General features: G+C 38.3%; 2 protein-coding genes across 4 annotated transcripts; one reads left to right on the top strand and one right to left on the bottom strand.

Annotated features, from left to right (window-relative positions):
- Window positions 1-2,597: 2,597 nt before the first annotated feature.
- On the bottom strand, window positions 2,598-20,313 carry LOC145989746 (acyltransferase PGAP2-like). Of its 2 annotated transcripts, none has more exons than XM_083125031.1 (5): window positions 20,119-20,313; window positions 14,216-14,417; window positions 11,925-12,171; window positions 4,782-4,997; window positions 2,598-3,822 (listed from the first exon to the last, which is right to left on the bottom strand). In XM_083125031.1, exons 2-5 carry the CDS (start codon window positions 14,402-14,404, stop codon window positions 3,695-3,697), a joined length of 780 nt encoding a protein of 259 aa, XP_082981157.1. In that variant the 5' UTR covers window positions 14,405-14,417; window positions 20,119-20,313; the 3' UTR covers window positions 2,598-3,694. The 2 variants fall into 2 exon arrangements, with proteins under 2 accessions (XP_082981157.1, XP_082981158.1); XM_083125032.1 differs by having other exon boundaries at window positions 20,114-20,313.
- A 371-nt stretch (window positions 20,314-20,684) lies between these two features.
- LOC145989747 (lymphocyte-specific helicase-like) lies at window positions 20,685-81,231 on the top strand. 2 transcript variants are annotated; one of them, XM_083125034.1, is made up of 16 exons: window positions 20,685-20,825; window positions 22,945-23,023; window positions 25,327-25,541; window positions 30,803-30,933; window positions 43,041-43,176; window positions 46,322-46,480; window positions 48,409-48,591; window positions 54,297-54,517; window positions 57,427-57,655; window positions 60,536-60,697; window positions 63,859-64,007; window positions 65,202-65,424; window positions 66,755-66,991; window positions 67,851-68,010; window positions 79,884-80,003; window positions 80,990-81,231. In XM_083125034.1, the coding sequence occupies exons 2-16, from the start codon at window positions 22,951-22,953 to the stop codon at window positions 81,124-81,126; spliced, it is 2,535 nt and encodes an 844-aa protein (XP_082981160.1). In that variant the 5' UTR covers window positions 20,685-20,825; window positions 22,945-22,950; the 3' UTR covers window positions 81,127-81,231. The 2 variants fall into 2 exon arrangements, with proteins under 2 accessions (XP_082981160.1, XP_082981159.1); XM_083125033.1 differs by having other exon boundaries at window positions 20,691-21,020.
- Window positions 81,232-144,179: the final 62,948 nt, after the last annotated feature.

Here is a 144,179-nt window from a genome sequence, read left to right on the forward strand (position 1 = left end):
AATGCTGTAAAGTGTTACAGAGGATTTGTGCACGCTTGTGGAAATGAGGCACTCTCATATCCAACAGTGGTTCCGGTGCCTCTCCATACCAATTCGTCAAAACTGTGAAAGTTCCGACAAGCACCCAGCTACATTAAGATGATGCTAATTGCTTCCTATGACTACGAGGGCATTCTCCTTTTTCACACAGTGCTAAAGGAAGTTATGTGAACAGTCAGTATTACTGTAACTTTCTGGAGAATCACGTTTGTCCAGCAATTCAACAGAAACAAGCAATACTTCTGGCATGACAGCACAAGGTTCCATGCTGGAAATTCAGTGGGGTTAGGAAGTGTTAGAGACTATGACTTGTTTTAAAAGATCCATTACAGAGATGTGCAAGCCATAGGGCAGTCCTGAAGTGATACTGAACAATATTTGTTTTAAAATGTATTTTCGGGGGAAACACCAATCTTTACTGATATTTAACAAAATCCAACAAACTCGTATCCCTTAGTTTTCTGGGTCTTTGAATGTTTCATGCGATTCATTTACTCTTACTTATATTTGATCTCCCTTAGTTTTCCAGATCAGTGGGAACCTGTTGTGTAGAATGCTTTGAGGAGTCCAGGGGTTGTAGGAGTTGCAAAAATGAATAGGCCCAAAATGATGGGGTAAATTAACAATAAAACTATAGTTAAGCTATTCACATTTGGTTTGTATTAATCATTGAATTGTGAACATTCCATAGATACTTTGTTCTCATGATAATCAATTCCCTTCACACCATCATATTTTCACAATTTCATTAACAACAAAACCTTACACAATTGATATTTACAATTTTCTCCAATAGAAAAGCAATTACATGTAAAATTGACCAGGCTTGATTATTTGTAATTCCTTTGTTCAACATTGTGCTGCATTCTTCTTTTAATGATAGAATGTGAGGAGGAGGATAAGTTGAAAAATGCTTTATAAAATATCACCGTGATTGTCTGCCACACAAAAGCATTATGTGACATTGCAAGCGTGTGCATTTTATTAATAACTTCTATGTTTCAAGTGGAGAAGTTGCAGTAAGTTCAATCCCTAAAAATTATTCCTAATGTAAGATGCTACAATCAGGCAGTACAAAGTGCAGTTTTTTTCCTAATTAATACATATTGTAATATTCACTATATTGCTTAATCTCTATATCTGATTATTACATACTTTCTGTTATATTATGTGAAGTTAATTTACACATGAGTATTAAGGCTATTACACACCTACATGATAAAATGCCCGAAAAGAGTTTTATTTTTCGAAAATGCATAGACAAACTCAAAATAAATAGGTATCAACTTCCATACTATAGAAGTTTTTCTTCCATTATATTTCAGAAATAATACTTAATTGAACACAATTTGGAGACATGCATTGTAGCTTTGTTGTACGTTTCATGATGAAGAAATGTGATTTACAATATAGCATTAAAGTGTAGACCAGGGGTTCCCAAACTTTTTCGTTTCACGGCACCCTTAGTGTTTCAAGATTTTCCCGTGGTGCCCAAGTCAGAATGTAAGCCTATTTAACACTTGCAACGCTTAGTGTGGTTAGTTTGCTTGTCTTAAGTTAAAAAGTACTAAATATTTCAGTGAAAATTTTGGAACATTTCGCAGCACTCCACGTTGGGAACCACTGGTGTAGACGTAGGTTGTAGTCCACAAGTGCAATGTGAACAAAAAATGATGCCTACAAATTATTCCAGACAAAAGTTTAGTACAAAAGAACCATGGTAAAACCTTAAGAGTAGAATGCTAATTTTGTAAATGCAGTTTAACACTGAAAAACATGTATGTATGCAATTTCCATAAATATATTAGCAAATTTCAAACATTATGCACTAATTGTTCTTGCATATGAAGTTTCTGGAAATTATTCCAACTCTTGCAATGATGCATATGGATGATGATCTGATTAAATACATAAATGAACCCCTGGGACCAAACCTAGAAACCACCCCACCAGAGTTACTCATAGTATTTTGTGTTTAAAAGGGATGAACATGAAAGTTATCAATATAAAATTTACTGATAACAATCTAATATAAAATTACAAATGTTTCGAAGTTATTTTAAGTCCACTTTATGCACAGACAAGCCAATCTAGATTGGAAGTACAGTTTAAAGTGGGATCAGAATCACTATGTGCCTCCACCGGGGTATCAAACACAGGACCCAGTGATAACAAGGTGATGGCATTACCATTATGCAAATCAAGTGTAAATTATTTGGACTCTGTTTACTTAAAAAATATTGGTGTGGTTGTCTTAAGCTAATCTTCTTAGTGCACGTTGCATCCAGCAAATTAGAAACAGTTGCTACTTTACATCTCGCTCCTCTAACATTGCAATAACATTTCAAGTTCAGATAGGGTAGGCATTTAACACTATATTCCATTCAAAATTCATGGCATGGATTTTTTTTAAGCCGCGCTTATAAGTTTTTATTTCTCTGAATGCATTTACTCAGCTCTTGCCAAAAGCCTGTCTCTTTCTATTCAATATGGCAACAAACTATGATAGCTGGACACAATGTTGAGCTTTGGCCATGGAGTGATGAAACCTTGTTCCCTATTTGGTAATTTTTTGACTCCAAAATTCAGCATTCCTGGAAAAATTCCTCTTTCTGTAAAACAGCAAGTTAAGGAGCCAGAATTGGGGTTGGGGAGAGCATGTGTTCCATCGCAAGTTTGCAAAGAAGCCAGAAGAGGTTGCCAACTCGTGATGCATCATCATATCAAAAATGACCAATGTTATCCTCATCTTACAATCGATTATTCTTTTGCATTTGTTTCTGGACTTCGAGCTTCAATGATGGCCTAGCTAGCCTAGAATATATGCTACTGACGAAAAGTATAAAATAAATTGTACTTTCGAAGTGGTATGGAAGATGATACCTCGCACGTTCTTGGAAAAAGTTCCAAAAAAATACCATCAAGTTTTGGTACAATCCTCGTCCATACATTTTTACATAACTTACATACCAATACCAACACAGAGATTGAAGGAATGTATGTATAAATTATAAAATATAGGAAATTGTCAAATAAACAACATGTAAATATAAAAAGTCAACAATCATAATAACGACTAGTTAAACAGTACCGTAGCTCTTTGCGTAAACTATAAAATAAATAATAATTAAGCTCTTTGGTAATTTCCAAAATACATATGTACAAAAGTATTTACATATATATGTGTATATCAAATGAAAACATGGCAAAGTTACAACATTATAACAGATTGGAAAACTACACCGTCCATAACCAGGGTTAGTGAAAGTCAATGCACATTGTTCCATTCCATCAATCCAAGTCTTAAGGCTGCATGGCTATACTTCATCTTTCATACAGTACAGCAGAAGGCAATCACCTTTGTAGATATTTGTTTCATGTACTATAGTTATATTTTAAATATCACTATATCCGAAGGCAAAAATAACTTGTTTAATTCAAGTAGATATTTCTTTTGTTCGAAAAGGCTCTTAGTTTTTTTAAAAAAAGCATCACGTGCTAATAACGGTTGTTCACCATTCTACATATATCATAAGTGACAACCTACATAAACAATGTCAACAAATAAACTATTGTTTTCTGGAACAACACTATCCCTGATCAGGGCGGTGCATTGCAATTGTTAATCAGACTTTGCTCTAGCAATGACGCTCTGTCAGCTAAACCTGATTCCCGAAATCCCAACCATCAACTCCCGGTCGTGGAAGTCCCAGTAAGCAGTCATGTGGAATCCCATGTTTGTGAGCACAACAACATATTCAAAAAATGCAAACAAGGAGTACACTGAAATAAAAACAGGAACAATATTATTAAAACATATTTTATGGCAATCAATGCATGCATATTTTGCACAGGTTTATTAAAAAAAACCTCCCTGGTTTTGTGACTTTATTGTGGGGAATTTATTGGAACATTTGGCCATCATGTAGGTGTACATATGCACCTGACGTTCACAAGTTATCAGTCACTCACACCGGTAGTTACACACATAACCGCCAGGAGCGTGCAATGCAACATGGCAACATCTGGAGAGGATTCGGCCCTTGCAGCAACTGTAAGTTGCATCACCTCATTCATATATGTTTTCGGACAATTGTCCGAAGCTCGCAACTTTCCTAATTTGTTGATTTCCGTGGCAAATCTGGAAAGTTGGATAGCTTCGCAGATCTGGTCCACAGTATTGTTCGACGGCCGGCCACTGGATTTTTCTTTGCACAGACAACACATAGCTACGATTTGTTTGTACCACTTCGAATGTTTTTCTACGTTGGTGGCTACAATCATCGAACCTATAATGTCATCGTACTGTACTAAAACGGTCTTTGTTTTGTGGAATTGCAGGACACAGAATGCCTTCTCTGCTCCAGATGATCCATAGCATGCTCCTAGCGGCAAAGTGTTGAATCAACAGTGTGCGGGACTATTCAAATAAAAACTTGTGGAAATCAGGCAATGATAACGACTATAAGTTGCATAAGTTTCACACAATATTATTTATCATCACTTTTATGACACTTTTAGCTAATCACAACGAACATATACAGGCTGGGATTCGAACCCGGGACATGGTGGCATAGCATGCTGTGCTAACCACTGCACCATGGAGGTCAGTGCAACGAATATGGAAACCCACAAAACTGTGAATACAATGTGAGCTGAGGTGAAGCTAGAAAGAAAATACTCTTTCTTGACAGAGTAAACTTACGAAAGTTATTTGAAAATTACATCTAGAGTAAACTTACCAAATGTTTCACAGTACCAGTTATGCCGAAGGAAGAAATAGCCTGCTAAAGCAAAGCAGGTGACATTAACAGCAACCAATTTCCACTTGAGCTTCAAGGACCTGGTTTCGATATTGGACGGAGGACTGGTGCGAGTGCTCTTGAGTAAGTAGCATGTAAGGAGCATATACACTTCCGATGTGATCATAAAAGTGACGAAACACTTTTCATGAATACCTGCATGGAAAAATACACATAAAATTATACAGGAATTAGAAAAAACATATACCTTACAATTCTGATACTTCAAAGCTACCTCAGAAATAGTTTTGACCACAAAACAAAAATCAAAATTTTGCTACAAAGACCAACTACATTTCAGGCTGAAATTTGATGTATTAAATGACATTTAAGTGTAATTATGTTCAAAAGACTCAAATTTGATCACGTTAGAAGTACAAAGGCTGTCTGACGCACAGAAGGTGAGACAGATTTTTTCCTGGCTTGGCAACACTGCCTATGGTTTCGGCACTAGTCGCGTCGTGTAGGATGACTCATTCTGTTTTCGTAGCAAGTTGTCATATGTTGCGAAACCACGTCAGTGCGCAGCTGTGTTGATTTACGTGGAACATGTTTCGTTCACCCCTCCAGGTTTTTGTGTATAACATTGCTTTTCGCGATGAGTATTCAAGATGAACAGCGACATCCATAAAATTTTGTTGGCATTTAGGGAAAAGTGCTGCGCAAACATATGTAATGTTTCAACAGGCATATGCCGATCAACACAGACTGAGTAGAGCCACAGTATTACCAAGGAGTCATTGAGACTGGGCAAGCACGTAGCAAAAAAAGAGATTTGAAGAACTCCTTCAGATTGCACCACGATAACGCACGCCTGCATACCGCGTGAGATTTTCAGGATTACGCAACAAAGAGAAAAATAGAAATTTTCCCGCATCCAGCATACATCCCGGATCTTGCACTCTGAGACTTTTGGCTATTTCCACTTTTAAAGGCCGCTTTACGTGGTCGTCATTTCATGACGAACAAAGAAGTGATCACCGCAGCGAAAGTTTTATTCAGTTCGCTACCTGACGACGAATTTTCAAAGACATTCACAAAGTGGCAGGAGCGTATGGACGCTTGCTTAGCTGTCAATGGTGCCTATTTTGAAAAAGATGTACGTCTACTCGATATGGCTGATTCTGAATAAAAATTTTGTGGTTTGTAATTTTTTTGTTTCATTTTAATGATTCTTGGAGGGGTCCATGTACATGCTTGTCTTTTAACTGATACGCAGTCACGACTTTTTGACCTATTGTGCTCATTTTGGTCTCAATCGGCAGCTAATGAACGAAATTTTCACCCTAGTACATTTGCTAGCCAATGGAAGTCGCTGTTTTCCTATACAAGAATTAGTCTCACCTTCTCTGCGACAGCCTTTGTAGAATACTCAATGAAGTGAACAAAAGAGAATGCATGTGAACTGGATTCTGTCAAAGTATTGAGAGACTGGTATGGGATCAGATAAAGCAAGAAACTAATATGTAACAAAAATTCTGCATATACAGGGTGGTAAAAAAGTTCAGAAATCTTTCTGAGCTATTTTTTCATGTTATTTATGTTGTTTTTAATTGTTCACTGCTTTTTAAATGCCTTGTTTAATTTTAGATTAGAAAATGTGATTGCGTTCACCAATAAAATTAAACAAAAGGGGTTGGAAAAAGCAAGTTGCTTGCTTGAGCTGGTCGCTGGTGATCCTCAAAAAGTTATTTTTGATGAGGAGGAGAATTTCACTGTGGATCGTGTACACAATCATCAACTACCGCAGAAGGGACATAATTGAGCTGCTGCAAAAGTTGTCGCTTGATGTTATTTTCCATTGTCTGTGTTGGTTTGCGTCAGCATTTGTATGATGGGGAAAATACTCTTGCTCAATCAGAATCTCAAAATTAACACTTCTAGCTATCGGCAAATCATTCTCCATATTTTAGAACTCTAGACAGCAATGATGTATTTATATTTCAGCACAACTGGGCTCCAGCGCATTCAAATCGATCGACAATTGCAATGTGTGAAGAACAGTTTCATAGCTTTGGGAACAAGGATGTTTGGCCTTCAAATTCCCCAGACTTGTATGCCATGGATTACTCCGTGGTCAAGACGACGACTTCGCAAATGTAATTGAGTCAAAAGGAAACAAATTTGAGCACTTATTTTAATTTTTTTACATATAAGTTTTTGAAAAGGTAGTGATTACATTTATATATTTACCAGCTGATTACCCGGCATTGCCTGGGTATTTATTTATCCCAATCTTCTATTAAAGTTGTCCGTGGGAGAAACATGGCGATCTTAAATCCACTCCACAGTACTTAATAGACTGTCCCTGTGACTTGTTGATCATGATTGAGAAAGTAATTCTCTCTCTCTCTTGCTCAAATGTCATTGTGAATGTCACCAATTAGTTTAGCGACTTCGAAAACTATGGATTCGACAATAATGTAGGTCAATTTTGACATTTTATTTTTCACCCCCATGCCAATAGGTGATGAACGGCATTCGGAGTGTCACTATTCATCTTAACAACCCCGAAAACTATGCATTCCACATTGGTTGTTGTGATGATCCCATATGGATATAGGTCCTATTCGATTATTTTTACGTCACCCCTTCCCACCCCCACCCCTAGGGGTGCCAGGGGTGTCTTACCCCCCACAGTATTTCCTTCCAGATTGTAAGTAATATGTGTACCAAGTCTAGTTGAAATTGCTCCAGGCGTTCGAGTGTTATGCCGGAACAAACATACATACATGCACTGCCTTCCAAAAGTTAAGAACACAATGGAAATTTGAGTGGTTGAAAATCGCTGTGGATGTAGATATCAGTTTTTATGTGTAGCTTCCTTTTTGTAAGTAGAGAGTGAATCATCTGTACCTAAGTGCTTAATCTGGGCTCTTGAAATAGCATAAAAGTGAGGATTTCATGCAAGAATCAATCATCACACTTTCGTTGAAGACGCCAGCATTCTGAAGGGTTTGAGTGCATTTAAAAGCTGATACAAATTGTTTATAACATTTGTAGGATTATTTTTGATTTTTCTATGGGTGAAAGAAGACAAATGGCAGATAGTGAGCGCTGGCATGCTGTCGGACGCATTGAAGCAGGACAGTCAATCAACGAAGTCACTTTTTTCTTTGGCGTTGAATCATTCGGTAATTTCTCGATTATGGAAACAATTCCAAACAAGTCAAACAGTTGTCTGGAGACTTGTGCCCGGTCGTCCTCTGGTGATAGGTATATTGCTATAGTAGCCAATCGAATTTGATGAGCAACCTCCACAACTGTTACATCCATGGTTGCAGCGACACTTGGTAAGACAATATCTGCCAGTACTGTGTCGAAAGCTCCACAGGAAGGGATTGTATGCCCGAGTACCACATGTGTGTGTTGCACTAACTGTCCAAGCCAGAGGGTCAAGATTAAAGTGGTGTCGTCAACATGTTAATTGGACTGTCTCAGACTGGTGCAATGTCCTGTTCACAGACAAGTCCAGATTTGCCCTGGAATCAGATGATAAGCGTGTAAGTGTCTGGAGAGAACGAGGCATACACAATCAGGCCAAGAACATCATTGAACATCACGTATTCAGAAGTGGCAGCTTCATGGTGTGGGCTGGAATTTCAATGGGATATCGCACCGAGCTGCACATCTTTAAATGCAGTTCTGTGATGGCTGCGTGGTATAGGGATGAAGTCCTAGACCCCATTGTGAGACTCTACGCTGCAGCAGTTGGTCCTGATTTCCTCCTCATGGACGACAATGCCCGCCCCCATTGAGCCAACATCGTTGACGAGTATCTGGAAAGTGAGGGAATTTTTCACATTGAGTGGCCGGCATATTCCCAAGACATTAATACCATTCAAAACCTTTGGGATGCCCTCGGGCATGCTGTCTCTGCATGTTTACCTCCTCCATCCACTCTCAGTCAGAAAGTTGGAAACTGCCTTAATGGAGGAATGGCCATTGCTCGCATCTGCGATGGTTGATCACCTCATTGAAAGCATGGAAAATCGTAAAGTTCGTGTGAAGGTCCGAGGTGGTCACATACCATATTAATGTAAGTTTTGTTTTGGTCACATACCATATTACTGTAAGTTTTGATTGGCTTGCTTGCCTTGAAACATCACTATGTTAAAGACCCAAATGTGACGTCATCATATAACTTACGAAAAGTAAATATTTTTTTCATCTTTGTACACAATTCTTGTTTTCTTTAATGCGTAAACACATTTGCTACCTTCATGTGCAATTTTGTGTTAATCAAAGAATAAAGAAATTTACTTTTCCATTTTTGTTGATTTTACCATCGCGTGCTTAACTTTTGGAAGCATGTTTATATACACACATACATCCTTTTTTTATACCACGTGAGGCACCTAAAAGTACCACCTGAAATAGCGAAGAAACCAGAAACAGTAGCGATGTGAGGTTTGCGGGAAACAATAATATCAAATGGGGCTCGTAAATCGGAGGTATGGGGTGGGTCGAAAAATATCGACAAATGGGGCATCTGGAGCAAAGTCATATTTTTTTAAATGGAACGATATACAATAACATGCATAATATAAAAGAGCACACGCAGAGAAACACAACGCCGTTGGTCTCATGCATCTACTGCACATAGGAACGAAGATATGGCCATGTGAAAATATGTAAACAAACTAACAAGTGGCCCACTTGACCGTCAGTACCACGGCATGTAAGACTTCTCAGGTGCCTGACAGAACTGCCTTTACGCAGAGCAAGTTTCGATAGCAGGTCCACGAGATCGTGTTAGTTCATAGCAAGCAGTCGTAGTGGTAAGAGCGAAGATTATGGTGTTCACAAACATAGAAAAAGCGGACATGATCCTGATTTATGGGGAATGCCGAAAGAATGCCTCAGAAGGCTACCGTGTGTACGCAGAGAGATATCCGTACAGACGACAGCCATCTCGGCGTCTGTTTGGAAAGTTATTTATTAAATTAAGAGACACCGGAAGTGTAACACCACGAGCACGTGTGGGGAACAAGCCAACTACAGGTGAGGCAGGTGCAACAAATGTTCTCGCCGCTGTTGCTGTGAATCCGCACGTTAGCTCCCGTGAAATTGCCAGGGATGCTGGGATGAGTCAGCGAAGTGTATTGCGCATTCTGCACACACACAGGTTTCACCCATATCATATCTTCCTCCATCAGGAACTTCACGGGAATGATTTTGTGGACCGTGTTCGGTTTTTCACATGGATGTTATGACACGACACAACCGATTTGTGACGTATCCTCTTCACTGACGAGGCAACTCTTACCAATCATGGAAATGTCAACCTAAGGAACATGCACTATTGGTCGGTGACAAATCCACATTGGCTTCGCCAAGTGGAACGCCAGCGCCCATGGAGTGTGAACGTGTGGTGTGGTATAGTGGGTGAACATCTCAATGGCCATCTCGGCGTCTGTTTGGTAAGTTATTTATTAAATTAAGAGACACAGGAAGTGTAACACCACGAGCACGTGTGCGGAACAAGCCAACTACAGGTGAGGCAGGTGCAACAAATGTTCTCGCCGCTGTTACTGTGAATCCGCACGTTAGCTCCCGTGAAATTGCCAGGGATGCTGGGATGAGTCAGCGAAGTGTATTGCGCATTCTGCACACACACAGGTTTCACCCATATCATATCTCCCTCCATCAGGAACTTCACGGGAATGATTTTGTGGACCGTGTTCGGTTTTTCACATGGATGTTATGACACGACACAACCGATTTGTCATGTATCCTCTTCACTGACGAGGCAACTTTTACCAATCATGGAAATGTCAACCTAAGGAACATGCACTATTGGTCGGTGACAAATCCACATTGGCTTCGCCAAGTGGAACGCCAGCGCCCATGGAGTGTGAACGTGTGGTGTGGTATAGTGGGTGAACATCTCAATGGCCCTTTTTTTATACAAGGGACACTGAATGCTGACCGATACATACAGTTTTTACAACATGAACTGCCTGTACTATTGGAGGACATACCACTTCAGACAAGGAGGGAAATGTGGTACCAACATGACGGGTGCCCAGCTCACAGTGCAAGACACGCTAAAGCATGTGTGGAAAATACATTTCCAAATCGTTGGATTGGACATGGAGGGCCTGTCAAATGGCCGGCTCGTTCCCCAGATTTGACACCGTTACACTTTTTCCTGTGGGGAAAGCTGAAGGACATTGTCTACCGGGATGTGCCAACAACTCCAGAGGATATGCAACACTGCATTACTGCGGCCTGTAGGGACATTCCCTACGAGATGCTACATTCTGTGCAACGATCTTTGCGTGGGCGCCTCGTTGCCTGTATCGCAGCTGACGGCCACCACTTTGAACACACACTTTGACAGGTTTTCGCTTCTTACGCAGTGGTTCTTCGACATACTGTCATGGTCATTTTCATTATGCTGTAACACTGTCAAATACATGGTGCTGACGATGTCTACTGTATTTTTTCTTCCTTTAACACGTTCTGTCTTCATCTTGTCCAATGGCTTCTGACATCTCATACTTGTACATGCTGTGGTACTGACGGTCAAGTGGGCCACTAGTTAGTTTGTTTACATATTTTCACATGGCCATATCTTCGTTCCTATGTGCAGTAGATGCATGAGACCAACGACGTTGTGTTTCTCTGCGTGTGCTCTTTTATATTATGCATGTTATTGTATATCGTTCCATTTAAAAAAATATGACTTTGCTCCAGATGCCCCATTTGTCGATATTTTTCGACCCACCCCATACCTCCGATTTACGAGCCCCATTTGATATTATTGTTTCCCGCAAACCTCACATCGCTACTGTTTCTGGTTTCTTCGCTATTTCAGGTGGTACTTTTAGGTGCCTCACGCGGTATATAGAGCAGTTTTGTTCTGTTGAAATATTTTTAAGAAGTCTCTGAACTCTTCACCAACCTGTACGGAGCAGGGGCTTGGGCCCTGCATATGGTCTGGTTTAGCATATTAACACATGCTGACGAATGACCAAAATTTACGATAAGCTGAATGTAATTTGATAAATGAAATGGAACTATATTGAAAAGGTAATAATAAAAAAAATTGTACAGAAGCTTCCTAAAAATACTCACTGTAATTTTCAGCTGAAGAAACAAATGTTAAACCAATCAGAGCCAAGTTTTCCACCACATTCAACCAGCAGGCTATCCTTGCGAGAAAGTGACTCCAGGCATACAGAATGGCCAGGTAGTACCTGTAATACATGGCAGCCACCAGGAGCCTGGGACAAGCGTGAAGGGCTATGGCCGCTCTCCAGATGTAGCGCTGTGGCGTGAAGTTCCCTATCGCAGAAGATATTGATGGAAGGATATTTTGAACCTGGAAAAGAAATCAAAATACCCTTAGTAGACATGTGGCAAAGTAGATTTTCAATGTTTCAGAAACTAGAAAAAGCCTACGTAGAAATTTTTCAGCGAAAAATGCAGGCTCGACCAGGACTCGAACCCGGGTCTCTGGCATACCGTGTCATTGCTCTAACTTTACTTCTTATTTTTAAAAGTTTAATAAAAAATTGGTTGATCGATTGATTTAGATTATTTTACTTTGCTTTTCCGCCACTTTTGGCTAATTGCAAAGATATGATGAAATTGATTAAGAAACACAAAGAACACCATCTTCAGGCTGGGATTCGAATCCAAAGCCCCTGGCATCGTACCATGCTATGCTAACCACTCCACCACAAAGGTAGGTTATAATAAAATAATATGTGTAATTGATATTTACAGCATTGTGCTGTGAACTTTAAGTACTTGTAAATAGTTTCAATCTCACATATGCATTCTTCCCTATATGAAAAACTACTTCCTTGCCAGTGTAAACTCTGAGAATGCTTGTAACACACACATTGTGTGCCCATTAAATAAAAACATATATCAGAACTGTTTCAAAAAATCTGGCTTAAAATTTAAATGTTTTAACAATCATTATCCAAACTTCTACCGACATTTTAGCAGTGAAGAAGTGATTTTCAGCAAAACTTACCCAAATATTTTAGAAAGTACACTTCATGGTTACAAAATTAATTTTGTGCAAGGTCTCTAGCTCTTCATAGTTTCTGAGACATGCAGGTTTCCATAAACAGTCATGTAAGTAAACAATGTCATACACCATATTGGAAAAAATGACTGTCCTATGAGAATTACAGTCCCGTGCAAATTAATCGGAACAAGATATTTTTATGCATGATAGAGTCTCAAACTTGACTATGGAATGATGATGAATCTATGACAAATCGTGTAATATAAATTCAAATAACAGAAAGAAGAACATATTAGCTATAAAGAAATATTACGAATATGTAATTTATTGTTTCTTAATAGTGTAATTGATGAATTAGGGTATAAGTACAAACAAATACATATAAAGTGTGTAGTTATTGTCGTATTTCAATTAATTCGCACGGGACTGTAGACCTCATTTCTGATTGGTCTACTTTATTTGAAATATTTTCTCAATGTTCATACATTTATTAGTGGGTGAATTCACACACACGTACAGTTCCGTGTGAATTAATTGAAATACGACAATAACTACACACGTTATGTATTTTTTTGTACTTATACCCTAATTCATCAATTACACTATTCAGAAACAATAAACTACATATTCGTAATATTTCTTAATAGGCAATATGTTCTTCTTTCTGTTATATAATTTGTATTACACGATTTGTCATAGATTCATCATCATCAAACTATAGTCAAGTTTGAGACTCTATCATGCATAAAAATTTCTTGTTCCGATTAATTCGCACGGGACTGTAAATACAGAAAAGTTTTAAATGCTGGTTCTGACATCCTAAAACATGCAGAACAAATGTACTAAAATGATTTTCTTTTTCTAAAAAAATCATGCACCCAATTATTTTTAATTTGGACGATTTCATATGGAATGACCCGTAAGAATCCCCCTACCAGCTTCTTGGTTTCCATGTTAATCATTCAAGCACACCGGCATATGTATGAGAGGGAGCTGTAGGGCTGCAGCCTTTCCAAAAGTTTCATAAAATCAAAATTTACAACTGAAAGCAATGAAAACAGGAAGAACCCACAGTGATTTAAATGAAACCTTAAAATGAACATTGCTTTCCATTTTTGTCTCTGAACAACTTTTTAAACAAAAGTTGAATACGGTAATTACGAAATAATTTATTGTGTATCCTGCCCCTCTGTAAAGCATTTAATATCCACCTGTATACTTGCAGTCCCTTCGAAAGAAAATCATGTGTTGACCAGTGTTTAAGCAACCCAAAACTCAACCAAGCATCCCCCCCTCCCTTTAGAAATTTCCACTTCAAGCATCTGAAATAATGAAATAAAATTCCAATCTTTATTATTAGATTTACATATTCTTAAGTACTCACCCCACAATGAGTAGAAGTAGCTTTATCGAAATTGAATAGAATGGACCAAACTATGCAGAATATAAAACCTACTAGAGGTAGGGAAACTGTGACCCAGGCCATTTTGCCAAAAGGCACCCTCAGCATGAGGCCTCTGCGCCCAAGCGGCTGGTAGTCCCCTCGGCCTAGCATATTCACGGTTGTCGACATGTTGGAGTGTCACCTGCAATATGTACACAATCCTCAGTATCGACATCAAGAGAAAGTTGCTATATCATGATTAAAAAATTGTCTACATACAATAATGTGTAGTCACAATCACAAGTGGCAATACAAGCGATGATTATGGACTGTATTACCAGGCATTAAACAAAAGAACTACAACAGGCGGTATGAATGTAGAATATAGAGAATGTCTCCAATTCCTTTCCTACTTCTTATACTCACTAAATATGCAGTCCTGGCAACATATCTGAGTTAAGATTTAGGGGTCACGTGTAAAAATTGTACACTTATGTGTTGCAAAATTACGTTCTTCATTACCGCAATCATTCTCCATACATAACAACCATGTTTGATGATATGAACAAGTGACGTTCGGCATTCATTGCACTGTCTACAGCGTTGCCACACTGTTCCTTTGTTACTTGAAGAGCATGTGAAATGCGGACTTTGATTAGAGGTAGGTTTGGCAATGCCGTTTGAGCGCTCTTCTAGAAAAATGGCGTAAAACTTATGGTTTGTTCCAATATGTGGTCATTGGGAAAAGATTTAACTGATATCGCCACGTAACTTTTTCCAGTAAGGTTAGGGTAAGAAAGTATCTTCAATTTCATTAATATTTGGTAGATTAACTAATTTTGGCCTTCTGATCAGTACATTATGAACAGGTAGCCACACGAACCATGCACGGGCAGTCCCACAAACCATTGACGGATAGCCCCACGAACCATTCACGGATAGCCCCACGAACCATTTCCGGTAAGGTTACGTTAGGCAAGCTTAGTTACAATTTTGTTCGTAAAACAATGCGATAAAAACTTAAAAAAAAAAATCTCAACTTACATCAGCTTTTTTAACGATTTCCAGACGTGACCCCCACATTTTAACAACAAATTCGTGATTAGAAGGCCAAATTTAGTTAGTATACCAAATATTAACGAAATTGGAGACATTCTCTATATTCTACATTCGCTCCCAACAGGCTTAACTTTTAATGATGAAGAGTCTTCAATTCAAACCTGCAATCCAAATATTAATATTTTCATAGTATTAATGATCAATAAAATAATACTGTATTTCTACAAATCTATGGCTGCTTTTTTTCTGCTGGGTGTCGAAAATTTTAAGTGAAACTTGGATTCCATGGCATCTTGGATCTGAGTATATATGCATAAATATATAAAATAGCCTGTGATGGTCGCGGAGGTTTCTACTGACCTCACTCCCACCTGTCAAGATGGAAGATCATCCAAACAGTTACGGGCCGACGTGTGGTCAGCACAATGAACCACCAGTCGTTGTTGTAGGCTTCCATGACTGGCTTATGCTACACATTCCTAACTCCCCAATTTCCCCATGATGGTGAATGGCCACCGGTCCCATACATACGCAAAAATCTCAGGAGAAATGCTTTTCCCCAAGATACTTGAACCTGCATGCATGCAGAAGCCAGAGCCCAAAGCATTATCCCTTAGACTGCACAGCCATGGTGCAGGACGTATGTATAAATATACCATGGTATTTGTGTAATATAGAATGGAGCATTTCTATATATCTCATAGTATACAGTTCGTACAAGCTTATAAACACAATTTTCAATGTTTTACCAAAATGGTAGTATTGTTATTAGCAAATGTAACAGAAATGTAATACTATGCGGTATTGTTCTAATAAAGTAAGTATTATCGGTATGGACACCAGTATAAATTTAAACTGAAAGTTTATTCTTTACTCATACGGTAAAGCAATATTTAAGGTGAATCTTTCATTTGATGCCATCTTGAATTCGAAGAAATACTGTATATACAGATATTTTCAACTAATGGAAACAATAATATTGATTGATTTTCAAAACTGAATTTTAAAAAAAAATCTGAGTGTTTTAAATTCTAAAACATCTACAGTTTATGAACATGAAAAGTTTATTGAAGCATAGTGCCAACATGTTTGCAAATAAGCAACACAAGTAATTGTTCCGCTTACGTTACTTGTTTTCCTGGAATGTATATATTTTTATCACAATATTTCAACTCTTTCTGCCATCAGGTGAGTTAATACGGATAATTTAACTATATAAGAAACATAAGCACCAAACACATTATTATAAATAGAGCACGGATTTATATGCGAAATGCATGTTTCATGTAGCATGCAAAAACTTATGGAAAATATTTTTTTCTGTCCGACGAACTTGTAAAGAGTCTTTTGAGATGCATATGACATATGCATGCATATTTTCTAAACTTTGCAGGATAAGGCATATTTTGAATTTTATTGCTACATACGTAAAATAGCGTTGAGTTTGTGCCCACAATCGTTGGCAAATTCACTTTCGACTGCACGGCGATAACCGAATGGCAAACATACCAATTTAATATACAATATACACTATAATTTTTAAAGTTTTTTTTTTTCAGCATTTTATGTAGTGCTTTTTAAACAACAGCGACCTAGAGCCTTCTGATACTCTTCCAACTGTCAACTAGCGTGAAGCCTTTCTTGTGACTTGGCAACTATGTGGAAAGGGTTGCTGCTGTCAGTATCAAAGGAGTTCAAGAACGTGTAAGTGTTATTTTGTGTTGTTAAACATGCCACCTGAAAAGTCAAGTAAGACGGTATTGTTGCGTAAATACGTACAAGAATTTGGAAGTAGTGTATTTATAGAAGATGGGTAAGTTTTGTTCTGTGTGGTGTGTGAAAAAAGAGTTCCAGCAGGGAAGAAATTTCAAGTTACTCAATATGTCAATACAGCAAGACACAGGGAAGCCCTTCAGAGAAGATCGCGTAGTAAACAACAACTGCGTCCACTAATTCAACATCTGAATGCACAGTAAGTGATACATTCTATGTAGATCTGTGTTCTGCGTTTGCGAGTGCTAATATTCCTTTGTGGAAACTGAGGAATGCCCATCTACGAGGTTTCCTTGAAAAGTACACGGGAAAGAAGGTGCCAGATGAATCAATGCTACTTAAAAACTATGTGCCTGTTTGTTTTATTGAGGTCATGGGAGAAATTCGGGAAGCGTTGAAACATGAGAAAATATGGGTGTCTATCGATGAGAGTATTGACGCAGCAGGACGTTGTGCTTGCAATGCTGTGGTTGGTGCAACGAAGGCGAGTGGTAAACCCTACTTACTGCATATCGAGGTGTTTGAGAAAGTGAATCATTCCAAAATTGCCAAATTCTTTAACGATTCATTAACTTTGTTGTGGCCAGGTCACATCCAGAATGACAATGTGTTACTGTTTGTTACTGACGCGGCCCCGTAAATTGTCAAAGCAGCATCTGGTTTGGAAGTGTTGTATCCTAAATTAGTCCATCTGACTTGTCTTTCACATGGTCTTCATCGTGTAGCAGAAATAATCAGATACCAATACCCGGAAGTAGACGCACTTGTATCAAATGTAAAGAAAGTAGCTATTTGTGAAAGCTCCTTTGCGAGTACGTCTCTTTCGTGAACTGGCGAAAAATGTTCCGTTATCTCCGCAACCAGTATTAACACGATGGGGCTCGTGGCTAGAAGCTGTGTCGTATTAAGCAGAAAATTTCAATGAAGTGAAGGCAGTCATAGACTCACTAAAACAAACGTCCTGTTGCGTCAATGCAGCCGCTATTTGTGTGTCACAGAAATGTTTCTCTAGAAGTGGCATTGAGAACGAAATTAAGTACATACACAACCACTTCTCGAGTATACCTGCAATTATTACACAGTTAGAGTCCCGTAATAATCCTTTGCACCATTCAGTGCCCTTGTTGAGCGAAGTATCGCAAACTTTGTCCAGTGAAACTCACGGTTTTGCCAAAATAGTGTCAGAAAAACTTCGCCAAGTATTAGACAAAAATCCCAGGTACAGAACAATCTGTGACATTGCAAATGTACTGAATGGTGAAAATGTGGACTTCAGAGGACCTAACACAGGAGGAAGTTTGGTGTTTCTCACATGCACCAGTGACTTCTGCTAATGTAGAAAGGAACTTCTCGATCTACAAAACGTTTCTCACTGATAAGCACAGAGGGTTTACAGAAGAAAACTTAAGGAAGACGTTCATAGTTCATTGCAACAAAAGTCATTAAGGTAAGATGTTTGGAAAAAAATTAATTGTATATTGTTCATGCATATCTTAGTGCATATTTTTGATATTTTTCGTGCATATTTTGCTGTTTGTTTGTGCATGGAAATCCGGGTTCTAATTATAAATAACAACATTAAGCTATATGTGAACAGAGAAAAAATGCAGCAGTAAACATAATTAAAATTATTTAGCTAGTTCCAAAATATGACATTACAAGCCTCTGAATTCTTAACTGACACTGCCAGTGAAATAAGTTACCTGCAATTGCCAAAAAGCCAAAATCCCCCCACCCAAAAAAAGGCTTTTTTGCAACTTTACTGCAGTTATGATAATGAAGTAAATGAAACAACAAGTACATATAGTAACCAAAAGTATCCACGATCTTTGTAGTCTCTTGATACATTTGTTTTAAGCAAGTTCCACGGATGCATATATACAGCAGCGGTATCATTTTCTGTAGCGTTGTTGAAGTTCGGGAATGTAGTTTTGATCCATTTTAATGCGAATGCATGTGGTTTTCTACGAAAATCTCTTTCAGACACGCTATTGCTGGTGCCGTCATTTGCTTCCTGCATGAGAGCACAATGTTCCGTGTGTTAGATGGCGTAAACCCCGTAGTCAGTGTTTAAACCCACGGCGTGTTTTCGCTATAAGATGACGTGTCGAGAAGTTGTTGCCGGTTGAGGAAGATGCCGTGGAATTTGTAATTCAACAGGGAATCTTGAAGAAAGAAGTGGAATGCAGAACGTGGAAAGTTTAAATTAAAAGAATTCCGTGTATTTCCTTTCGAGAAAAACCGATGTTGTCCGTATATGCTAACCTGAATGAAAGGAGTGCTAATGGAACCTAAGCTAACAGGCATACCTCGTCCCCATGATGGTTCGTACTCGTTAATGTAAGAAATATACATTATTTTCGTTATAAATTCATTATTTCAACTAAAGATTGTTCCGCAATGCAGAATAGTACGTTAGCAATGTAAAAAAAGTGCGAAAGAAATTATTTATAGGTGTCTCACCTATAGTAAAGTAGTACCCAAAACACAGTACGCATTGCATAGAAATACAAAGAAATTACAAAATGTTGAAGAGGAACTTATACGTGTAAAAGATGACCATACAACATGTGAAAGATAAGCCATTTATCTAGTGTCTTTGTTTTCCACATTGGAGAATATAATTATGCACATGTTCGAAGCTAGTGTGAAAACTTAAATATTCTGGTTTCAGGTTTCAAGGGTTTTGTGCTCTAGCAGTTATTACTTCTCAATGGTATTAATTTTCTACTTAAAAAATCGATAAATTTTCCTTTCAATTTTGGGGATACTCTGTTGTTAGTGCAAACGTGCATTCCTTAAAATAATGTTTACAATATTTTTAAAGTTTATTCGCTTCAGAAACATTAAAGTTGATGGAATTTAAAAGAAACAATCTTATGAATCCGTACACAACAGCTACCCTACAATGTTTTGTGTACACAAACGAAACTGGAATCTTTCGAGGGCCATTCTAAGAACAGAATTCACAGAAAAATCGTTATGCACAAACAACAGTTACTTCATTTTATGTGAATCAACGAAAAAAAATCTGAGTGCATATTAGTGATAAATAAACAAACATACCTTACCATTCAGATTATTTTTAAATTAAAATTCCTGTCCTTCAAGATATAATAAAACTAGTACGAAACTGGAACATTATTCTGTGCGCATGAACATGTAGTACATAATGATAACCACGGAAATCACAATTGTAGGATATTCATATTAAAATATTGCAATATTTGCTTGCACCTGCAGCCACAGATGTTACGATGTAACAACAGGACAGTTCAGTGTTGCCAACTATCCAGTTAATGAAGATCAGAACAGACCAGCAAATGGCTTTCGCGTATATTTCGCTTAAGTCTTTGGCAACGCTGCTTGCAACCTCGTGGTCGTGCCCTCATATCAATGCTCCGAAAAGAAAACCAAAATTTCAAACTCGGTTATGAATTTGATTTGAGTGTTTGAGGTAGAAGCATACTTTGTTCAGTAAACTCTGTTTCTTGTAAATATGTACATTTAATAATAACACTTCTAATATTCAAGAATAAATACCTACTGATCCACGTAATGGGAAAGTTCTTTGTGCAGTCATGCAATGTTGGGTTACTTTGGTTGGGTTCTGATCTGACCTGGCTACACTGGTACGCGCGAAAAGACCGAAGAATATTTTGTCGTCAGCAACAATTTGTAGTGTTTAATCAAGGAATGGTGTTTAATATAATCGATGGTTTGATAATCTATAGAATTGCTATCAGTGCCTAACATTCGGCGATATTTCTATGCATAGGTAATATTCTAACACTAGGATATAGAAGCAATTGTATGAAATAAATGTTACGGTTTTGATAGCGTCGGTATGTGAAAATTGCGGGAAACAGTACAGAAACTTAACTTGTTCGAACAGGTCGTTTTTTAAAAGTTTGATGTGTGGTTCAAGCGAATGGGTGCAGCAAAATCAATTGCTTCGGTGGTAACACAGCAGGTATTATATATATGTAGTAATATTTTAACTGTATTTGTTTTCCAAACATTTGCTTATTTAGTACTTTTTACACATAAAATGTTTCTGAAATTGGAACATGTATTTATGAGTTAACACCAATCACTCGCTCATATGTGTAAGGAAAGAACATTTTCAAAATCAAAACTAGGACATGGTTCACAAAAAGCTCTTTTTATGTGTAAATAGTGACGCATAAAACTAGATTTCAAACGATCTCGTACATTCTGATTGGTCTCGTGCGAGAAACGTAATGTTTTATAATAACTTTTATCCTTGTTACTGCATGAATGAATGTTCTTTCTCTTGAAACTTCCGATCTTTGCGTGGGGGGAAATCCTGGTATTTCGCAGAGGTCCTTTCTTATTTTACATAGTTTTTCTGTCTTATTTTAAAACCAATCGTGATGGTAGACTGTGTATCTGCTCCTGCTCTCCTGTTTTGTGTGCACCAGAGATTGGTGTGATATTTGCACTGACACCTAGTGGGGAAAATTACAACTTCTACTATGGTGCTATTTATTTCGGATACCTTGGATGGTACAGTGGGATAAACAAGTATTACTCGGAAAATTATCCATGATTAATTTCATCAATTTTTCTCTTGTATGCTTGTGCAGAAGCTGTCAGCAGCTTGTTTGTTGTTTCGTTTTGATTCTTGAAGTTCTGATTGTGTAATACAGAAAGAATTAACATGGTGATAGACAACGTTCTTCGTAATACCTGTGCTTCCCACTGTACACATGGAACATAATCTCTTTGCCATGGTATAGTGTCCTTTGTTTCCCCATCAGGGAGAAAACCCCAGCCATAAATCCAATCTTGCCCCTAAAACAAGACAGGGAGAGGGTGGCACAGGTGGATGTTCTTACCTTGCTCCGTTGAGCATGTTTTGAGAGTCTCAAAAGATTTGGTTTGGTCCCTTTCTTTTTTAAGCTTTGAGTCTTCACTCCCTCATATAAATGCTGATGGGCGATGCAACGAGGGCTGGCTGCTGATAGTCGAGAAGAGCGAATAGATGTGGCAAGAAGAGGGGTAAGTTAAAGACACTGTAATTATCCGATAAGGCCCGAACACACCTCATTCGTTTATTTCGTTAATTTTAGCATTGATACTTACCTATTCTGCATTGCAGAAGATTGTTTAAGGTGAAGTTATGCCTTTTTCCATAAAATAGTGTCAACTTTTCATATTACGAGTCATTATTTGTCTTCCTTGTTCTGCTTGGGTAACAAACAATATGGCATGCACTCGTCATGGATCATCGCACGTTGTGCTTGTGTTTTGTCGAATTGGAGTGGGTATGCAGTGTTTCAACCTTCTTAACCGAAAAATACCTACTTTTGTGTTCATTATGTCTTCACAAACCATTGACTGATAGCCCCAAAAACCATTCACGATAGCCCCACAGACTATTTCCGGCAAGGTTAGGTAAGGTAAGCATAGTTCTCGTAAAAAAAATGGCACATTTGGAATCACTGGCAGACCGCGTGACTTTCGACGCTCGCACCATATGCACGTACATGATGGAAACAACGACATAATGTTACAGAAAATGCAAGTTCCTTACATAACAAGTGATTATTTCTTGTTCTGCAGCATTCTATGGTGAAGTTTTCAGTTTCCAAGAGAGAAAATACCTCTAAGAACTTCGACAATGCTACAGAAACTGACTTCAGTAAGTAGTTTCTCCTGTAAATTTGAAGAAATCCATTCGAGCGATATCGGATATTTACCAAAGACGCTATACCGTGGCAAAATGAATAGCTGCATCTTGTCAAGTTAGGCTAGAATTTTGCTGGGAAGGAAAGACCTGAGGGACCCGGCCCATTTCAGTTAAACAGGAAGTTAGATTGATTCCAGTTTCTTGTGTTTGTATTCATTCACCAGTGTGCTTAACCTTTCAGGTAAAAATGACAACAAATATGGAGAAAATTTCACCAGAGGAAAATGCTTGTGATGCAGTTTCCTGTGGCATTTCAGAAGGTGAGTAGATTCTCAATTCTGTTGAAGTAATATACTACTGCTCTTATATTATCACTGTATTTTGTGTTGCTTGTGTTTCTTCATAGGTCAAGAACTTCCCCAACATTCGTGCAATGTCCATAAAACTAGGTGACCAGATTTTTAAAATAACAAATGTGGTCATTTTACAATTTTTCTTGATGGAAAACTGAATGGCAAAATGTATAGATTTTAATTTAAAAACTGTTTTGTCATAAATACTTATGTTTGAAAACAAATTAAAGAAATACTGTGTAAGTAACTGGTGATATGCACTTGCAAAGCACTACACGTTAGCTAAGTGTGTGTTCAAAATATGTGTGCTGTCGGTTTCTTAACCAGAATGCAAGGTGGAGAGAGCCTGCACATCAATTGCCTCTCACGCTCCTACATAACTGCAGTGATGCAGACCTCTTAATTTGAACCACACTTGTCAGATGTGAATGACTATGATGTTACTATGCCATAGTTCAGTGGTTCCCAAAATGTGTGATACAGCACCCTAGGGTGTCGTGGCTGGCTTCAAGGGTGCCATGAAATGTTCAAATATATTCAATCAATGATACGATTGTTCCAAACATTAGCTTATTTAGTACTTTACACATAAGATGTTTCTGAATTTGGAATATGTATTTATTTTAACTCAACGCAAGTAACCTAACCTCACCAACTTAGCATTGCAAGTGTTATATAGGACAAAAAAAAATGCACAAAATTCTCCATGTTTGTGTCTTAGTGTGTAAGAGTACATAAGCGGAATTTTTACAGAAGTAGACTAAATCAGCTCACCGGGAATTCCTTGAATTCTGTAAATTTATATGTGAATTTGTGGCTGTGGGAATTATGCCTGAATTCTGCTTGAATTTTTCTCCATAGACGTGAAAAATTGTAACTTTTATTAATACAAATCCAATTGAGTTTATACATAGCCTATTTATAAATGCCCTGATGCAAGTAGCCTATTTCAGTTTAGCTTCTATTTTTATGAACGAAGGAAAATAAAACTCAGTTCTCTCAATCTGTTTACTTAGTGCCCTTTGCAAAACAATCTATCTGACAGATGGAAGTTTTTTGAGATCTTGAATTTTAATTACTCCTTCTGTCCCATAATTATAGTCCGGTATGCCAAAAGGTAGTACAGGAATGACTGATGAAGAGGCAGATGGAAAGCAGAATTTGTACTGATCCTTGAGTAGTAAAGTTGTATGATTCATTCCTGTGTTTCATGTTCTTGTGTATACACCAATGTCACAGTTTGAATATCGGGCAATTATTATGAGACAGCAAACAAAGGTGTACCGGACAGTAATTATGGGACAGAGGGAGTAGGTAAATTTGAGTTTGAAATTCTTGTATAACTAACAATTTTTCGTAGGTTAGTATAACCCGTAACATTCGTGACTTTTTGTAGATGTATTTCGAGTCAGAGTATGTGGAATGGCAAATGTAAACTCTACACCTTAAATTAAATACTTTTAATATATAAAATATATAATATATATATATATTCCATTTAATGGAATTGAATCAGAATTTTTGGACCCATTGGAATCACAAAGACCCTTTATATTATTAATATACTGTATTTGTGTGGGGGGGGGGAGGCAAGGAGGTGGTGAGAGGCGATAATACGCAAGGTTGACACAGTGAGCCTTAAATTTTGGAAAGTTGTCCTTGAAAACCGGGATTTATACTTGAATTTTATAATGGTCCTAGAGTGGCCACCCTGTAAATTTTTGTCACAGTATACAACTGTTTATTTCAAATTTTTTCATTGACAATTTTCTCACTTGAACTTTCACCCCTAATTTGTAGTATCTCACACCACAACCCCCGGCTTTTAGAGATTGTCTAGTAGTCAAGAAATTATGCTTGTGGTCAAGAATTTATGCTATTTTTTACAGTATAGTGAATTTACATTGTTATACCTGTAGTGGAATTTGATAAATTTGAATATTTGGAAATCTAAAATTGTATTGAGTTGTGGTTAAGATTTGTTCATTTTGTTTCTTAAGAATTACATTTTTGTATGTGAAGTGTAAAAATATTAAATAAAGTAATGTGGCCATTCCCCATCCATCATCAAGTCTAAATCTTTTGTTAAAGTACAGCTTCAGTTTTTATCTTAGGAGGCCTTGTAATAATAAGGTAATGAATAAGTCAAGAATTTTGGATTTGTTACTTTAGTAACACCCTGTTTTATATCAGTTCAGTCATAATATATTTATGCATTCTTTAGACCCTATCTCCATTACCGCGGTTTTACTCTGATTTTATATCTGCAGATTATCCTTCGAGTACGGCTGATCCAAAAATATCAATGGATAGATTCAATGAAGATTCGGACAGTGGAATAGGGTCCAGGATAATGGATGATGGAGACGATGACGACAAATCAGTGGAAACAAGTAATTTGCTGACTGCGGACATAGAACGAGAAGAGCAGGAGTTGGCTCAAAAGTCAGCAGAAGAGGAGGAACGATTATGGCAGGAAATGCAGGTATGCAGTCCTTGATTCTTAGAGACACACACTTTTGTGTGTCGTGTGTAAGTACACAAGTAAGAGTAGTGAATAATTTAAGAATAATGAAAGAATTTTTTAAGTCTCAGAATTCTAATTGATATTTGTGGATTTTTTCTTCTATGTACATGTTGCGTACATTGTAGAATTATTATTAGTCTTGTGGTTGTTACAAGCTTTTAGATGAGACATTTGTCGGGAACATGTGCTGCTGAAATGTTACAACAACAGGGTGTATACCAGTCTAGAAAAGTCAGGTATATGTTAGGAAAATTTACTGGGTTTCTGTAAAAATCTTTGTTGTTGTTGTCATGCACTGGAAGCAGGTTTTTGAACGGATGAAAACAGAATAAGCAAGAAATTTTAAATTTGTTGTGGACAAACTATAATTCAGTATGATATACTGGGTGAACGATAAGAATTATAGCCTCGGTGGCCTAGTCTGCATGTTGAGGCTCAACTCAACCAGCCTCAAATCGATGGATACAGGGGAGCAACCCTGAGGTGTAAAGGCAGCTGGAGAGTGGTGCTGATCACATCACCTCCAAAGAAAGATAAGGTAAATAGAAGCCAAGATTGTGAATGTGTGGGGCCCTACCCCTCACGTCTCCTAAATGTGCCTTTATGGCAGGGTGCTATATGCGCAGGGAACTTTACCTTACATAAGAACCCACCCCCAGCAGTTAATTTCTGTTTAGTTTCCCTTCTCATTATTACCTTTAGCATATGAAGTGAATATTCTTAAAAAAACACTTGGTTAAGTGACATTCTAAATCTAGTGTGTAGTTAAAATATAGTGACTTTCTACACACACATGGAACTACATGAATTATTCTAATGGCTTGGTCTGGAAAAGTCAGGCAATTTTGTTTTTAAAATTGTAGGCACCCTGTCAAAAGTGTGTTTAAATGCAGGTAACAACCATAAACTGCAACAGCAGTCTGTAGAAGGGATGAAAATATCTTATTTTTTCAAATTCATGTTTGCAATCATCAGTTCTAAATACATATATCACAAAACTGAAGAATGGTTTTTAATTTATATACTCCAGAACCTGTTTTATCTTCAATGCTTTTCTATGTTGATTCTTTTAAACTATCAAAAATAGATTGTGAAAGTATGTTAAGAATCTCTTTTGTAAGTTTCTCAGGGCCCCACTGCTGTAGTACTTTAAAACTGGGAAAGTTATATAGCATGACATAATGAAACAACCTCCCTAATTAAAGAAATATTTCTACCTAGTCTGGCCATAAATACTGTTACACACTAGTTTGTGAATAAATTTAATATGGTTTCAGATTTTTAAATGTTCTTTTAGTATGTTACACATAAATATATTGCACCAATCAGTTTTCAAAATACCCACTTTTTGCCGTCACACAGGCTCGGAAGTCTTTCTGGCCAGGCATCTATTGCAGCACAGATGGTCTGGATGGGAAAGTCTGCCCCTGCTGCTATCAAGGAATGCTTTTAACTTTCAATTATAGGGTGCCTCTTCTTGCAGACAGTCCTCTAGCTCTGGGCACAGTTTGTAGTCCAAGGTACTGAGATTATGGCTATCAGATGGCCAATCAAAGGTGGAGATGAAATCGAGTACACTGGTCTCCAGTCATGTCACGTCATCTTTTTTTATCAGCTGGGGCAGAATATTTCTTGAACATCCAGGATTCATTGGGAAACATTGTTTGGTTCAACAGTGTCACGAGAGGGTCCAGGACACTTTCGACATACACTTTCGCACGGCTTTTAAACCCTTTTCACAAAATTGAGGCCTGGTGGAATTCATAGCTCACCCCCCACCAAAACATGACTGAGGGGGGGCTGGTGGCATCTGATTTTTGGGAATTCTCTCACAAACTTCTTGAGAGTTTGAAGCATACACCCTTTCAATTTGGTGGTTAAAACTTTATTCAGAGGTAAACTATTTCTTACCAGTGAAGAGAATCCTGCAATGCCCATTGGCAACATACCGCTGCAGGAGACATCTCGATTTCAGTTCCCTCTGCTTCTTCATTTGTGGCATCAGGAAATTTCCAGTACTCTGCCAGTAAGCTCCAATTTCAAGGTCTTCTTCATTTAGTACCCCGAACATTGATTGTTGTGAAATGTTCAACTCCTGTGCCATTATCACTTGCTTCCAGATGGGATTTCGGCGGATGCGAGCCACCACTGCTTTAAAGCAGTCGCTGTGTGAAGTCGATCAACTCTTGGGCGATCTTTCATGCTGCCAGTCTCATTGAATCTCTACATTGCCTGATACACAAACCTTTTGCTGATCTTGAGGGTTTTTAGTGGCAGGAAAATCTCAGTGGGTGCCATCCCAACCATATACAGAGCAATTACGGCTACTCTGATTTCATATTCACCCCACTCCATGCTAAGCACAAGAAGGAAGATACATGCTTGCTCTTTCACAGCTGAACACACAATGGTCAGGAGTGAACTTCAGCACAAGCATGGTTCATGAGCCTGACTACCGGATGTACAGTCCAAGCCGAAAGTTTATAACAATATTTATGGTCAGACTAGGTACATACAAGGGCAGAATCATTATAGGACAAGTGATACAATTTCTACCGAAAGAGCAGATAGCAGTTGGGGGTTGTCAGCTAAAACCAGCCACATCAGTACAGTTGCTACGACCATTGCCAAATCTCATTGCGCCATTGTTGAATGGAGCAATGGCTTCAACATGTTGGGGTTTTCTCCCCTTATTGATGCTGTGTGGCTCAATATTGAATATGCTTACAACATGAAAGGTTTGTTCGCAGTGCTTCTAGGAGGTTGGTTTTTGACGTAGAAGAGCTTTGCGTTTGAATGCGAGGGAGATGGTGGTGAATGTTCAAGAGCAAATAGAAGAAACACAGTGTGAAGAATTCTTGCTATGTACAAAACACTTCTGCTCTGAATCAAGCAACAAAAATTAATCAAAGCCTCCTCGATGGCACAGTGGTAGCATCGTCGCCTTGTAAACAAGGGGTCCCGGGTTTGATACCTGGTGGAGGCATATAGTGGTTTGGATCCCACTTTAAACTGTAGGTCCAGTCCCGATTAGCCTTACTGTGCATAAAGTGGACTTAAAACACCAAATCAATCAATCAAAAATTAATCAAAATTTTTGGGTGCATCGGCACATATTGGCCGTTTTGCACCCTTCAGTGTATACTGGGAAATGTGCCCTTTTCTACCTGAGAGTTAGAAAAAATGTGGGAAAAGCCCCTTGGAAAAGGCTAAAGGGGTCTGCACAGGACAATCACATTAGAAACATAAGGAGACACTAAAAAAATCCTCAGTGAGACCAAAGGATGTATTTAGGGGGGTCCAGACACCCCCCCCCCCCCAAAGACTTAACCAAGTACTAAAATAAAGTAATGAAAATGTACTTTTTAGCATTTGTTCTACTATAATTGATGGTTATTTATTTCCTGTGTACCGGCCCCCGTGGCGGAGTGGTTAGCACATCGCGCTGCAACACCAGGGGTCCCGGGTTCGAATCCTGACTTGGGCATGGACGTTTGTGATGTCTATTAATCACATCATCACTCATCCCCATCTTCGCAAATTAGCCAAATGTGGCACAAGAAGCGAAGTAAAATATAACAAATCAAATTACTTCCTGTAAACTTGGAAGACAAGGATTATTATATTGGTATCATCCTGCTTTAAAAGACAATGCCAAAAATCATTTATGCACATTACTACTTATGAAAATATTAATAAGGAACATCGTTTTTTTGTTATTCAATTCTTTATCCATTTTGCACTAATTTCCTTGTTTTTGTACAAATTTGGCGATCTTAAGTACACGCAAACAAAACAATAAAATAAATATATGCTGTTATATTTATATTCATATATCATGCTTTTAAATATTCATGTAATAATTAATATGCAATATTATTTAATTAATATTTTATTGAATTATAATGTAATTGTTTTAATTTAAACATTATTAATGTTGTTATTATTTGTGGGACACTTGGTTCGGACCCCCCAGAAATATATTTCTACACCCGCTCTAAAAAAATGTAAATACATTATTTAAAAAATTGTTTGTCATCTCCAAACAGTCATGATCAACAAAATCTGTCTGACGAAAGAATTGACATATTCGGCGAGAAAATGCCGAACTTGAAATGACATTCGAGAGCCCAGCCCATGCATCAAGTAACCATGCATGAGATGGCTCTGTACAATTCCCCTTGGAGGTAGTATTACCGTATTTACTTGTGTATAATGTGCACTTTTTCCAAAATTTGTGTCTTCAAAAACCTGCTGTGCGTATTATGCACGGAATAATTCGGACAGCCAACATGAAACTGTACATTGTCATTCCATGATTTTGTGACACCTGCATTGATTTTTTGTGTTTACGGAACCCTATCATGTTATATATAATACCATTGCAAAGCTTAAATTCTGTAGTTTCTGAATATGGCAACAGTATTCCATTCAAGATGGCGACAGTAATGAGCAATGCGGTTGAAATAAACTCATCACGATATGATAGAACATTCTGATTTTATGGTGCTTTGGATGAATGAAAAGATATGGAAAAATAAAATAATAATTAAAATGTATTACTGGCCAAACAATATGACGTATTTGGTGTGTGTAAATGGCTTAATGGAAGAAATCGATTGCTGCTAACTTCTAATTTGAAGGTCCTATAAGTGTTACGTTAGTCATGAGAAAAGTATATATTTTGAAGTTTCTTTTAGGAAAAGTAATGAAGAATTGAGCAAAACTGCATATAAAAGTCTAAAGGTCATGGCCCACAACTTTTACACTTTGAAATGTAATATTCTGCTACACCAACAAAAGCAGTCTGTTCTGGCAGAATTCACGCATGCACCACCTACAACTAAGAAAGTCATTTCGGGCACCTGAATTATACTGTGCATTATACACGAGATATAATTGTTTGTCACTTTTCCCTATCAAAAACCAGGGTGCATATTATACACGCACCTGCATTACACACACGTAAATACGGTACTTCTTCTCGATGGGAGGAATGGCACTCTTCGTAGTGTGAAGCTTGTTCCCTTTTACCTCATCCCACTAGACAACACGAGCATATTGCAACAGCATCCACATGGTTTGGCAGTGAGTGGTGGGAAGCTGAGGTGTGTTGTCTCATTGGAAGCTGTGTAATTTATTATTTTTTTAAATTTTAATGTTTGCTTTATGTACAGATTTCACTGTTCCCTTAATTTTTCTCCAATGATTTGTTCCAGGAAAAGTACGAGAAGGAGGAGAAAGAAGAAAGGTTCAAGAGGTTGCTGCAGCTTTTGAGCCGTAGTCAATTTTATACAAACTTCCTCTTAAGCAAAATAGAAACTCAAAAACAAGCAAAGGAGAATCAAAAGTTAGTATGAAAAGTATTTGGATGTGGAACTTTTTTCTTTTCGTTATTTTTATAACGTAGTTCCATAGTGTTCCAAAGTGTGAAAATTAAACATTTCCTTTTCTTGAGGAGGGTGCACGGGGATGTCATCCATTATTGTATCTAGGCATTCATACATGGGATAATAACAACACTGTTCTACTTGGATTTTGTTAGAGAAATTAAAGCACCCATTCTTTACTATCTGAGGATGCTAAATGCAGAAATGACATTAAAGAAAGTTTGATTGGCTCTTGTTTTGGCGTAACAGAAGGGGGAGAGGGGGCCATATTCAAGCGACCCACTTCAAATTAGTATATATGGCAACACTGTCGAGGGTCCGGCATGTGCAGGCACCCTTGATGTATTTCTCATAGGAATGGGACCGATTAATCGGTACTCTATCGGTATCGGCCGATATAGACATATCAGTTTATCGGTACAATTACCGATTATTTTACCGATCCGATATATCAATAAATATCTTATAATTTAGTGCAAAAATCTGCCATTTTGTTGTAATTTTTATGGATAATCTCCATGCCCTACTTTCTGAAAAAGTAAATGTCTAAATATTCAACTTCTTTTGCATTGCAATCAGCTCGAAACACACATTTATTAAGAAGATCAATGAAAATTTCAGGGTCTTCAAGGACCATTTCTAATTTTATATCGGATAAGTAGAATATCGGTACTGTATCAGTATTGGCCAAAATTTCATATCGGCCCATCCCTAATTTATCAGGTTATGCCCACATTGCTTATAATTGTTAGATAGCATGAATTATGCTTATCCTGAAAATAAGAGGCAATGCATTGCTTATGGGTAATATGAATTATGACATAACTTCAATTTAAGAGGCAATCTTAGAAAATGAAGTGCATATTCGTTTTCTGCAGGTCAATTTCAGTAAGAAAGCTACTTTCCTTTCTGGAACAGAAAACAAGTGAAAATATGTAAAACAGTGTAATTAATTAGTGTACATTTTTGGGGAGTAAAGGATGCGGTTGATAATAATTAGACGTAAGCAAGTTACTAACTTTTTATGCGAAACTTACTTGTAGAAGTTCTATTAATTTCGGTGGCCTCTGCCACCATCTGCTTGGGAACTTGTTGCTCCACTGATAGACTGGCTTCCGGTTCCTGTCATTCACCTGTGTGCCTAGGAGCTCCAATGTAGCCAGTTCGTTTACAAGTAAGTTTTACGGAAAAAGTTAGTAACTCTCTTATGTCGAATTGTAATTAGTATTTTTATCATAGTATTAAACTAACTAAGAGAAGATCTAGTCATAGTTTGATAATATCTTCATTACTGTATTTACTCATGTATAATGCACACTTTTTTCCAAAATTCTTGCACCCAAAAACTGTGATGTGTATTATGCACGGAATAATTCAGACAGCCAACATGAAACCGTACAGGGTCATTCCATGATTTCGGGACACTTGCATTGATTTTTCATGTTTACGGAACCCTATCATGATATATATCGTTGTAAAGCTTAAATCCTGCAGTTTCTGAATATGGCAACAGTATTCCATTCAAGATAAAGACACTAATGTCTAATGCGGTTGAAATAAGTTCATCACATAATGAAGGATTTTTTTCTGACTTCTATGGTACTTTGGATGAAAGAAAACATAAGGGAAAAGAAAACAATAATTAAAATGTAGTACTGGCCAAATAATAATATATATATGGAGAGTGTAAATTCCTTAATGGAAGAAATCTTGTGCTGCTAACTGCTAGTTTGAAGGTCCTGAATGTGCCTTGTATAAATGTTACATTAGTTTCGTTTTTGACGAAAACACGAAATGTGAAATAACACATTGTAATGTTAATTTTTCATGTTTCTGAAACATGTGAGGTGCATTTTTCTACCCTGTTTTGTCACGAAATGATTCAAAATGAACTGCAAAATGTGAAATAGACTCTTAAACACGAAATTTACTGTTTATATATCGACGTGGCACTTTGTAAAGTGAAGTATCCTGTGAGTTATGCAATTCACGGAAAAAGGATTAATTCTGCTGTAAATATTTGAGAAGCAAAAATGGACCCCTTTATACAGGAATAGACTTAATAATCTGGTAATGATTTAATGTGCTATTAGAAGGGATATGTTTATTTTGTGTAATAGTGCAGTTTTGTAATCAAATTTTGGATTATATTCACATTTTCAAAACCAAAATGTCATTTTATATACCGCCTTTTCACCACTATAACAGTGAAATTTCATTTTATTTACCGCTTTTGAACCCAAAATTGTATACCGAAATTTTGCTTTTTTATTTACCAAAAATGAGTGACTTTCTACTATTACAGAATAAATAAGGTGGTTAAAGAGTGAAAGCTTTGGGATGCTAAACATATATATTTTGAAGTTCTTGTAGAAAAAGTAAAGAAGGAATGAGCAAAACCACGTATAAAAGTTTGAAGGCCATTTCATACGATTTTTCACTTTGTAATGTAATGTTCTGCGACACCAAAAGAAGCCAGGCAACTCTGGCGGAATTCGAGCATGCACCTTCCGTCACATGGGATGCATATCAGCAGTACTTGTTGGGCGAGAAATAATACAATATAACTTCCTGAGCACTGCAAATTCATAACGTAATTTTGATCTTGCTTTCTATTACAGAATAAATAAGGTGGTTAAAGAGTGAAAGCTTTGGGATGCTAAACACAATGGAGGGAGAAGGGGGAGGTGGCATGCGTTGAAGACTTACTGTTTACACAAGAGCATATTCTCCTCTTGGTTCACATAGCAACAAGTCACTCATTGAATAGGTATGATGTTATTCACTCTTGATCAGCATAGCAACCGCTTTACGACCTACAACTAAGAAAGCCATTTCTTGAAACTGGATTGTACTGTGCATTATATACGAGATATAATTTTTTGTAACTTTTACCTATCAATAACCAGGGTGCGGATTATACACTCACTCGCACTATACACGCGTAAATACGGTATATCAGGGTGGCGACAGACCTGGAAAACCTGGAAAACCGGGAAAAGTCAGGGAATTTGAGGTGTCAAAAAAAGTCAGGGAAATGTCAGGGAATTTAGTCTTCATTGACTTCGAACACTCTTTTGACGAAAATTGTTATAACTCTGGCACTATGGGAGCAATCTACTTCGGATAACTTTTGTTTTGCAGCTAAAACATCAGCGCATGCAACGGTGTACAATTTACAACACCGGACCGAGGAAGGGGGCTTGGGGGCACGTCCCCCGAATTTCAATGGAAAAAACAAAAATCTGGAGTTTGCCCAATTTTCTTCCGCTATTTTGGGGAGAAGGTGCAAACTTTAGTATTCTTTTCAAAGAATGGACATTTCTCAAGAGAATAAAATATGTTTCATGTTCTTTGGTGCCATACAAGTTGAATAATATGCCAAAATGTGATTTTTCTTTTTTTATGAAAAATAGGTAATTTGCATGTTTGGAGGAAAATTGTTATAACTCGGGTACTATGGGAGCAATCTACTTCGGATAAGTTTTGGTTTGCAGATAAAACATCATAGCATGCAACCGCGTACAGTTCAGAACGTCAAACCGAGGAAGGGGGGTTTCGGGTGGTGCGACCCACGAATTTCAATGGAAAAAACAAAAATGTGGAGTTTGCTACATTCTTTTCAAAGAATGGACATTTCTCAAGAGAATGAAACATGTTTCATGTTCTTGGGTGCCATACAAGTTGAATAATAAGCCAAAATGTGAAATGGTTTTTTACGAAAAATAGGTAATTTGCATTTTTGGAGGAAAATTGTTATAACTTGGGCACTATGGGAGCAATCTACTTCGGATAAGTTTTGTTTTGCAGCTAAAACATCAGAGCATGCAACGGTGTACAATTCAGAACGCCGAACCGAGGAAAGGGGGTTTTGGGGGGAGCGACTACCGAATTTCAATGAAAAAAAAACAAAAATCTGGAGTTTACCCTCTCTTCTCCCGCTATTTGGGAAGAAGGTGCGAACTTTAGTATTCTTTTCAAAGAATGGACATTTCTCAAGAGAATGAAACTTGTTTCATGTTCTTTGATGCCATACAAGTTGAATAATGAGCCAAAATGTGAAATAAAACTCTGTTCGGAAATGTGGCATGGATATGTTGCGGAAGGGGGGGGAGGGGGTTGGTCATCAATATGAATTTCCCAGGCTTGCTCCAGACCTGTGTCAGAGTTTCCACCCAAACATAAGAGTATGAAGGTCCAAAAAGCGCATTCATTTCGTAATGAGCACCATGGTACCATATGGTATCATCAGGCCAGTATGACCTTACTCTGATGATACCATATGGTTGGTATCATCGGAGGAGTAAAGGATAAGCCTCTAAATATTATGTGGAAAATGCATTGAATTATCATTTTTTCTTGTCCGTATGGGAGTAGTAAGGGGACCTGTCGACAGATGGAGGCGATAAGAGCGGGTGGCGCCGTCCGATAGTTGTTGGACGTCGTAGTAAGGCATTTTGTTGGGCAAACTGAAGGAACATGGAAACAAATATGTTCCATTGATACATACGATTTTTGTCGAATATCACCACCTGACAAAGTATCTCACTCAACATGCGACAGAAATTGCATGGACTGAAACATCCAACAAAAATTGCATGCATAAACAAGAAGAGCTTTAGACTGCAAATATGCTGCTGGAATTTTATTACTCTTCTGGCTCACTTCACCTTATTGAATGTAGCAGTGCTTGCGAAGGCTTTCTTTTATCATCCTGACGTATTACTGGCTTCGCACAAGTTAACATACGTTTACAATGACATTGCAATATTCTTAGATATCAAGAAGAATCCAACCAAACTGGATATATATTGAATACTATCACGAAAAAGCGAAACATAAATCTACATTGGTGAACGTTTTAAAAATTGGCAAGTGCATGCTCCCAACCTCCAATTTACTGCAACACTAGTATTGCAATGAAATTAACGCCACTCTCTGTCCTGTCTGTTTAATCTCGTGAGAGATGGTCTTAAATCTCTCACTGAGTGAAGTTAATGTCCAATATTATGAAATAAAATACTAATAATAAATACGTAAATATTTTAATACCATATTTACTCGAATCATTCAATCATAACAGCAAATCACTTCCTTCAAGAATTGACTTTTCTCTGCCAGCCCTGCTAAATTTTCACTTTCCATCTACTGATTTATACGAGAGGTGGCCAGAAAGTAATTTCCAATTAGTAGGTACATTGATTTTTTGCAAATGCCAAAACCGTGAAAAATGGTACTTGCTGCGAAACTATCTTTATGAATGTGCAGTGATGTCTGGACACATTTTTCGCCCGTTCGAAATATCGAAATAATGCGAATTTGGCAAAAAATGCGAATTGTAGGCTTTTTTAGCAATTTTTTTTAAAGAAATGTCCTAAAACAATGAAGAAATCCAACATCCTTGTCTTTTCTAGGCCATGTTTGTGTACATAGAACATGCAAGTTTTCCAACATTTTACTCAAGAGTAAACTATAGAGTTATACGTACGTGGAATAATTCCGACAGCCACATTAAATCATTTATTTCCCACGATTTTTTCAACTTCTATCAAAACCATTTGCATCACAGAGCAAAGTTGCAGGGTTCTAACAGGAGATCGAGTGCGTATCTACCATCACACGGGAGCCACATCTTAGTATTTGTCGCACGAGATATGTTTTGAATTACCAAGCTAAGTGCGCACTATCGGCATTTGTAATAATGGAGCTCAGTCGTTAGGGCATCTGACTACTATGCGAGAGACCGGGGTCGATCCCCTGCAGGGGAGAACCGGGATGGGATGTTTTCCACCTATTCCAACTGCTCCGGTGCCCACCCAGCATCATATGAAGCTGGTACCTTGAGGAAACTTTTAGGGATAAAGGTAGCCAGGAGTGTGGTGCTGATCACATCATGCCCACCTTCAGCCGTGATCAAGAAAGTGTGGGGCCCTAACTCCACACCAAAATTCCATTATCTAAAATCCTTACCTTAAAATTAATAAAGGGGTATGGAAAATAACTTTCAAGATATCAAACTCTCGCGAAGAGGCATAAGCCATGTGACTTACAATTTGAAACAGTAGTTTAAAAACACCATGAAGGTATAATTTCAGATATTTGCCAGAAAATGCGCTAAAATGAAAATGTGAATTTTGGGAAAAATTTTCGGCATAATCACTACCGTTGTTCTGGCATGTGTCGCAGCATGGCACTAAATTTTGTATGCCCATGGTATATGTGTCTGACAGCAAAGACTGGAACTATCTCTACCGCAATGTAGCTGTCAAATCCTTGCCTTGCCAGAAACCTCTTCAGTTAAACAAAGAGATGAAAGTAGGTACATTCAAGGCCAGGGCTGTACAGGGAGTGGTCTAAGATCTCTCACCTGAAGTGATGCAAAGGGCCCGTGTGTACTCAGCTCTATGGGGTTGTGCACATTCGATTGGCCTTCCGTGAATTGTCTGCACCATCGTCTGACCATACTATCACTCACGACGTCCGGTCTGCACAACTCACATGATTGCTGGTGGCTCTGTGCCAAATTCTGAGGGTGCAATGTAGGCTACATCGCAGTCTGTGGGAGAGTTTATGAGAGCTGCAATCTTTAACCTATAACTGTCCTAAACCGGCTACAATGCAACTGTACCAGATTACAGCTACATGCCACTTCTTCCTGCCTGTATGTGTGTGTGTCGCTCTCCGACCACTAGTGCTGCGTATAGGCACCATTGGAGCTTTTTCAGGATGCCCCTCGTATATGAACTTTCAGAAGCTTTTATTATTAGAGTGTTCCTGTTTTTAATGTGTTGGTTAGCTAAATCAGGTACCTATACAATGCAATTCTATAAATTCCTTGCGTTAAATTTCTAATACTTACATACCCTTTTCGTCAGCATTAATGGCATAACTGCATGTTACCAGTTTCACAGCACTTCACTTGGATATACTGTACTGAAGCAGAAATCCCATTGATAATGTAAGGAAATATGACACTTTCTTTTGTTCGATTCAGTTGTTTCACTTATATGCAAGAGTTAAGTTGTTTGCTTTACAGAGAAGAGAGAAGTAGCTTTATGCATTGAAAAATGAATCCGCACTCATGGTTCTTGCAAGCAGAAGGTTCCAAACCTCAGTGGAAATATCAACATATAATACCCAGAATGTATAAGGAGACTGATAAATTACAAATTGAATTTCTTAATCAATCACTCTTCACTCTTATCTCATTTAGTCGTAACTTTAAAAATAATCAAGTATTTTATTTTAAACTTACTGCGTATGACAAAATTCCATAATCCTTCCTTAGCTTGTGAATTGTAATAATTTTCCAAATTCACTATTTTGCAGTTTGAATTCAAATCATAGAGAATAGAGAAATTAAGTCAATTTAATAGAAGATAATATTGGTACTTAGCAAAATCATACGTGGATCTGTATGAGTTTATTATTTCCATTTGCAAAAACATCGATTTAGTTTAGTTTGTAATTGCCAGGGAAAAATGTAAGTTTTGTCCTGGAAAACCTGGAAAAGTCAGGGAATTTCATTTCTGCTTGTTTGTAGCCACCCTGTATATGCTCATCATGGTCCTTCACTTAGGGCTGAAATATTCCAGTTTTATTGGGATAAGAAAGTGTAGGGTGGAATTTTTACTGATACCTGGTTATGAATCTAATATCATTGATAGGTGCATACATTTCAGAAAAACAATGGAGATAAAACAAAGAAAGGGATAAAAATAAGTGGGTAGAAGTATCCTTTATTAAAGGAGTTTTTAAGAAAGTCCACTTTACCATTTTCTTGTTGCAATTTTTTGGGTAGTGTTTTGTATATATTTGCATATATGTATGTATATATATACTGCATTTTAGGGATGGGCCGATATGAAATTTTGGCCGATACCGATAAAGTACCGATATAAAATTTACCGATACCGATAACCGATATTCTACCGATCCGATATAAAATTAGAAATGGTCCTTGAAGAACCTGAAATGTTCATTGATCTCCTTAATAAATGTGTGTTTCTAGGTGACTGCAGTGCAAAAGAAGTTGAATATTTAGACAATTACTTTTTAAAAAGTAAGGCATCGAGATTATCCATAAAAATTACAACAAAATGGCAGAATTTTGCACTAAATTATAAGATATCTATCGATATATCGGATCGGTAAAATAATCTGTAATTTTACCGATACACCGATATGCCTATATCGGCCGATACCGATAGAGTACCGATTAATCGGTCCCATCCCTACTGAATTTTACTATAATTATCAGGGTTGCTACGCGACTGGAAAACCTGGAAAACAGGGAAAAGTCAGGGAATTTGGTTGGTCAGGGAATAGTCAGGGAAATTTGCATATTTTCTGGAATTTACGCACATTTTGGAGTTGCAGGAGAACCAGTTACCCCCACACCCCCTATACGCCTTCATGGCGTGGTGCTATGCACAGGGGAACACTTTACCTTCTTTAGGAGAACCAGTTACAAAATGAACGAACGGTTCATTTCCACTTTCGAATACGGTTCTTGTGATTCCAGTCAGATTCAGTTCAGAAACTTGCTCTTCTTGTCATTATGACTTCTAGTCTGTTACGTACAAAATTATGGTTCCTTTGCATTTCGATTCTATGTTTATTCATTCTCGGATCTAGGTTCTTGGATTCGTTACGACCGTCCGTTCATTTTGCGACTTGTTCTTGTGAACCTGTTCAAGACCGGAATTTGGAGAGGAGTAAGATTTTTTCCTTAGAAAACCAGCGACTCAAGACGAAACCTGCGCACCAGCCATCCTCACAATTTCTTGCTGAAAAAAAATGTTGCTTTAGCTTTGTGTGAGGTGAGGAAATTTCCTTTCTTCGAGAACACACCCGTTCGGAACTCGTTCTCTTTTGATACGTGAAGCGGAGTAAGTTGGTTTTCGAACAGTTCATAAGTTTTGGATCTGCAATAACTGTATACTCCTTGAACCAAAGACAATGTAATACTTTCTGCCTTGAAGAGCCGAATTTCACGTAACTGGCTGTGGTTGACGTCACACTGGACGGGTGCGGATGCGGAGTAAACACAAAGGGACTAACTACTTCGTTCCCCCCGTGAACCCGTTCTTTGAATTTGAGTCCTTCGTTTGCGACCCGTTCAGAAGCAACCTGATCAACTAAGCTCCACGACAGGTTAAGTTTACAGCAGGTTTTTTGTATTAATCCGCGCGAGAACAGCGCTGAGAATCTTTCCTGCCAGTCTTGCCTCAACCGTCGAGCTGTTCATATCTCATACAGTGAGAAAATCAGCAGTATTGCAGCGGAACTATATTCTGCGCGCACGTTTTGGTCCATATATGCGAAAAGTTGCTGCAAACTTAACCTGTCGCGGGGTATAGTTAATTTGCTCGTTGTCGTAGTTTTTACATTGCAGAGATGTGTTACACCCGAGAAATTAGTGATTTTATGCAATATCTGTGATGTCATTATTCGAATATGCACGTGTTTTGTGCATGTAGAACGAATTTATTTTTTAAAAACTGTCGACTGTAGCTTGTCAACCGGAGAATACCTTGTCCGTGGGAAGCGTGTATGCTTGCGTAAGGTCATTTTGAAGGTTTTTTTTTTCAACATAACTTTTTTCAAATCCAAACAGTGCCCATTATTTTAAGGAAGGTTCAAATTTCGTGTCACAATGATTGCCAAAATTCTATGATAGTCTTCCTGCTAGGAAAATTTGAAAAAAATCATAAAACATTTGGAACTATTACCTTTTTACATCCTTTGTCAGAAAAGTTCCAGGACTGATTTTTTTATTCTTTGCATGTAATATTCAAACACAAGAAATGCACCTGATATGTGTTCTGAATAGAAATGGCCTTAAAAGTGTTTCCATGTAAACACACTAGGTGGCAGGGCTGTGCTTAGTAGTCCACTGTTTGCCTTGTTGGCGCATTTAGTTGGAAGTTACACAAGTGTCGTGATGGACGTGCATTCCGAGCAGAGAGTTAACATTAAGTTTTTGATAAGCTTGGAAACCCCTAGTGAAACATGGAATATGATACAGCATTTGGTGACAAGGCATGATCGAAAAGCTGTATCTTTGAATGTCACAAAAGGTTTCGGAAGGGCAGATATTCAGTGCAAGATGATTCAAAGATAATGTATATCCCATTTTTTCGTGCTAAAGGTTTGGTGCACCATTAATATCTGCCTGAAGGATAAACGATAAACAAAAACCTTTATATTGACGTCCTGAAACATTTGCGTCAAGCAATTCTGTGGCGCCGTCCAGATTTGTGGGCATCTGGGCAGTGGTTCTTATTGCACGACAATGCAAGGCCACATACTGCTGTATCAGAGGAGAAATATCTGGCCAAGCATCGTATCTCTGCTCTACCACATCCCCCATATTTACCCGACCAGTTACCGTTTGATTGTTTGTTGTCTCCCAATGTGCAAACACCGCTGAAAGGGAAACGTCATTAAGATATTGGTAGCAATCCAAACGGTTTTGTGACAGATGTGCTGAGAAGTATCCTAGATCAAGCTTTCCCTGCTTGCTTCCATGACCTCCAGAAACGGTGGCATCTGTGTATAGATAGCCAAGGGGACTATTTTGACAAAACCTAGGACCATTAGTTCCTAAGTTGAATAAATTATTTTTTACGAGCTCAGTCCTGGAACTTCTCTGACAAAGGTTGTAATAGACAGATTTCGATGTTTTCCATAATATAAAATTGGTTCCAGCACGTGGAAAACTCAAATAATGGAGATATTTGATTCCAAATATGGTCTGCGTAGCGTATATATTTTTTTAGGTGTATGGTTGGTCACCGGCCCCATTCACTTTCTGAATTTCCGAAATATGTACTATTTTCAATAAATTAAAAATATAATCATTAAACTTATTGCATATTTTCTAAAGGTACATGACCTAATTTTATGTTGTTTCTCATTTGTATTGATATAATTGAGGTTGTATACAGGTTATATTGTAAAGCTTTGATATATGCCACATTTTTTGTTGATTTTGTTTACACCACCTTAATTGTAATGACTTAGTGAAAGTGGGGAAGTAAAATAGTTATTTATTTTTTCATTGAATAGCATTGTATTAATCACTTAGTAAATTTTCAGCTAATAACTGTGTATATTCATATTCATAATAAATAACGTGCCTGCATATTTAATTGAAAAACATGAGGTTCAAAAGCAAAAGTCATGACGACAAACATGTCTGGAAAAATTTAATTTCTGGTCTGGAAAACCTGGAAAAGTCAGGGAATTTCATAATCAAAAATTCGTAGCTACCCTGATTATGTATTATTTGTGCTGTATTTATGATTTTTTTATTTAAAAAATAGAATTATTTGTTAGCCATTAGTCAGTATGTGGTAACTATTATGTAGAAGCTCACCATTGATAGCCCTTTCCAACAGCCAGGTTCTGTTCAGTTTCTCTTCTCATTATTGCTTTTACAAGTGAATTTTCTAAAAATCTGGATTAAGTGGCATTCTCTGTGTGGTATGTAGCTAAGATGTAGTAACCTTTTTACATGTGTAAATACGTGTATTACCGTAATAACTAGATCTGGAAAGTCAGTGAATTTTGTTTCACAAAATTGCTTTTACCTTCGAACCCCCTTTTGTTTTAAGCTTTCCATGGCCAGATTACGATACTTAATCATAGTTCCCCAATTTCCTCATGATAGTAGGTGGCCACCGGTCAGCTTCCATGCTTCCCCCAGGAGACTCGAACCAATGTGCCTCCTGTAGGCTGAGTCCAAAGCCTAATGCCTTAGACTGCATGAGTACGGTGCAGGACACTTCTAGTGCCCACACCAGTTTTTAATTCCATTTTATCCTTGATAAATGATGAAGGAGAGCAGGTAAAACTGGACTTCTAAGCTTGTGTGTTCTATCTTGTTTGCCTACTTTCTGACAGGTAAGGTGAACATATAATTTATATCATATCCCAGCCCGTCAAGAGTAGTTCCTGGTAACCCCCACCGCTGGAAATTTTTCATATACCGCACTGCTAGTAAACATATTATCTATATAATTGTAATGTTAGCCCATACTTTTTTTATTTTTTTATACAGAACATCTGATAAAACTGAAGAGACAGGTGACGAGGGTGATTCTCAGAAGGAAAATAAGCAGAAAACCAAAACAACAAGTCCTAGTTCTCCAGTGAAGAAGAGAAAGCTGTCAGATTCCAATTCAAATGTTCCTAAAGTAAGTTTTATTATTATGTTGGTTGGGTTGTGGTCTCTTGGGCATCCTGAAACTGAATCTCGTGCTCCGTGTTTTTTTATATGTATTTTTCGTAGCTCTAGCACATCATATTCAACATAGATTGTGCATAATTTAAGTTCATTTTATGTTCATATGGGCTATCAGTCCTGGACCTATAGTTTGAAGTGATATCGGGTGAAGGTAAATTTCCCCGTGCATAGAGCACTGTGTCATGAAGGCACATATGGTGGTATGGCCTCACATATTGTTTTTATCTCTGCAACTTTTATAGGTGGTGGTGTGATCACAACTGCCGTTACCCATTGATTTTTGGCTGGGTTAGCCCCAGAGCTGCTGTATGTGGGGACAAGCCTGGAAAAATTCTGACCTTAGTACACCCACCCCAGGAATCAAACCTGGGTCTCTCCATGTTTCAGTCAGACACCCTACCAACTTGATCACCTAGTAATATATGAATCAGTATGAAATGTGCCTTCACCAGGGATCAAACATGAGACTTCTTGATTTCAGTGAGAGATCCACATACATTCTGCCCTTCCTGGTGAAGCTCGCTAGCCATTGAAGTTTTATTTTCAATCACAATTTTAAAGTATTTCTTCCTTCTTCATGAATATATTATTGTAATGAGGATTACAGTTACTGTATCTAAATACCATGTGCAGTTTTATTGCTCAAATGGTTATAGTTAATACAGTGAGAAGCCTAGCTCCGTGGCAAAGTGTTTGCACAGCACACTATGATGCTAGTGGTTCTGGGTTCAAATCGCTACCTGGGCATGGGTGTTCTTTGTCTATCCCTTCATCATTGCGATTATCCAAAAGTGACAGAAAAGCGACATTAAATAACAAAAAAATAATCAAATTAGTACAGTGAAAACCAAAAAGGAGAAAAATTATTTACAGTAAATGAAATTAACTCTGCATTTTGGATTTTTTTTTCTTTGTAAACCTGGAATTATTTGGCACTATACTATTTAGTGTAAAATAGTAAAATATCTTTTTTTTTTTTATTCTGTGGTTGCATTTTTGAATTTCAGTGGCTACAATAAGAATTTATAATTTTGCTTCACAAAAGAAGCATGCTGTTGAAATTTTATGCTGCAATTGCATGCTTTATTTAGATTATCAATTTACAATTTTTGTGTTATTGTTCACAAATGTGTGTGAAATATTTATATTTTAGTTTAGAATTAAACTGCATTAATAATGTTGCATGCGTAATAGCAGACACACAAATAGATAGGGCTGATTCAATAACAGATCTTGGTGTAGTGTTCGATGATAAATTATAGTTTCAGTCGCACGTCATCAAGACTCTTAATGAGGTTCATCATGAGAAGTGCAAAAGAATTTAATGAGAAAGAAATGTTATCGCTATTTTACTTATATGTTAGACCCAAATTAGAGTACTCATCCATAGTGTGGAGTCCACAAACCAATAAAAAATTGATATTATTGAAAAGGTTCAAAATAAATTCACCTGTTATGTAATTTTTAGGATAGATGGTGCATACCCAAAGATGCCACCTTATAACGAATTTACTTATTAGATTAAACATTGTCTTCCTTGGAAATAGAAGAACGATACGTCAGCTCCTTTTTCTTTTCAAACTTCTTAACGACAAGTTGGATTATTCCTCTCTACTTTCAAAAATAACTTTTTATGTCCCCCATCCAAAATTGCGATGAAATGGCTCCCCTGCGAAGCTTGTATAATGACTGGTTAGAGAAGGGCATACACCTGGATATAATTTCTACATTTCCTGAGTTCAAACTCAATTTAATGGATAACATTCCTTCTTAATATATTTTTTTTCTTTTTTTTCTTCCTTTACATTTATGTATGTATATACATCTACATACAAGGGTCGTTCAAGGTTGACCAGGACTTTTGTGTGTAAAATATTAATGAATCAATGTAGCGCTGCATTACTAGGGCAGGACAGACCATGATCCTTTGCGACACATTTGGCACATGCGCAGTTAGTGTAAACAAAGATGGCGGCAAGTAGTGTATCTGTTGCTGTGGAACAGTGGTGTATAATGAAATTTCTAGTGAAGGAGAAGGTGAAACCTGCTCAAATTTGGCGTAGACTGCAAGCACAGTATGGTGAACAAACACTGTCACGGGCAAGAGTGTACGAATGGTGTCATTAAAGTTCCCCTCCACCCAAGAAAAGCAAAGCGCTGCGGTCTACCTGTAAGATTTTGGGAACAGTCTTCTGGAACATGAAAGGTGTTTTCCATGTGGATTTTGTGGAGAAGATGTGCCACAATTAATGCCAAGTATTACTCAACACTGCTTCACGGTGCTGTACGTGGGGCTGTTCGGAAGAAAAGACCTGGAATGTTGTCGAAACACGTCATTCTTCTCCATGACAATGCCAGGCCCCACACGGTCCATTTGACTTAAAAAACACTGGCCAGCGTGCACTGGGAGGTTTTACCACACAGTCCTTACAGTCCAGATTTATGCCTCAGTGATTTCCACTTGTTTCGGGCTTTTAAGGAGCATTTGGGCGGGATGCACTTCCAGACAGATGAGGAACTCAAGAACGCTGTCCTGCAGTAGTTACGACACCAACCTACTTTTTTCTACGCCAAAGGCATCAAGGAACTTCCACAACGACTGCAACGGTGTCTGGATGTTCAGTGGGAATACTTTGAAAAACTGACATAGTTTGGTGCTTCTATGTATGCATATTTCCTGTCTAGAAATAAAAGTCCTGGTCAACCTTGATCGACCCTTGTACATTTATGTATGTAATTGTGTAAAATTTGATTCATGTTTGATACATGGTATCTGTAACTTTTATATGTACTTTTTATGTTAGAAAATGTGTATTTTTTTTATGTATGTATTAAACTTCAAATGCAAGAAATTTACTGTACACTGTAAAAGGGCAGTTGCCTGTTGTGCGCAGCATAATAATAATAAATAAATAAATGAGTGCTTCCACTACTTTGCCTCTCATGTTTAGAATCATCTTATCGATCTAGTCTTCGCCTTTCATGGTTGGACAGTATATATTAAAATGTATAATAACTGAAATTGGAATAATTTTCTTTTGAAGTAAGAATCAATTTCTGTAGCATTGAATAAACATGCAGCACTTGCTTTGTAGATGTTGAAACTGGATGATGGATCAAAAGTAGAGAAGAGCAGCCCAGTGACAGGTGAAAGACTGACCGACTGTGGTGTGCTGGTGCCGAAGCGTCAGCCATTGCTCCTGGAAGGTGCTGCCATGAGGCCATACCAACTCGAAGGCCTTCAGTGGCTTCAGGTGGGCATCACACTATTTTCAGGTTCACATCAACTGTTTTGATGCAGTAGATTATTTTACTTCCATGAAAGATAACTTTGGGAACAGTTCCGGATGTTTAATGATTTTTTGCAAGTTTAATAGGTGTGTTGGGAAGTGTTTTAGAATACTAGAAACAATTGTGGGAGTAAGTTCGAAGCTTGGAGAAACTAATTGGCACAGTATAAAGCTTCACTAAGTTTTAATTAGTGGAGAAATAATGATTTGAAATGTAGCTTATGCAAGAAGGCGTTCTAGGTTTATGATTGACTCTGACTCAAGTTTCATGCTTGAAACCAAATATTGATGTGATCAGGTGTTCACAGCATCTAGGAACATTATTTTATGCTAGAAGCCCTAAATCTAAACTAACAATGAAAGCATTTAGTGACAGAATACCTTGTGAATCCCATACACGTGAAGTACATGATAGCATCAACAGTCTGTATGCAAGATGACAGTAACGAATGGCTGCTTGCAAAGAAATAATCATGCAAGAGTATTCGGAAGGAAAAGATAGTTTTCCATAAAACATGCAGTAATTAATCACTAAGAGATCGAAGTATGCGTTAACTGGCATAATTAGTAGAAGTGTGCATACATATGTGGTTTCTGATGTGAAATAACCCACTGTAATGTTCATTTTTTATCTTTTTGAAAGGTGTGAGGTGCATTTTCCTAGCATGTTTTGTCACAAAATAAACTGTAGAATGCGAAATTTGCATTTAAACATGAAATTAAATGTTTTTGTACTGACAGGACACACTCTGAATTCTGAATTATCCCGCAACTTGTGTAAATCATGGAAAATTTATTAATTCTACAGTAAATATTTGAGAAGCTAAAGTGGATTAATTTACATGGAATGAACTTAATACTCTGATAACTACATAAATGTGTACTAAGAAGGGAAATGTTTATTTTGGGTAAAAAGTAGGTTTTTTTAAAAAAAACAAAAAACTAATTTGTCATTTTAACACAGAAATGCTATGTTGTATACCGCTTTTGATTCTGAAATGTGCTCAGCTTTTGTACTAAAATCTTTTATTCACCAAAATATGGGGTTCTAATTACTGGAAATGAGAGCATGTAAAACTTGCCTAAATTCTGAACTAATTGATCAAAAAACAGCATTGAAACAATAGATAAGATAGAAATCTCTTCTAGTGCCTCCCCAATGGCTCAGTGGTAGCGTCGTTGCCTTGTAATCGAGGGGTCCCGAGTTCGATACCTGGTGGAGGCACATAGTGGTTCGGATCCCACTTTAAACTGTAGGTCCAGTCCCGATTAGCCTTACTGTGCACAAAGTGGACTTAAAACACCAAATCAAACCAAACAAATCTCTTCTGTACACAGAACTAGAAGACTTAAAGAGAAATAATGTAATTATTTAGGACAGCTGAAACCAGTGTCAATTTTTCAATAGCGGAAAGTATCAGTTAATTTTGTGTACCTATTCCTGCCCACACTTTTCTGGTGTTTTAGTGGCACGTGACATTTTTGCAGAGTCTGGAAATTATGTGAAATTCAAAATTTCCATTTATTGTGCCCAACATGTGGAAATGCTGTATTTTGTGATTACAGAAGAGGTATTTTAAACTTTGTAATGTAATTCTTTAATATCTTGAAACAAAACTTGTAAATTGATTCTTACAATTGGAGAGGAATATTTATCCACTAATATTAATTAATATTTTGAACAACCTTTAATTTAATTCCACAGCTCACCTGGTCGATAGCCCGAGAGAATCTATTCAACCTTTAATTGTTACAATTTTCAAGCATCAGTATCTGTGGGAATCTGAAACAGTATTGGCATTTTTATTGATATCGGCTAAACTATTATTATTATTTATAACAAAAATACGGATTTCGAGTTTTCCCTGTTCAAAATACGTTTTATGTTGCAGGTTTTGTATGAGAATGGAGTCAATGGAATTTTAGCTGATGAAATGGGTTTAGGAAAAACTATTCAGTGTATTGCTCTTATATGCCATTTAATACAAATGAATGTTGTAGGACCATTTCTAATAATTGCACCTCTGTCCACGTTGCCTAACTGGATCATAGAATTTGAAAAATTTGCACCAAAGGTGAGTAGTATTGTTTTTCTGTCCAGGTACAATACTTTTTTTTTCATCATATTTTCTTGCTGTGAGCTTCAATGCAGTTAACTTGTTGTTCATGTAACAAATGTTTGTAGATAAGTGTGACTGGAGTGTCTGCAGGTTTTTGTTCTCGGAACTAAACTAAAAGGTAGCATTTTATAGGTTTGTTGCGTGTTACTCACAAATCCTGAATATAAAAAAGGAAAGTTAAAAATTTGTACTTACGTATGTGAGTATAGTGCTCTTATTGTAGAACGACGTTTCAGAGATTGACTATCTCTTTCCTCAGGTTCGTATAAAAACTAAGTACTTGGCATAGTACTGCGTCAAAAATTAGGGTACATTTAAAATATTAAGTTTTTGCTATTAGAAGTACGTAAAAACCAAGCCGTTCCCTAATAAAACTTGTACAGTAGACCTATTCACAGGTAAAAAAGTTAAAAATCTAAAAAACCTGCATAAATCACAATGCAACCTGCAGGTTTGGCCTTTCCTACCCAACTGTGCTTATCCATCCACATGAAGGTCAATTCACAACGAATATTTCCCCTCCCCTTAATTTTCTCGTTTCCCCTTATTACATCACAAATCCAACGTGAATTCACGTTCCTCTCTTGCAGCTTGCATAACTTCCGGAGTGACGTGGAAACCGATATTGGGTTCAATCTTCCAGGCTTTATCCCATTTTTTGAGGAAATTGATCCACCCTTCTTCCAAATTTCCTTCGTCCCTATTAAGATTATTCTTCCCCCCCTTACAAATACTCGCTGTTTCATACACGTTTCTTCCTAATTTCCTCCCCTCTTTTCTGATTATCTCTTTTTTTGCGATTCTATGCCCACTTTCCAAAATGTGTTCTGAGAGACCCGTTTTGGGAACTTTTTCCCTTATGTCCTTTTCATGCTCGCTCCATCTTTTACCCATATTTCGGCCCGTCTGTCCTATGTACTCCTTCCCGCATTGGCATTCTATTCGATAAACCCCCTTCTGTTTTTCCGGTATTTCCCTAGTTGTCTTTCCTTTCTTATAATCGGTGAAGTATTTTTCTACATTCTTTGGTGCTTTCATCCCGCAAACGATTCCAAAATCTCTCGTTATTTTTCCGATTTTTTCCGATACGGATTGATGGTAAGGGATGCCAACGTACTTTACCCTCCTATTTTCGATTTTTTCCCCTTCTTTTTGATCCCCTTCTTTCCTAATAATTTTCCGTGCTCTCTCCGCTATCTTATCCATTTCTCTATTTGTGTATCCATTTTTTAATCCTGTTTTTCTTATCCACCGAATTTCGTTGTCTTTTTCTTTTTCATTATTGCATAGTCTACCGGCCCTAATAAAAAAGTTAAGGAATACGTTTTTCTTTGTTATTTCAGGGTGCGCCGATTCCTTGTTAATATATAAGTTCCCCGATAGGGGTTTATGATGTACTCCTGTTCTAATCCTATTCCCTTCTTTCAAGATACTAAGATCCAGGAAATTGATTTTTCCATCGCTTAAGTTTTCCCTAGTGAAGTTTATTCTTTCATCTTGTTTTTCTAATTCTTCAAAAACCTTGTTCAGTGCTACCCCCTTTCCTATAATCAAGATATCATCAACGTATCTCCCATAATATTTAATACCCATTCCTGTTTTTTCCAAAGCTGCCTTCTCAATGAAGTGCATAAAAATGCTCGCTACTATACCCGAAATTGGGTTTCCCATCGCCAAGCCTTCTTTTTGTCTATAAATACTGTCATTGACATAGAAAAAATTATATTCCGTTACAAGGTTATACCATCGTACATATTCCCAAGCAGTTAGGATGTCTATTCCTTTTTCTAACAGCCACCTTGATTATAGGAAAGGGGGTAGCACTGAACAAGGTTTTTGAAGAATTAGAAAAACAAGATGAAAGAATAAACTTCACTAGGGAAAACTTAAGCGATGGAAAAATCAATTTCCTGGATCTTAGTATCTTGAAAGAAGGGAATAGGATTAGAACAGGAGTACATCATAAACCCCTATCGGGGAACTTATATATTAACAAGGAATCGGCGCACCCCGAAATAACAAAGAAAAACGTATTCCTTAACTTTTTTATTAGGGCCGGTAGACTATGCAATAATGAAAAAGAAAAAGACAACGATATTCGGTGGATAAGAAAAACAGGATTAAAAAACGGATACACAAATAGAGAAATGGATAAGATAGCGGAGAGAGCACGGAAAATTATTAGGAAAGAAGGGGATCAAAAAGAAGGGGAAAAAATCGAAAATAGGAGGGTAAAGTACGTTGGCATCCCTTACCATCAATCCGTATCGGAAAAAATCGGAAAAATAACGAGAGATTTTGGAATCGTTTGCGGGATGAAAGCACCAAAGAATGTAGAAAAATACTTCACCGATTATAAGAAAGGAAAGACAACTAGGGAAATACCGGAAAAACAGAAGGGGGTTTATCGAATAGAATGCCAATGCGGGAAGGAGTACATAGGACAGACGGGCCGAAATATGGGTAAAAGATGGAGCGAGCATGAAAAGGACATAAGGGAAAAAGTTCCCAAAACGGGTCTCTCAGAACACATTTTGGAAAGTGGGCATAGAATCGCAAAAAAAGAGATAATCAGAAAAGAGGGGAGGAAATTAGGAAGAAACGTGTATGAAACAGCGAGTATTTGTAGGGGGGGGGGGGGAAGAATAATCTTAATAGGGACGAAGGAAATTTGGAAGAAGGGTGGATCAATTTCCTCAAAAAATGGGATAAAGCCTGGAAGATTGAACCCAATATCGGTTCCCACGTCACTCCGGAAGTTATGCAAGCTGCAAGAGAGGAACGTGAATTCACGTTGGATTTGTGATGTAATAAGGGGAAACGAGAAAATTAAGGGGAGGGGAAATATTCGTTGTGAATTGACCTTCATGTGGATGGATAAGCACAGTTGGGTAGGAAAGGCCAAACCTGCAGGTTGCATTGTGATTTATGCAGGTTTTTTAGATTTTTAACTTTTTTACCTGTGAATAGGTCTACTGTACAAGTTTTATTAGGGAACGGCTTGGTTTTTACGTACTTCTAATAGCAAAAACTTAATAAATGTACCCTAACCAACCCTTAACCACAATCCTCATTTTACATTTTTGACGCAGTACTATGCCAAGTACTTAGTTTTTATACGAACCTGAGGAAAGAGATAGTCAATCTCTGAAACGTCGTTCTACAATAAGAGCACTATACTCACATACGTAAGTACAAATTTTTAACTTTCCTTTTTTTATATTCTAAACTAAAAGAAAGCACATTACTTTAGTGTAACACCTTGAATGATTATTCATGATCTTTGTACCAAGGGTGCAAGATTCAACGAAGGCTTGGATATATGTGTTTCTTAGTGGGCGCCACTTTATCAATCTTGTCTAACCAAATTTATCCTTGTTGTCGCTGTTAAGTAAAGTTGCAGAAAGTGGAAAAAGGTTTGAGCCGATACGGATGCTGATGTACTGGTGTCAGCTTATGCCAGTGGTATTGGTATCAGGAACTATAATTTGGACTTTATTTACTGATACATCTCTATACTTATTATCTTGACAATTATTCAAAATTCAAGTTTTTATTTATTTTGCACCAGTGTTCTGTGATAAACTCCATTTTGTGATTACTCAACAGGTATTTTAATATTCAGATGTAATGGTAAAGTATGGTATGTAGTTCCCCGTGCATATAGCACCATGCTATGAAGGCACGTTCAGATGTAATTCTTAAAAATTTACCCTGTAGTGGATGGATGGGAAAAGGTCTTCCCACTGCCTATAAATCCATTGAGGATGGTAGGGAAGCCAGTTCCCCAGCACCATGTAGTAGCAGTTAACATGCCATTTCTTCAAAACAACACATGATATTTCAGTTCTGTCTTTTTTGTTCAATTGAATACATATGTACGTTTGATGTACTCAAATTAAAAAAAAAACACCATATCCATTGTTACTATTATTAACTAGTAGAGTTTGAGAAAGTCCCTCGTTTCCCTAAGAATACTATGCGATCTTATAAAATCGACTATTAACTCCTCAACCACTGCTTTTTGCTGATATATTTTACTTCTGCATGTAATAATGAGAACCAAAGAACACTCTAACAAGGTGTGACAATTAGGGATTCAGAGGGAAATGCCCAACTTTGAAAATTGGGGACGAGCATTACATATACTCCAAGGGTAGTCGTTTGTCGTGCTTCTCTTCAAATTTGAGCTATTCAGTATCCATACGACCGACATTAGAAGCGAAATTCTAGAAATTATTTCCGTAAATTGGCAACACTGTCGCTCACATACATTGCGATTTTTTCCCCCCAAGAAATACCAGTCTATTTTGAATTATACTTTACATGGTTGTAGGAATGTACCACTTCCATACTACATTTTTTTTTCCATTCACTTCAGTCTATTTTGATGGCCACAAATGCATTCCGAATACCAATTTCTTTGTTAAATGTTGATATTCCTCTTCTTTTTCCAGTAACTTTCATTATTGCGAGCTACAGTGTATATGTTTCACTTCCGCTGAAAGCCCCATCTTTAAAAACAAGGAAAAATTTTACTTTGCACCAAGTTTGAAAAGCGTGTGGTTGAAAATTTCCCATTGATAACATGCTTTACAGATGCTCGAGTTTCCCTGTGAAAAAGGTGAAACATTGGGTGGGTATTGGTTGAAAGTGGTATCGGCTGAGCTCTAGATATAAAAAAGGACAAGAAAAGATCCCTATTCTTAAAAAGGTTTTAATTTTTACAACCGTAACATTGAAAAATTAAGCCTTATTTGTATTTTGGTCACTGTTACAGAGTGGCTAAGTTCCTTCAATTCCGGGAATTGTGCGTGAATTTTTCTCCATAGACGTGAAAAATTGGAACTTTTATTAATCCAAATCCCATTGAATTAATACATACGTATTTATAAAGGCCCTGAGCTTCTATTTTTATCTTTGAATGAAAATAAAGCTGCATGGAAAATAGTACAGAATTCTCTCGATCCGTTTATTTTGTTAGTGTCCTTTCCAGAACAATATATCTGACAGACTGAAGATTATTACAAGATAACATATCTTGAAGTTGATTAGTTGAAATTTGATTTTGAAATTCTTATACAATTAACAATTTTTCGTAGATTAGTATATCCGATATCCCGTAACTTTTTTGATTTGCGAGTGTGGATGTATTTTGAGTCTGAGTATGTGAAATGGCAAATGTAAACTCTGCACCTAAAATTAAATATTTTAAATTTATATACCATTTAATGTAATTGAATTAGAATTTTTGGGTACATTGAGATCACACATACCCTTGATATTGTTAATATATTGGCCTTTGTATGTGAGGGTGGGGTGGTGAGAGGTGATAATATGTAAGGTTAAAATGGAGAAAACATCTGTTGTTGTAGCCTTGAATTTTTGGAAAGTTCACCTTGAAAACTGGGGAATTATAATTGAATTTTACCATGGTCCTAGAGTGTATTAGGTGAATTGGAGAAGGTTGCTCTGACATTAGATGGAAGTTTGTCACAATTCTGGTCTTCTATCAGTCAAAGGTAAGAATTATTTCTCATTTCGACTACACTATGAACTCTATTTGAACACACTGAAACCCTGTCATTTTTATAATAGTTGCACCTATGTAGCCAGTCCTTTATTTTGTGGTTGGTTTAATATTAACTCGTTCTTTCCAGATTCCTGTTCTTATGTACCATGGATCTTTGCCTAAGCGAAATCTGCTGAAAAGAGACGTATGCTCCAAGAAACCTGTAATGGGGAAGCTTATACGTCCAATCGTAATTACGTCATATGAAATTGTCATGTGTGACAGGAATTTCTTGTCAAAGCACCGCTGGCGTTACATAATCGTTGATGAAGGACATCGTTTAAAGAACAAGAATTGCCGATTGGTCAAGTAAGTTAATTTGTTGTATTACATTTGCAACCAGTACCTCTGTTTATATACCGTATTTACGAGTGTATAATATGCACCCTCGTTTTGGATGGGGAAAAGCAACAAAAAAAATATTCTCGTATATAATGCGCAGTTCAATTCAGGTCCCAGAAATGACTTTCTTAGTGTCTGACTAACAATTATGGATTTAATTTAAAATTAATCAGTAGACCATAAAAACGAGTTTTTCCTTGCTTTCGCAGCTGTTGCATTCAACACGCGACATTGAACTTCCAGATGTTAGGCTTTTCATAGGAGAGGAGGGAGCGAAGAGGCATGGTTCAGTAAGGGAAGGGACCTGCATTTGCCACACCTCCCTTGATGGAGAAGGGAAAACATCAGTTTTTGTAATTCTCATCAAGATTACAAGTGGTTCCGGCCAAAGGAGGGTGAAGCAAATGTCCAAAATTGGCGGAAACAAGAGGAAGAACTGAAGAGAGCTCCATACAAGAAGCGGGCTTTTCGGGGGAAGCATTGGAAATATCCAGAAGTGGAGCAAGAATTATGCAATTATATTATGGATTTGCGGCTCTCAGGATATGCTATTTCGACAGATATGCTCATCTTCGAAGCAAGCAAAATAGCTCTGAACAAGAACATTCCTGCAAAGGACTTCAAGGCTAGCTACTGTTGGGTCTGGCGCTTCATGAACAGAAACCGGTTGTCGATCAGGCGGAGAACGACACTTGCACAGAAGATGCCCGAAGAATATGAAGAACAGCGCACCATGTTTTTCCGATACATACTCAGCAGAACAGCAGAAGAACTACATGATGTCACAGATTGGCAATGCAGATCACTCCATTGTGGTTCGATATGCCAGAATCGACGAGTGTTCATCCTGTTGGAGATAGATCTGTGCAGGTCCGGACAACTGGAGCAGACAAGCAACGGTGTACCATTATGCTGGCTATCATGGCTGATGGTCACAAGTTGCCTCCGTATATAATATTTAAACGGAAATAAGTCCCCTAAGAAGCATTTCCATTGGGAGTTATAGTGAGAGCACAGGAAAAGGGGTGGATGACGGAAGAACTCATGAAGTTCTGGTTGAATTGTGTGTGGGATCGGCAGCTGGGTGCTTTATTGTGGCAACCTTCGATGCTTGTTTTAGACAGTTTCCGCAGACACACCACCACCATGTTTTACTTGTTACTGTTTTTGTTTACGTTTTCCTACACCATTCTCATTCATATCTCCGTTGTCGTTCAAAATCGGACCCCTGTTCATATGAACATTTTTTTGCTTAGAATCACCCATACTACCAGTTCCCAAAGTATTGCAGCTTCCTCCCGGAACACCCTGTATATATTTTTTTGCAGGTTTCGACATTTTTAATATCACTATGAATAATTTACAGAAATGTTAGTGCAATTTGATACAAGAGTCCATACCTGTAATTTTTGTTTATTCATTTTTCAGCATTTTTAAGTAAGATTAATGCAGATTTATCCTTTATTTGTGCACGTGTTAAAATTTATAGAATGATTTGTAGGTTTATTTTAAAATACATATCTGGAACTTGTCAAAACTTTACGTAAGATATTGGAAAGAGGAAGGATTACCCTTTATGAGTGGTTCACAATTAACAAGACAGTGCGTAGGGTCTCCCCGAAGGCGCAATGGTAGCGTTGTTGCCTTGTAATCAAAGGGTCCCGGGTTCGATACCCGTCGGAGGCACATAGTGGTTCAGATCCCACTAAACTGTAGGTCCAGTCCCGATTAGCCTTACTGTGCATAAATTGGACTTAAAACACCAAATCAATCATTCAAAAACTAGACAGTGCCATTTTTTATTTTTTTTATTTTATTAGAAAATGTTGGTTGGCCTTGAGTGAGTCAAAGATGTGATGATAAAGAAATTACAGTGGAACCTTGATTATACGTTTTTCAGGGGACCAAGCTGAAAACACTAAATCGAAAATTTTATAACATTTTTGTTACGTTGCGACCGTCAAGACTATTATTTTATTTTAATTGAATTGACTATTGCTAGGTGAGGTTCAGGTATTGCTGGTCTTACACCTAACACTAGAAAAGTAGAGATCAAAATAATTATAAATTTGAAGATTACCAAGAAATTGTACATCAGGAAAATGCAATAAGATAAATCATAAGAGAATTGAAACAATTTGAAGGACCATGTATCTCCCCGACGATATAGTGCTTTCTAATGAAAGGGTCCTGGGTTTGATATACTGTTAAAGTGTCTAGTGGTTCGGACCTCACTTTACACTGCAAGTCATATCCCAATTAGCTATTTATGCTGTCTATGCATTATGCATAAAGTGGGCATGAAACAAATGCAATAATAATAAAAACTCCCCTGCGTAACAAAAAGTCCACAACATTTCTGGCGTAGAGAATACATTTCTCAATCAGTAGCGGTACTGAGTCCAAGATCTGGGCTATCTCACTATGTCATGTGGTCCTATGCTATGAATAGATCTAAATTTACCAACTCATAAGAAATCAGGTTGCCAACTCATAAGAAATCAGGTTGCGAACTCATAGGAAATCAGGTTGCCAACTCATAGGAAATCAGGTTGCCAACTCATAGGAAATCAGGTTGCCAACTCATAGCAAATCAGGTTGCCAACTCATAGCAAATCAGGTTGCCAACTCATAGGAAATCAGGTTGCCAACTCATAGGAAATCAGGTTGCCAACTCAAAAGATATCAGGTTGCCAACTCCAGAATCAGCATCATCATCTCACTGATATGAATACTATTATTTACAATTTCTGATCGATTTTTCTCCTGTATTTTTTCTTTAGACTTCAGGCTTTGCAGATAGCCTAGAATATACGCTCCTATTCTCAATATTTATCTGCATGGTAGTATTTTATCTTTATCTTGGTCTCTTGCAGAGAACTGAAGCATTACCACTCGGTGAACAGACTTTTGCTGACCGGAACTCCCCTCCAGAACAACTTGTCAGAGCTTTGGTCTTTGTTGAATTTCTTGCTACCAGAGATATTTGATGACTTGAATGTGTTTGAATCGTGGTTTGAAATAAGAGATCTCCAGGCAGCTGAAGGCAGTGGCAAGATCATTGAGCAGGAGCAGCAGCAGAAGGTGCTGGCAACACTGCATCAGGTGAGTGTTCTTGGTCCTGAACAAACCCAGCTTCAATTTTACAAATAGTTAGGCGACATATTTCTCACAAAACCTTGCTAAGTGTTGTGCAATGAGCAAAAGTTAATATTTCTCTGAATCTGCTCTGAAAATGTGATTGTAATGTGAGAAAGTGATAACGCACTGTCATTGACACATTTCAAGAGACTTCCTTCCAGCGATGTTATGGAGCATTTTTAATTTTACAAGGAATTAGATGTAAGTTCAAATCCAAATCTGTCTAGCTTTTTAAGGTTGGCTATTTAGTTTTGTAGGGTATGTAATACGAGGGCATGCTGAAAAGTAATACCTCCTATTTTTTTATTGGATAACTGCTGAATTTATTTGAATAAAGGAAATGCAGGTATATTTCTAGGACTTAATTGTCCATATCTACAAAATTACTTTTCCCTGGCGATGAACACACGTCTGCCAACAAGAGACCAGTTTCTTAATTCCATCACTGTAGAATTGTTGATCTTAACGATGGTGCCACAGCCTCATATGTCACATATGTTTGAGAGTTCCTTGGCTGGGGTTTTCATTACAAGCACAAACAGCCCAATAATACAGTACTGACGTCTATACATTCATCCTCATAAAAAGCCTTCATTCTCCAATGAATGTAAATTGGGGCCACATTTTTTACAGTCAGAAAGTCGATCACCGCATGCTGCTTCAGGCGCACTGACATAGTAGGGTTACAAGCTGCCATTTTCTTTGCTATGGTTCAGCACCCCCTGGTGATAGAAGTTTGAAACCTTCAATAAAGAAGCAGGAAAGTCTGATGAGTACAGGGTTGCTCAAAATCCAAAATGATTTACACCGTAACAAAAAAATAGGAGGCATTACTTTTCAGCATGCCCACGTAGTAACAAAATAGTAGTAGTAACGAGTGAGCAAAATAATTTTATTTCAAAATATTTTTAAAATTAATTAAATGTAACCACTTTCTCATGTTTGGTGCTCATTCTGAGAAATGTTAATATTTGTACTTTGCAAAAAGAGAATATCCTCTTGTGTAAACAATAAGTCGCCAACCCATGCTGCCTCCCCCTCTCCCTCCACTATGATTAGCATCCCAAAGCTTTCACTCTTTAACCACCTTATGTATTCTGTAATAGTAGAAACTAAGATCAAAATTGCATTATGGATTTGCAGTGCTCAGGAAGTTATTTTCTATTATTTCTCGCCCAACAAATACCGGTGATACGCATCCCATGCAACCAAAGGTGCATGCTTGAATTGCAGCAGAACGGCACTGCTCTTCTTGGTGTTGCGGAACATTTCATTACAAAGTGAAAAATCGGGGGAAATGGCCTTTAAAATTTTATACATGGTTTTGCTTATTTCCTCTACTTTTTCTAAAAAAAACTTCAAAATTTATATATTTTCCAGGACCCTCAAACTAGCAGTTAGCAGCTCAAGATTTCTTCCATTAAGATATTTACACATTCCATATATAGTATGTCATATTATTTGGCCAGTAATACATTTTAATTATTATTTTTTTTCCCTTATTTTTCCTATCATCCAAAGTACAGTACCATAAAAATCAGAACGTTCCTTCATTTTGTGATGAACTTATTTCAATCGCATTGCACATTAGTGTGTGTATCTTGAATGGAATACTGTTTGCCATATTCAGAAACTGCATAATTTAAGCTTTATAACGATATATAACATGATAGGGTTCCATGAACATGAAAAATCAATGCAAGTGTCACAAGATCATGGAATGGGCCTGTGAATTATTCCGTGTATAATAAGAATTGCAGTTTTTGCAAGCAGAAATTTTGGAAAAAGGTGCGCATTATACATCAGTAAATACGGTATGTACTGGGATATATCCAAGCGACTTTGTGATGGAACTCCCATCTATGGGATTGAGCTGGAGTTTTGTGAGCAGTGCTGACAAATGGCATAACAAGTGAACCGTTATTGAGAAGTGTACGTCATGGCCCTTTTCCATGCACTTTTTTCAAATAATTGAATAGTAAAACAGTGTTGGGAGAATGATTTTACCATCAGGAAAACCGCTATGAAAGAGATAGTGTCCCGGTGCATGCAACAGGGAGCCGTTGGTAAACATTCACCCACAAAAGGCTCCGTAAGTAGACACTAGTGAAAGTATTGCCTGTTGTGCTTTAACACAATATTTTCAGGATGGTTCGCAAAGGGTTAACCAATGCAATTAATATTTATACATCTATAAATAACATGAAATTTAGTGCAAAATTGTGTCATTTTATTACTCTTTCCATGGATATCACTTGGGCCATTCCACGAAAAGTGCTCCTACTCCATGTTAATAACAATGTGAATGCATATAATTTGCCCATTTCACCAATAAAAGTTACTAGTATCTGCAGCTTATATGCTTCATGAAAATTTGCTACATTTTTTAGTGTCACACACGTAACACACTTTTGTTAATGCTTTTCACGTATTCAGCCTATTACATGATACTGTAGTTTTTTCATTTGTTAGCAGACACTATAGAGTACTTCTTAATTTTATGAAATCAATTGATTATGAATATATTAATCCATTCTCTTGTCTAGAACCTTAAATTTTGTGTGTAAAATGTCACACACATAACGCTGGAATGCCCTATAGTTCATATGCCATAGTATGATTTTCAGAAGTAATTCTCTGCTGTCACCTATGGACATCAAAGACATTTGCAATTGTTTTATCAGATTAGTACAATATTGGATATCGGTATTGGTAAATTTTATGTCAGTACTTTATCAGTCTCTGCAGTAATTTTATCTTAGTCTGTCCCTGATACATTTTCAGCCAAACTTGTAAATGAATGAATGATAAGTTTGCATTCATGTTAGTTTATTTTTTCTCCAGATCCTGACTCCATTTTTGCTGAGAAGAGTGAAGACAGACGTAGATCTTCAGATTCCCCCGAAGAAGGAAGTGTTGGTGTATGCTCCTCTCAGTGACCTACAGGAGACGCTGTACAGGGCAACAGTGGATAGAAGTGTTCAGAAGCTTCTTGGACTGGAAGAAGTGAGTTCATTTCATACGTTTGGTCACTAATCTGTTACTTTCTCCATGCTTGTCAATCTACGTAATCTTTGGTCATCCTCTCTTTTTTATGTTGACTTTCTTCTATTATTATTATTATTATTACAAATGTGTCATCCAGTATCCCTTTAACCTGTAGCTGACGGAAGGCAGTGTTGGCATCTTACAGGGGAAAAAATCCGGATAATTGCTTCTAACGTTGGCCCTATGAATGGTGGATGGACCAGATTTGCAGGGAAGCTTGACAAAGGACCACTATTTGCGAATAAGTAATACCCATCCCTTAATTGTTTAAAAAGTAATACACCGTGTCCACAAAGTTCTGCTACCATTACAATGTAACAGCTCCTAAACTATATGAGAAAAAGACATGCGGTTTTTTGCAACGTGTTCTACAGCTCTTAAAGTTTTAATCAGTAGTGGTATTTTATTATTATTATTATTACACGGATTGCAGAAGTTCTCGAACAGGTTGATGCTGCTATGCGGCAGCGTGTATGGATAAAGATCGAATATCGTCTCGATGTCCTGAGGGCAACTAACGAGGCACATGTGGAAGTGTTGTAATTGTAAATAAAACGTTGAGAGCTGTAGAACACGTTGCAAAAAATCGCATGTCTTTATCTCATATAGTTAAGGAGTTAAGTTTCATTGTAATGGTAGCAGGACTTTGTGGACACGCTGTATATTAAAAATTTTAGAAAAACATAATTTTCGGTTAATTTTGAAAATTGTACGTCTCCTCCTGGACCGCTAATTGTCACACGTTGTGAACAAGTTTTTTTGTTTTCATTTTTACATGTAAAAGTAAAATACGCATATATCACCAAAAAGCAGTGGTTGAAGAGTAATGCCCCGCCCCGTTCATTAGTTAAATCCCATAATGTCTCTTTTTTTGGGGGGGGTGCCTCTAAAATTTCAAATTGCCTTTGTTAAAAATAGTATCAATAAATATATTGTTTTGTGATTCGATGTCATGCCCTCATATGTATACAAATGAACAAAAAGACAGAACTGAAGTATAATTTTCAGTTTTGAAGACATGGTGTGTTAATTGCTGCCACGTGAAGGTGGTAAACATGCTTAACCGCTTGTTCTGTAGAGGTTAATGTATCCAATCTGTCTCAACTATTTTTAAAAAATCCATTCCTGTTTTTATTTGAATCCAAGATGCCATCAAGTGTACGGTGCACCTTAAATATTGTTTCAGCTTTTGAGGTTCACAGATGTACTATACCAGTATTACCGGTACTTTTATTAGAACAATACCGTAGTATTGTACAATAAGCAACCCCAAATGAAAAGCCATCACTGCAAGTTGCTTTACCCTTCCGGCTCTAACTCAAGAAAGCCCCCACCCTCAACCTCAAGTTTTGGGGGCAGAAGCAATGTGCACCCCAGTTAGATAATTTGATGCATCACCACCAATGTTGTGGTGGCCCCCGTGGTGAAGTTGTTGGCACATCACGCTACAATGCCAGGGGTCCAGGTTCGAATTCTGGTCTGGGCCTGGGTGTTTGTGAGTGCCCATTCATCATATCATCACTCATCCCCATGTTCGCAATTAGCCAAAAAGTGGCAGAAACTCGAAGTAAAATAAACCAAATCAATAACAATCAAAAAAGGTATAACTTACGTGGGAAATTACATCAGGGTGTTCACCAGTCAAGAATGTCAATTAATCAACATGCAGGTCAAGAAAGTCCAGAAATTAAGCTTGTTTGTTATTTTTTACAATGTAGTGACTTTTCAATATCGTCAGAATGGACAATGTTACTGAGGAAAATAGCTGCTGTTGAAAAGAGTATGAACTTCTCCACATGTTGCAAGTGTTAAATTTGATTATTAAGCTAGATACGATGTTTGCAAAAATATGATGAATAAGAATTTTCAGAAATCCATGTATTCCTTATGAGGTATCAACTTGAGGTTACGGCTAATCAAATGTAAGTTTCGACTTTTCCTCCTGTCAATTACCACTTCAGTCTGTCCTTTTTCCATTGATATATTTTTCTATGCCAAAGTCGAAAATAAAGTATTCTCGGATAACAATATTACGTCCTCTTCACGTCAGCCAAGGCGCAGAAGAAAAAAAAGTGGCTTCGGAGGTAATAAGTGGTGGGGCAACACAGCAAATATATTAATATTATGTGCAAAATTTATACTTATGGCAAAAGTTGGACAGTGATGGCACGATAGTGGGGAGGGAGGTGTGCTTCCCAGTTCACAGCCAAACGAGTGCACGAAAGAACCAGACCTGGCTCAAAAAGAGCTAAGTTGGCAACAGTGCTCCATCTGCCACAGAGAGGATGGCCAAGCAGAAATTCTTCCCTCATGCCCTTACATAAAGTAATGTGGCCATTCTCCATTTGCAATGAAGTCTGAAACATTATTTTCATTTATAATCAATGCAAGTCTAAATATCTTGTTAAAGTACATCTTCAGTTTTCAATTACAAAATTCTTCAAAGAAGTTTTCTTTGTATATTGGAGAGAATCAATGCCAAATTTAAAAAAAAAAAACTGTTGTTACCCCCACACCCCCTATACGCCTTCATGGCGTGGTGCTATGCACAGGGGAACACTTTACCTTTTTTTACCTTTACCAAAATCAATGTTCTTAAAGGTTCGCATAACCACTTTTTGTACATGCAAAATAATCAACAGTTATTTTTAGTGGTTTTTATTGATTTTATCTGCAATGTTTTGTTCTGGTTTCGAGACACTAGAGTCATGTGAGGTTGTGTTTTTGTATGTATATCTTAGTGTAGCTTGAGAAAGTTCTGGGAAACCAGAACAAAACGTCGCAGATAAAATCAATAAAAAGCCAGCCCCCGTGGCAGAGTGGTTAGCACATCGCGCTGTGACACCAGGGGCCCTGGGTTCGAATCCTGGCATGGGTATGGACGTGTGTGATGTCTATTCATCAATTTCATCATACCATCACTCATCCCCATCTTCGCAAATTAGCCAAAAGTGGTACAAGAAGCAGAGTAAAATAAATCAAATCAAAATCAATAAAAACCACTAAAAATAACTGTTATATTATTTTGCATGTATACCAAAATGTCATGTTAGTAACATTATCACCCAATTGTACACTATGTACAGGTGGACCAAAAATATGTTTACTTTCTGTTGCAGGAAGTGAAACCAGTGGATGTTGATGAGCCAAGGCAGAAGAGGATTTGTGCAGCAACTCAGGGGTTTTATAAGAAGTTGTTCAGTTCAAAGGAAGGAGATAATTTGGAGAAGTGGGTCCAGCTTTCTGAAGAACAACAAGAAAACGTCAGGTATTGCATGTTTGTGCAGAAGCAACATAGACTTAAAATATAGTGTGAAAATAATAACCATGCCCTCAAATAAGCTGCATGCCCCACTTCAAAATAGTGTGTATTTGTTACATAATGTAATTAAACTTTCCTCGCACAGGATGTTTTCATTTCAAACTCAAGTATCCATAATTTTCAATCTGACAGTATGTTGTAATGTCAAAGAAAGGGCCGATATTTTTTAAAAAACAAGAAAATGATAAAATGAATTTATTGTGATTGATAAACAAGTACGTACCTTGGCTATTTTTCAACGTAGTCATCATTTACCTCCAGACATTTCTGATAGCGTGGCACAAGCTTCCGTATACCCTCTGCGTAAAAATCTGCCACCTGAGAGTGTAGCTGATATCTTGCGAGTTTCGGGAAGAGCGTTCAAATGTCCATGACAATGAGCATAGCGGAAGGCCTAGTGTTCAGACGGACGATTTGGTGGAACGCGTAAACGAGAAAGTTCGTTCCAATCGCCGGTTCACAATATCTGAACTTGCCAAAGAGTTTCCAGAAGTGTCTGTGAAAACAGTGCATCGAATTGTGACTGACAACCTGGGATATCTATCACAAACTGTGTGCGAGGTGCGTACCAAAAATGCTGACAGACACTCACAAAGAGCAAAGAAGGACAGCTGCACGTGATTTTTTTGGCCCGCAGTTGGGAGGATTAGGATGACCTCTTTTCGCATACCCCAGGTCATCACCCAAGGACATTTGAATGCCCTTCCCGAAACTCTGCACCATTGCCTGACCTTCCCTTCACTCACCACTGTCGGTCCATAAATGGCACACAATTCCCGATAGATGTCAGCTGCATTCTGTCCTTTGGCGTTCAGAAATCATGACAGATCTCACTTGAAATTTGGCAGGATTTTGTATTACGGCAACCATTTCACCTTACTGCTACTCGCACGTACGCAACCCGACTCTGACGATTTTATCTCTGTTGCAAGCACAGAATACTAGGGCATGCTCCTGCGCATGCTCAACTTCATCAGTGTTGCCAACCCCGCTTAAGAAATTATCAGCCCTTTTTTTTGGCATGCACCTCGTACATTTACCATATAATCCAAACAGGAATCGGCACCATAGGTGATAAGAATCTTCCTTGCTTTTCATTCAAAGTGATGTCTTTTAAGGGGAGATTTTTACCATTTTCAGAAAAAAGAGAACAGAACAGCAACCGGAGGAATACATCATAAACCTGAAGATGAGGAACGTTACAATGCAGTTGCGGAAGATAGTGAACCACCCATATCTGGTTCAGTTTCCCAAAGACCCAAGAACAGATTCAGTTCTGATTGACGAGTCCCTGATAGAAAAGGCAGGGAAACTGCGTGTTCTGGATGCTTTGTTGCCAGCATTGAAGAAAAGGGGCCACAAAGTAGGTACAAATTATAATATGATCATTTGAGAGATTTAGTGTAACAATGTGAAACATGAGCCATAAATTTCATACTGAACGTTACGCCAAGTATTGCAAATGTGATATCTGAGAATTTTTTTTCCACAATTTTTATGTGGCATTAGCAAATGTTCTGCCATGTTGGTACTGGAATATATTGAGTGTTCCACTCATATCACACTACTAATGATTCTGGATTTCATCAATTTCACCTCATCATTCATCCTTAATATGACTTAAGCTACAGATTTGAGGGAGGGAGGAAATATTAACACGTGAAAAAGCTCTGTCGTGATAATGTCCTAGATATTGTAGTAGTTGGCTTGTAATCATGGGATCCCATTGAATTTCTGTTTTTTAGTGCCATAGACTGTTTGGTGCAGAAGGAAAGAGAATGCACAAATAAAATTGTTTTTCCTACGAGCAACATGTGACTGAATTTCTCCGGAACATGTCTTGATATTTTATTTCTCTTTACTTTTTCTACTTATATACATATATAGATGTGTCCCGCACTGTGGCCATACAATCTATGGGTTCAAGCTACTGGAATCATGTTGGTTTGAGTCTCTTGGATGGAAGTGTAACAACTTTTCCCATGAGATTTCAGCCAATGCAAGGGACCGGTGCCCACCCACCATCATGAGGAAATTGCGGAGCTACGAATGCTGTCATGGAAACCTACAATGACTGGGGGTTCTGCTATAATATTCCAAAAGCTGAAAAAGTACATATGTTTAGAATTCCTTCTAGAGTATTGACGTGAATCTTTGTGAGATTTCCTGTTACTGTTGTCTAGATATTCGCAACAGTTTAATTGCTTAAGCCTATTAAACTATTGCAAATATCTAGATAAGAGTGATAGCAAACCACTCAGAGATTCACATGAATACTCTAGAAGGAATTCTAAGCAGATGTGATTTTGGGATGTCACAGCAATTTATTGAAAGGAGAGGAAATTTGAAAAAGGCTGCCCTCACGTTGGCCAAAGGCCCAGCAGAACCTTCAAACTTATGTACTCACTTTTCCGCGAAGCTGTTTTTATTTTAGTTTTTGGTCTATTAATTCCGTCCTCATTGGAACTTGCTGCACTGTTGTGTGGTGTGCGAATTTATGGCTTAGCTGTAATTAAATTGGTCAGGTTTGTTTGTTACTTTCATTAGTTAAGTCAGTAGTTTTGAACCCTTGACTAGTTTCCACCCCTGATCATATGATGTGTATCTGTTGTGAAAACCAGACAATATATTGAATTATTTGGGAGTGTGATGTAAGTAATCGTGCTGAGTAACAATCATTCATCTCATTGCAGGTTCTTCTCTTTTCGCAAATGACAAGTCTTCTGGACATCATTGAGGAATACCTGTTGATGCGGAGTCACAAGTACGTTCGATTGGATGGCAGCTACGGAATAGAGGAGAGGCAAGAGAATATAAAGATCTTCAACTCGGACCCTTCGTACTTCATTTTCTTGATAAGCACAAGGGCTGGTGGCTTAGGAATCAATCTCACAGCTGCAGATACAGTCATCATATATGATTCGGATTGGGTATGTATGCATGTGTATTTTCAGCAGTAAAAGTAATTAGCTTTTTGAGTCGTAAGCACAGTTATAATTAGGCCTGTGCTAATAGCCATAAATGATATCAATACAGGAAAGTTTTCATTTGCATGTAAAATGAAGCCCCGGTTTTACATTTTGCCACATCATACATTCAATCTTCATATTGCTGTACTTCTAATATATTATATGATTTGATGGACAATACCAGTGATGCCAACTTTACGAAACTTTTGAGTGGCTGAACTATTTCAGGCCATTTCTGAAAGGACTACATGAATTTTAGTGGGTGATTTTTGCCAGTTTTAGTCATAAGTGCCTGTTTTGAAGTTAATTGCTTTGAGTTCAAATCTGTTGATATTCATCACTTTTATAGCCTATTTTATATTTTCTCATGCTTTTTTGCCTGCCTATTTTGAGAGTCTTTAGTGTCTTATCAGTCCTTATCCTCATTATAAGTCCTTTTCTCCCTTACTTTCCTAATAATGATTTGACCACGGATAGTGTAAATAATATAGGGCACTGAAAAGTATCGTATTGGAAAAGTAAGAAATTATGAAATATTTTGAATTTTGATTATAATTAGTAATTAAGTTGAGAATTCTTTAAATGAATAATTATGAAACACCTTGTTTTCTTAAGTGTTGGAACTTTATTTCTAAAATAAAATATAACAGTAGGCAAATTATTGGTGGGCCCAAACACCACAGACCCATGTATGTTGGTGCCACTGGGTAATACCTTTTTTACCTTCAGTAATTTTATAGGTGATTAGCTTTGAATAAATTCAAATATATCTCACATTCTGGAGGATTCGTATTTTATCATTTGGGTTTCTTCCTTTCAGAACCCACAGGCAGACCTGCAGGCTCAGGATAGGTGTCACAGGATTGGACAAACTCGACCTGTTGTGGTGTATCGCCTCGTCACATCCCACACCATAGAGGAGAGGATCGTGGAGCGAGCGACTGCGAAGAGGAAGTTAGAGAAGATGGTCATCCACCAAGGTACAGGAATTCGACATGGTTATCCCTGACAGGTTCGAAGCCCACTAGAGCTGCTGTTTCCAGAAATTGTTGGTGGCAGTTGTTGTGTGCACAGTGTTTGTCATCCCAAGCTCTCTTTGCGATCCAGTTAATTAGTAAACAAAGCTAAAAGGGGTCTTGCTCATTATACGCTAACCAGACACATTCGTGTTCTGACATAAGTGCAGAATGCCTTCATTGTTAGGTTTAGTTTTCTCAGCATAAATACACTGTAATTTTTCTGGGCTTCACCGGGGCATGTATTATTTATGCTAAGATAAGTAAACCTAATATGCCTAACAATGAAGACATTGTCAGAACACGAAGGGTGAGGCTTGACCAAAAAGGTGTCTTGTTTGCATGCGATGTGTGAGGCCCAGCTAAAATAGCACCCTGATGCACCAATTCATCTGTGTCAACTGTATACAATGGAACCTTGATTTTACATTTTTCAGAGCACCAAGCTGATAAAACTTAAAATACTGGAAAATGTACAATCAAGGTAAATTTTATAACATTTTGCTTTATTGGGACCATCAATGCAAGTAAATGTACAATGCAGGAAAATTTAAAATTGGGGTTCCACTGTATATGTTTTCTTGCCTGTCTAGGCAGTCAGGGGTTTGTTCTGATTTTGTTATTGGAGGGGTGTGGGGCATGTAAGGTCATTTTTAAGGGGTGTAAAGATACGAGGGTTATATTTTAATTAGGGTCCATTTGCAATAAAAACGAAGTAAGTAAATGTTTTTCAAAAAACCATTTATTTTCTGAATTTATATACACTTCTCTATTTTTTTTACATAATTTCTTTGCCAGTTTAAACATTCATCGTAACGAACTACGAGTTTTTGGATACCCTCCTCATAGAACTCTGCCGCCTGTGATGATAGCCAGTTACTCACTGTCGTTTTCACTTCATCAGTGTCTAAGCGCTTACAGCCCAGGAAGGTCTTCAGATGTCGAAAGAGGTGGTAGTCGCTAGTCGCAAGGTCGTTACGATAAAACTGATCTTACTTAAAAAATAACCCTCGTATATTTAATCCAAAAATGGCCATAAATTAGGGATGGGCCGATATGAAATTTTCGCCGATACCGATAAAGTACCGATATAAAATTTACCGATAACCGATATTCTACCGATCCGATATAAAATTAGAAATCGTCCTTGAAGAACCTGAAATGTTCATTGATCTCCTTAATAAATGTGTGTTTTGAGGTGACTGCAGTGCAAGAGAAGCTAAATATTTAGACATTTACTTTTTTAGAACGAAGGGCATGGAGATTATCCATAAAAATTTCAACAAAATGGCAGAATTTTGCACTAAATTATAAGATATTTATCGATATATCGGATCGGTAAAATAATCGGTAATTTTACCGATAAACCGATACACCGATATGCCTATATCGGCCGATACCGATAGAGTACCGATTAATCGGTCCCATCCCTACCATAAATTGGATGTTTGTGAAGCATTTTAGGAGGTAAGGCATAACTTATACCACATGCCATCATTTCACTAAGTAGCTGAAGTCCAATTTAGGCATGTACTTACTGTCTATGTTACTTGAAATGTCAGATTTTTAATATTTATGTTTGTGCTACTTTCCTGCTGCAATAGATGTTCTGGTTTAGCCTACAGCATAAGTGTGCGCACGGGGGGTAAGGAGAGAAAGTTGTCCACCTCCCTCAACTTACAAAGCCATACACGTTCTGATGAAAAGATTCTCTCGGCCTATCAACCAGTTGAGTTGTGGAAAGGATTCCAAACTTTCGAGAGCTAACGTCATGCTTATCTTCTACTCTGAATCTTTTCATCATTTGTCTCCAGGAAAGCTTCAAGATGTACCGTATTTACGCAAATAAATTACTGCCTTGATCAGCATATTTATATTTTTTCATAATCATGGAAACAAGGTTTAATGGTGTTATAATGGTGTTATGATAAGATGTACCGTATTTACGCATGTATAATGCGTACCCTGGTTTTTGTAGGGGAAAAGTGACAAAAAATTTTATCTCGTGTATAATGCTCAGTATAATCCACGTCCAAGAAATTCCTTTCTTAGATGTAGGTCGTAAAGCTGTTGCTATGCCAATCAAGAGCTAGTGACATCTCACCTGTCGCTATGTGGACCAAGTGGAGTTGGTGACTTACTGTAAACAGTAAGTCACCAACCCAAGCCACCTCCCCCCCCTCTCCCTCCACTGTGTTAAGCATTCCAAAGCTTTCACTCTTTAACCACCTTATTTATTCTGTAATAGTAGAAAGGAAGATGAAAATTACGTTATGGATTTGCAGTGCTCACGAAGTTATTTTCTGTTATTTCTTGCCCAACAAATACCGCTGATACATATCCCATCACATGGGAGGTGCATGCTCAAAGTCTGCCAGAACGGCACTGCATTTCTTGTGTCACAGAACATTATATTACATAGTAAAAAATCGTGGAAAATGGCCTTTAAACTTTTATGTGTGGTTTGCTCATTTTCTCTTTACTTTTTCTAAAAATAAACCTTCAAAATATATATTTTTTCCATGACTGACGTAACATTTATAAGAGGCCTATTCAGGATCGTCAAACTAGCAGTTAGCAGAACAAGATTTCTTTCATTAAAGCATTTACACACTCCATATATGTCACATTATTTGGCCAGTAATACATTTTAATTATTATTTTCTTTCTCCTTATCTTTTCTTTCATCCAAACTACCATAAAAATCAGAACGTTCCTTCATTTTGTGACGAGTTTATTTGAACATTCACATTAATGTCACCATCTTGAATGGAATACTGTTGCCATATTCAGAAACTATAGAATTCAAGCTTTACAACGATATATAACATGATATGGTTCCATAAACATGAAAAAAAATATTCCGTGCATAATACGCACTAAAGTTTTTGGGTGCAAAAATTTTGGGAAAACGTGCGCATTATACATGAGTAAATACGGTACTTTAAGCGTTTTTAGAAGCTCGAATTTTATTAATACGAGGTGCATTTCAAAAGAATGGGCCGATATTTTATAGGAAACAAGAAAGTATGTTTAGCAACATTGTGTTATTGGTTACAAACATGTACATATCCACTTCATTTTTCAACATAGTCACCATTATTTTCCAAGCACTTTCGTATACCCTCTGCATAAAAGTTTGCCGTCAGGGAGTTGTCATTTTCAACACCTCTGTTTCTTCATATCGTTGAGAAGAAAGCCACTTTTTTAGATGCAGGTGAAAGTCACTTGGTGCAAGGTCCGGATTATACAGGGGGTGATCAAAAAGTTCCCATCCGAACTTCTGAATCCTCTGAACAGTGAGAGCAGCAGTGTGAGGTCTGGCATTGTCATGGAGAAGCACTATTTCTAAACGCAACATTCCACATCATCGGTTTTGTACGGCATGTCTGAGATTGGAAATGTTTCACAGTATGCTTGTGATGTGATTGTTATCCCCGGTTCCAGGAAATCCACTAAAAGCATGCCCTGTTGATCCCAGAACACAGTTGCCATCAATTTTCTTGCAGATGGAGCTTGCTTGAACTTTCTCGCCTTTGGTGAATTTGAATGACGCCACTGCATTGATTGCTGTTTGGACTAGACACCTTTCCTTCACTCATTAGTGTCACCATACACTTCGCACAATTCTCGATGAATTTGAGCAGCATTTTGTCATTTGGCATGAAGAAATCTAAGCACGCGCGATCCGATCACTGTTGCCAGTTGGTTCTTTTTGAAATGGGAGATGCGGTGCAGATAATTGCAGAGGAAATTAGTACTCACGCTTTCTGCGAAGCTGTTTCTAGTTCTATTAATTTCGGTGGTCATCTTCATTGGAACTTTTTGTGTTTTTACTTGGCAAGAATCTGTTATTTTTTGTTCCTCGATTGTCATTAGGTGCGCTGTTGTCGCCTATCTGCCTGCACCCGTGTCATCTGCCATTCAATATTGTTAATTGCCACAGTAGGAGAATCTAAGCATGGTGTGCTTGTCTACTACAGTGGAACCTTGATTTTACTTTTTTCAGGTGACCAGTGAAAATTTTATAACATTTTCCTTTGTTGGGACCATGAAAACTGAATGTATAATGCAGGAAAATGTAAAATCCAGGAACATAAAATTGGGGTTCCACTGTATTAATGTTCAGTTCGGGTTGGAAGTGCATGATTGCATTTGTTTTCTTGATTTTTAGTGTGTATAAGTGTGTGTGCGTTTTGGGTTTGGCATGTACTTTTTCGATTTTATGGCTGTTGTGTTTGATATGTTTTGCAAGTCCAGTGGTGGTTTGGCCTTTTGCGTTTGTTAGATGCTGTTGAATACTCTCATTGATTGATCTGAAGATCTGCACTCACACTCTGCATCATAGATACCGTATTTACTCATGTATGATGTGCATTTTTTTTTCAAAATTTTTGGACCCAAAAACTTTGGTGCGTATTATGCACGGAATATTTTTTTCATGTTTACGGAACCATATGTTATATATCGTTGTAAAGCGTGAATTCTGTAGTTTCTGAATATGCCAACAGTATTCCATTCAAGATGGTGACATTAATGTGAATGCAGTTGAAATAAACTCGTCACAAAATGAAGGAACGTTCTGATTTTTATGGTAGTTTGGATGAAAGAAAAGATAAGGAGAAAGAAAATAATAATTAAAATGTATTACTGGCCAAATAATGTGACATATATGGAGTGTGTAAATGCTTTAATGAAAGAAATCTTGTTCTGCTAACTGCTAGTTTGACGATCCTGAATAGGCCTCTTATAAATGTTACGTCAGTCATGGAAAAAATATATATTTTGAAGGTTTATTTTTAGAAAAAGTAAAGAGAAAATGAGCAAACCACACATAAAAGTTTAAAGGCCATTTTCCACGATTTTTTACTATGTAATATAATGTTCTGTGACACAAGAAATGCAGTGCCGTTCTGGCAGACTTTGAGCATGCACCTCCCATGTGATGGGATATGTATCAGCGGTATTTGTTGGGCAAGAAATAACAGAAAATAACTTCGTGAGCACTGCAAATCCATAACGTAATTTTCATCTTCCTTTCTACTATTAACTAACTAACTCCCTAGCCTTCTTAAACCCAAAGGTTCATGGCTGCAGCAACACAGGCCTTCCATCTTTCCCTATCTTGAGTAAGTTCTATATACTCTTTTCCATCCCTACCGATTTCCCTTAGGTCCATCTCAACGTTGTCCCTCCATCTTCGTCTTGGCCTTCCTACAGGTCTCTTGCCATCAGGTTTCCCAACAAGAATCCTGTACACTCCTCTTTCCTCTCCCATTCGTGCCACATGACCTGCCCACCTAAGTCTTCTTGATTTAATTATTCTAATAATATCTGGACATGAATACAAATTATGTAGTTCTAAATTATGTAACCTTCTCCACTCACCTGTCTCATCCCTTTTAGGTCCAAAGATTTTCCTAAGGATCTTATTTTCAAATACTCTCAATTTATGTTCCTCTTTCAATGTAAGGGACCAAGTTTCACATCCATATAATACTACAGGCAAAATTACTGTTTTGTATATTTTAACTTTTAGTTTCTTAGATATTAAACGAGAAGACAAAAGTTTATGAAGAGAGAAGTAACATGCATTTCCTGAATTAAGCCTACTTTTTATTTCCTCTTTAATATAATTTTCATTTGTTAATATTACTCCTAAGTATTTGAATTTGGAAACTGGTTCAAACGAGTTGTTATCAATAATTAGATTTTGAATATTACCTAACACTTGGTTTCGGCCTGTAAGCATATATTTAGTTTTCTCTTTGTTAACTTCCAAACCTATCTCTTTAGCAGTTTTGAAAAATATTTTAGCATTATTCTTTATTGTATTCACATCATCCCCCAGTAAGTCTACATCATCTGCATATGCTAACAACTGAGTCACACCATTTAATTTTAGTCCTTCTTTAGTTTCTTTTACCTTCCTAACAGCATATTCTAAGGCAAAATTAAAGTGCAATGGAGATAATGCATCTCCTTGTTTTAACCCATCATGAATTGTAAATTTGTCAGACATATTAATACCCACACGAATTTTACTTTCTGTTTCACTGGTGCATATTTTTATCATACTAACAAGCTTCTTAGGTATTCCAAACTCTACTAATATATTATATAATTTATCTCTTTTGACTGAATCATATGCTTTTTTGAAATCAATGAATAGCTGATTGACATTTTGATTATATTCCCACTTTTTCTCAAGTGTCTGTCTGATGTGAAAAATTTGATCTGTAGTTGATCTGTTACGTTTAAATCCACATTGATAATCACCTATAATTTCATTAGCATATGGGGTTAGTCTTGTTAAAAGAATGTTTGCTAATATTTTATATGTTGTTGAGAGTAGAGAAATTCCACGGTAATTATTGCAGTTCATTTTATCACCTTTTTTAAACACAGGAACGATTATGGATTCTTTCCACTGTTGAGGTATTTCTTCTTTATTCCATATTAAACAAATTAATTTATGAATTTGACATATTAATGAATTTCCACCATATTTAATTAACTCAGCTGGTATTAAATCAATGCCAGGTGCTTTGTTATTCTTTAGCCTTTTAATAGCATCCTTAACTTCAGTCAAGTTAGGTTCTGGAACTAAAGGTTCTGCTGTGTGTACTTCATTTACTTCTGATTTATCTCCTACATGGACATTTAAAAGGTCATTAAAGTAGTTCTTCCATCTATTTAGAATATCGCTTGGGTCAGCTAGAAAATCACCGTCTTTATCTTTTATCAAGTTTACTTTAGGTTGCCACCCCTTTCTAAACTCATTTACACCTTTATATAAATCTCTGATATTTTTATTTTTGCTGTTTGTTTCAATTGCGTTAATTTTGCTTTTCAAGTAATCTCTTTTTTTACTTCTAAACGTGCGGTTAACTTCTCGCTTTACTCTATTATAATTGTTTAGATTTGTATCATCAGAGTTATTTAACCACCTAAGTCTAGCCTGATTTCTTATTTCTATTAGATTATGACATTCATTATCAAACCATGGCTTACTTTTTCTCGGTTTATGGTATCCTATACTTTCTTTAGCTGCTGATTCTATTGCATTACGTATGTGCTCCCATTTCTTATTTACGTCTGTTTCATTTATATTTTCATCATCATTTAAATCCTGCAAAACATCAAATCTGTTTGACAGTTTAATTTGGTAATCTTTCTTAATTCTTTCATCAGTAAAATTTCCTGTATCAAATTTTAGAACTTTTAGATTTTGTTGCTTATGATTTATCACTGAGAGTCTTTCTCTTAATTTAGCAATTACTAAATAATGGTCACTGGCACAGTCAGCACCTCTATGCGTACGAACGTCAATTATACTAGTATGCCTTCTCTTATCAATGAGAATATGATCTATCTGATTATGAGTTTTACCATCTGGAGAAGACCAGGTATATTTATGGATATCTTTATGTATAAAAGTGGTACTTTTCACAATTAAATTCTTTGAGGTTGCAAAAGTAATCAATCTTATACCATTATCATTACTTAATTCATGAAGACTTTCTTTACCAATCGTGGGTTTAAATGTCTCTTCTTTGCCAATCTGTGCATTACAGTCACCTAACAGAATTTTCATATCATACTGAGAAAATTTATCAAAGACCTGTTCTAACTCTGTATAAAAATCATCTTTAGTATTATCATCTTTATCTTCCGTTGGTGCATGTATGTTTATTAAAATAATTTTACACCACCTACCCTGTAAAACTGCATATGATATCCTATCATTAATAAATTCTACTGTTTTAAGAGCCGAGATAATTCTATTATTTATGAAAAAGCCTGTTCCAAAATTATGATTTTCAGTACCACCATAGAAAAAAGTATAATTTTTAGTTTTACAATTCCCTTCTCCTGGCCACCTAACTTCCTGGACAGCTACTACATCTAATTTATACTTAACTATCTCATTAACTGTACACTGAAATGCACCAGGCCGGTAAAGGCTCAGAACATTCCAGGTGCCTAATTTAATATCCTTATTCCTAACGTAGATCTTATCCTTAGTCCAGGGACCTCCCAAAGTAGTCCCCACCCGGAGATCCGAAAGGGGGACTATTTTACCTCCGGAATATTTTACCTTGGGAACATCCATGGCCTTATATTGCTGTTTCTTGACATTGTTTTTTTACAGTGCAGAGTTGTCAGCTCTACGCCTAACCCCCAATATGAATGGAGGAACTACTACACAAGACAAACACAAACACATTAGACAGCACAATTACTACACAAGACGAACACAAACACATTAGACAGCACAACTACTACACAAGACACACACAAAACAAAACAATAGAAATTCGATTATCTCGAAAACTACTAATTTTCGGACGGGGTATCATATGGTCAAATTTATTGCAAATTACCTCTACTTTAACCCCTTTCAGGGAATACATCTAATTACAGGTCACCCTATATTAGTATTTGCTTTATTTAAATTTATACTCTGTATTAGAATAGGAGAGCAAGATTTTATCTCAACCTGTTTTAAATATCCCATGTACAAGGGGAAAATGTAAATATGAACTTATATGTCAGCATGGTACGATTTCAATTCATGTCCAGGTACAGTTGCAAGTAAATTGTCCTTGTTAGGGATGAATGAAATAAACGTTGATATTCCTAAAACTTACGCCGTATCCTGATAAACAACTTGACTCTTAATTTTTACCCTATCTAGCTTGTCTACCGAAAAGGGATACAGTATAATTATAAGGATTTTAGAATATGAATTACTTCTAACAATCTTCTCACGATAGGTCATGAGATTTATTGTGTTCTCCTGCTTTTTGCTTTGACTTCTTAATTAAAGTAAGTCGCTTGCATTAATATTCCCATTTTCTGTGTGATAGTAAATCCATTTCCAAAGGCTTTAATTACTGTTAGATCATTTAAGGTTAGTGTTATTAGCATCCAGGTATTTCGAATAGGTTAGGCTAGTACGTTTGCTGCATTAGTATGTGTACACTTTCTCTCTTTGCTTGATGTAAAATTTTTAATACTATACATGATTTAAAAAAAATTGTAAGCGTAACCTTCAACCAAATCAGCCAAACTTGTGCAGCCAAATATTTACCGGATTTCTAGAAAATTAAAAATATATTCAAGTTACACACGGGAATTCAGTTTCCAAAGTTGGAAAGTTTATTTAATACCAAATTCCAATCTTACAAGCTCTTTCCTCAACTAACGTTTACAAAATTATCTTGCATGCATAAGTTGAATCGTAAGTGTTTATTCCACAGCAATTCAATAGCAATTATATATTAACGATGATAATTCTTTACGAATTTAGAGTAAGTATCAATGTAGGATCAAATTTTATCTCTATCGTATTTTTTGCCCTTGGTAATTTGAAAAATGAAAGTACATTTTACAGAACGGTAAAGATTGGATTTTACTTTTATCAACATTATTCACATATTTTGTAATGCCGTATAGCTAACATTTGAAATGTTCTTGATGTGAAAGCAACATTCTGAATGAATAAGAAAGGACGATTCAGTCAGGAAAATAAATATTATACTCTTATAATGCTCTTTGTTAAATGCTATAAATTGACTATAGTTGACTAGTCCTGTGACGTCACGGAAGCTGGTGTGAGGCCCGTATATAAATATCTCGGAGGCCCCGGTTGAGGAGACAGAGTGGAAATAATTCTCAGAATTTCGAAAGCTAATGTAGAATAATGCATATGGTTACATTGATGCAATTATATATTGAAAATCAAAATATAGAAATGGGGGAAAAAAAGAAAGAAAAATCCTGGAGCAGTGGTTTTACTAGGGTGTGGACATTCTGAACCCCTTTTGAGCGTATCAACTTTGTAGTTTGATTCGAACTGACACTTTTTTCTTTTAAAAAGTTTGGAATGCAAAACCTGAAATATGACGTCATTTATCAGGAATAACAAATTACACACGCTAGAAGACGGAGATTCAGTCTCCGAAACGTAGGACATCAATAATGCATCATCCACTGTTCAGTTGCAACAGCACAAATTAATTCTTAAGTTTGTCTTATCTTAATGCCGTTCACATTTCGTCAGATTCAAAATCTAGCCACTCTTTCATTCTACGCTGTGAAATACTATTACAGAATAAATACGGTGGTTAAAGAGTGAAAGCTGTGGGATTCTTAACACAGTGGAGTCACCAACTCCTCTTGGTCCACATAGCAACAGGTGAGATGTCACTAGCTCTTGATTGGCATAGCAACAGCTTTAGGACCTACAACTAAAAAAGCAATTTCTTGAACGTGGATTATACTGCGCATTATACAAGAGATAAATTTTTTTGTCACTTTTCCCCATCAAAAACCAGGGTGCGCATTATACACGCACGTGCATTATACACGCGTAAATATGGTATCTGGGTAGTTGAGGTGAGAGAGGAAATATCGTTTGTGTTTTTGTTTAGTTTCCAGCTATTTTGACTTGTCACTACTTGGATGTTGTATGGGAGGAAAGGTGGTTGGATGTGGTAGGATGGTAGGGGAAGGCAAAGCATTAATTCTTATTGTTGGGAGTGGGTTGTCTGACCTGGAATTCAGCTTTACTCCACCATGTGGAGAGTTGGGATTCTGTATCCATGATTTAGAGCTAGTTCAGTGACGGTGATAGGTGGTTGCTATCTCGCCCCTTTGATCTTCTCTGGAACAGTAGGAGAAGGCTCTATGGTAGAAATTCAACCACATATCCTTTTGCTTGAGTGGATGGTTGGAAAGTGCATATATATGTTGCCTGCATCCAGTGTTCTGTACACAGAGGTTATGAATTTTTGAGTCTGTGGCTGATGGTGATGTCTAGGAAGTTGATCTTGCCCTGCTTTTCATGTTGTATAGTGAAATTCAGTCTGGGGTGCATGCTGTCCAGTTTTTCCATTAATAGGTTGATTTCTTCCAATTTCTTGTATGTGACTATTGTGTCATCAGTAGGGGCACATACTTTTGGTAAATAAAAAAGCAAGAATTCAGTGCAAAAACTGAGTCAATTTAGTGTTCAAAAGCAGTATATAAAATAAAATTTCGGTGTTATAGTGGTGAAAAATCGGATGAAAAGTGGTATATAAAAATACAATTTGGTTTTAAAATTGTGACTATAATCCTAAATTTGATTTAAAAACTACACTTACAGGAACAAAAGAGATGCACACTATTCTCCACAGCTCCCACCAACTCCCTGTGGCATTTTCCATCCGAAGAACAGCTATTTTGAAATATGAAAGCTGTTCATTCCAGGTCATGTCATTTTCTATGGTGGTTGGCTCAACAGTGAATGACCACCACCCTCTATGCGATAACCTCACATGACACTGCCATCTAGTGCATGACCACTGGTGTCACGTTGTGGTACCACCGCTTAAATTTGAGGAGAGAAAAATTGTTGCCATGACTAACACTCCAACCCTCATAGAAACATTTCTGCAGCATTGTTCAGAACTCAAGTTTCGTTCCTTATTTGATTCTAGACTGACAATTGTTTGCGGTCCTGAAAATAATGTACCAAGATCAGAAAGAAAATTTCCCATCCTCATCCTGACTTCAAGAAATGATTTCCCAACTTTTCAGAATCCCGAACAGTCAAGAAATTCAAAATGATCATGTATAAGAGTGGCTATTTCTCAATATTTTCTGCACCGTGAGTGTCTTAAATTTCTTGCAAGTTTGAGTTTTTATTCCAGAAATGCAAAAAACAATCACTTGGAAAAAGGGGGGGGGGGGGTACAATTCGAGTTTTCACAACGTTGGTAAATTTCAAATATTTCGCATCATAAGTGCCAAGATTTTTCCTAAATTGAATCATTTCTTTATTTCAGATAAATTCAAGCTAGGCAGAAGTAATCTCCATCACACAGTTGCTGGAGTCCCTCTCCCAGAGCTTTTGGAGCTGCTCAATTCAAAAGAGCATGATAAAGTGGTTCGGGCTGACAAAGCAGGTATGGAAATTAGTTCATTATTTAATTCAGTGTTTCATTAGTTCATATTTGTGCTTGGTGAATGAATGTGATCTTTTCTAAGATTTTATTTATACCAGGGTGGATAAAAATCGTCATATTTATTTTTGATTTTCTTTTATTTAAATTATTTTTTGATTCTTTTAAAAACAAGCTTTAAATTGCTTGTATGTTTATTGACACACTAAATATATTTTTTTATAGAAAGGCTTTTCTGATAAACAGCTCTGTAAAATATTTGAACAGTTTAATTAAAGCAAATAAAAAATTATGTGTAAATGTACATTTTTCTGTTTGTGATTCTGTACATTGGAACTTACTATGAAGATGTTTGTTGAGTGTGTTAATGAAACTAATAATTTCAGTAACTTTTCTTTCAGTAAAAATAAAACATACTATGTAATTGTAACTTTTTTTTTAGTCTTTGTGTCTGAATTTTGGCATTTTTTTAAATGATAGTTTGCAAAATGTTTAATGATAATGACATTATTTATGGTTTAACATGGTTAGTATTTTGTATATTATTGTACACAAAATTTTTGCAATTTTTATTAGTGTGCAATATTTTGTTGATAGAAATAGGTACCCACATCTGTGCATTAACTTCGCACAAACTTTTCACACATCTTGAATCAAGTAATAATTTTTCGCTTGTCAGTTTGAAGACCAATTAACCAATGTCTTAATACCCATTCTGATCACTGTGCTGTACGATATACTCTAATGATGATGAAATTACAAAATATACTTTCACCTGGTACAACCAGTACAAATGTAGCATCGTGTATTACACCTTGTATGTGTATTACTGGACTACTTAGCATAAATAAATAAATAAATAAATAAAAATAAATATATTGTACTTATTTTGAATGCAATTATAGGTATTTCTTTCTTTTCAGGCTGTGAATTTAGTGTTTTCATTCTAGAAAACCATTGATGATAATAATACTTGGTTTTTATTTCAGTATTCACAAAAGAAGAGCTGGACCTTCTCCTAGACAGAAGTGATCTCCTGAGCAGTTCTTCGCAGAGCGAATCTTGTGGCAAAGTTTCTGGCGTATTCAAGGTCCTCAAAGTAGATGCAGGAGGCAAGATAGATTAACCCAGTGGATGTTAATTTTGTGTTTGTTAAGTGTATAAAATCATTGTAATTCAGGAAGAATCATTGTTTTAATTTAGGACGAATAAAATAAACTTTCGCACTTTTCTTGGGACAGCTATTTATTATCCTTGAGTTCTGTTCCAAATGATGTGTGTTTACTATGAAGCATTGTTTCTTGGAAGTATCTCCAAAAGTATCTGTAGTAAGCATACATCACAAATTCTGTACACTTTGTTATCCACACTAGCAAGTAGTCATTTCATGAAAGGGATCTTCATTACCGTTTCTGGAAACACGGGTACACCAAGAAATGTAGTCACAAAAGTGTTGATACAGTGGAACCCAGATTTTATGTTTTTGAGGGAACCAAGCTGGTAAAACTTAAAATGCAGGAAAGTGTAAAATCGAGGATTTTTTTTTTTAACATTCTATGTTGGAACCATCAAGGTTGAATGTGTAATACGGGAGAAAATAAAATCGGGCTTCCACTGTATATGTGAAACAACTCGACCTAACCTTGTAAAACCAAAATTATACAATTACCTTACACTTGTTTTGTTGGTATTTTTGCCAGATTTTTTTTCACTGGGGATGGGCCATTTTTTCTCATACAAATAAAGTACATTTATAAAATTTTACTAGTATGAATAAGCAATATCCTCCAACCAGTTTCTTGATTGCATATTGACACGGTCGTGCCAGGTTCAACTATAGCATATTAATATCCATAAGAATAGATTTATCTCAATACAAATTGAGCATGAGTAACATGAGACTGTATATCGGTATACACGTGACACCTCCCAGGGCACGGGAAAACATTAAGATTTGCAGTAAATTAACAAACTCAGGACTTACGTGTTAACATCTAAGTTCAGAATATATTTATCTTGATTATGCAATTAAGAACAACATTTTACATCATAACGAAATGCACTAAAAATCATAGTCACAGCAGCACAAAAATTATCACATGAACTTCCATTAATCTCCTTACTTCTATTCCAAGATTCATATCTATCAGGCGGGATGATGTACTTCAGCAGACTGTTCATACGTCCGGGAAGGACATTGAGAAACAAAATCGACGACGACTCGTGGAAGCACTCACAGTCTAGGAGATTTTGGATTCGACCTTCTAAAAGTATTTTCCTCATGTCTGGAGAACAATTAAAAATCTTCAGATTGTCGAAATTTACCTTGCACACTTCCTTACGAGTTTTTGTGTCCAATAACACTGCCGTGTTGAATTTCACTTGGGTAGCTATGAACGGTCCTGTCCACAAATAAAACAACTTGGAAATGGTTCGGTTAACAGCTGAACTTGGACGATGACTTCTTAGCAGCACCAGGCCATCCTCCTTCAACTGCAAAGCATGGCACTTCTGCTTCAGTTTCCGCCTCTGCACAGAATATCGTTCCCTTAACTGCACTTGAACAACCTTACTCTGCCAGTCTTTCTCACCATCTTCGGATTCGGGCTGGAAATTTAGTACAATCTTGGATAGAACTTCACGTACAAAAACAATTTGTAATTGTTATCAACCAATGAGGCAATGTTGAAGAGCATTTTGAACAATATCAGGTAGACACACTGGCAATACACGTGAAGAAAACGTAAGAATTTCTGCAACTCAACTGGATAAAATCTTTGAATCACTGGAACGTCACTGGACAGATGAATGTCACAAACTAAGCCCTTTTCCGTGCCAGACCTCTCTGAAAACACCTTACTATGTGCAATAAATATCTCGAACAATTCGGCTCTTTGTTCCTTAGCCAATAATTCACTGGAGTCAATCTTCTCCCTTATATCCTCTAGCGGTGTAGCCCATTTATCGTAGCTAGCTTCAATCCTCCGGACGCTCATTTGCTTATCAACGGAATCATCATCGTCTAGCTTTTGCTCAATTGGCTCTCCATCCACCATTAGATACAACTTCTTATGCTTGAGATTGATCTCTGCTTCATATTTCTGCAGGAACGAATAACCCAATAATAAGTCTGAAGGCAAATCCTTCACAACAAAAATTTCTAAAGGTATGGTGTTCTCAGCAATTTCCAGCACGATTCTGCGCTTTCCCACAACTCGAGTTCGACTTTTTCCAGCGAAATCAATAAGTCGTACCTCTGGAGTAGCTTGTAACATGGCCCCTGGCAAATTTTGCTTTATTTTCTTCCAAATCTCGAGACTCAGAACAGATATTTCAGCTGCAGTGTCCACTATACAAGTGATATCAACATTTGCTACACGTGCCTTGAACTCAGGCGCTCTTCCAAAGTTTTTAGACTGACTAGCCTGACACAAATTGTAAAGAAACTCACTCTCTTCATGATTAATAACGAACACCAGCTTCAGATCATTACTTACAGACTGGGAATTATTTTCTGCAGGCCCCAATTCTATCCGAGACCGCCCGACATCAGAAGGGGACGTTTCTATGCCAGGCGTGGGGTAAAATCCCGCACCTGGTCGAGATTTGCTCCATTCTCCCAGCAAAAATTTCTGGTCAGCTCAACGCTCTGTTGCTGCTCGTTACTAGGGTACGACACTGCAGCATCTGTTTGTAAGCCACTGCTCGCCGTTTGGAATCGTGGAGAGCTACGACCTTCCCTCAAAGGTTCACTGTGCTCCGGTGAAGATACACGGTTCTCATTTCGTGGTGTCTCACAAGGTTCGTATCTGGGAGCAGCATACTCACGTCTCTGCCTATTTTGGCTTTGTTGACGATAACGGTTGCCGTTTCTATATGGACCTGCAGAGCGATTTTCACGGTAATTATTCTGCCTCTGGACCATACGAACCCTCGGGTTTCTGTTTGCCGAGTTGCCTGGAATATCTCTGTTGTTCTGGTGAGTAGGATTCTCCTTCCTCCACGCAGTTCGCCAAGCATCCTGCTCTTCCGCTTGCTCGTATCTCTTAACAAAATCTGCAAGCAAATCAACAGTTACGGGTGCGTGGGCCATACACAATTGCTTCACTCTATAAGGCAATTGGCCGATTATGAGGTTTACCACCTCATGCTCTGTGTAGTGGCTACTCAGGTTTCTGTAAGCAGAGTATACAGACCAAACATATTCTTCCAAACTGTTGTCATTGTTTTTATTGTACCGTTTGGCCCTAACAGATGCCAACTCCCTTTCTTTTGCCTCTGAAGACGCAAAACGCCTCTTAAACGCCCTACGGAAATCTGAATATGTGTGGAAATCATTCTTGTGAGAGTAGAACCAATGATAAGCCATGCCCGTTAGCAAACGAGGAATAATCTCCAGCCTGTATCTATGCGGGATCTGAAGGATCTCAAGGTTGGTATCTAATTCTTTGAGATAAATCTCAGCCGAAGTGGCTATAATATTTCCGTCGAATTTCCGCATGGAATTCAGGTCAGCCATCCGGGGAGTCATCCCACCACGCGTAGCATTGATTCGAGATTTTCTTTCTTTTCTCTTTTCCGATAAAGTCGACTCGCTGCCTGAAGAACTGGAAACGATCTCTCTGTGGCGTCTTTTCTTTACATGTGTACGGTTTCGTTGCCCCGAAGAGACCTCAGAACGACTAGGAGACAGCAACCTTCGAAAAGGCGGGCCTAGCTGGTCCATCCGCGGTAACTCTGGTTCACCGGAGAGTGGCAACTTGCTTAAAGTGGTTGAAATTTGAGCCACTTCGTCACAAAGATTACGCATGTCTAAAGAAAGCTTCCCTTGTTTGGATTCCATATCATTTTTCCACTCTTCAGCATTCTCTCTAGGACCCTCCGTGCTGCTTTTAAGGTTTTCTGCCACCGTCTCTACAACTCGCAAATTCAAGTTCTCTCTCAGCTGATATGCCATACTGGTCACCTGGTTATCCAACTCTCTGGACATTTCTTCCCTGAAACCACTCTGTGTTTCAGTGATTTCCTTTCGGAAGTCCTCCTTGGTCTGCTCAGCTTCTTCCCTCAACAGAACAACTGTTTCATGGAGTTTAGATTCCAGCTGCTGAGAATTTGACTGACACGCTTGACGTAAGCTCATCTTCTCAATTTCAAGGTTTTCGTTCAATTTCTGCTGTCCCTCAGACATTTGCAGAGTCAGTTGTTCGATCCTCCGTCCCATCTCTGAATTGGACGCAGCGAGTTGTGAACAACTATGGGACAGTTTCTCCTCCATCCTTGCTTCTAGCCGGCACTCAAGAGTTCTACTACTTTCTTCCAATTTTAGTTGTAAACTGTGCTGCAAGATATTCATATTTTCCTGTAGTTTATCCTCTAACCTCCTAGAGTTCTCATGTAACTTAGCCTCCAAGCTATCAGAATGTTCCCGCATTTTTGATTCTAGATTATTAGCATTTTCCGTAATCCTTTCCTGGATTCTAAGTTCTAGATTACTAGAATTTTCGGTAATCCTTTCCTGGATTCTAAGTTCTAGATTACTAGAATTTTCGGTAATCCTTTCCTGGATTCTAAGTTCTAGATTACTAGAATTTTCGGTAATCCTTTCCTGGATTCTAAGTTCTAGATTACTAGAATTTTCGGCCATTTTTTTCTCGATTCTAGTTTCCAGGTTGCTGGAATTTGCCTCCAGCATTCGCTGCAATGACGCAAGCAAATCAGCAGTAACAGGAACAACAGGAACTGCAAGTTTTTCTTTGCATGCGAGACATGCTAATTCACCAGGAGAATTACTTTCCTTTGGTGACTTTAACTTTGCACAATTCAAATGAAAAGTATTGTGACACTCAGTGCAAACAAACGTATCATCAAGCCTTGATGTAGTCTCACAGCAAAACACATGAACTGTGCTTTCATCAACACATGAAGCTTTGGTTCCACTTCTTAATATTTTCTTTTCCATTGTTGCGCATCAAAAGTTCTGAGTCAACTGCAAATCTAAAACACGTTACCAAAGATTAACGTAGCTAATGCACAATGTGTTCGTGGCCCCACGTTCTGTCCGCCAAATTATTGACACGGTCGTGCCAGGTTCAACTATAGCATATTAATATCCATAAGAATAGATTTATCTCAATACAAATTGAGCATGAGTAACATGAGACTGTATATCGGTATACACGTGACACCTCCCAGGGCACGGGAAAACATTAAGATTTGCAGTAAATTAACAAACTCAGGACTTACGTGTTAACATCTAAGTTCAGAATATATTTATCTTGATTATGCAATTAAGAACAACATTTTACATCATAACGAAATGCACTAAAAATCATAGTCACAGCAGCACAAAAATTATCACATGAACTTCCATTAATCTCCTTACTTCTATTCCAAGATTCATATCTATCAGGCGGGATGATGTACTTCAGCAGACTGTTCATACGTCCGGGAAGGACATGTCAATATACATATATTGTATGAAAATCATCATCCTTCATCATTTCCTGCCTCTCGCTGAGCCAGCATAGAAGTTGAGCCTCTCCATTTTTTCCACCATGCCTATCTTTCCATGATGTTCCAATCTTGTCGTCTTCTAACACTCTCCACTATCTGCTCTTTCCACCAACATCTTGGTCTCTCCCTTGGCCTTATTCCCACTCCTTGTGCATTGTAAGCTCTTACTGGTAGTCTTTCTGCATCCATCCTCTTCATGTGTCCAAACCATCTCATCTGTGCCTGATCTATTCTGTCCTGAAGTTTCACCACCCCCACTGTCTCTCGGATCTCCTCATTCCTTATTTTATCCCTTCTAGTCTTCCCCAATATACTCGTTAGAAATTTCATCTCCACTGCCTGCAACTTTCTTTTGTCTCTCTCTGCCATTGTCCAAGTCTGCTCCATACGTAATTATTGGCACATAGTATGTGTTATGTCTTACCTTTTTGCGTTTCATAGGTAAATCCCTGGTCCATATTAATCTTGGAACGGTTTGATATAGTCCACCGCTCATTTGTCCTCTTCTGTTTACCTCCTCATTCATCTTTTCTTCCACTTCTCTCAATTATGCTTCCTAGATATTTGAAGCCCTCCACTACCCTCAACTCTTGTGTGTCCTTCTTTATTCTTGGTTCCTTTCTGGCTCTGTTTCTTTTCGTTATTAGCACCTCACGCTTTTCTTCACTGAATTTCATTCCTGCTCTTCTGATTTCCTGATTCCACCTATCAGGCTGTGTCTGTACTTCTTCCCTGTTTCCCCGTATTACTAAGTCATCAGCGAAGAACAGGGCCTTCATCTCTTCCTCTCCCATCATCTGCCCCACCTCTTCGTTAATTGCATCCATTGTAATTATGAAGAGCAGTGGGGGAAAGAGCACTTGCCTGTATGAATATGTTCTTATTAGGGCTGAGGCGATACCGATGTATCGGTATCGGCTAGTATCGGTTCAATTTCTTTCGCCGATACCAAAGATTTTGCATGGCTAGAGCGAACGAAGAGAAACAACTCATTTGTCAACATTTGTCCTTTTCAAAAGTTTGTTCACCCTTCCTTGTGACAGGTTGGGGCCCTGCACAAGAATTCCATGTACATTTCCAAAAATGATGCACCCTCCTGGGAAGCAGATGACAAGATCAAAGGCAGGGTTAAAGTGAAAGCACTGCGCCCCAACCTGACATTGAAGGTGTGTAACTGCCTGGTGGTCAATGCTATGTGGAAATAAAAGAAACCATTCCTTGCCAATTCTTGTTCGCAAACTCGTGGACCCCTTCATGCTAGAGACAGAATCGGAGGGACAATATACCATCGAAATTTCCCTTTTCTAAAATAAAATCCCTCAATTTGCAATGATGTATCGGTTGCCTCGACTCTGTCACACGATCTCTAATAGAATGGGTTTGTAACACTACATTGCTAGCTCACCGATCACTGTGTTCGCCATGTTCCTAAATTATGCAACCTCCCCAAACACGGTGCTCAAGTCAAAAGAGTTCAATGAATAAGTATAATAATAATGTTTTGCATAACAGATTTATTTGGGTGTGCACATGAGAATGTGTGAATAGGCAGAAGCCGCTACTGGTTACTTGTCGCTTTTCACTTCAATATTGAATGATTTGATTTGGTTTATTTTACTTACACTACCACTTTAGGCTAATCAGAAAGATGACTGATGATATGATGAAATTTATGAAGGGACACTCACAAAGATTACCCATGCCCAGTCTGGGATTTGAACCCGGGATCCTTGGTGTACTGTGCTAACCACTTTGCTATGGAGACCAGCTTCGCTTCAATCTGAAAACTCTCTTAGATATGAATTCAGACAAATTTAAGCAAAAATACAGAACTCTAATCTGGCTCATTGCCTACCAACCAAGTTACTGAGTCAGCCCTGGTTTTATGTGATTTTTGGCCTCTGCTATTTCACCTGTGTGAATTTTTATGTCTGTGATACCACTATGGGGTTGTTTGCCTTTGGTATAGCAATGGCATGTCAGAAACATGGGCTTAGTTTGTTGGTAAAGTCTACATTTTAACTAAAATTTCTATGCAGCCAAAACTTTGTTTGCATCCTCAAGAAATGGAAGGCCTCCCCGATGGCGCAATCGTAGCATCGTCGCCTTGTAATCAAGGGATTCCAGGTTTGACACCCGGTGGAGGTGTGGTTCGGATCTCACTGTAAACTGTAGGTCCAGTCTCAATTAGCCTTACTGTGCATAAAGTGGACTTTAGACACCAACTCAAACAAACTCAAGGAATGGATGACACTTAGAATATTTGGTGACATTTTACCAGTAATTAATATTTGTACTGAAGCAAAAGATTTTGAACTAGAAATAGAATAGCTAAGACTGGTATGCCTAAACCCAGAGGTTCTTTGCCTCAACAGTGTAAGTTTTCAATATCTTACTCTTCGATCCATTCTTAACAATCCTTACCAATTCATACAGCTCTCTTACCATCAGGTTCTCCAACAAGGATGAAGAAATAGCATTGTTTAAAAGTCTGACTAAAACAAATGGATATCCTTTGGCAATAATATACAATTTTGCTTTAAAAAAACACTAACTTAATATTAAAGAGAACAAGATAAAATCAGAAAAATGAATACCACTTGTCAAAGGTCTATATGGGGAAAATATTGCAATAAAATATAAACTATAGGCTAAAAGACTAAAAATCGGCAACTTACGTGTGTGAGTATGAGATTTATCGTACTACGTTTCGGAGGTTGCACTACCTCCTTCTTCAGGTTGAAACGATGTTATTCAGACACCTGACATGGTGCCTCGTCGTGAAAGTGAAGGTTAAGGATTTAGGTTAAAAAGTTGCTTGAAGGACACTTTCAAAAAAAAAAAAAGAATATAAATTACACATCTAAAACCGCGCAATACAATAAAAACAAAAGAACATCCAAGGCTGAAGTTGGCGAACTGCTGACCGATGCTCAGGGTAGGCGAATGCACGGTGTCAGCCCGTACCAGGGGAAAGAGAACTTCCCCTCCTCAATTCTTCCAAACTGGGGCTCGGGAGTCACCAATCCAAGGAGAAGTCGACCTCCTCCTCGGCGGCTTTCCTGACCTCAGGAGTAACATGGAAGCCCATCTCGTCCCTAAACACTGCGGCCTTATCCCATTTTTTAAAGAAATTAACCCAGCCGTCTTCTAAATTCCCATCGTCCCTATTAAGTTTATTCCAATTTTTCGCGCATATATAGGCAGCTTCATATACGTTTCGGTCCAATTTATTGTTAACCTCCCTAATAATTTCCCTTTTAGCAATTTTATGTCGGTTAACCAATATGTGTTCAGATAATCCAGTTTTGGGTATGCCCTCCTTTACGTCTTTATCATGCTCTCCCCACCTAACTTGCATACTTCTCCCGGTTTGTCCCACATATTCCTTTCCGCATTCGCACACTATCCTGTATACTCCCTTCCGCTCTTCAGGGTTATTGCGCTTATTCCCCCTCCCTTTCTTATAGGATGTAAAGTGCTTTTCAATACTCCGGGGCGCTCTTACCCCACATTTTATTCCGTAACCCCTCACGGACTTTTCAATTTTCTCTGAGACCCCCTTAAAATATGGGATCCCGACAAAATATGTGTTTTTTTCACCGTTTCCTATCTCGGTTTTTTTATCCTCTTTGTCATTTTGTGATGTTTCTTGCCTAACAATCCTTTTGGCTTTCCTAGCTACTTTTTCCAGGTCGCGGATAGTGTACCCATTCTTTACCCCCACCTTCCTTATACAGCATTTTCGACCAATTGGGGAAGCAGGACCCCAGGATTGGGTTCACTAGGGAAGATATGGCCAACGGAAAGATCCACTTTCTTGACTTGTGCCTTACTAAAACTGGACAACGGATCGTAACCGGGGTCTTCCATAAACCGTTAGCTGGAGAGATGTACCTCCATAAGAGATCCCAACATTCGAATAGGACTAAATTAAATGTTTTTCTTAACTTTTTCATTCGCGCCGAAAGACTGTGCAATGACGAGAAAGAGAAAGAGAAAGAAGGGGAATGGATAAGGAAGGTGGGGGTAAAGAATGGGTACACTATCCGCGACCTGGAAAAAGTAGCTAGGAAAGCCAAAAGGATTGTTAGGCAAGAAACATCACAAAATGACAAAGAGGATAAAAAAACCGAGATAGGAAACGGTGAAAAAAACACATATTTTGTCGGGATCCCATATTTTAAGGGGGTCTCAGAGAAAATTGAAAAGTCCGTGAGGGGTTACGGAATAAAATGTGGGGTAAGAGCGCCCCGGAGTATTGAAAAGCACTTTACATCCTATAAGAAAGGGAGGGGGAATAAGCGCAATAACCCTGAAGAGCGGAAGGGAGTATACAGGATAGTGTGCGAATGCGGAAAGGAATATGTGGGACAAACCGGGAGAAGTATGCAAGTTAGGTGGGGAGAGCATGATAAAGACGTAAAGGAGGGCATACCCAAAACTGGATTATCTGAACACATATTGGTTAACCGACATAAAATTGCTAAAAGGGAAATTATTAGGGAGGTTAACAATAAATTGGACCGAAACGTATATGAAGCTGCCTATATATGCGCGAAAAATTGGAATAAACTTAATAGGGACGATGGGAATTTAGAAGACGGCTGGGTTAATTTCTTTAAAAAATGGGATAAGGCCGCAGTGTTTAGGGACGAGATGGGCTTCCATGTTACTCCTGAGGTCAGGAAAGCCGCCGAGGAGGAGGTCGACTTCTCCTTGGATTGGTGACTCCCGAGCCCCAGTTTGGAAGAATTGAGGAGGGGAAGTTCTCTTTCCCCTGGTACGGGCTGACACCGTGCATTCGCCTACCCTGAGCATCGGTCAGCAGTTCGCCAACTTCAGCCTTGGATGTTCTTTTGTTTTTATTGTATTGCGCGGTTTTAGATGTGTAATTTATATTCTTTTTTTTTTTTGAAAGTGTCCTTCAAGCAACTTTTTAACCTAAATCCTTAACCTTCACTTTCACGACGAGGCACCATGTCAGGTGTCTGAATAACATCGTTTCAACCTGAAGAAGGAGGTAGTGCAACCTCCGAAACATAGTACGATAAATCTCATACTCACACACGTAAGTTGCCGATTTTTAGTCTTTTAGCCTATAGTTTATATTTAATTGTGAGTAATTCGCACATTACCAGTATGTTATTGCAATAAAATCAGGCAAAACCTTCATAGTGGTGCTTCAAACTTGCAAGAAAAAGTATAAAAATATGTAATAAACACGGACATTTGTGGCAGAAAGTGGCAAAATATACCTAGGTATAAAGGGTTGCCAAACATTTTATACACATAAAAACTGGAAAACAATTGGGTTGTGGTCCTATAATGTTACAGCAAAAGGGGAAAGGTCAATTACACTGTCCAACAATGATTTTGTTAAAAGTAACATTTCAATGGTTCTTTAAGTTTTCCCACCTGCTGATTCCGAAAATGAAGTCAGAAATTGTCAATCACCCACCATTTTTTTGTAACAATAAAAATATAATTCTGCATTATTATTGCAGCATGCAGTCCATAATTAGCTGATTGGTAGGCAATATTTAAAATATTTTTATGTCTTTGCTCCAACAATACACTAGTAACTTTATGCCATTGATGTCTGCATGAATGACAACAATTTAACTTGTTAAACAATCCGACTGAAAAATTTGACAATGATTAACTTTTCAACACAATGCTGTGATTTAACTGTTATGTCTTCTTCTCATTTCAATAGAAAGTTGTCTGGAGGAAAGAAGCTTTCCTGAGTGTTCTTCAGTTCCAGTGAGTGTTTCGAAGCAAAGACAGAATCATGTCAAGAAGTTGCGTAAAACACAGGAACAATTTTTGTTATATCTGTGGTGAGTTGACCTTAAAAGCAAATAGGAGAACATTTACTCCTTGTGTAAGAAAAGCTTATGAGTGTTACTTTGACAATAAGATAGACGAAAACAAGAAATGGACCCCTAATATCTGTTGTGCGAACTGTGTAACACTTTTGAGTGGTTGGCTGAAATGATCTCGTCACATGACTTTTGGAATTCCTATGATATGACGGGAACCTAAGGATCATATAACAGACTGCTATTTTTGCTTGACAAATACATCTGGGATAAATTCGAAATCAAGGCATACAGTGAAATATCCATCACTAGAATCAGCAACAAGACCTGTGCCTCATGGACCTGGAGTTCCCATACCTGCTCCACCAGATGACATAAGTATAACGGAAGAAAGTGAAAGTGTCCCTAACAATGTAGCGAATTGCATAATGATCCTGATTTTGTGGGGAGTGTTTCAACAGCTGAACCTCACTTAATAACTCAAGAGGATCTTAGCGATTTAGTTCGAAATCTAGAGTTAAGTAATGGCAAAGCAGAACTGCTTGCATCGCGATTAAAAGGATGGCATTTGTTGAAGAGTGACACTAGTTACTTTTTTCCGGCAACGCCAAAAAGACTTTGTAGATATGTATGCTGAAGATAAGGACCTTGTTTTCTGTTGTAACATCGATGGTCTATTAGTGTCACTAGGCGTTGGCCATAAAAGTGAAGAATGACGTTTGTTTTAAGACTCTTCAAAAACAAGTTTGAAAGGAGTGCTGTTGCACGATTGAAATAAATATCCAAGCATTCCTGTAGCATATTCCTGGGGCACTGACGAAAGTTATGAAAACATGAAACTGTTATTAACAAATATCCAGTACTATAAATACTCTTGGCAGATATGTGGAGATTTAAAAGTTATTGCTATCTTCTTTGTATCGCAACTAGGTTACACCAAATTTTGCTGTTTCCTGTGTAAATGGGACAGCAGAGATAGGAAAAATCATTATGTTACAAAGAACTGGCCAAAGAGAGAGTCACTCATCGCACTTGTAAATTCAGACAAAATCTTACTGCCTCCTCTCCACATAAAGCTTGGTCTGATGAAGAATTTTGTAAAAGGAATGGACCGCGAGGGTAGTGGATTTATGTTCTTCAAAGATAGGTTTTCGCGAATTACTGAGGCAAAACTAAAAGAGGGAATATTTGTTGGCCCTCAAATCAGGAAACTAATGAAAGATAATGATTTTGAAAAGAACCTAAATGAGCTGGAACTGGCTGCTTGGCAATCTTTCAAGGAAGTTTGCATAAATTTGCTCAGAAACAACAAGTCAGAAAATTACCGAGAACTTGTCAGTAATTTGATTCAGAACTAATATGCTCTGAAGATACAGTTTTTAGACTCCCACCTCGTTTCTTCCCGCAAAACCTTGGTACAATAAGCGACGAACATGAAGATCATTTCCACCAGGATATTGGTGAAATGAAAAGGCGATACCAAGGAAAATGGACTCCAAATATGTTGGCAGATTATTGCTGGACACTAAAAAGAGATGTTCCTCAGGCAAAGTACAGCCGAAAATCAAGTTCGAAGACATTCTAGATATGCCATTGTAAATAATATTGCATCGTATCACTATAAGGCTATATAAGATTTGTATGTACCTGATATTTTGTATGTACCCTGTTACTCAAATTTCATGGGTGATGGATAAATTCTGTAATTAGATTTGAAATCAGCACATCAAATTCAATTAGAATCACCCCCAACTTCTCTTTTAACAGACAAAAACTTCAATTTTGTTGGACAGTGTTATTGGTCACATTCAACTTGGTTAATGTTTGATGTAAACCCGTCTGATATTTCACCATTAGACTGATGGACCTGTCCTGACACATGTTATCACTTTGCTGAACATTACATGATGGGCCTACATGACACTAATTTCAATGTACTGTATATGACACATTTTAAATAATCTTGATAAACACAGCACAGAAACACTTTGTTTACAGGGATTGGACAAAATAATATGAACACCCGATTAGATGAGCTCCATATTCGGAGTTGTGTGCTAACTGCACTGGCAAGCACGGAACGTGTCTTTTGTTTTCTCCATGTCCTATGATCCCTCTGCTAGAGGTATGAGCCACCAGTAAGCCTATGAACGGCTTCGTGTTGTGTTCTGCTACCATTGTGTCTGACGTTACGAACTTCCGAGAGCAAATTGTTGGTGCCCAATTAGTTGGTGCATCCGTAAAAATAGTCGCAAAGTTAGTAGGGGTATCGCGAGCTACTGTATCTACCGCCATGACAGCATACAAGGTGCAGGAGAAAACAACGTCTGCGACACAGAATAGTGGCAGAAAGATGAAACTGACAGAGAAAGACAGGAGGGCATTAAGGAGGATTGTTGCTCTCGGAGGAAGAGACCACTGCAACCAAAGTGACTGCTCAGCTGAATATGCATGTTGAGAATGCAGTGTCAACAAAAACAGTGCATCGACAACTGCATAAACAGAATATCCATGGCAGAGCCGTTTTTGCCAAACCTCTTGTAATGCAGGACAATCCCAAACGGAAATGTCAGTGGTGTCAGGAGCACAAAACCTGGACTACTGACCAATGGAAACATGTCATGTGGCCCGACAAATCAACCTTCACACTATTCCCCACCAGTGGGCGTGTTTACATATGGCGAACACCGGCCAAAGCATACAATCCAGACTGTCTGGTGTCAACAATAAAGCATGGTGGTGGTAGTGTAATGGTATAGGCGGTCATTTTATGGCATTCACTGGGTCCTATTGTCACACTGAATGGAAGGGTAACTGCCAAGGTGTATGAAGGTATTTTAGGTGACCATGTCCATCCAATGGCGCAGGCATTGTTCCCATCAGGGGATAGATACCATCTTGCAGGATGAAAATGCACCCATTCATACCGCTGGCACTGTCGAAGATTGGTTTGATGAGCACGATGACACACACATCTTTCCTGGCCTGCACAATCGCCTGATTTCAATATTATCGATCCATTGTGGTCTGTATTGGAAACCAGAGTACGGGCCTGTTTCCCTCCGCCAGTCAATCTCAAGGAATTGGAGCAGTTTCTTGTTCAGGAATGGTGTAGCATCCTTCTGGCTACCATCCAGAATCTGTATGCATCCATTCCCAGGAGGATGAGGCTGTTCTCAAAGCCAAAGGCAGTCCCACACAATATTAGGTGGGTGTTCATATTATTTTGTCCAACCCCTGTATGTTTCACAAACTTCTTGCATACATACATCAGATCAGAAGATGTTCAGAAGCATTTCTTAGGAAGTTAAACAGGAAGTTGAAATTTGAGGAAAACATACTTGCACTAGCATATACACTTAAGAATGTCGTATCTTTTAGACAAAAATATACTTATCTCAAATCTTGTACCTTTTGTACACCAAACGGTAAAAGGAACAGTAGGCGAATTGTCCATCACCAATTTTCATTAGGTCTGTTTTACACAATGTGATTATTATTTAATTGAAATAAAAATGTCAATAAGTAGAGGACAATACTTACAACGTATCAACAGAATTTCATTCCATAAAACAATACAGGATGTAGAATAAAAAGTAACGAAAATAGTGCTGGACAATTTGCCTATCATCTTCTTTGCCATTACTTGTACATTATTTTTCAATTGTGGTTTCTTGCAAGTAGACATACTGAAATCTGTGTTGCACAAACAATTGTTGGCTACTTGACACTTTCTCTTCATTTAGCAATTAATTTTATGTTTCATGATTAGTTGTAAAATTATGAATATTTATAAGTTCATATATTGACATAATGCATGCATACATACATATCATGAATGGGTTGATATATATTTTTCAATACCAATGAAGTATCGAACTTTGCAATACGAACTAATAACTGATATTGTGCTGATCCAGTATCAATTACAAATGTTCCATGAAGAATTGAATGGTTCATTCACTGTAATTAAATATGTAACCATATTAAGAGATATTTACTTTACAACCCCAGGCTACATGAATTGCAACTTTTATAAATTTTGTAATCATTTTTAAAAATCACGAATTGGCAAAATTTTGCACTAAAGTTCAAGTGATTTATTAAAACAGCGACAATTTTACAGATACATACAGGGATAATGCCTATATCAGCTAACACTGATAGAGTAGTATCCTTTAATCTGCCACATCCTTAACATATATCTGTATACTAGACTACATACATCTGGTACTAACTCCTAAAGCATATTGAAAATCTACATTTCTTTGTGTATTGACATAAGTAATATATAAAAAGGAGAAAAATTAAATTACCTGTTCTCTAATATTTTTTCCCATCTTGTCCAGAGTATATTTTTTTCTCACTACTCCTTACAAACAGACGTTATTTGTCTAATATCCAGGCTTCAGGTTTTGGAAATTTGTTGACATGTTTACAAGAATATGTAAATGTACAAATTCTGTTCTTCTCATTTGCAATATTCCATCCAGAATCAACCAGGAGACTCAAATAACCATATTCAATACCATACCTAAGGAAAGATAGTGTTAACATGTACTCAGAGTTCAATGTCTGTGATAAGCCAAACCCCGTCCATAATACTTAGGAGGGACATTGGTCATGAACCGTCTTAATTGTCGTTTTCAAATTTTGAGCTCCTTGTATTTATAGGCAAACTCGGCAATAATCCAGATCAGCAGTGCCAGTTTTTATTGGTCCGAGCCCACCCAATTATTATTTATATTTTTATCTTCATTCATGGATTACTCATCGAAATCAATAAATAACAGATTAAAAAAAAAATCAGTGAGGATGCATTGTTGGTGTGCACTTTATTTGTCTCTCCTACTGCTGGCCAGGTGGCTTGTGTTCATTGTTTCCGAGTGACACTGTCGTGTTATTCTGTCATGCGGCATGGTGACAACAATGAATAAGTGTCGATTGTCTTAGGCGAGGGTAGAGTGGGGTTTGCCAAACACAACTCAAGAGAAACGAATCTGTTGAAAGAAGTTTGGGTTTTGCGTGAACATTGGTGGTTGTAGATTTCTTAGTGTTATTTATCATGGATAAAGTTTTAATCAAGCATCTGAACAGTACTCTTGCCCAGTGTTCCGATACTATAGATTTATCTTAAGTTTGGAAATTACTATTACTGATTTACCAAGTTTGTCATCAAATATTTATGTGGATCGGGATTTTATAATATCAAGTGAATGGGAAACTAAGAATGTGAGTGATAAAACATTTCAAAATTCATGACAGTGCAAACATCTGTGGATTTTTTATGATGAAAATTTAAAAAAAAAACAGCATTATGTATAGTGTGCAAGGAAGCTAATGATAAAAGAAAAGAGGACTCCCATGTTTAATTTCTTATGGCTTTTCCAACTGAAAACTAACTTTAAGAAAATTCAGTTCTCATGAAACCTCCCAATGCAAGAATATTCGTGCCTAGTGTTAGGAAGGGGTGATTTATGAGATTTCTTTGTGAACTTATAACTTAAGTGTTTGAGCCCACCCAATTTTTTTTCAAAAGTGTGCACCCCTGCTGCAGATCATCCTCCAAACTGGATCCCCTTTAATAATTTGAAAAGTACTATTGTAAGCTGAGACTTGAATCCAAACCAATGGCCAGAAGCTCCTGTACTTGGAGGCACACTAAGAACACAGCTGTATGTTGAAATACACAAACCACATCAAGCTATTAGATCCCGTACATAATGAAAACTAAAAATGAAATTGTGTTCATTTTCTGATGAGATATTTTGATCTCATAACGTCATCAGTATGCAACTTCGTAAAGCAACACCCTATGTGGGAAAGTTTATCATGCAATGGATCATAATTTGATCTGTACTTTATTTTATGAACATGCAAGATACCTTTTCATTAAAAATATTCTTCACAATTTCAACACAACCTTCCCAAAATGACAGTAGTTGCAAATATCTGTGTAATATTTGAAAATGTAAACTTGTTGTGAAGAAGTTTAATTTTTTTTCCAAATGTAATTGGGCCCTAAATCCACATCCCCTATATGCCTTCATTTGGTAGGGCAGATGTACAGTATGCCAGAGACCCAGGTTTGAGTCCATAATCAAACCTACATTTTTCACTGAAATTACTGTGTAGAATTTTAATGTTTTTATTGTTTGAAAGCAAGGATGTATATAGAGGGGTGTCTGAACACTCCCTTCCCCAAAGACTTGCCAAGTACCAAATTAAATAAGAAAAATACTTCTTTACTGTTTTATAATGTGATGTTTTTTCCACAGAACTTGCATTGAGATAAGGATTAGATTGTGATTATGTGACTTCGTGTTGAGTGTGCCATATAAGAGAAAATAATAGGAACTTTTCATCAGCTGGTCCCAACACTCTCTTCGCTATTTTATAAATAATATTTTTTTTAAAAAATTGACATTACTTTAATTGGTGTCCTCCTCTGCGGGCATGCGGTCTAAGGTACTGTGCTTTGGGCTCCAACTGCAGGATGGCATAGGCTTGAGTCTACCTGGGTTTTCGGCCTGTGTATAGGACTGTTGTCAACCCACCATCGTGAGGATATCAGGGAGCTAGGAGTGAGTAGGGTAATCTGGTGTTGGAAATCTCCTATAACGGCTGAGGGTTTGACGTGCTGACCCCACGTCACCCCATTACTGGTTGAAGATCTCCACACCTCTAGGTAGGATTGTGGGAGGGAGACTTGACAGTCGGGAGATAGGCCAAGGCCCTTCCAGGTCTGTCGAGTCATGGGTCATGTTTTTATTTTATTTGGTAGGACAGCTGCTATTATTCAAATTTCAATGAATGGATAATGAATGCATGCTCTTATATCTCTATTCTTGTATCATCTTTTTACCTGCTCATGTAATAATAAAAATTATTAATTGATCTATTTTAATAATATTAATAGACATATTAATCTTATTAACCCATCACTGCCATCAGTTATAAACTTTATTATTATTATTACATGAGAGCCATTTGGTTTGGACCCTTCCAAAGTATAATTTTAGATACGTGCCTATTTGAAACAAAAGATTAATATGTTAATAACTTTAATATATATCATGCCATGAAAATGAAAAGTCATTAGATCAATGTGAAATAGTACAGTAAAGTACAGGTAAAGAGAATTACTATGCAAAATGTAATGTTTCTTTGAATTCCCATATCTTTTCTACAGTTGACGATCGACGATCATCTTTTTTAGAATCCTAGTTTTAAAGTATTGATTATATACCTGTCGTATTCCGACATAATTTCTCATTCTAAAATCAAATTAAACGTGCAATTTAATATAATAACAGCACGTCCAACATCAAATTACCCATGTTGTCTGTCTGAACCGCAACGTGCTGCCATCTACAATAACTTTGCCTGATCAGCGCCATTCACCACTGGCATCTTTGTTCCTTGATCACGGAGGGCAAAGTAACTAACCCCTATGTATATAATGATATCGTTGATAGAAGTTTACTTTTAGACCAATTGTAAGCTCCACCCACGGACATTTCCAGGCAGAAGTCTCTGTGCCCTTCGGCGAGAAGAAATCCAATCGCGGTTACTCATACTTGTTGCTGTTGCGTGAATCATGGCGAAGGTTAACGAGGGCCATGTGGCGAGTATCGGATGAACAAATGGGCGGAATTCGTGCGGTGTCAGGTTTCAACGCTGCATTCTGTCAAGCTCAGTGAGAAATCGCAGCCCCCCACCTACCAGTCCTTTGCTAGCAACAGCAGAACGAATCAAAATACATACATGTTCTGTTCTTGTCAGTGTTGCAGGCAATGTTGGGCATTATCTGAGCAATTGCTTGAATATTAAAACTCGAGGCAATCGTTGAAAAAAAAAAGTAAATTTGACGTTCCTGCGATGAGCCTGTGCATAGGCGTATGCAGACTCTCTGATTAGGGAATGGTGAGAGGGGAAGGCAATAGCCTTTATGAATGTTCAATGTATTGATTGATATGGAACAGGGGCGAATAGTGTGTGTCCGGACCCTCCGAAAATCACTGTATTAGAAGAATTCAAACTTCTGTGCTGCAGTACCACACAATGTTCTCCCCGCCCCCTTCTTTATTTCCCCTCTCTGCGATTCAGATACTATTTTACATATAAATATGGTTTCTTACAGCAGATTCCAAACAACTACATATAATTTATTAATTCCAATAGTGACGGCGATTATGCGGATGTGCAGGCCACTGGCACACTTTTTGCGCCTGCACTGACGTCTTAATGCCAAGTCTTGTCTACAAATAGTAAACTGCCCTTGCATTATTCCATCACAATATCGATTTAGGCTGTCATATGCATTTGAAATTGTGCTATGGATCAGTGGCCGAAGTGGGGAGCGTCATCCTCCCACCTACGAATTTCCACTTCTTACATCATAATGAATGCCTTTTTTTTGCCTGTCGCTTTACGAAGATTCAATCTGATTGATCGAACACAATCGCATACCATCTGGCATTTGGAACTTTTCCCCATATTTTGTAAAGAAGTTTCAAAGTAAGATACACGATCACGATTAATTGTAGTGAGCTGTCAACAAACCTAAAAGAATATTGTTGGAAATCAACAATAGCCCACACAATTATATTTTTAAAATGTTCAATTAATTCAATTAAGACGTTCAATGGAAAAGTTAATTAATAGATTTCGTAAATTTATGCTTAGATTTGCACTTGCAGAAGTATTGCAATTCTTCAGGTGGAAGAGATTTGATAGACCTTTCAATGTGTGAATATTCACACACACGTACCGCTCTCTCTCGAGTCAGTGTCTCTATACAAGTATTCAGGGCGATTCAAATGTCCCTGAATACTCCCTATAAAATGTAAAGGAGTTACGCTGGATACAATTGGTCATGAGAGAAACAGGTTAGGTCTAGGGGGAATCATATTGGAGTGTTCCAAGCGAATGCCCGCCATATTGAATTCAACTAATTTTTTTTAAAATGGGATGGGGATGATATAATGCATCAAATCAGACTTGAATTTAATCAGAAATGCAATGGTGAAGGTTTTTTCGACATATATTTAACCAGAAAAAAGTTAAGACTCCATGATTGTAACAAATGTCTCACAAATGTTCATCTTAATGGTCTGCGAAGCCAGAGGCTCCAGATTCGAACCCTAGCCAAGGCATGGATGTATTACTTGTATTATGTTGGTGCTTTCGTCATTTCATTCTCTTCGTCACGATTAGCCCATGCGACGAAAATCAAACTGAAATAGATTTGGTATATTTTACTTCGCTTTTCTACCATTTTTGGCTAATCGCAAAGATGATGATGAGTGATATATAGTATTATGAAATTGATGAAGGAACACTCACAAAGAGCTACCATGCTCATTCCCAGGCCAGAATTCGAACCGGGGACCCCTGGCACTGTGCTAATCACTCCACCACGAAATAAAATTTCCCCACACTGGAAATACTTCAAATACCACACAAGGAATTTTAATGAACCAGATCCAACTCCAAAATTCATTAATCTGAGATTTTTTTTCTATTTTTAGTGAAATATGTTGGAAATATTTCATGGAAATTTCAACAATACATCGCAAACGATTACATGTAAAAATACGGCCGCGCAGAAAGCAAATTTGTTAATAGTCGATGTGCTGGAACGTTTGCCTCCGGCCAAACATTTGTCCCACTTGTTAGCTGTACGTGGCTTCCGCTAAGCACCGAAAGCACGCATGGCGTGTGGGGTGAAGTGGTGCAATGTAAACCCGCGTTCTTCTCTCTCCCTACGCCAGTGTTGCCACACGAAGGAAAATTTCCCTTCGTATACCAGAAATTTCCCTCTTCGACCCAAAATTTCCCTTTCACAAACAAATACGAAAAAAGAGAAACACTTGTTGGGGTTTATCCAGAGATTTCGATGTAGGAGGGTGTACGAACGCTTTTTGTGGATGTGCAGACAAATTTAGCTTCAAATTAGGCCTTTGTGAACACCTTTATGGGTGCGTGTCCCAAAAAATTTACTGGTGTGTAAATCTGGTTCTATGCACTTAATTTATTTCCTTTTCCATAAGACATTAAATTTACAAAATGTGCTTTAGCTTGAGTCTTCATTAGTAATTAAACATAACTTGAAAGTTTTTACGTTTTCTTTTACAATTAATCAGCTGAGTGCAGATTGAAACGCTGTGAGTCAGAAATAGAAAATGTGTAATTTACTAATGCATGACGTCAAATTTCCCTGTTTCTTGCACATTTTTTGACGTTTCTCCCTATTTTTCTCTTACCTGTAATTTTCGGCTCCAAAATTTCCCTTTCCTGGGAAAATTCGCTGCTAGGAGCATCACTGCCTCTCTCTCTCCGATTCTAGTGGACCCCGGCACTGCGCGAGATCCGTCGCCATGGCAACCGTGTTCGCCTCCTCTCGGTGCATTTGTCGCAGCCCGCAAGTCCGTTACGGGAGCTGGCGAGAGCGGTCGTGGGTTCCTGCCACTCCTGAGGTCCGAAAGACGACACGTCGTGCACCCTAAAATCTCGCGTCGAGAACTGTAAGGCCCTTTCGCTGAAACCTGAGCGTAAAGGGAGGATAGTTCTTTGGTTCAAATTTCGTTCACGTATTGCCACCTTTCTGTTCAGCTGAACGTATCTCCAAAACACTCGAGTTGTGCATCCAGTTGACGACGGTGCATCATGTACACTTCGGGTAATAAGTGTTGTAATATATGACTGAAATGAGAGTCACCAAACTTCATCTTGCTTGAAAGAACTCGAACCTTTCAGTAAGAAACTAAAATTCAGTGAAGTGTGAGATTTTTTTGATAAACCGGTTCCAACGAAAGACTAAGGTAAGTCCATTCTTTCATTTCTACTCTTTATGTGGTTTACCAATTGTATTATGTGAAATGTAGAAAATTAGGTCATGGAAATATTAGACACCGATAACTGGTTTACCAGACGCTGAGCGAAGGTTGAAGACTTTCGATCTTGTCACCGAAGATTCCAGGTTTCAGTCCCTAACTGAACATGGATGTTCTTGTCCCTTCATTAATTTCATTTCATCATCACCGATCTTCGGCGTCGCGATTAGCCAAAAGAGTTCCAGGAAAGTGACAAAAAATAACAATCCTCATTCTTGTTGGTAATGTCTCGAATCTGATTCACAAAACCGTCCGTTATTGCCCAGTAAACAGATTTTCGGCACATTTTTACATATTTATCTGAGTTACGGAACTCGTAAAGCATATTACATACTGACTTTATGACAGTAATGTGGACTTAGGCTACAGTTGGTACTTGGTAAAACGAATAACTTGTCTAAAATATACAGTTTTGATGCATGGAAGATTGAAGTTAAGGCTTTCATGTAATTTAGTACATTGGCTAAATGCGTTTTTGACAAGAATTTCTAAAAGTACAATAAAAATGTTAGTTTTAGATGCACTAGTGATTTTTAGAGCGCGTTGTAACTCAGTAATTTCATTGAGTCATTTGTTCTTTGAATATAAATTCAACTTTTAGTTCATTTTCATTATTCACGAACCAAAATAGGTGTCTAACTTTGCTTTCTGCGTGAAGAAATTATCTTCATTATTTCACCTTTTCATTTAGTTTGAAACACCTCGTTCGAATTAACTTTAACGTTTTAAAATCGAGTTTATTTTCGAACAAAACTAATTGCTCTTCTATAATTAAATTTCTTTCCCGAACGAGACAAAGAAATCTTTTCTTTTGGAAAGGAAACGAAATGAACGTCATTTCGTTCTGCAAGAATTTAATTACCAATGTGCTAAGAATAGTTTTCGTCTATTTCTATTACTTTTCAAGAAATAAAATATGATATATATTTCATACGATATGTAAAACTGCACGTATGTGTGTTTCTTAAATGATCACCCCAGTACAGTGCGATGTATAAATATTACTGAGCAGATTGCCCATTGCCGTTTTGGAGCTTCCTCTATGGCGTCATCGACTTGAAATCAAGGTATGGATCCACTTTAAACTGTAGGTCCAGTCCCGATTAGCCTTTCTGTGCATAAAGTGGACGTAAAATTCAACCCATAGCTATTTTTATTTATTCTTGCATCCTAGGAGTTTTTATGGAATTAAATATGGATTTTTTTTTTCAGGGACAGGCAAGCAAGGTAATTATTTTCTAGAGGGGGCAAAGGAGGTATATTTTTTCCCATAATAGTGATGCCCCTTCAAAAAACACTGCTTCAGTCTGAAATTACCATGTTCCTTCAACACCCTTATAATAATTTACATAAATTACTGTGACTGAAATGAAATTATGTGTGAAATATTCTACTTTTTAGGTGGACATTCATTTTCCTGGAGGGTGGGGGGCAGTGGCCGCTTGCCCCCCCCCCTTTCTGGACCTCCATTGAATTGAATCGTACTATTGCTGGTGGGGATGTTGTTAACTGCTTTATTGGTGTTTCGTTTTAATTCTTAAACCTCGGACTGCCTGAAGCAAAGTAAACCAACAAGGCAATGGGCAATTTCTCTGGTAATACTTATCCACCCGACTGTACATGTTAGTATAAGACGAATTGCTAAGAAGTAGATAACTCGAACGTAAATTGGTACTTATTTTACACCCATATCAATTCAGGCCCTGTTTTCGAATTTGCGCTATATATTCTCCAGTGCACCCACCGGTACCCTCCATAGTACCTCCTAGCACCTTGAACCATTCCGAGCACCGCTCACACGGTATATGGGGTTAGACATGCAGGATGTCATTGATCCGTACGGATTCGCCGAACCTTACATAAACGCTTCCAAAAGTTGAGAGTTGCACACTTTGAACACTTAAAATCCATCATTAAAAAGCAGTGCACGACACCTTACAATTTCTTCAGTATAGCGGATACGTTTGGTACACAGGAAACATGTGTTAGCTTTTGTAACATCCGGAACTCTAAACGAAAGTCTGAGGAAGCTTTCAGACCAAAGCGACAAGCTAACATGTATCACTTCGGAACGAACCTTTACAAATGAATGCCGCCTTTCGTGCCGAAGTGACACAACAAGTTGCACGTGTTCCTCGGACTGGGTCGTTTTCTCAATAGGATGCACCGTATCGCCTCGGTCTGTTGGTATCGCATGAGCAGTGAATGCTTTTCTACAAACTGCAAGAGCCCCTGACGCTTGTCAATTGTTACTTCAGTGTGAATCCCCCGGGTCGAGTGTTACTTGTCGTATTTTGCAGTTTGCTTGTCACTTCGGTCTGGCTTAGTATCGAGGGACACATCGACCATTTTAAAATTATCTCAAACCAGCTCAGAACTAAAAAGCTGGCAAGTAGCTACTGTAGAAGGTGCGGTCAAGCACAGTTACACACAGATATTTCTGTGTAAATATATTTCTTGGAAAGAAAGTTTTTAAGATACTATATATATATATATATTAGGCAGGACAAGCAGACCATATTTAAAACACTATTATAGTTACCGGTACCTTCTGTTGTGAGAAATATTTAATTTTCTCTCCATTTCAACAAAAATCAGTCTGTAAACTAAAAATGTAGAAAGTACACATTATTATTATAACACTGCAAACCGGCAGATCGAGCGATATTCAGAAAAAGTAGCTGTTTACTACTGTAAATACTGAAAGGAGTAAACTTTATGAGGTAAAATGACAATATGATGATTTTATTTCTCTTATCGCATTCCTCCTATGGGGGACATCAAATGTCAGAACCCGTCGCCTGCAGCAAGATGAATGAAACTAATATCCACACACCCCTCAAAGTTACATCTTTGAACTGGGTTTCGTTTTCACGTTACACGTAATACAGCGTAAAGAAGTAATTCGAAAGAGAAAAAAGAAGGAAAATGTGTTCAGCTTGATTTTCTTGTATCAAATTTCACTTGCATTTCTAAATTTTATAATATGTGTATGCGAATTTGTATGTAGTAATACTTCATATGATTCAATCCTTACGTACTAGAACACCCTGCTGTTCTGCATTTTCGTTGGAACTTGCAATCATTTCTCATTCTCGATTCCCGATATAGTTTACGAAAACATGTATTTTCTGCACCTCTTTTTCCTATTTCCATTAGTTGTACTTTACTTTTTAAGCTCTGTTTATTGTTGTCTTTGTTCCTTTTTTACTTTGTTCATGAATTTCGCTCTCGGTTGTTTCGCAAACAGAATAATAATAATAACTTGTGGGGGCTTTGACGTAGCGAGAAATTCTGATTCTGCAGGTTGAGAAAATATTTTCCTAATGGCCTGCTGGAAACTGTAAAGCGGGGTCTCTTAAATAAATAGAGGCTACAACACTACTATTTTTCAGAAGTTTCACAATAGAAGATAAACACAATTTTGTTTGCTTCGGGTTGGCTCATAGGTATAGTATATGTCTCCACATTGGAAGAATATTGAAACTAAATTTGAAACAATCATCCATTGCGGTTTTACCTGCTGCCGAATTATCGGGAAATAGACTTCTCAATTTCTCCATACATCTTTCATACGACATACTCAAAATATGCTCCCAACATAGCGATTCGCTACGTGCACATAAAGATTAACGCCCACTGAGACGCGGGGCAACAGCACGTAAAAGACGCGTTCCCAGCTTCTCACGTTTCACTGTAGTGGGCGTTGCATCATTTGATGTCAATAGAAGAGAAGCAGAAAACAAAAGCTTTGTTTGCCGCATTTCTTCGTGTCTCGTTGGGCGATGTGCTTAAAAGGCATTATTGACAAACTGTGATTGTAAGTCTCTCACCGAGGACTGTAACAGTGCCTCTGCTATAAATATTGGTTTGGTTTGAGTTTGTTGTTTTAAGTCCACTTTATGCACAGTAAGGCTAATCGGGACTGGACCTACAGTTTAAAGTGGGATCCGAACCACTATGTGCCTTCACCTTGTATCGAACCCGGGACCCCTTGATTACAAGGTGACGACGCTACCACTGAGCTATCGGCGAGGCCTGCTATAAATATAAACTCGTTCTTCAAGGTCATACCAATCCATACTAGCAGGCATACCAACTCATCCAGATGAATGCCTTAGTAGCTTATTTTTAAAGCATGAGTCCGGGGACGCACTACACAATGCATAGTCAGAAGAAAATTGCCTTTGCTAGAGACTTGTCTATAACTTACACCCTATCCCGAAAAACGAACGAATGAATGAATGAATTAAGATTTTTGTGTCAGTCGGAACTTCAAAGTGTACGACAAAAATCTTCTTATCAAAAACCCTTACCTTAAGTTTAAAAAAGGAGTGCAAAGAGCCCCCTTGGTAATTGTTAAAAGTTTTGGAGCATACGAGGGAATTATAACCATAGTTTTTCAGAGGTCTGAATAAATGTGAGATTTTTGGTGATTAGTCTAAAGTACAAGCGTCCGATATAATCACAATATAAACATTTGATTTGATTTGAATTTTGTTGTTTAGCGTTTCTTTTCTTCCACTTTTGCTAATTTATATATTTCGTATTTTTACCTAAGAACAATAAACACAATACGTTGAAGGTTAAAAACCAAGAATTATAGCAGCCTAAAAGTTTCTAAAATAGTGTTTCTTTTAATTTCCGACATGCCACTGCTGGTGCGACTTTCATTATATTCAATTGCAAAACTATTTGTGTTCAATATCAAACTATTACTTTACTAGCCCAAATGACATTTTAAAATCATATGCATACAATAACAGTTCGATACCCGGTGGAGGCACATAGTGGTTCGGATCCCACTTTAAACTGTAGGTGCAGTCCCGATTAGCCTTACTGTGCATAAAGTAAACATAAAACACCAACTCAATCAATCAATGAATCATAATTCTCTTTTACTTACGTTTCATTGAATGTCAACGCTCTGTAGTGAATTTACATTGTTTCAAGTAAAATAATATTTTTCATTTTATGGTTTCATTCTATAATTGAAAGTGGACTTAAAACACAAACTCAATCAATCAATCTATAATTAAACGATAGTGCACATTAACTATTTTTATTGCAACATTTGAACACGATTTTTTCGTAGGGTAGTACTTTTTTAAAATATGATTTCAGTAATTCTGGATGCTTTTAACTGTGTCAAAACAGTCAATGAATTCAAGAAAAATTAGATTAGTTGCTTAATTGGAAGCGCCAGTGTCATGTAAACTCTTAAAAAAAAATTGTACATAAACATTTATTTTATTTAGCATGGAGCCTCGGGGCAACTGCATGAATTATCCTTCCCGGTTTGATCGGCTTCTTCTAATCATCAGCCTTATTCATCGTCGTGTCTATCCAAAATGTGGAAGAAAAGTGACATAAAATAAAGAAAGTCCAAAGAGGAGGGTGAGCTAGTTCTAACTTCAGGTGTTTGATCCTGAGGAGCTAGTGCTGCTTTCCATATCGCAATGAATTCTGGGTAGCAAAGTGACGCAGTCTGTTCCTGACAAAGTGAGTGTGCAGCAGGTGGTGTTGATGCTGACAAGGTTGAAACCACCGTTTGTAGTATTCACAAAGTTAGACGCGATTTTGAGGATAGTGTGTGCGTGTAGAAAAATAGGCGCTTGTTAAGGTGTCAAGCAATGTGTCAGCTGATACGAAGCAACAAGTCCACCAAAAGATTGCAAAAGTGTAACCAAATTTGGTACTAGTTTATTTCAAAAAAGAACATGAATTTCCCCTATCATACATTCCCACATCACACAAAACACCTTCCCGATGTTAGACAATGCTACAGGAACTTATTACAGTAAGTAGTTTCTTCTGTAAAAATGAAGAAATCTGTCCGAACAATAGTAAACTAGTACCCCAAATTTTTTACCAGGCCTCGTGACAGAGTGGTTAGCACACCGTGCTACGACACCAGGGGTCCCGAGTTCGAATCCCAGCCTGAGCATGGATGTTTCTTAGTGTTCAATCATCAATCATCCCCATCTTCGCAAATTAGCCAAAAGTGACACAAGAGGCGAATCTATGAATCAATACTAATCAAATCACATATGCAGGAAAACTGTCGTCACGAAATTTCCATGTAATCCTTGAAATTGTGCATTTCGCGTCGCGTACTTGGAAGGGCGAAAAGGATATTCGTGAACTCTTGCATCCGTGGCCAGTGTTCGTCCAATTCGTCGTATCACTTTCACCACTTTTAAGCGATATATCGTTGTGTGGACACCCTCGGATACTGTAACGTGTGCTTCCACGATTGCATAGTGGTAGCGTCGTCGCCTTGTAATCTAGGGGTCCCGGGTTCGATACCCGGTGGAGGCACAAAGTTGTTCGGATCCCACTTTAAACTGTAGGTCCAGTCCCTATTAGCATCACTGTGCATAAAGTGGACTTAAAACACCAACTCAACCAATCAATCGGATATTCTAACAGAATTAAACGTAACACTCCTAACTAAACAAAAACTTACAATTTCTATCATCAACGACATCATGACGTGTTAAGTACATCGATACATAAAACCATCCGTTACTTCTCTAAACCTGACTTCCCGAACTAAAAACGACAGCGTGTACGTTTACAACTCTGTTCAAATTCTCATGGGTGTAAGCTACAGTCCAACGGTAGTAGGGGAAGGGGAACCTCATTTGAACAGTTAATGGCAAGTTCCGGGTTATTTTGATAAATAACATAGCTGCAAATCTATAATACGGGATTAGATTACACTGGGGAACAGTGAAATTGCGGCACAGTGTTTGAGAGCTAATTTAGGGCGATTTCATGCTGCTGAATAATGATATAATAATATATTTCCTTAATTGGCTCTAATTTATGAAATAAATGCAACTAAATCAAAATGGTGGAAACATAAGACATACATACAAATGAACTTCCAACAACAATTTAATATTTCTTTTTGTGATTACAATAATTATTATAAAAATAAATGTATATAGGCCTATGATCATAATAATTAAGAAAATATGTACACAATGAAGTAACAAACTATGTGAAACGTTTCCTATACGATTTCCTGCTGTATTGCTTTTTAGGACAATCCCTCTGTAAGCTCCAACAGTAGTCGGCCATCATGTGGCGATCCCACCGTCCCTGGTACCTTTCTTCCATTATCCTTATATCCTGATGGAACCTTTCTCCCTGTTCTTCACTAAAATCACCAAGGTTCTCAGGGAATCTATCAATGTAGCTATGTAGAAAATGTATCTTCACACTCATATTAGCTCCCAAATTCTAAAAAAATTTCAACATATTTCCAACTATATCTGTGATTGCCCCATAAGTTTTTGATGGCGGACACAAAGCTCAGCCAGGCCTCAGATTCGATGTAAGACATGTAAGTTGTAAAATTGGCATAATTTATAAGTGTACGAATTTGTGGTCAGTCAAAGATTCCTGCCTTCAATTTTTCTATACTTAGTCCTGGAAAAGTGTGGCATATACATTTGAAACAATCTACACTTGTATCTAAGGTCTTGACAAACTGTTTTATCAACCCAAGTTTAATATCCAGTGGCGGAAGGATGATTTTGTCCCTATCTATCAGCGGCTCATGAATGATATTAGCTTTTCCCACTGTAATATTTTCCCTTGGGGGCCAAAACTTTTATCGTCAAATGCTTTTCTCTAGCACGACTATCCCACAAACATAGGAGATATATTGCCTAGCAATGCTTCATAAGTTGCCTAGCAACAATTTAAAAATATATTAATAAGTTTCTTAATGGGAATTTCAGCCCATTATCAAATTTTGATATTACCGAGAAAAGCGTGGAGTAATTTTACCTCCTACATTTTCCATGGTGTGTTTATTTTTTAAACTGGAGTCAATTCAACTGAACCAATCATACAATTGGCAATCACAGCTGTTTTGTGCGCTGAAACTGTTATTAAACTTTATGCCACAACATAAAATCTTTTTTTTTGTTCCCCAGTGTTATTCAGGCCTCCCCGATGGTGCAGTGGTAGCGTCGTCGCCTTGTAATCAAGGGGTCCCGGGTTCGATACCCGGTGGAGGCACAAGTGGTTCGGATCCCACTTTAAACTGTAGGTCCAGTCCCAATTAGCCTTACTGTGCATAAAGTGGACTTAAAACAACAAATCAACCAACCAACCCAGTGTTATTCATGTTCAGGTCAGGATTCGAACCTGAGAACTTCGGTAGCGAAACTGAAGTTTCGGGTACCCTTGAGCCCTGACCGTCTATACAAAAGAGTATGTTATTTATTAATGTTTTCGCGGGGACGTGTTATGACAAAATCAATCACTTGAAGGGGGGGAGCGATTTTACAATACCTGACCCTTCTCCAATTTCGTTCATATTTCGCATACTCACTAATTTAGGGCTCCTAATCACGAATCTGAAGTTAAAATTTGGCGCTCACGTGTTGAATTTGCAAAAAAAGGGGGTCCGTGATCGCAACTGCCAATGCACGATTGCTCATTATTTTAACTATGTTTGCCTAACCTAACCTCACCGTGAATGGTTTGTGGGGCCATGCGTGAATGGTTTGTGCGGTACCGTAAAAAAAAGTCAGTAAATAATGAGCAATCGTGCATTGTCACGGACCCCCTTTTTTGGAAATTCCACACGTGAGCGTCAAATTTTTAACTTCAGATTTGTGATTAGGAGCCCTAAATTAGTGAGTATGAGAAATATGGACAAATTTGGAGAAGGGTCCGATATTGTAAAATCATACCCGAAAATTTTCCGGCCTGGTCGGGAAATGGAGAATTTTTTCAGTCCTGAACGTCAGGATTATAAAAATTTCCTTTCCTAATCCCGACGATCGAAAATTTTCCGTCCTGCACACCTCTAGTTACGGCAGTCAACATTATTTTAATGTCTCTGGTGAAAAAGTTTTCTCGTTATTTTGTTGGACATAGCAGTTAATTGCTATAACTTATAGCATGTAATTCACAGAAAACAATATTATTTGCAATAAAATATCGTACAATTCCACCATTCGAATTACACTAAATTATTTCCACATGTCTCGGCGAGGGTAATTGCCCTCCCGTCCCCCTCCTCTGCGAGCGCGCTTGGTTGTTAGTGATCTTTCAGACCAAAGTTACAGACTACAAGCGAGACATATTACTTGGAAACAAGCCTAAAGAAATAAATGTAACCTTTCGTATCGTAGTAATACAACAAGCTGAACGTGTCGCTTGTCACTTTGAATCGGTTATTTTCTCAGTAGCGTACATCGTGTCGTCTCGGTCTGTTGGTAGCACATATTGCTTTTCTACAGAGTGAATGGGAACCGTGTTGCTTTGAACGTAGATGTATAGGCGCTTTCAGACCGAAGCGACGAGCCCCTTCCGTGTATAAGAAAGCATTCACCACTCATTCGCGACCAACAGACCAAGGCGGCACGACTCGCGGTATTGAGAAAACAGCCCAGTCCGAACGACACGTGCAACTCGTCGTGTGGTTTCGGTTCGAAAGCTTGCATTTATTTCTAAAGGTTTGAATTAATGTGACGCTTGTCACGTGTAGCGTCTCGCTTCAGTCTGAAAGCTCCCTTGACGATTCTTGTTCTTTTCGTGGTCCCGTATATGTTTGCGTGCGAGAGGCGAGAAGAATGAACGTATTATTTATAGTACTTAGCGTTTCTACCCCTTTTGGTTAATTGTCAAGATGAGGATGAATGGTGATAAGCTGAAATGGATGAAGGGATAAACACAGAACAGCACACAAATCTCATAGAGGATTATACTGGCCGTGGGTCCAGACGCCACAGCCTCGCTAGTCTGCAGAATGCAGTCTAGGATGTACAGCGTGGAATTGAGGTTGACATTTGGACAGGTTTGTTAACCTAACTAACAAACTCTTTAGCTTTCTTAAACCCGAAAGTTCATGGCTGCAGCAACACAGGCCTTCCATCTGTTCCTATCTTGAGCAAGATCTATATACTCTTTTCCATCCCTACCGATTTCCCTTAGGTCCATCTCAACGTTGTCCCTCCATCTTCGTCTTGGCCTTCCTACTGGCCTCTTACCATCAGGTTTCCCAACAAGAATCCTGTGAACTCCTCTTTCCTCTCCCATTCGTGCCACGTGGCCAGCCCACCTAAGTCTTCTCGATTTAATTATTCTAATAATATCTGGACATGAATACAAATTATGTAGTTCTAAATTATGTAACCTTCTCCACTCACCTGTCTCCTCATCCCTTTTGGGTCTAAATATTTTCCTAAGGATCTTATTTTCAAATACTCTCATTTGTGTTCATCTTTCAACGTAAGGGACCAAGTTTCACACCCATATAATACTACAGGCAAAATTACTGTTTTGTATATTTTAACTTTTAGTTTCTTAGATATTAAACGAGTAGACAAAAGTTTACGAAGAGAGAAGTAACATGCATTTCCTGAATTAAGCCTACTTTTTATTTCCTCTTTAATATAATTTTCACTTGTTAATATTACTCCTAAATATTTGAATTTGGAAACTGGTTCAAACGAGTTGTTATCAATAATTAGATTTTGAATATTACCTAACACTTGGTTTCGGCCTGTAAGCATATATTTAGTTTTCTCTTTGTTAACTTCCAAACCTATCTCTTTAGCAGTTTTGAAAAATATTTTAGCATTATTCTTAATTGTATTTATATCATCCCCTAATAAGTCTACATCATCTGCATATGCTAACAACTGAGTCATACCATTTAATTTTAGTCCTTCGTTAGTTTCTTTTATCTTCCTAACAGCATATTCTAATGGAGATAATGCATCTCCTTGTTTTAACCCATCATGAATTTGACTTTCTGTTTCACTGGTGGATACTTTTATCATACTAACAAGCTTCTTAGGTATTCCAAACTCGACTAATATATTATATAATTTATCTCTTTTGACCGAATCATATGCTTTTTTGAAATCAATGAATAGCTGATGCTTGTTAAAGGTCCAGAAATTTTAAATGAATCCAATTCCGGTCCAGGAGAGAAAATGAGCAAGCGTAAATGGGTTCTGGACCGTAAAGAACCTTTTCATTTGTAAATAATTTCAATTCCGTCCAGGAACCTTTTTTCCGGTTCAATTTAAATTCGGTCCATGAACCTTTATCCGGATCAGTGCAAGTTCCGTATTGACATGAAACAATATGCAACTTGGACCGAATTTAAATTGTGCGAGCAAAAAGGTTCCGGTCCTGTTACGCAACCCAATAGAACCCTTTAGAATGTATGGGTTTTTGGAGCTTTAACGACCCCGCATTTGGGGACCTTCTGAATGGCCACCCCGAGAGACAACACGAGACTGCCACGTTTATGAGTGTGTGTGTAAGAAGTACAGGAGGTTACCAACCTTCTCTTGCTCAGGTAGACAGTCCACCCTTTGATGTTATCGACAATACATTTAATCCTTTAATCCCTTATATTGTGGGGGGGAAAATATGAAACACCACAGCGGCGAAACCCTTAAAGTGTAGGATTAATATTGAAGCGCCACAATGGGAAATATGATCATTCAGCCTCTCTGAGGGCTGCAGGAAATCCTTTTTTGTTCAGAGAGACAAATTTTCGAATCTGAATTAGCAATCTGATGATTTTTTTTTAGCATTTGAGTGATTATTTTTTTTCAAGCGCTGCAAAGCATCTAATTTGTTGAAAGTTGTTCTTAATGCTTTTTCCCCTTTATAAAGGGCACAAGATGGGAGTGTAGTCGAAAGGGGGTATTAACTCCCCAGCCCATCACACACATTTGAATATGTTCTAAAACGATCCGACCCCACTTATATCCACCAGCAAACAAACACAAGTAGATATACAGGGTGCGGCAACTAAACCTGACGTTTTTTAAATTACAAATAAAAACGAAACTCTTCATGCAACGAAGTCAAGTTAATGCATGTTGTTCTACATCTCAAAACATTTTAGGAAAATAGCACGAGAGGCAGTGTTTCATGCAGTTTCTTGACAAGGACAGTTCATTTTCTGAATGACAGAAACCCGAAGTCGTTCGATGTTCTCGGGATTTCGAACCTTACGATGCTCACCAGGCATTCTTTTCTGTGCTGATGCCGTCTTCTTGAAGTTCCTTACCCACAGTCAGTGTCGTGCCCAGGAGTTTCGAAAGGAGAGGGTTACGCATACTTTTTTAAGTAGTCAACCCCCATTTTGCCATATTTCTTGCCTTTGACGTTCTTTTTTTTTTTTTTTTTTTAAGGAATGCAGAGCCAAAGGGGGGATTATAACTCCCACCAACCCCAACCCCCTTGGGCACGCCACTGCCCACAGTGAAATGATATTCCGACTGGGAACATGCAGATTACGGTGAATGGCGTTACCTCGAGCAACATCCGTTCAGTGTTGATTTAAAAACTCTCAGATCCATTTGCCGCGTCTCACAGGTGTGCCATTCAAAAAATGACCTGTCCTTGTCATGAAATTGCATGACACTACGACTCATGCTATTTTCGTAAAATGCTTTGAGATACATGTATTAAATTCACTTCGTTGCATGAAGAGTTTCGTTTTTATTTGTAACTAGCTGATTGCCCGGCGTTGCCCGAGTATTTATTTATTCCAATCTAATATTAGACAGGAAAACAATGAATTCTAACTATAGTGTAAAATGAACTTGTAGTTGACCGGCATTGGGAGTGTCACTATTCATCTTAGCGACCCCGAAAACTATGGATTCCACACTAATATCGGTCGTTCTACATGTCATCCCCTTCCCACCCCCCACCCCTTGGGGTGCCTGAGGTGTCTTGTAGTTGAACGGCATTGGGAGTGTCACTATTCGTCTTAGCGACCCCGAAAACTATGGATTCCACACTAATATCGGTCGTTTTACCTGTCACCCCCCGCTGCGGCGCCAAGGGTCCCGGGTTCGAATCCCGGTCGGGCTTGGTTGTTTGTGAATGTCCATTCATCAATTTCATCATTTCATCACTCATCCCATCTTCGCAAATTAGCCAAGAGGCACAAAACGCGAAGTAAAATAAACTAAATCAAATCAAATCAAATCAAAACCTGTCACCCCCCTTCCAACCCCCAACGTTAGGGGTGCCAGAGGTGTCTTAGAGTTGGCATTGGGAGTGTCACTATTCATCTTAGCGACCCGAAAACTATGGATTCCACACTAATATCGGTCGTTTTACATGTCACCCCCTTCCCACCCCCAACCTTAGGGGTGCCAGACCCACCCACACACCCTTAGGGATGCCAGGGGTGTCTTAATCCCCCCACAGTATTTCTTTCCAGATTGGAAGTCATATGTGTACCAAGTTTGGTTGAAATCGCTCCAGGCGTTCGAGAGTTATGCCGGAACAAACATACACACACATACACACACATCCATCCATGTTTATATATATAGATTAAAAACCGTCAGCTTTAGTTGCCGGACCCTGTATAAATGCTCTTTTCTGCACGACATCTAACGTCTAATCACGGTAACTCGTATACATCTCGTGACCCAAGTTTTCGGGTTCGAATCCGGGGCTGGGCTGCAGATGCGCGTTCAGCAGTTTCATCCAACCGTAACCATTTACCATCGCTGTCACAATTGGCCAAAATTGGCAGGAAAGCAATGCAAAATAGCCGTGGAGGAGTGGATGTCACAACGCGCTATGGCGCCAGGGACCCCAGGTTCGAATCCCAGCTTGTGCATTGGTGTTCTTTGTGGGTGTCCTTTCAGCAGCTTCATATCATCACTCATCCCCATCGTCGCGATTAGGCAAGAGAGACAGAAAGGCGACGCCAATTGCAAAAATCAATAAGATTGATTTCGTTTATTTTACTTCTATTTTCTGCCGACTTTGGCTAATCACGAAGGGTAGGATAAATTGTGAGAAGATGAAATGGATGAAACAGATGTAGATAGCACAAGTCCAACAGAGGATTACATTCGCCATGGGTCCAGACGCCAGAGCCTCGTTAGTCTGCAAAATGAGCTCCAGAGTGAGAAAGGATGACATTTGGGTGTTGTTGGAAAGGTCATCCTTGCACCCCTGTGATAGTAAATGGATCCTATAACTTGACAAGTTTAAAAACAAGACGCTGCAATCCATTGTTTGCGCACCTCACATCACATTTCCCCACTCCATTGTCTGCGGCGACGTTCGTTCGCAGTGTTGCAACCTGGAGGGAGCGGAATTGTCTGAGAATTTTCAACGAAATTTGAATGTGAAAGGCATGAATTAGTATCCCGTCACCTACGCTACCTATTGATTACCCTAAATTCTAAATACATTTTGATATTTTCCCTTTAAACCTTAAATGAATTAAGTTATATTGGGGATATTTCTTACCAGCATAAGAAATGTATGAAATAAAACGATAGAAAAATGAAAAATATATAAACGATAGAACTGAGCTCACCTTCTAAATGTTTTCCTGTTCTCCTTCAGTTTCACTCTCCCACTCATCCGAGTCTGTGTCTACCGATGAATCTGTGTCCGTGTCTGAATCGGCTTCACCAAGTCTAATTATCAGTTCATCTACACGCTCGTCCATAAGTCCATCTCTTTCAAAGTAAGAATCTTGCAGCCAAGAGTAAAGAGCATGAACATTTCAATGCTTTAGAAAAGAACACAGGCAAGCGTGTTATCAGATTGCCTTCTGGTAGTGACTGTTGTACGATAAACAAACGAACCACCACCCCACTCGGTAAAAAAAAAAAAATGGCCACTGCTCGATTTCGCATTCAGAAAATGAAGTCATTCGCCCTGTAGTTTCTCTTCGTTATAAACCTTAACGCACGTGCGTAATACTACAGTTTACGATCGGCGCACAGCACGCATTTTCAAAGGCCGGATTAAATAAAATGAACCACTGATATAATAGGAGCCTGCATGCACCGTCACGCTAAACAGTGAAAAATGTTTTTCATATTTGTTTTAGATTAATTTTGATGAGTTGGCACCACTGGTACTCTCAACGCCAGACCAGTGAGTAGAAGAGTGGTCGGGAGGATGACGTAATAGGAAGTGCTCCGCAGCGATCTGCGCATATCGGGACTTAACTTGTCAGGCTATAATGACTTGATCCGCCCTGTAGGGCCTCCTCGATGGCGCAGTGGTAGCGTCGTCGCCATGTAATCAAGGGGCTCCGGGTTCGATACTCGCTGGAGGCACATAGTTGTTCGGATCCCACATTAATCTGTAGGTCCAGTCCCGATTAGCCTTACGTAGTGGACTTAAAAACCACCAAATCAAACCAAATCATTGATCTGCCCTGCAAAACAATCCTAGCCATTCTGCTTTGGAACGGACATAACGACAGTGAACCATATTGTAACGTGTCTCCTTCCCTGAGAGATAAACCAAGATTTTTAATTATATATATATATATATATATATATATATATATATATATATATATATATATATATATATACAGGGTGGTGCAAAAGTTGGTTGATAGTTCACAGTTGACATATGTCAAGTAGGTTTAGTATTCTATTGAGTTCTTTTACCACAACCCAGATAAGAAATCCATGGGCGTAATATCTGGGGATCGTGGGGCCACTCAATGTAAAATACAAAAGAAGGATTGTCTATTTACTTTTGTACCACCCTGTACATATTCTTTTTCCGCTTTCTTTCTCTAAATGAAAACCATAACACGCTTTACCACTTGAGGCTTCTGACCACACAAAGGAGCTTTGTGTAGCTGCCCCATCAAACCCCTTCGTCTCTTCCATCACGCCACGGCCAGCAGTCGAAGCAGAGACAATGGAAGGGGATTCTGGGAGTAAATCCAGGAACAACAGGCCTTCAGAAAAAAAAGCACCCTCATTGACGCGTTTTCGTGCATTTTCAAACGGGAATCCAGAAACTCCGATTTCCCATTTCGATGGCCCAAAGCTTTAGGGAACAAGTTGCAGTTGCATTCAAACAATAAGCGTCCAATCACGATGCTCTTTCACTGACGTCACAACCACCTTTTCCATAATGTTTGGCTTTTATTAGAATCGTAACGTTAGTAGGTAAAGCACACACTCTAAACAAAGTTTAAACGGTGTCATTACAGATTACGTCAAATTTCCCCTCAATACTAACAATAATAAATCGTAGTTTATGTCATTACAGATTGCGTCAAATTTTCTTTCAATACTAACAATAATAAATCGTAGTTTAAACGGTGTCATTACAGATTGCGTCAAATTTCCTCTCATTACTAACAATAATAAATCGTAGTTTAAACGGTGTCATTACAGATTGCGTCAAATTTCCTCTCAATACTAACAATAATAAATCGTAGTTTAAACGGTGTCATTGCAGGTTGCATCAAATTTCCTCTCAATACTAACAATAATAAATCGTAGTTTAAACGGTGTCATTACAGATTGCGTCAAATTTCCTCTCAATACTAACAATAATAAATCGTAGTTTATGTCATTACAGATTGCGTCAAATTTCATCTCATTACTAACAATAATAAATCGTAGTTTAAACGGTGTCATTACAGATTGCGTCAAATTTCCTCTCAATACTAACAATAATAAATCGTAGTTTAAACGGTGTCATTACAGATTGCGTCAAATTTCCTCTCAATACTAACAATAATAAATCGTAGTTTAAACGGTGTCATTACAGATTGCGTCAAATTTCCTCTCAATACTAACAATAATAAATCGTAGTTTAAACGGTGTCATTACAGATTGCGTCAAATTTCCTCTCAATACTAACAATAATAAATCGTAGTTTATGTCATTACAGATTGCGTCAAATTTCCTCTCAATGCTAACAATAATAAATCGTAGTTTATGTCATTACAGATTGCGTCAAATTTCCTCTCAATACTAACAACAATAAATCGTAGTTTAAACGGTATCATTACAGATTGCGTCAAATTTCCTCTCATTACTAACAATAATAAATCGTAGTTTAAACGGTGTCATTACAGATTGCGTCAAATTTCCTCTCAATACTAACAATAATAAATCGTAGTTTAAACGGTGTCATTACAGATTGCGTCAAATTTCCTCTCAATACTAACAATAATAAATCGTAGTTTAAACGGTATCATTACAGATTGCGTCAAATTTCCTCTCAATACTAACAATAATAAATCGTAGTTTAAACGGTATCATTACAGATTGCGTCAAATTTCCTCTCAATACTAACAATAATAAATCGTAGTTTAAACGGTATCATTACAGATTGCGTCAAATTTCCTCTCAATACTAACAATAATAAATCGTAGTTTAAACGGTATCATTACAGATTGCGTCAAATTTCCTCTCAATACTAACAATAATAAATCGTAAAATAAAGCTATGTAAAATTTTCATCAGGGCAAGGTGGATATTTTGGCGCCTCCCTTACTGTCCACCCTGCAACCCCTCTCTCTGTCAACTTTCTACCCTGGTTCCCGAATTTCTATCTTCCTCCAATAAAATAACATGATGATGTTATATACGGTTTGAATGACGAAAAATTAGGTTTATTATTTTTTTTAAATACTTGGTACAGTAACAGTGTGTTACTGTTAAAGAACAAGTTTTGTTTATTCATTACCTACATAATTACATCAAAATAACAGCATTCTCTTAGCTTAAATTGGTACATGATTTTGTAATATACAGGGTGTTTCCGGGCTGATGATACAAACTTTCAGGGGTAGAAAGCTATAGCTAAGCGAAAATCGGTGTACGAAGATGTAATACTTTTATTATGTGTACAAGTTTCACAAGCTGCTACATTCACAACAGTTGTTCAAAGTGGCGTACCCCAGCTTTGCTGCAGGCATGATATCGTTGCACAAAGTTCTGTCGTACGTATTGGAACGACCCCGAGGTCGTTCGAACAATCTTACAGGCTGCGAGAATTCTTGCCAGAAGATCCTTTTCAGGCTACTTCAAAGGGAACGCCAGAACTTTGTGCGACGATGTCATGCCTGCAGCGAAGCTGGGGTACGCCACTTTGAACAACTGTTGTGAATGTAGCAGCTTGTGAAACTTGTGCAGGTAATAAAAGTATTACATTTTCATACACCGATTTTCTCTTATAACTTTTGACTAAGTCGTTTCCGGACCAGAGTTCCTTATCTCAAATTGATACATCTGTCCTTCTCCATCATCCCTGAAAGTTTGTATCATCAGCCCGGAAACACCCTGTAGTTATTATGTCATACAGCAATAACTTCAATTAATTATTGTTTACACAAATCTAACTTTTTAAAAAAACAAATAGCCACGCTTATGCAATAAAAAATAAGGTTTTGGTGCTACTCAGGGGATTGCCTGACCTTAATTCGCCCCTGTATGTAATACATATCATTGTAAAGTGGCGTGCTTGGACTTTTTGCGGAAATAGAAAGTCCAAACTCCCATGAAAATAATTCTTCTAGAGCAGGAGTTCTCACTGGCGTACTACTAAACCAAAATTCATACGTTTTTCATATCGCCTTAATGTTACAGGGTTTTCAATACTAACATTTAAAATTGCATGATAACTAATGAATATACAATTGCTAAAACTGTACTTAGAGTACATTATTTTATTGACCTTAAAATCGGAAACTGTAATTATGTATTGATAATGTATACAATACATAGTACAATTATTTAGAAAAAACTGCAACTTATGACGTGTGATTAATTCTTAAAAGATACACTGCAGGAACATTATGATATTTTTCATTGGATGTACAGGGTGGGGCAAAAGAAAGGTAACCGCGGCACAATTTCCAAATCAAGAGACTGTACATGTAATCATTGGGGTTAGGATTTTTATGACCTAAAAATCACCAAAATATGCTCTTGTGACCTACAATTTTACAAAATATGCACTATAATTTGAAAAAAATATGCCCTTATAACTAGACTGTTTTAATCATCAATATCTAACTTATGCTGAAATTTTTTCATATACATACTATTTATAGTTCACTATATGGGCCCTGATGAGTTGAAATGCACAATGAATACTTTCTGTAAATTTTCAATTAAAAATGAAAAAGATTTTGCTGCAGTAAAAAAAAAAAAACGAGTGAAACAGGAGTAAGAACGAATCCACTTGGAAAATGACTGTATATTTCTTGAAAAAGCTAAAATATGCTGAATATGACCGAAAATCCATCAAAATATGCTTTATCACGTAGAAATGGCCAAATATGCCAAAATATGCCCTTAAAAAGCACCTTAATTCAATTAGTTACTTCACAATATGAATTCCTATATATTTAAGGAACACATCACCCTTACGAAAAAAAATGCTAAGTCATGAAAATCCTAGACCTAGTAATCATATTGAAAAGAATAGAGGGAACAGTTACATGATTAGAAGATTGGCCTAGCTTTTCATTTCGCTCTCCGTTGGAAGATCGCAGGGAACGCACGTCAATATCTCGATGAGTGCAAAAATGGCTTATTACGAAATAATTCGTTTCCGCCTCCAAACAGCGAAGCGAACGAGATGAAGTTTGTATTTTTCATGAGATAATCCATTAAATGAGCAAGGTGAATACCGGAATCTCAGCCGGGAACGACGAAATGCTTCAATTTTTAAATCTCGAGTGACGTGCAGCGCGCTGCACATGGTCGTATCAGCAGTGCACGCAAACTAAATGAAGAGAACTGAGTACCGCATAGTGCAATTGCCTGTGAATTGGTTTCCGTAGTCAGTTTTTAACTTTTTTTAGGCAGCGTGTAAGGGACGGCCTTCTGATAAGGTATCCAAAAGCGTACCTTACTTCGCAGGTCAACGAGGCTCTGGCGTCTAGACGTACGGCCAGTATAATACTCTGTTGTCCTGTGTTTTGTCCTTGTATGTGCGGAGTGCCTCTTTACTGCCTCAGCTTTTAACATGAGTAAGGCCCATTTTAGACGAAAGCATTTTCCTTAACATTTTTCTCAACATTTATGCCATGACCAAAATTCTACCGTGTGAAGTGAAAAATCTTATGGTATTTCAGATGCCATGGCATATTTTATGGCATTTCTCAATGATAGGCTCGGTCCGTACCATTTTTCGTGGAGTAACCAATCAGAAGCGATCTCTAGATCACGAGCGCAGTTCTAATGGCGGCCGCGTGAGATGTAAACAACGTATCACTTCAAATTTTTAAAACGCAATAATTATTCAACCGAGAGGAATTTCGCTTCGTATTAAATGGTTTTAGGTAGAGAAGCATGGCACTGATTAAATATATACTTTACAACGTTTACTGTGCACGTATGGAATAATATTTTAGTTTTTTCAATTGTAAACACCGTGCACTCAGCATAGATCTCGACGTGCCTTTCATATGCTATACATTGTAATCGCAAAAGTTAGCCGAAAAGTTACATGAAATGCTTGCGTGTAAAGTACTCTCTGCTATAAGATTTTTGGAAGCATTTACATAGCATTCATGCTAGCAAAAATGTTAAAGAAAATGCTTTCGTCTACAGCTGGTATAATGCAGTTTTAGTCCTTAGAGACAAAGGTTGATTTAAGTTACGGTATATACGGCTGGACCCCGTATAATGTGACCGGTGGAAAATAGCCCAAGTGTTGACGCACCCAAAAATTTAATTTCAATCAATCAATCACTTCTTTATGTTAATATGGACAACGATCATGTATCTATTTCTGATTTATTTGCTTTATTTTACTTCGCATTTCTTTCTGTTTTGGCTAATCGCAAAGATGAGGATGAAGATGATATGGGTGAAGGGGCAGTCACAAACGCATATGGACGACACAACACGAGTCCAGACGCCAGCAGTTGAGGCCAGGTTGTATGGCGGAGGGAAGATTACTTTCGTTGTCTTCAGAAAGGGTCATCCCTGCATGAAATAATGAATTGATAAAGGGGAAGAGTAACAACAGAAAATTAGCATGTCACTTAGGCGAGATTGGAATCCAATATCGGGAATACAGAAATTTCTCGACGGGGTTTGAGTCGAATTCTAAGATCTGGGTTAACGTGTTTCTCTTAAATTTGATTTTTTTATTTATTTTACATCGCTTTTCTGCCACTTTTGACTAATCGCGAAGTTGAGGATGAGTGGTGATAAGGCTCGGTTGGACATTTGGCCAACGCAAGGGAAGCTATTTTCGGCATTTTCGCTCCTTTCGAAAAACCACTACGATATTCCAAAACTTAAAAAAAATTACATATGCTTAGAATTCCTTCTAAAGAATTCAAGTGAATCTTCATGTGGCTTGTTTTCGCTGTTTTTATAGATATTCGAAATACTAGTTTAATAGGATAAAGTATCCATGAAACTATTGTGAATGTCTAGTTAACAGCGAAAACAAGCCACATGAAGATTCACGTGAATGCTTTAGAAGGAATTCTTAGCATATTTACGAGGGACGTTCCGAAAGTAAGTTTCGTCATTTTTTTCACAGGGATGCTTCATTACAAACAGAAGAATACAATGTCATAACAAAATACAATCTTTTGACTATTTTTCCACATAGTCGCCACCGACATTGATACATTTGTCGTACCGTGAAATCAATTTGAAGAAACCCTCCTCGTAAAAATCGGTGCCCATCGATTTAAGGAAGTTCTTCACAGCCTGTTGCATCTCTTCGTTGCTTCCGAACTGACGTCCCGATAGTGCTGACTTCAATGCAGGAAAAAGGTGAAAGTCTGATGGAGCAAGATCGGGGCTGTAGGCCGGGTGATTCAATCCCTCCTATCCCAGACGACGAATGTGTTATGCAGTGACCCTTGCTGTGTGGGGTCTTGCATTGTCATTCAAGAACAAAACCACTCAACGTCGTCTCCATATACACTCTGTAGGCATCGATGAATATCTTAAACACTAGTCGCATGCGCCCATTCATAGCACACGACAGCACACACTTTCATTTGTGACCACGTTTCCAGCACACGTCTTTCTGCCATACTGGTTTGCACTCGAATGAGCTCGGGCACGTCGGTCTGCTGATTATCTCGATTCTTCGGCACTCTGCACATGCGCCATCGCTCCTCTGCTCTCGCTCTTCTCATCGTCAATTCAGGAAAGATTGTCTTTTGTTATGGCAATGTGTTTACTCACTTTGTAATACAGCTTCCCTGTGAAAAAAAATGATGAAACTTACTTTCGGAATGTCCCTCGTAATTTTTCAGATTCTGGAATATCGTAGCTGTTTTTCTAAAGGAGTGGAAAAATTTCGAAAACAGTCTGGCGTCGCCAGAAGTTTCTGTAGGGAGGGTCAGGCTATTGATAAACCTTGAATAATTATTATTATCATACTTATGATTATTATTATTAATAAATAACTATTCTAAACTAATTAAAACAAACGCATTTTATCACAAACTCTATTTCTGTTAGTAACTGTAAAAATAATTAACTTTCTGTATCTTGAAATAAACGATACCAATATCCAGGAGAAGGAGCTGTCGACGGATCGGTGTGACACCCCTGCCGACGCCTATCCAGCCTAGCCTATAACTGTGTCCGAAAGGTCCAAAAAGCAGGCTTGAAGTACGGTCTTGTCCGGAGTGACGTCATCAATTAAACGAGCATTCGAGTCCGCAGTACATATTTGACTCGTGCACTTGTTCACTTGTTTGAAATCATGGAGGTCAAAATTCAGCCAGATGTTGATTGCAGTTCTTCTAATGTGTGCAAATGAAAGTACGAAGAACTTTCTAAAATGCTAATGTGATTTCTACTGTGAAAAACAAGTGTTTATAACGCGGGAGAAACAACGTGTTATCAGCCTTATCTATGATCGATTTTTCGCTGCAGTCGAGGTGCAATTCGAAAGATTTTCCCTTCCAGTCCAAGGCTAAAAGACGGAACTACCAAACCATTCTCGACCCTCGAGGGTGTTCGCTTCATGTATGGCCTTCCACCTTTTCGGGTACGACCATAAGGAGGACTATTCTTCCTACTGAGTACGTTATCGCACGCACTTTCGTGAAACGCAGCTCGTTTGTGCACTGCTTAGCTGACCGCGGACATAGAAAAGGAAACGTGAGCTATCATTCCTCTAGAAATGAAATTAAAACCAGTGGGAGGGAAAATTGCATTCCTGGAAGACAATTGCTTTCGATCGGATCCCGCTTCCTATTTCTTTCGTCCGGAGGGTCCCTCTCTCTCTCTCTTAAAGTTCCGGCGAAACAGTAGCTTATCTTCTACACGCACATCAGGCAATTTACGTCACTTTGACAAACTTTCCTGCCGCTCGCTTCCTTCCCCATCCGCGATTTTATTTTTCTTCTTTTCTTTCGTTTTTTGGCAGGAAACGTTCTTAGGGAGTTTGGAAGCTGACTCTTCTTTAGTATCTTTTTTACCACATTCTAAACCACGCCGAGGTGTTTATGGAGTCCTCGACTTCCTTTTACAGTGGTGAACACTTCATATGATCAGGGGTAGCTCAGGCTTTCTGTATCCTTGTACAGTTCCCGTCACTAAGTGGTCTGTCGTTGCCAAACGTGCGTTTCGTGCAAACATGGCGACTGACTTTGCTGTTGTAAAGAGTATTTCGAAAGATCAAGCAAGAAATACCATATAAGTAGGGACGTTGGTTTTTCGCAAATGCAGTAACACCGAACAGTGTTCATTGCTGCAAAATTGTGTTTATGTACGTGCAGTGGCATTTTCTAAACACATTTCTCATGCATTTTAAATCGCAAAATGACGCGAATTTGGCATAAAATATGAATTGTGGTTCTCTGGCGAATTCTAACGTATTTTGAGTATAAGGAACTAAAAATGCCGCGAAAATTCGACATTTCTTCTATTCTGGGCTTTTAAAAAATAAAAAATACTATATTTACGCGTGTATAACATTCAAGTTTTCCATAATTGTATCTCACAAAAAGGTATGGCGCGTGTTATACATGGAATAATTTCGACCCGTACATGAAACCACGTGTAAATGAATGTTTTCCACGATTTTTCACCTTCTGTCGTAACGTTTTGCGGATCGACAGGCTTCTGGCGGGAGATTGAGTGTGCAATTACCGTCACACGGAAGCCGTAACATCGGTATATTGCGCGAAAAATGGAAAATACGAGGGCTATTTTTTTCAACCTCCGATAGGGCATGAAATCAAAACCACAGTGAATAGCAAAATGGGTTTATTGACAAAAGTTACGTAGGTATAATCTACTTTTTAACGTAATCACCAAGAAGATTCAGACATTTATCGTACCGAAGCACCAGCTTTCCAATACCCTCTGCAAAAAGAAGAGCCGCCTGTCTGTTGAGACAGGTCTGCACGGTGTCCCGAAGCTTCTCGAAGCTCCTACTCATGGATGGAAGCGCCGTACTCCCAACCACTTCTTCATTGCCGGGAAAAGGCGGAAGTCACTCAGCGCCAGGACTGGGGTGTAGGGAGGGTGATCAAACACTTCCCAGTGGAATCGTTGAAGAAGGTCTTTGGTTGACAGCATGCCTCTCCGTTTGTTCTGGATGGCTCTGCGTAGTCTGCGCAATGTCTCACAGTTTGCAGCCGCACTGATTGTGGTTCCGGGCTTCATAAAGTCAACCAGTAACACACCTCGCACTTGGCGGGAGAGTCGATTGTTGCAGACCCCTCTACGTGCCCGTCGCTCAGCTTCAACTGAAGCGTTGGTGTTGGTAGTGGTGGTGGTAGTGGCAGGGGACACGTCAATCACGCTGCGTTACGCCCCGCTTCCTAGCGCTTCACGGGCCATAATGGGAGGTTGAAAACAAAATAGCCCACGTATCTTCCTCAATAATAGCTTCCAACGTTTGAATCATGAATAGGTTAGGTCATGTGACTTATAAGTTAAAATAATACACTTTTATTTGCATAGAAAAAATAGCATCGCTTCATTAAGAGCACAATGAAGGTATATTTGGCAGAATAGTGTGCTAAAATAAAAAAGCTATTTTTGGTTAAAATAACACTGGAAAAAAGGTGAGGTCTTTTCCTCTCGTCATCCGAAACACCTGCTACCTACGTGTCAGTTACCGTCCCCTTCGCCCGTGGTGAATATGGCAACCAAGTGTTGTTTGCATTTCCCTCTCAGAAGGAACGGCGATCTTTGGTTGGCAGAGAACAAAGCACGTGCTGTCTCCAGCGCCCCTGTCAGTGATGGAAATATTCACGTGATCGCTGGCGAAGGTTAGCAGCAGACCACAGGAAACCGAGTGACGGGAGCGGTACCAGGGCAAACTCTTCGAGATGTCGAGAAGTTAAGGCGGCTGTTGCCCCGGGCAACAATGCAAAGAGGGCGCCAAACGAACAAAAACTATAAGCGTCGCCGGGTCTTGTGAAAGTATTTGCTCCCTCTTAAATTTATATTGTTTCCAATTTTAGAAGGAACATACCTAAAAAGAATACACCTAAATGTCAACCTCTCTTCCACGTACTGCAGGGGGGAGTGTAAGGGGCACCTATCGCGTAGGCGCCCAAAAGTCAACCAGCACACCCTGGACTGCATTTTGCAGACGAACGAGGCTCTGGCGACTGGCACTATGGCCAGTATAATTTTGTGTGTGTTGTCCTGGTTTTTGTCCTTATGTGTGCTGAGTGCCCCTTTACAGCCTCAGCTTTTAACGGAAGCCAGAATATTTAGGTTTTTATTTATGCAACGTTAGAGTTGATATTTGTAATGGTAAGGAGCTGGCCCTCGTATAATGTGACGGGTGCAAAATAGCCTAAGTCCTGACGCACCCAAAATTTTAAATTCAAACTCAAAATCAAACGTACTGCAGTGGAATGCACAAGTATTACCAAGCAAATTGTCCATAACCATATGCATTCTCTTTGTTTTACACAATGGGAACTTCAAGAACTGAAAGATAACTCCAAACAAGCTGCGTACAACCTCTGCACTAGAATACATAAAAATTAGATCCTTAACAACACGTAGGATGCAAGAGAAACATGAATAAAAATAGTCGTGGACAATTTGCCGAGAAATACTTGTGCATCCCACTGTGCACCATGGACTCCATTTTGAAGACCAACGAGGATCTGGCCACTGAACTCGCAACCAGTATAATCTTCTGTGGAACTTGCGTTGAATGTGCTGTCTGTGTGTGTTTGTTATTGTCCTGTCATCAATTTTCTTACCTCCACCCATCCTCATTTTCGCTGCAGAACTGGTCTTAGGATGACCGTGTGAGAAATATTTCGGTAGAAGAAAATGATCCAATTACCATGAGAATCTTTAGTGGAATTTTCACCTTGTGGGATGAATTCGCATTTCAAGTCATTTCTTATAAGAAACATCTAGATTTTCCCCCTAACTCTAGCCCCTCATGAATATTGCATTCGAACCCTGAGCCAGTTTAGATTTTGCTCACTTTCCATTTAACAGTTGGGCTGAAAAGTTCATAGGCTGACTCATAGATGGCGTTACTAGAATTAAATCCATGTGATTTTTACTTAGTACTAACCTTCAAAAGATACGTGTATAAATTTCACAGCTGCCGGATAATTAGTTCGTGAGATATAGCATTGTGAGTGAAGCAGCTTTTGTTATTGTGAAAAAATGGATAAAAAAGAATTTCGTGTGTTAATAAAGCATTGCTTTTTGGCGAAAAAAAATACTGTTGAAGCCAAGGCTTGGCTTGATTAACATTATTCGGACTCTGCACCAGGAAAATCAACCGTTGAGAAGTGGTTTGCTAAATTTAAACGAGGCGAAATGAGCATCGAAGACGATGCACGCAGTGGACGCCCCAAAGACGCTGTTATTAACGAAAACATCAAAAAAGTCCACAAAATAATTTTAAATGATCGTAAAGTGAAGTTGATCGAGATAGCTGAGACTTTAAAAATATCAAAGGAACGTGTTGGACATATTGTGCATGAATATTTGAACATGCGAAAGCTGTGTGCAAAATGGGTGCCGCGCGTGCTCACAATCACAATCACAAATCAATGAAAACGATGGCAAAATTATATGAATTAGACTACGAATTGCTTCCCCATCCACCATATTCTCCAGATCTGGCCCCCAGTGACTTTTTCCTGTTTGCAGACCTTAAAAGAATGCTCGCTGGAAAGAAATTTAGCACTGATGAAGAGGTAATCGCCGAAACTGAGGCCTATTTTGAGGCTAAAGAGAAATCGTACTATAAAAATGGCATCGAAAAATTGTATGACTGCTATAATCGTTGTATCGCCCTCAAAGGCAACTATATTGAATAATAAAATCGAATTTTGTCAAAAAAATATTTTTTACTATGTTAGCCTACGAACTTTTCAGCCCAACTGTTATTTGCTAATTTACACAGGCATTTTTTCCATGATCATTATTACATTTTAAATTAAATTTCTTACAATTTGTTATTATAATATTAAAACATTAAAATATAAGGAGCATGAATGTTGTTCTATCCTTTCATATTCTCGGTTTTCCACTAGTCCAACGAAAGAAGCAAAAGCATGTCAGCAGTGTTTTGCAATTTTTATTACTCTGCACTTAATGTAATGAGAAAACTCGAGGCAGTTACGGCGTACATAAAGCTGAAAAGAGAACTTGTAAATACCCTTTCAGAGCGACGCGATTACGGGTCAAATTTACCATGCAAGTAAATGGAATAGATTTTCAAGATGGCAGTCGTAGTCCATTGCCTTAAATACACACGACGTACAAATTAAAAAAAGAAAATTTGGCAAAAATATATGTAAGCAAGATATAGCTAACTATATAGGTGAATCCTGATAAACTTTGGTTGTAAAAAGACGAAAACATCATAAAGAATACGTATAAATATTACAAGAGATGAAAAAAGGGTAGTTTGACCACGAAAGCACCTGTGAGAATTCCAGCGTTAATGCACGTGCAGTGAATGAATATGGTGTGTGTCTTTTTGTAATAATTTAACCCGTCTCTTTCTAATACCAAACCAAGAAAACTTTCGCCTCAAAATCCGGGACGAGAGCACGAATACCAGCTAAATGGTAAATGAAGACGTATGGAACAATAAACCAGCCCGAAAAGGAGAAAATAGCCTTTGGAAACACAGTTCCATTTGGTGATGCACGGATGTCGGAGCAAAACACTTTTATGACTCCTAAAAATGATTGTTTATGAGTCATAAACCTGTGAGTTCGCATATTTAAGCAAATTGTGTGATTCCATCCCCCGTCTGCTCTGGCACTGATGACCTTTCTTCAGCGCGTAAATTACTGAATATAATGCAGCTGGTTTGAGGGTTGGCATTTAATTCAGTCCAGGGTGCTTTGTTTGTGTGCATCATAGATGAAGTGGTGTCCTGTAGATGGTAGGCTCTGATGACGTAGCCACGTGCTCTTCTTTAGTTCAAGATGGCGTTGTAATGGCGGTCATCTTCACAGACTACCGTCCTAGTTCTCGCAAGAACCAGTTAGAGTAGAAGAGACACCTCGATTATGGAATTCTCCATATATTGAAGCGTATCGCATGTGCAGTGCTGCCATCTCTGGTCATGTGATAAACTACTTCCAAGCAGCGTACAGGATGTTGATTCTGATTGGTTCTATCCTTTTTAAAATGTGATTGGCTGATACCTTTTTCTTCAAAACGGCACCTACGGGAGAGTCGGGACACGATTGCCGTTACTGCGAAAGGACAGCTACGCTTATGTCGTATTAACAGGCGCAGCAGATTGGTAATTTACGTTTTACATTTTTTGTTCTTCCAAAACAGTTCGAAACAAATATCTTACAGTAACACGTGGGAGCGAGTTCAATCATCCGTTCTTCCAGAGATTATTAGTAATGTAATTAAACGACGAAAGAACAACGCCTAAGATAGAGACATCTGTTGGGCTGCTGCTAAACTGCCAGGCATTTACACAACAAGCTGCTCGTGGCCGGTTGAGGCGTCTTGTTCTCCACCGACTTTGACTCGCGTTTCATTTACAGTGGAATATTAAAAGTTTGTCTGGCAACTAAAGATCTTGCAGGCTCAGCTGGTAGAGCATTGACACAGTATACTGAGGATCCAGATTCGAGTGCTGGTAGAGCCTGTATTTTTCGTTCAAATTTCAACATTTCAAATAAAAATGGTCTGCTGGTTTTAATAAATATAACCTAAACAGTACGCTCTTTACAATGACAGAATTTGGAGAGGAATTCGTGAAGTTCTCTCGCTTTGAATACTGGTCGTTATGTATTTAATACAATCTCGTCATGAGCTAACAACTATGGGGGAATGTTTCGCGGCCGCCACTGAGTGACAGAGCGAATGAACGATTGCTGTTTTGGATCATCAAAATCCAATTAGTGCATTAACATTAGCTGGCCGCTACAGAAGTGGCGATCCCAAACGCAAATTGAATTCGTTTCCTGCCCCTCCCCTCCCCCCTGCACATGCACTGAAGTTGCCCACTTCATTACGGCAGCGAAATAAAAGTTCAAACATCGCTCCCTCCCCCTTTCCATAAAAAAATGAAACAGCTGTTGCAATTTATCCGTCTTTTGAATCGGGACCCCCCCTGGCGGATGATTCCTGAATTAAGCCCTGCGTTGCGGTCCGACCTTTGTGCAACTGACTTTAAAATGACATTACAAAGAACGCCAACCCTGCCAGAAGAAATGCCAATATTGTAACAATTTTCTTCCCGGCAGGGAACGGCCAATTTTTATTTCCAAACGTTGTAACAAAACTTGCACGGCAATTCGTTATGGAAATTGGTTTTAACGTACCTTGTGCTTTCCTTGCCAGGGGCCACGTCAATTATATAAAGGAAAATTCCCTGTTCGCAAATTATCTAAAAAGAAGTAAACAGTGTAGCATTGTATATAAAGTGTGTGATTTTTTGCCTTTGGGACAAGAATCACGATATTGTTTTGACTTACAAAAGAGAGAAATGAGAACTATTTATTCAAATAAATTGCGTAGTGAAAATTCACATAAAATTTATAAAATTAGTGTGATGCACTTTTGCAGCAGAAACTTTATTTATTTCTTGTATTTATTTATTACGTAACAATTAAAAGCACAAATACTAAATCCTGGTTAACACATTCGCTAGTATTGTAAGCGAGACAGGGGGGGACCATATGAAAACAGACTTAGTAATAGAAACTGAGCAAAATATAGTAGAATTTGGGGGGGAGGAGTAGATGCCCATAAACACACACACAAATATCCAGGGAATATCTGATTATTATCTTCTGGATATTCGTGCTGAATTTCTCAATATCCAGAATATATCCAAGTTAATATCCAGTAGACATTCATTGGATATCCACAGGATATCCAGGAAGGATTCTCCATGGATTTTCTGTGGATCATCATGGAATAAATGTTGGACATTCTGTTGAACATTTTTGTATGTTTTTGGCATTACGTGGATCGATTTTGAACGTTTTGGACTTTCCATGGATCACTTTTTAATAGGATTCGAACATCAGTGCAACTGGATTCACCTAAACGAGACGTTTTCTTATTGTTTCTATTTGATTGTAGATGACGATATATTCTGGACTAGAATTTATCCTAATGTGGACATTGTCCTGATAATTTTCACACAATTTGGATACGAAAAGCTCATTCCCGGGCTACATTTACGCACATAAAGGATCTCGTACACATATAGCTATGTTCATAACATGTACTCCCCCCCTCTCTCTCTCACGCACACGTCTACGCATTAGAAAAATATAATATATTCACACGCATGTCCATGATAAGCTGAATATGTATTGAATTTGAGCTTACTCTTCACTATCCCGGATTATCACCGCAACCGCACAATGCAAACTGGCGTGACGACAGAGATACTGATAATTCTACTCAAAGACTCTTAGCAAAGGAACTTTTACCTGACTTTGCGCGCATGCGTGACCCGCTCGGTCAGACAATGGGCCTATGCACGAACTGTGTGTGTGTGTGTGTGTGTGTGTGTGTGTGTGTGTGTGTGTGTGTGTGTGTGTGTGTGTGTGTGTGTGTGTGTGTGTGTGTGTGTGTGTGTGTATATATATATACATACATACATATATATATACTCTATATTGATACGTTCACTGGTTTCAATAGCATAAACTACGGAGATCGTAATTGTGAACGCTTCGGGGTCAGATGGTAGAGCAAGGTTACGTTTTATGGCCCCTATACAATCTCGCTGACAGGCTTCTGGCAGAGAGTGGAAAGATATCAAGGGATAACGACGATGTACATCTTACCTCAAGTCCTGAGTTCGACTGCCCACGTCGTCTTGCCGTGGCTGGCGATGAAGCACAAGCTGGTCTCTGAGAGATAGCCCTTGAGAAGGCTGACCTATGGCTGTGACTTACAAACCGTGGTACTGAGGCTGGTCAACTCGCATATGAACTGTGCTGTTGCCTTTGGCGAAAGCTACGTCTAGGAGTCCCGAGACCTGAAAAGTGCAGGTCTTCGCCTGGTAGCTGGTATTATCTTAGAGCTTCTACTAACGAATTCTAGTGCCTAGCTGATGATGGGTTTGATCCCGATAGTAACGAAGTATGCGGAGCCTCCTGAAGTCATGTACTTCCGCTATTTGTGGAATGTTATGTTGTGCTTGACCGAGCACTGATGTCTGGAGAGAGATTTTACCTTTTTACAGTCTCCCTTGAATCGTTCCACAATATATATATACTCGTATACAGCACCTAAAAGTACCACCGGAAATATTTCGTGAACAACAATAAATATCGAAAAACTTGTTTCGCAGATATATAGGTATGAGAGGGGCTCATGAAATTAGTGGACACAATACGTTCAACTACGTAAAGAAATATGATTTTCAACACAAACTTAGTTTTTATTAAAAATGGAAACCCCATTTTATTTTTAGCTCATTTGAAAGTACGGAAAAATTCATTAAGAATGTCGTTTGTTACATTGTAGTACTTCAAATAGTTCTCAAGTAATTGTAACGTGAAGTTGACGCTTGAAACAAACATTCTCACAAGTTGAGTCGTATGTCTACACATCCCCCTTTTGACGCCATTCGGGTATCATAACAAACATGTTACTCTTCTGCATACTATGCGTTGTGCTTAGGGAAGTTGTTACGTTCCAACAACTGCGATTTACAATAAAATGTGTAGTTTATAGATGAGTTGACAAATTAATCTAAACGGTTCTGATACATCTTTCGGAGTTAACAAATATTTGTTAATTAAAAAGTATAAATTTTAAACATTCCGCCATCAGTTACATACATAAATGTTAGTTCATTAACGTCTTTCTAATCTTTAATTGACGTTCATTCATTTGCGTCATAATTTTTAGTACATCGGGACAATGAACTTTTCTCGTTTGGTCATGACAAATCTTTAAGTTGTCAACTATTAAACTTTGCACCTTTCTATCTTTCCTTATTTCAAATTGATTTAGCAAATTTATGAAATAAAGCAAGGACGTAACGAAGTACACTGATTAACCAGACGTTTGTGATAATATATTTACGTCAGAACTGTTGCTGAGAAAATAGTATTTTCAAACTCTGAAAACGGTCGGCTCTGCCGACAGGCATAGTCGGAATGTGCATTCACGCTCAACTTCACGTTACAATTACTTGAGAACTACTTGACGTATTACAATGTAACAAACGACATTCTTATTGACTTTTTCCGTACTTTCAAAGAGCTAAAAATAAAATGGATTTTCCATTAAAAAAACTAAGATTGTGTTGAAAACCATATTTCCTTACGGAGTTGAACATATTGTGTCCACTAATTTCATCAGCCCCTCTCATACCTATATATTGTATCTGCGAAAGCAGTTTTCAATATTAATTGTTGTTCACAAAATATTTCCGGTGGTACTTTTAGGTGCCTCACCCGGTATATCTTTGGGTGATGTTTTTGAGTTATGATTTTAGACTGCATCACAGCGTTTGAGTCCTAATACATATATAGCTGAATAGCTAAACAGTATGAATGAATCTTTCCAGGAACATCAAAAACATATATGTCAGTTTTCTTTAGTATCACGTGGAAATATGTATATCATTTATGTCATGGATGTTCAGCACGGAGATCCCCTGAATATCCAGGATGTGAGATCATGTAGATATCCAGGAGTGAATATCACATGGACGTCCAATGTATCTTCAGAGGCGAATATCGCATGGGCGTGCAATGGATATCCAGCAGTGGATATTCCATGGACGTATAATGGATGCCCATAATATTAGTGGATCTGGTCTGGACATTATGAATATCAATGAATCTCTCTTGGAGACTTGTGCTGTGTGGGCCATTGCTGAGCAGAAATTTCTCGAAGCTATGGAGAGTGCTTCGTGTTGAAATGAGAATCGTTGTCGATAACATTCAGACAACTACGAAAATTATTAGTCGAGAGACCTCACGTGGTTGTTCAACGTGATTTTAAATGTGCATAACATTTGTTGCATTACGAGAAGAAAGTAACTGCGTGTTTCATTTGGCGATTCTTGTTGGTTATTGCCGCGTCATAACATCTCCGTTTTCCTACAGTGGCTCACTTATTGCACAAGACTCTAGCGACCTTCGTGTTCTGACGTCAAGGCAGAAAGCCTTCGTTGTTAGATTAGGCTTAGTTCTCTTAGCATAAATACACTGCAATGTATTATTTATGCTAAGAGAACTAAACCTAACTAGCCTAAGCTAAGAACGAAGGCATTTAGCCTAACATAGAAATCATGCGGCGCTGACGTCAGAGCACGGATGTTGCTAGAGTCTTGTGCAATAACTGAGACCCTTTACTACACTGCACGACGCGGGGAATTTAATATGCTGAATCATTTCAGCAGAATTACTGCCGTGGTTTTTCAACACTTTCCCAGCAAGAAGGACGAAAGTAAACCCTTACATCGTCTCGGGAGGCCAACAGAACCGCCCGCGTGGATGCCACGTGTCAGAGAGGAATGCAATAACCAGAGCGCTGCGTTATACAAGACGGGCTACACGACAAATGCCAGGAAGGTTTATAAGGGAGAGACCCTCGTATTTGCCTTCCTCTGTGGATCTTTCATTACCTCGTTATTCAGCTTCATCCTTCCTTTGCTCGACCCTTTTTCCCTCAGTGTAGTTTCTCCTCCTTTCTCGTATTTCCTCCAGGACGTGTCACATCGCGTTTTTATTCCGCTTTCAATGGCGTAGCTCGGCGGGAAACTTTCCTCTGTGTAGGAATATTTCTGTCTGCGTGGACAAATTCACACCGCTGTTTGTATTATGAATGCTTACTAACTTTCGCAACTGATTTTCACCTAACGCAGTTTTGTTTGAAATGGTCCGTAAAACGAATGTTATCCTCTCGAGAAGGAAAATGTGTCACAGGACGTACAATTTATTTTCAGGGAAGATAGATTTTTCTTGTAACTCATCTACCTCCTGGCGTATTGGTAAAGTTTTTCCTTGTAATCAAGGAATCCTGGGTTCCATGGTTGAAGCACATATTTCGGATCGTACTTTCAACTCCAGGTCCAATCCCGATTAGCCTAATGTGCATAAAGTGGATTTAACAATTCGAACTGGAAACTGGATCTTACTACCCCCATTTTTATCTTGGAAACGTGAATTTTACATAGAATGGTTCGGGATGTCGTTTCTTCAAATCTAATGATTTTTCGTTCTTGACGAGATTTATAGACCGTCGTCTAAATCCCCCATCCCCTTTCGTTTCCTTATTCCTATCGCCTTCCCCATCGTGAAAGGATGGGCCTCCTCAATTGCGTAGTGGTGACGTCGTCATCTTCTAAGCAAGGGATCCTAGGTTCGGTACCCAGTGGAGGCACATAGGGGTTCGGATCCCACAGTAGGTCCAGTCCCGATTAGTTTCTCTGTGCATAAAGCGGACTTAAAAACAAGCTCGGAAAGGGAATTTTGACTTCGAAGCAATTGATTTTTTTTAATTGAAGGAAGATATTTTTTTAAAATTTATTTATTGATTGATTTGGTGTTTTAAGTCCACTTTATGCACAGTAAGGCTAATCGGGACTGGACGTACAGTTTTAAGTGTGATCCGAACCACTATGTGCCTCCACCGGGAATCGAAACCGGGACCCCTGTTGATTGCAAGGCAATGACGCTACCACTGCGCCATCGGGGAGGGCGATATTTTTTTTTAATTAAAGGAAGGAATTTTCTTTCTATTTGAAGGGAACCTTTTCTTTGAAAGAAAGGAATCTTTTCTTTGGAATAAGAGCATATTTTCTTTCGAAGAAGGGAATTTCTTCTTTGGAGGAAATGAATTTTTCTTTTCAAGAAGGGAATTTTTCATTGGAAGAAGGGAATTTTTCATTGGAAGAAGGGATTTTTTCTTTGGAGCTAGGGAATTTTTATGGAGAAAAGGAATTTTTTGTATTAACAAGGGACTTGTTTCTTTGAAGAATGGAATGTATTTTTCAAGAAGTGAGATTTGTCTTTGAAGAAGGAAGTTTTTCCTGTACGAAAGGGAAATGTTCGCCCGCTGCGAGGGAATTTTCTGCGAAATGAGGTTTCCTGCGATCACTTTTCCCCTTACGCCATTGCGGATGAGAAATTGCTCGAAGCAATGGAGATCGTCTCGTGCTGAAACGAGAACGAAATGAACTCAGCCGTCGCGCTGCAAAGCTTTGAGAAATATATTCATGACTGCGATGCACGCTTTGTTTGTCTCACGAGGCATGAGATTTCACTGCAAATCCCTCTGTTACATACACGGCGCGTTTTTCGATAATTTATTTCCCTCGTCTCGGCAAGCACGTATGGTAGAAGGCAAGAACGGGTCGACACGTACACCATAAGTTCAAGAAAAGTCTCGTTACACAGCTGAGGTTTCGTTCTCATATTCCCCTCCGTTGCAGAAATAGAGAAAGTTTCATCCCAATACTAGACTACTTTCCATATTTTCTTTACTGCAGAATGTGCTGTTCGTGCTGCCAGGTAAGATGTAAATAAAGATATTCCGAATATACAGTGTGTCCGGAAAAGATTGTACCTATCTCTTTCGTTCTGCGTGACCAGCATGTGCGGAGACCTGTATAGTTCATACGTTTACTTCGCTAACGTCCAAGAACTGAAGAAAGCCGCCACCACGAACGTGGGTGGGGATAAATAGCGGGCGAGTTGTTTTCGCCCAATCACACACAACCTTCAGCAAATGGACGCAGCTGTCATTCTGCTCGTCTACTCCACGTGGAGTCCGTCACATGGCTACGGATACGCTGTTGCTGTACTTTGCAGCTTCAATGTGGAGACCGTGGGAAGGTACTTGTGCGCGAAGGGTCAAGGTGGAGTAGAGTAGATGTGTGGCAACACTGTGCGTTGAATGTGATTGTTGCAGCTGGTGGGCGCGCTCCGTGGACTTCAAAGCCAGCCGGTCGTTAACGTAGCTAGCGCGTCGACTATAGCAAGCACTGATTGCAACTAGACTTTCTGTTGTAGAATATGAGAAAGACGCTGTGATCATCAACACAGTCTTCGGCGTCAGTTTGGTTGTGATCCGCCTGGTAAGAACCCCATTAAGCGTTGGTATACGCAATTCCTGGAGAAAGGTTGTCTGCGCAAAGACAAAAGCACTGGTAGTCTGTCATGCTTGGTGGAGGCAGTGGATAGAATTCGGTAGACCTTCCTGCCCAGTTCCAGGAACAGCGAGTCGTCAGTTGGAAATACCTCGCTCTACGATATGGGATGTGCTTCATAAGTGTTTGCAACTGAAAGGAAAGATGCTGATGGGTAAAATTTACGTCCTTCCGTCCTAGCGGAGAACGCGCTTCCTGCCTTCTTTTTAAAAAAAACCTCTGCTACGACGACAGAGGTTCGGGTTAGAATTCCGGCCTGGCACGGGTGTGAGTGTCCCTTCATCAATTTCATCATATCATCCCTCGTCCTCATCTTCGCGATTAGCCAAAAATTAGCAGAAAAGCAATTTAAAATAAACCAAATTAATCATTTTTTAAAATTTTGAACATTTATATTGTATTACGCGTACACAATTGATGAAAATGACAATGGAAAATAACATGTTCACATACAGAAATGAAACTTATGAGCGGTCGTCGAGTGAAATTTAGCCAGGCAGTGTATCTGAAGCCCTGCGAGAAAAACTAACGACAGTGTTGCCACAATATTAGGGCACAATTTCCCTTTCCAAGGGGCAAAATTTCCCTTTTTTCGCCAATTTTCCCCTTCACCTAAGCAAATTATATAATAATAGTAATAAAAATAATTAGTAGTAGTAGTAGTAGCAGCAGCATTATTAGTAGTGGTGGTGGAAGCAGTAGTATGTAGTTAAGTATTCCGTTGAATTCGTTATTCATTTGAATAAAAAATATTTTTAAAAATTTTCACATTTCAGTTTCATCACTTCCTGGCCACATGTCCCAGGTTTGCATCCTGCTCAGGAATCCATTTAATTGTTAATCCTCATCGATACTATTGATCCAAAGATGTATAAAAGCAACGTACAATAAACTTGGAGGAACAGAAACAAGTAAGAATAGCAAAATAAATAAATAACATAATGTGGATATGAAATTCGAAATTAAGATAAACTGTAGTAATGTAGTCAGATGACCTTAAAATTTCCCTGCAATTGTGGTATTTTTCATCGAAATTCCCTTTTACCTTTTGGCTAAAATTTCGGTCCGAATTTCCCTTCATGTGGCAACACTCGTCTCACAGCTGATTCAAGCTCCCGATAGTCGGAACGGTTCAATAGAAAGATGCTGAGAAGGATGGTCTGAGGAACTCATTGGAATTAATGAAAAAAAAATATTAAAATCGTCTGGGTAATTTTTACCCATTCGCGGCCCCTTACGGGTTAACAGTCGTCGTTTATTTCCTTGTTAAGGCTCCGCCCTCAGTTTTGTTCTAGTTAAGGGACTTTTCCCTAAACTCCGTACCAGCTAACTGTAGACCAGGCGAACGAGGACAAGTCTCTGCGCAAGTAGTGACGCGAGACGGCTCCACCAATGAACAGAGAAAGAAACGGGATTGTGTAATGGGTGACGGGAGTTACCCGATTTCCTCCTTCGCTTTGTAAGCGTTGCAAACTTTTGAAAAGGATAAAACCGAACGCACAGTGCAAACGGGTCGTATTTTTGTCTCCAGGTCCGTACGATTGGTTTAAGAATTCCTTAGGGAAATATTAGGGATAAAACTGCAAGAGCAAATCTTGACAAGCCGTGCATTTAGCGTACGGACTAAGGTTTGGACCGTACGGTTGGCAACACTGCGCTTTCACCACTCGATATTCCTCCTCCTCCTCTGCCGATATGCTCGGCCGTGCTCTACAGTTAGCAGGGACAGAGTATATGTGCTGATGTACCCATAATATAAAATTCATTCAATCAATCAAGCTGTAATGTACCTTATTGTGAGATGAGAAAGCGTAAATGTGTGTGTGTGTGTATAGTACTAAGGATACTTTATTTACTTTGAGATAACGAGCATAAAATATGGCCAGGAGTTCACTCTCTTCTAAGGAGACGCGCTATTTATCGAGAGCCTGCTTCTGACGTTCCATCAGAGTCCAGAGGGGGGGAGGGGTGCACTGGAAGGCTAAGTAAGTAGCTGAATTGGCGAGTGGAGAGTGTCCAGAAAATGGATTTGTGGCCACTGGATGATGGTCTTCGCTTCCCCCTCTCTCCGATATCATGGCAGGGCTCCAGGAAGTCAGCGGACCAAGATGGCAAAATGTCCATGACCAGAAACATTAGCGCAGAGGCCGCAGTAAATCCATGGACGAAGGAGGAGAGAAAATGGCAACAAGACGGTCAGTAAATAAGACCTTGCAGCCTTAACTGATAGTGAGCGCCTGTTGGGGGTAGTTTGATGCATTGGCTGCTGTTATGAATGAATTGCTGTACTCCTTAGCCAGAGGCAGTTAATCTTGACGAACGGCATAAGTTCCTGCCGAGTAAATTCACCCGAGTCTAGGGCATTGGCTGAATAACTGGCGGTTAGGGGGCCGTGAGCATGTCGTTACTTTTGAATTACGTTGAGTAAGGTTGCCTTCATACTGGTCACTGCACATGCGCTAGATTCTATAACATGATACGTCACATACGTACATGCACGTATCTAAAAATATATTTCCATGGGTGACCGAACCAAGTGTCTCAGGAATAGTAATAATAATAATTAAATTAAAATAATTATATTATAATTAAATAAATTCTAAATATATAAATTAATTAATATTATATTATTACACGAATAGGTAAAAAGATTGTATAAGAATGGAGATATAACAGCAAGTATTCATTATATCTCTAACCTATAGTTAAGATCGGCATAAATTGCATAAAAACAAGTGGCCTCGCAAATATATTAATGTCAAATACATGAAGAATTTAATATTTATTGAATAACAAAAAAAGATGTTAAAACAAGTTGGCGAAAAGTTAAATTCCTGATTAATATTTTATGCTTATCATAAACAGTAGTGTGCAAGCATAAATCTTTGGTACTGCCCTTCAATAACCGTATGATCCTAATATAATCCTTGCCTTGCAAGAAGAGTGTGAGGCGTTACCCCCACACCCCCTATACGCCTTCATGGCGTGGTGCTATGCACAGGGGAGCACTTTACATTTTACCTTTTTACCTTGCAAGAAGTTCAGAGGAAGTTAATAAGCACCGCTTATACAACAAATGTTAAACAAGTACATTTGCATTATTGAATTTCAGTATTATTAAATATTTAGACCCCATCCTAAATACGTGCTTCATCACTTACAGCTTAAAGGATAATATGGAAGGTACCAGCGCCGCCAAGCGGATGGATTGAGCAACGCCCCCAGATGCGTCTGAAACTAAGAATAAGCCACCATTTAACTTAAAATTACATGGCAATATCCCTCCCCCACCCTCTCATGTGGAGGAAGGGATCGTATTAGTTACCAACACTTATTCAGATTCTTTCGATCCTCTGGAAGTATTCGTATATTTTGATCTTGCCAGGATTTGGAATAATTTCACAAGTGCACATGCCTTGACTGGACCAGTCCAGTGACAGAGAAGGGGTGACTTTTGCATGTGGAGCGAAGTCGGGGAAGTAAGTTCTGCGTAAATCATGTGCTGCGGACAGAGAATGGAAATACAGGGTGGCGCAAGAAGAACGCATGTTTTTGGAATAAGTGTAACGTCGTTGATTTTCGAGACACAAACGTTTTATTAACACCAAAACCATCGCAATGAAATGCAGTTTGGATTGGTATACAGTGATGATTTAAGATGGAAAGATGACGTCATTGTTGCTGCACACATCCGGAGCCTCTCCTCAAAGTTCCGCATTGCCATTGCCAACATTTCGTGTGGCACAGCTGTAATTCCTTCACGAATGGCAACTTTCAGCTCGTCGACTGAACAAGGTTTTCGATTTGAGGTAACCCCACAGAAGTCGCAGACAGCAAATCTGGGGAGCGTGGGGGCCAAGAGACATCGCCGAAACGTGAGATTACGTGGTGGGGACAGCAACAATGTCATCTTTCCGACATCATCTTCCATACTTATATCATCACTGTACACCTATCCAAACTGCATTTCTTACCGATGGTTTTGGTGTTAATAAATCGTTTGTATCTTGAAAATCAACGACGTTACACTTATTCCAAAAACATGCGTTGTTTTTGCGCCACCCTGTATTTACAAAATGGACATTTCCGAAATGTCTCTACACTTCGTCCCGGGAATCAGTGTAGCAAGCCGCGCGTAACGGAAGAAAAGGGGAGAAAACGAGTGGGCGGAGCAAAGCAGTGCGCGCTGATGCAAACTGCTGGTAGCCGCAGTTGCATTTTCCCCTCCAAACACTCACTTCTCCTAATGCATTCATTGGTCAAGCCCTCTGGAGTCACTAGTTACGCAGATACTTGTTTTCGTTCGCTTGTTCCAGAGATTACCAGGACATAGTGTAAATTGAAATTAACAAAGGCCGTAACTGGCTACAACTCATGAACTTGATTATCATTAAACTTGCTGCATTTGAAAGACAAAAATTAATTCTTTCCGTTGCGTATAATGATAAATCTTCAAAGTAACCTCCACTACCTTGAACTCGATTATAAATTAAACAACAGTAGTAAACAAACAACGCTTAACAGTCAGAAAACGTAACGACTGCCTCCAATAGCATCGCAGGCTTCTGCTTTCGCACTGGTAGCGCAGG

Source organism: Lepisma saccharinum, chromosome 7, assembly GCF_977018435.1.
Source record: "Lepisma saccharinum chromosome 7, izLepSacc3.1, whole genome shotgun sequence".
NCBI classification, from domain to species: domain Eukaryota; kingdom Metazoa; phylum Arthropoda; class Insecta; order Zygentoma; family Lepismatidae; genus Lepisma; species Lepisma saccharinum.

Excerpts from the sequence above, each read along its gene's own strand:
- LOC145989746 (XM_083125031.1), bottom strand. The coding sequence starts at position 14,404 with ATGTCGACAACCGTGAATATGCTAGGCCGAGGGGACTACCAGCCGCTT. Across the intron at positions 12,172-14,215 it reads CTACTTCTACTCATTGTGGG|GTTCAAAATATCCTTCCATC; the intron begins GTGAGTACTTAA and ends TTTCTTTTCCAG. Across the intron at positions 3,823-4,781 it reads CTGGTACTGTGAAACATTTG|TGTACTCCTTGTTTGCATTT; the intron begins GTAAGTTTACTC and ends TTTTTATTTCAG.
- LOC145989747 (XM_083125033.1), top strand. The coding sequence starts at position 20,979 with ATGGGTGCAGCAAAATCAATTGCTTCGGTGGTAACACAGCAG. Across the intron at positions 46,481-48,408 it reads AAGGCCTTCAGTGGCTTCAG|GTTTTGTATGAGAATGGAGT; the intron begins GTGGGCATCACA and ends TTTATGTTGCAG. Across the intron at positions 68,011-79,883 it reads GAAGATGGTCATCCACCAAG|ATAAATTCAAGCTAGGCAGA; the intron begins GTACAGGAATTC and ends TCTTTATTTCAG.